Here is a 122,722-nt window from a genome sequence, read left to right on the forward strand (position 1 = left end):
CAGAAATGTTTCAAGGCGAGAAAATTTTGTTTATAGAAACAAACGAATGTGAGAAAATGATTTTTGTGTCGATTCACATTATTTTTGTTCCGATTTGATTGTTTCATGCGAGAAATTTCTCGATGCGAGAGTTACAGAACGTAGGCACTGATTTCACTAGCAAAACCGATTTTTGGCGAAAAGTGACTCACTCACTCAAAATTAAGAAAAAACATCAGAAAATAAGTTTTAAAGCAAAAACAAATCAAATTAATTTAATTTCGTTCAAGATTTCGTTAACAAAATTTTATATGGAAAATTCCGTTTCGCTTCAGCTGGATACTAGGCTTTAATCTCAGCACTGGACTCAAGACTCATAAGCTGCGTTCCTTTGGGAACTTTTATCTACTGATTAGTACTACATAAAATTACTTTGAATTACTTTTGCTATACGGAAAAAGTAGTTTAAAGCAACTTTAAGTACTTAAGCAGTAGATAAATATTCCCAAAGGAACGCAGCTATAATAATATCATCCATTTACAATTATTTCACTTTGAGGGATTGTTCTCCAGGATTTAAAAGAACACTTCCTTGGCATCAAATGAAAATCCTTTGGTTTTTTAAGCCTAGCACGCAGCTGAAGCGAAACGAAAATTTTTCAAGTCTCCAAAGTCGATAACGAAAATGCTAACGAAAAAATATCATCGAGATCGAGTATTCTGTCAGAGTCAAAATAAAAAAATTCCAAAATAATTTAAAATAAAAAAAAACAACAGAAAATAATTCAAATAATTCAACAGAATAATAATTCACTCATTTGTCACTTACTTTTTACTGTCCTGTGTATTTTTCTTGACTCCAAGAGCAGTGGTTGACGGTTTTTCTCATTTTAATTCATATATTTTTTGTTTTAAAATTTTTTTTCTCTTGTTTTTCTTAATTTTAATTTATTTTATTTTGACTTTTACGTTTTTCGTTTCGCTTCAGCTGCGAACTAGGGTTAAAGAAAAAATAATAAAATAATAAAAATACAAATAAAATATTCAAGAAAAAACATCAGAAAATAAGTTTTTAAGCAAAAGCAAATTTCGTTCTTGTCTACAACCTGACTTGTTAGTCAGCTATTACACGAAGGCTCAAGAGGCGTGCCTCTTTTCAAAACTAATGTGCCTGGCTACACAGTGATTTTTCAATCGATTGAAAAATCACATGCGATGGCTGCACACTGTTTTGTGCCCAATCGCGTTCCACTTTTACATTTTCTAAGAACAAACGTCAAAAAGAGGAAAAATTTAGCAATAGAACTGTACTGCCCTCAGAAAATTCAGTTCCCTTCGTGAGCATCTTCCCCCTTCACTCCTCATCCCTCTTGCCAACAAACAATGTGTACAAAAGAAAAAAAAGAGAAAACAAAAAATTATCCGACTGGAGAGTCGTGGATCGAAATTCTGAGGGCCAGTTGTACAAATATTTAATCCGTGGATCAGCAACTTGTATCTTCTGAAATAGGAAACAAAGCTGAGTTTTAGCACTGGTTCAAGGTCCATATATGTAAAAATAGCCACATTCATGCTTGAACCGAAGTTGACCCGCAGCTAATCCGCCAAAATCAGCGGGTTAAATTCCTGAACCAAGGCTGACCCACGTTTGTACAACTGGCACTGAGACTCTTTTTTGACGTTTCTTTTTCCACATTTTCTTTTTTCAACATTCCCTTTCATTTCTTTTTGCTTCTTGGTGCAATACAACAACAATAGCGGTATTCACGATCTGGTGCAACAGGCCTAGTAAAAATGTAAAATTTTATTTTTTTACAATAGATCGTGAACGCCCCTCTTCTTATCTATAGTAAATTTTGAAGCATGAATGATGTTTTTTTTTCCTCCACCGTTACTTCTTCTTTTTTCCATTTTTTATAATTTAATTCTTTGTTTTGTTCGGGTTAATTAATTTTCACTAATTATTTTACATCAAAAGAAACTAAATTACGGGACATGAGTAGCGACAACCATTATAAACAGAATAAAAAAGACAAACTGTTTATCATGGGCGACGCGACGGTGAGCTGCCATCTGTCAAAAATTATTTTACTCCATTGTATTTTTAGAGAGCGGGTCATAATTCTGCTTGTCAAAATTCTGTACGACAAAATTCTGTGGGGTCAAAATACTGTAATACCATAATTCTGTACGTCATTATACTGTAAATACAAAATTCTGTACGTCAAAATACTGTATGAACAAAATACTGACATGCAAAATTCTGTTTTGTAAAATTCTGTACGGCAAAATACTGTATATCAAAATTCTGTAAAAATGCTGTAAAAAAATATCGTTTTGATAATGTAAAAAAGTGCGCGCGCACTTTTTTACATTATGAAAACGATATTTTTTTACAGCATTTTTACAGAATTTTGATTTACAGAATTTTGATGTACAGAATTTTGAAATACAGTATTTTGACCAACCAGAATTTTGCTGTACAGAATTTTGACTTTCAGAATTTTGTTCGTACAGCATTTTGCACATACAGAATTTTGACATACAGTATTTTGGCATACAGTATTTTGAATACAGAATTTCGCAACATACAGAATTTCGACCCCAACCCGTATTTTTATTTTGCAATAGGGTTAGGGTATAGCAAAAGTGCAAGACCATTGTAAAATTTCAATCCATATATTTTGTTGTTGTAGTGTTGTAAGATTTTACAATTTTGCACTTTTGCAATGATACTAGACCAGTTGCATCGGATCGTGAATACCCCTAATAAATTTTAAATCACACCTTCAGACTTGGCATCAATTTATAAAGCCTACGTCCGTCCTAAACTAAAATCTAATTCACACATTTGGTCAGGTGCTTCCCAAACATCTTTGCGCCTACTAGATAGGGTACAACACAGAGCATTAAAACTGGATTGGTGACGGAGCAATTACTGAATCAATAGATTCTCTTGAACATCGTCGTAATGTCACCTGCTTTTCACTCTTTTATCGCTTTTTTTATAATCAGTGCTCTAGTGAAGTTGCTAGTTGCATTCCTCCCCTAAAGAATTTCAGCCGCAATACCCGGCTTGCTAGGAATGCCCATAAATTCTACCTGGAACCCAACTTCGGCCGTACAGTTAAGTATAGAGACTCATTTTTTAGCCGTTTAACTCGTATGTGAAATGCTTTACCTGGGCTCTGTCTTTCCTCCGCATTACAATCTACAAGGGTTTAAGGTCAATGTACATCGGTGTCTCCTATTAAATCCTCTCCTCTTTTCCTAAAAGCTCGCACTGTGTTTTTATAACATTTTAAGGGTATTCATAACCCCTTGATGTGCGCGTTAATTATAAAAAAAAAAATCCAAAGAGAAATGTCAGATTTGAGTCCTTGACTCAAGAGGCATCGTGTAAAAGTATAGAATAATTATCAAAAGAAAATTCGACAAAAGAGTCAAGCCTCTTGAGACTTCGTGTAATAGCTTACTTAGAAAATCAACGTGTAGCTTAGAGGATATAATATATGGAGTGCTTGTGCTGTTAGTTCCGTGAAGCTTTTATAGAGGGCTCTAGTTTCTTTAAGTTTTTCGATAAGTGCATGCCTCCATTTTATTTTAATTAGATGGCTGTCATCAACAAGCGTGTTTATTTACAGCTGCGGAACCGGACTCGCACTGAAAAACGAAGGCAGCGACCCCTATCCATGTATATGGCGTTACAATGCATTATAGGTATAGGAACAAGCACTACATATATTATATCCTCTAAAGACGTGTAGCCAGGCACAAATGAGTGAAAACTCTTCAATTTTTGTTCAAGACTTCATTGTCCTATTTTTGTATAGAAAATTTCGTTTTTTTCTTAGCTCCGTTCTAGGCTCTACAGTAACCTAACTTATACCAGGGTTGTAAAAGATCAATTTTTTTAAAGCATTTGTTCATTATAAATAAAAATAAACATTAAAAATAAAAATATTAACTGCAACTGAAAACAATTTACATTATAAATAAAATTTCTATTACCACTGAAAAATATATGCATTAAAAAAAATATCTATGTTATTGCAACTGAAAAATATTAACATTGGAAATAAAATTTTAATGCAAATAAAAATATTTTGCATTAAAAAAGAATTGTTATTGCAAATCAAAAATTTTCTTGCACAATAACACATTCAATCACAACTCGTCGTGTAAGTGCATACCATTTCATTTCCACAACATTCCACTTATAAAAAATGAAACACCAAACTCTACGAACACATCCATCTGGCGCATAATCCAGCAATTCAGCAAACACCTTTTCAAAAAATTCAACATCGCGACAGCAAAAAAACATAGATTTTCTATTTAGATGTTTCAGTTTCAGTTCGTTTTTCATCTGCTTCTGATCTGCAATGGAGAGAAAATGGATATGAAAACGCGTGCATCGTTCAAAAGAAAAAACTTGAAAAAATAACTAGAAAATATATATCAACATTTTATAGTGAAAAAAATTAAACTAAAATCTCTATCTCTACAAACATTATTCGTCGAAAATCTTTTCTCTCCGTATTGTTTATTTCGGAAGCATATAAAATTAAAGTAAGAATAAGAAAAAACATTCAAACAAAACCTGAAACTGAGAATACAAGAATTTAAGAAGAAAAAAAAAAACCAGTGCAGTCAATTTTCAACCCGACAAATAGTTTTTTTTTTCTCATCGTCTCCCCATCTCTGTCCGTTTCCCTAATCTATCTATCTCTATACACCTCACACGACAAAATTCAATACATATAGATTTATGTAGCAAAAAGTGAATTAATAAAGAAAAAAAAAAGAAAAGAAAAGCTTACAAAATGAAGAAAAAAAATATATCGAATTGTAAGCAGTATATCAGCAGAAGTGAGGTGAATTTTTCATCATAAATGAAGAAAAATTTGCAATATCCACGAAATCAGCAGTTTATTTTTTTCTAAACGTGTGTTTTTTTCGTGTGAACTAAAGTGTGTGAGTGGTGAGAACGGGCGCGCGATAATTAATTTAAATTGAAATACATAATTTTTGTAAAGTTTTCACTTGCTCAAGTTGAAGTTTTTTTTTTCTCACAAGTCGGGTCTTATGTGTGGTGGAAGAGAAAGAATAGAAGTTGATAACAAAAAAGGAAAAAAAAAATATCTAAAAAAAAAATTAAAGTGTTAGTTGAAGGGAGATAAAAAGAGCGCAAAATAAGCAAGACGAAGCAGGAGGAATAATCGTTCATCGTCCGGATCGAAATCGCTGCTTAATTTCTTGAATTCAACCAAAAAAAAAAAGAAGAATTTATTTTCGTTTATTCTACATAAAGTTAAAAAAAAAAAACGCGTGTGTATGTTGAGTGTTCCTGTTCTCTGGAAGTTGTTGGTCGCTCGGTTTCATGGAAGTCTTCCCTTGTCAAAGTCAGTGTAATGTATTTTTTAAAGAGCATATTGTTTTTTTTTTATTTTTGTTTTTCTAAGTTGAATTATGTTTAGGTGATGAAAAACTTAGATATAAAATAAAATACAAAAAGTTTCAATAAATTAGTGTGTAGCGAGGTTTTTTTTTGGAGTTTTATTTTTTATTTTCAATATTTTGGGGGGAATGGTGGCAGCGACAGCAGACATTTTGGGTACTTATTCTATGTATGTAGGTATACACACATATATAGATTTTGTGATGATGGGTTGGTAAGAGGGTGTACGTGCGCGCGCGATTTATTGCTGAATGTATGATTGTGTGGTGGATTGTATAAATGTGTGTGTGTGTTGTGTTTTATGTACAACTATAAGGAACAGTGGCTTTCAAACTATTTTCAAATTTTTTTTTTTTAGTGACATGCGATGAATATAAAAACAAAACACAAAAACTGAGCGAAAACGAAGAAGATAAAAAAAAATAATTAACAGTGATGATTTGAGTGCAGCGAGTTTCTTGAAATATTTCGTTTTTTTTTTTTGTCTGGCTGGATGTGGTGATGGTGAATTTTCGTTGAAAACTGTAAAGAACGCATACATAAATAATGTAGGTATTGTTGTAACTTCTATTTCACAATTTTACATGAAAATTGTATTCATTTTGAAGTTTTTTTTTTATAAACACTTGAAATATTTTCATTCGATTAGAATAAAAAAATTAATGTAGAAGAAAATTCGATGAGAAAAAAAAACGAAGTAATTTTTATCGTTTTTTGTGTTGTTCTCGCTCTTCCCCATTATTTTATCTATCTCTTATTCTACTACTGTTGCGGTTTGTCTAATTTTTTTTTTTTTGTTTTTTGTGTATGTATACATGTGTTTTGTAACATTGGGTGGGTTTTTAATGCGAAGACTTGTGTGGAATAGATGGGGGCGGGCGAAGAGAGCAGAAACGAAAACGACGGACGGACGAACGAAACGAGGATGATGATGAGGCGCATCGCCTCGACATCACGTATGCAATGCACACAATGCACATGCATTCTCTGTCTTCACTCACATTTATTTGGATGCTATTTTTGTTTTTATGAACGAAAGGAGTAGGTAGAGAGGTATAATAATACAGTGGTGCTAAAGGTAGAATTGTGATAGTATTAGAGGGAAGGGGAGGGGGAGGAGAGATGGTGTTTTGGAGAACAGTGGGGTAGAATGACTTGAAAAAGTAGATTAAACAAAAATCAATTTTTTGTTATTTTTGTTATGAAAAAAAACTTGATTGAAGTAAGTAAGAGATAGATGCTGGCCCAAACCACAGACACAACATTTTTACTTCCGAATTGCAATTGTGTAGGTAGTTGTATACAAGTTTGTATATATGTAATATAAATCGACGGTAAGTTTGTAAAAAAAACATCGAAATTCAAAATAGCAAATCCATTTATTAAATCTATCCCACAGTTTAATTGGTAGGTAAATTCCTATAAGAAGTTTCATCCTAAATGGATGTTTATTATTTAGTTTGTTTGGTGAGAAATTTGGTTAGAACCTAACAGAACTATGAGAAACTACAGCACAGAAAACAAGAACTAACACATTTGACAGGCCCCTATTACGGTTGGCAAATATCAACAAGATATTTGATATTTATCAACAAAATGAATGAATCGGTATTACAGTGATCGACTATCAACATTTTTGGTAAACTGTGTTCTTGCTATAAATTTGAGATCTATCGTGAATAGTTCTTTTGATAAACTCGGTAGGTATTATGGATGTCAAAAATTTTGATATCTATCAAATTTTTCATCAATTACACTGTGCAAGTTTTTTCAAAAAAAAAATTTTGAGACAAGTGCGCTGTTGACTGTTTCCCCCTATTTTGGACCTGAGAAATCGATTGGCATCATTAGTTTTTCGATTTATCGGTACGACTTCGAACAAAATTTTTTTCGAAAGTTTTTTCAATAATTTTAAGCATTTTACTTGGTTTAAAATCATTTTTCTTGTTTATATTGCTTTTTATTCGACTCAAACGTTATTAACTACCAGCATAAAACAAATAAACAATTTTATGCAATTTATTTAACAATTTAGCAAGTTTTTGTTGAAAAAATTCAAAAAATTTGGATTTTTTTGCATTGTTATCGTTTTATTATGTTTTAGTGGAGTAACTAAAGCAAATTACAGATCCAATTTTGACAATTTCTGTTCTGAAACGTCGGAAATGAAAAATACTTTAAAATTTATGTGTTAAAAATTGCCGGTGTTGCCGTTTTGTTTTTTTAAACTGAAAATACATTTTTTTTCAAACTTTTTTTTTAAATTTCATAAATAAAATGATGTATAAGAATTATTTAGATTATTTACAGAAAAAAATTGTATGGGAGTGAAGGATAAGATTAAATCGTTTAGACGGTAGAAGCAATTTTCTCACAAATCGGCTTCAAATGCAAAAAAAATGCATTAAAACACAACGGCAACACATTCGTTACTAAGATATACATTTTCACAAAGCCAGTAGTTTATGCTGGTAGTAAATAAGGTTTGAGCAGAAAAAATACCAATATAAACAAGAAAAATTAATTTAAACCAAGCAAAATGTTTAAAATTATTGAAAAAAACTTCCGAAAAAAATTTTGTTCGAAGTCGTACCGGTAAATCGAAAAACTAATGATGCCAATCGATTTCTCAGGTCCAAAATAGGGGGAAACAGTCAACAGCGCACTTGTCAAAGATTTCGACTTGCACAGCACAGTGTTATTGTAAACTTCTTTCCGATAGATTTTTCTCATCATATTTTTTTTTACTCAAAAATGTCGTTGCTGGACATTTTCAGTCAAATAAAATAGGTTTTGTGAAAAAAATTGCATTAAAAAAAAAGTTTACTTTCAAGTGAGAGAGTATTTTTGTTACTCACAAGAGGAAGAAAATACACTTTTTTTAAAGAGAAGGATCCCCAATATACCTAGTTGGTACTGTGGATGGAACACGCATTGAAATGATCTGCCCAGATAACAACCTACGACATGTTTACTTTAAGGTTTAGGTTTAATATAATTTATTTAGCAATCTTGCTATTTAAAACTTTTTACACTAGTACAGGAAAGATAGACTTTTTCGTGGAACGAAATACAGGACGGCTGATTTTTTCAAATCTGAAAGAAGGGTATTAGAAAAGCTTAAGTCCTGGTTTTCGGGACGCCAACCCCCTGGCGAAATCCGCCATTTTGAAAAACGCGAATTGGTCTATATCTACTTAACTATTGGCTTGACCGAATAAGTTTCTTGACCAAAGTTGTAGGTAATATAATTAACTTTTCTTGTGCATTCACTGTTTTTCAGCGAGGACAACACTTTTGAGGTTATGTCGTTTTATTTTTTATTTTTTCGGTTTTTTTTAATTTTTCTCAGTCACTATGATAGTTACATAATTTTTTATCATCACAAAAGTTGTAGAGCATCAAATTTCCATTAATTTGGTATACTTTTGAAGATTATATGTCTTTTCGAACCAAAGATACGGAACCTTAAAGAGCAATCCCTCTCAAAATTTTCAAACAATATACTAATATTTTTTTGCATAAAGTATGAAAAAAGGCTAAATCGTGTACGATATGCGAAAACAAGAAAAATTTGATATGAGAGGAGGTGTTTTTTTTTTCATTATTTAGGTGTTCGGACAATTTCCTCTAAATATTAATTTAATATTAAAAAAACAAAAAATAATGGTAAAACTTACAATATTGTGGTATACATATTTTGTTTTAAGTCAAACATCCACCTTTTATGATGTTAAACAATTATGTAACTATCATAAGGACTGAGAAAAATTAAAAAAACCGAAAAAATAAAAAATGAAACGACATAACCTCAAAAGTGTTGTTCTCGCTGAAAAATAGTGAATGCACAAGAAAAGATGTTTATATTACCTTTAACTTTGGTTAAGTAACTTATTCGGTCAAACCAATAGTTAAGTAGATATAGACCAATTCGCGTTTTTTCAAAATGGCGGATTTCGCCAGGGGGTTGGCGTCCCGAAAACCAGGACTTAAGCTTTTCTAATGTCCTTCTTTCAGATCAGAAAAAATCAGCCTTCCTATATTTCGTTCCACAAAAAGCCTGTTTTTTTACTAACTTTCCCGTACTAAAACTATAGTTTTCAAATCAATAACTTTCGACTCATACATCGCATGATTTTAAAAAATATACCAAATTTTTGGAAATTTGATGGTCTATAACTATTATTGTTTAAGAAATTATGTAACTATTACCGGGAATGATAAAAACTTTAAAAAAAAGCCGAAAAACAAATAAAAACAACATAACCTCAAAACTATTGCCCGCTTAGAAAAATAATGTATCACAAAGAAAAATATAATTAAATTTCCAAGAACTTTGGTCTGATAACCAATTCTATAGAACCTATAGTTTTGGAGATATAGAGCGATTCGCGTTTTCCAAAATGGCGGATTTCGCCAGGGGGGTGCCGTCCCGAAAACCAGGACTTAAGCTTTTCTAATACCCCTTTTTCAGATTTGAAAAATTCAGCCGTCCTGTATTTCGTTCCACAATATGCCTGTTTTTTTACTAACTTTCCTGTACTACACCGTATATCAATAATTATTTTTTACAAACAGCCCTATTTATAAACTTATCAAAGACAGTGCATAGCATTATGTACTCTGTATAATGTCTTAAAACAAAAAATTGTCATTTATAATATTTATGCAACGTTTAATAGAGATTGTATAAGCTAAACGCGTTTTTAGGTTGTTTAGAGCCTGAATAAGAATATATTTTGCTTAAATGTCATTTGAACATCAAATTATTGTCAGAAAAATAAAACACAGCAATGATTTGTATATTTTTTTATTGACGAAATTCTTTCGCATCTTTCTCTTTTTATTTTATAAACAAAAGTGATAAAATTGCAATGAACTTAAATAATAAATAAGAAATTGTGTGTTTTTAGATAAATAATGAATTACAAATTGTGTGTTTTTGGAAATGTTTTCCTCATATTTCTTACGAGGGCTTTGTATGCATTTTGTTTTCTTTTCACAGAAATTATTAATGTTTATTTTTTTTATTGTTCTAATCAACTAAAAACAAAACCAGGAATCGCGTTCTGTTTTAGAGATATTCTTCCTTAATTTTGACATCGTACGAGAACTTTTGCTTTTGTTTGTTTTTTTTTTTTAGTTTTATTTTTTTTTTTTTTTTGTTTTGTTTATTTTCAAACGAAATGTAGTTAATTTATCGACAGATGGAGTTGTTTGTCGTTATAAAAAATACTAATTTTCAATTTTTAGTACTTATTTTGACACAAACCTAGCATAATTATAATTTCTAAGAAAATGTTTAATAAATAGAAATTTATGTAACGTTGCATAGAAGCTACATAAAACTTTATGTATTGTTTAACTATTCAGCCGTTTAGAGCTGTTTAGCGAAATCTAATAAATAAGGCTGAAAATGTTTAATACAGTGCTTATATCTTAATAAATTAGTTTCTATTTTAACATTATCAGGAAGATTATTGTAAATTTGAATACCCTTATAAAATAGCATATTTTGTGTTCTACAATTTCTAAAAAATGGTAAGTGTAAGTTATTATTATTTCTTAGGCTATATTAGACCAGTGCCAATCCGGTTTTCAGAGGGCAAAAGTTGAACAAATTATTAGCAGCATAAGGGTGATGGGAAAATTTAGGATAAATGGTATATGAAAGGGGAAAAATAAATTGCCCACAAAAAAATTGGGGAAAGGGGGTGGGTGGGCGAAAAAGTGGGATGGGTGTCAAAAATTATGGTTTTTTACAATTTCTGTCAAAACTAGACGTCCGATCGAAAAAAGTCAAATGCAAAAGTTGTAGGTAATATAAATGTCTACAACTTTTACTCAAACAATTTTTTTCTATAACCTCAAAAATATTGGAAAAAATGCAAAAATACGATTTTTTTATTTTTTATTTTTATCTTTTACAAAAATGGTTGGGTTTTAACAAAACTTGGTTAAAAACTACTTTGTTATGTTTTCTATCTAATAAAAATGTTTTTCGGGAAAAAGTGAATTTTTGAATTTTTGACGAATTTAATTTGAAAAAATAGCCTATTTTTCAATCAAAAAAGTTACCGAAAAAATTTTTGATTTTTGAAAATTTTGGAATGCAATTATTTAGCTTAAAACCGTTTTTTAAAGATTGTGTGGAAAAACTATACTTTTGTTTTAGAAAATATTGAGAAAAATTGAAAAAGACAAAAAAACGATTTTTAATATTTATTTTTTCGTAAATGACAGTAATATTGGCGATAAATAATTTTCCATAGAAACCAAATTATACTTTTCCAATGGTCATTGACCTTTTTAATTTGAATCAAGCACTAGAATAGCTCTAATGTGCAAAGTTTTTGAGATATTGAATTTTGAACGTCCAAAACACTATTTTTCTGATTTTTGGCATGGTAATATGTCAAAAACGTGAGGTGATAGAATTTTTTTGACTTCGGATTCGAGCTCAGCGCACAAAAAACTATTAGAAAAATATACTTTAATTTCTATAAAAAAAATTTTTTGACTAGTGAAATCGAACAGGGCAGAAAAAATCGAATGCCTTGTTCGATTTCACTAGTCAAAAAGTTTTTTTTATAGAAATCAAAGTATATTTTTCTAATAGTTTTTTGTGCGCTGAGCTCGAATCCGAAGTCAAAAAAATTCTATCACATCACGTTTTTGACATATTACCATGCCAAAAATCAGAAAAATAGTGTTTTGGACATTCAAAATTCAATATCTCTAAAACTTTGCACGTAAGAGCTATTCTAGTGCTTGATTCAAATTAAAAAGGTCAATGACCATTAGAAAAATATAATTTGGTTTCTATGGAAAATTATTTATCGCCATAATTGCTGTCATTTATGGAAAAATCAATCTTAAAAATCGTTTTTTTGTCTTTTTCAGTTTTTCTCAATATTTTCTAAAACAAAAGTATAGTTTTTCCACACAATCTTTAAAAAACGATTTTAAGCTAAGTAATTGCATTCCAAAATTTTCAAAAATCAAAAATTTTTTCGGTAACTTTTTTGATTGAAAAATAGGCTATTTTTTCAAATTAAATTCGTCAAAAATTCAAAAATTCACTTTTTGCTCAAAAAACATTTTTAATAGATAGAAAACATAATAAAGTAGTTTTTAACCAAGTTTTGTTAAAACCCAACCATTTTTGTAAAAGATAAAAATAAAAAATAAAAAAATCGAATTTTTGCATTTTTTCCAATATTTTTGAGGTTATAGAAAAAAATTGTTTGAGTAAAAGTTGTAGACATTTATATTACCTACAGCTTTTGCATTTGACTTTTTTCGATCGGACGTCTAGTTTTGACAGAAATTGTAAAAAACCATAATTTTTGACACCCACCCCACTTTTTCGCCCACCCACCCCCTTTCCCCCAATTTTTTTGTGGGCAATTTATTTTTCCCCTTTCATATACCATTTATCCTAAATTTTCCCATCACCCTTATGCTGCTAATAATTTTTTTATTTTCAAAAATTATTGGCACTGGTCTATATGGACGTATTTCACTTCTTGTTACAAGTCTTCTTTGCAAATAATTTGGCATTAAGTTATTTTTTACTTTAAAAATAAATATTAAAGTCCTATTAGACTTTATCTAATAGGAAGTACTACTATTATAGTATATAAACCTAGGAAACCACAAGCCTGGTTAGTTGATTTTTATTAATTAAACAAATTACTCACATTTTTTTTTTGGAATAACAATCCGCAAGTTAAAAAACCAAGTCCAACAACGTCAAAACAAAAATAGCGCCTATTCACAATTGTATTTTGATCAATGTTCACAATAGAGAAAAATTTATCAATTTATTGATAACCGTAATACAAAAATGTCTATCAATTGATAAGTTTATCGTTTATCTATCTATTGATTTTGACAACCGTAATAGGGACCATAGTTTTTACAAATATGTTTTAGACGGTTCTGACAAATAAGAGCAGAAAACAATTCTTTCAGACACCGTCATTGAATAAATGGAAGTTATATTTTGCAGAACTGCTGCAGTCCTGCATTTATGAACTCGCCCAATGTGTCATCTGACTTGTGTAGAGGTTGTCAAGACGAACAGGCGTAAGAGGGCTCATACCACTTCCTGTGCAATTTCCCCCGTTTTTGCTTAAATCAGGAAAACAACTTTCATGATGAAGTTAATTCAAATTCCAATAAAACCTTTTCTTATTCATCCAGATCCTTCACAACCTAACACAGGGGAGATATTTCGAATTGACGGATTTTATCACCACGTACAACCTAACCTAAGAAGTTCAGAACCACGTTATTAGAGATCTAAACTATAAAAAAGTTTTTTCTAAGCTGTACCTATCAGACATTATCATTGAACACTAATCACAACAGTTTGGAACAGAAAAACAAATTATTGTACTGCAAAATGTTGGAAACATTTCTGATTCAAACATTACAGAACAATGGCCTGTATTAAGATTGTCGATCAGAAGTTGTCGATCGTCTATCTTTGTTCACATTCGCTATTGCGTAAGTTGATCGTGTGTAGAAGATGAACTACAGTAAAAGCTGTAATTGCTGACATCTCTTTTTGGCGGACAGTCTATTTTTAGAAGACAAATTTTCACGTAGCGTAGGTACGTGGATTTTTGACTTAAATGTCATAGGATTTGTGTTTCCATTCACCAGTTAGCTTCCATGTCTCACGTTTTCGTGCGACACCTCTTGCTAAAGATCATGGCGCTATAAATCTTGGCCTGCTAAAGCCAAAATCATAAAAAAAAATACTCGGCAGACAAGGTCAGAGATGCCCAGAAGGAGATAGGAAACTTCTGATGTCACACTGGTTTTACCTACAAGCTCGGATTGATACTTTTGGCTAAGTATGTGTGAACAGATTTAGGCTTTTGTCTAAGTATGCGTGAAAAGTCGCATATGTATGCGTGAACCAGAGTTGTAAAAAATAATTTTTAATGCATTTGTTTTCCATTACAAATTACAAAAAATGGCAAACATAATATTTGTGCATACAAAAAATGTATTGCAAATAAAAAAAATTTCCTTCATAAAAAATGTTTTTGCCACTGAAAAATATTTTGTTTACAAAATTTTTTTAAACAGTAGGAAAACTAATATTTTTTTTTGTTCTCCAATGTTTGAATTTTCCCACAGTTGAAATGAAATACCTGAGCAGTGAAAATCTATTGAAAATTGGCTAAGAAGCAATTTAAAACGATTTCTACATACAAAAATAATTAAAAAAATAATCCTGTTTCAGCTCCTGTTCCATCAATAAAATGACAAAAAATTATTTCGAAAAATTCATATGTACAGTATCGGACGGAAGCATTTTTAAAGCTATTTTGTTGCACTTTTTGGAATAGGAATTACCATTTTGTTGGGTATTTCAGCACGAAAATGACGCAAAACACACAGAAACTCCAGTCAAAAACACGGTTAATGATGTCCCGGTTGATGATGTCAATCGATTTTAAGTCAAAACAAAATCTGTGCAAGACCGTCAAACGGAAAATTAATCGAGAAAATGTTAGAACTACAGATGGAGGTATGAAAAGGCTTGGAACGATATACAATTAACTGTTTTACAAAATTTAATTGAACCAATGAAAGGCCGTGTCACTAAATATTGATTATTTTTTTAATTTATTTGTAGTTGAAATAAAAGTTGCAATTGTTTTGTCGCATGGTGATTCGAAATGTTAAAGTATTGATTAAAATTTTAACGAAATCGAACAATTCGTTTAATATAACTTTAAATTGCAATGCATTTCTGGTCTTTTAAATTATAAAAAAAAAAAAATAGGAGAACCCCTTTTGGAATGTTTTGAAGATAATAAAGGGCTTTATTGAACTTGAACTTAACTTTCATTTAAAACATGAAAAATAACAAATTCAACTTTTCAGTAGCTTACATGAAAGAAAAGAAAATCAGATATTCTGAAACAAATCTTAAAAGAATTTCTTTATTAGCTCTTATCTACTGGAAAACAGGGGTCGAATTACGGCATACGTTCGTTAACGTATGGTTGCTATTAAATTTATAAATGTTATGTGTATTACCTAATTTTCTTAAGTATACTTTTAATCAAAAATTTTATTTCACAAAGATTTTAAAACATTCAACCCCACTGTACTGCCGGCGGCAGCAGCAGCAAAAAATTGTGAATAATAACAAAATCGAATAAGACGAGAAAACGAAGCATAGCGCACAAATGCGATGAATTTTTAAGAGTTCATTCAACTGCCAAAAACTAAATAATTATTTTATTATTAGGAAAGCGTGTGGAATATTATTTTGATATGGTTTTTTTTTATTTATTAAACATTTTGTTGTCAGTTGTCATGTGTGTATATTTTTTCTACACTTTTATCTCAAGGCTGTCGTATTTCATTAAAGAAGCTGAGTAAACATTGTTGTTTGACGTCGTTACATAAATAGAAAACAAATAAAATAGACTTCTATGTAGATTATAATAATAATTTCTCGAGGGAAATAGAAAAAGTGAATAGGTATATGAATGTAGACATTGTACAAATGTACATAATATACATAGATATATACTATGTGTATGTATTATGAAACGACAAACTGTTCGAATATGAAATTATTGATTTTTCAATGTTCGTGCGAGAATAGATGTACCTATGTATGTAGATAAACCCTGCATATGCATGACAGTGGTGCTCCTACTTTTATCTATTAATGACTATACAAAAAAAGAACCGTGAAGGTAAAGTAGAACAAATGTTGAGGTAGGTTTTTATTTTTTTTATAATCACCAGACTAATATTTGCATTAAAAAGTTCTATTCTATGAGGTGAAAAATTATGCTGATACATGAATGCACTTATGAAGGTAGGTAGAAAAAGAAATTATGTATTTGCGGAATCTCTCTCTTATTTGAGGTTAATATAATCATTATGGGAACAAACTTCGATCTAGTTCAGTTAAATAGAGCAGTGTCATTTAATTTAGGACGCACAGTTTGGATAGTAATTTGCAATTAATATTTAAGTTTGTTGACTTTTGTCTATATGTACGGGGGCTTGGACCATAGAAATGTCAATAAATATTGTTCCAACTCGGATTCGTAGTCTTTTAATGATTAAGAGCGTAATTTATAGTCGTTGCTCAAGTCGAGATTTTTCTCAACTTAAGCATTCCCTCAAGTAATGTCATTATTCATAGCAAAAATAGAGCTATACACTTGAGTAAAGTAAAATCTCGACTTGTGGAAAAAATGTTCTCAATCCAGCTGTCATCTGAAAATCTTTTTAATTATTCTTCATTAATTTGATTTTGTTTTTGTTGCGATACACGATATTTAACATTAAAGAAATAAACGAATAGGGAATTATTAAAAATTATATATTTTTATATGATAGTTTCCTCAACTCAACCAAATTTCATTGTGAGCTTGATTGAGAAAAAATATTCTGTCAAGTCTAGATTTTCTCTACTCAAGTGAATACTTAAGTTGAGAAAAATCCTAACTTGATTAACGACTATGAATTTCGCCCTAAAATTAAAAGTTTACTGAGATTTTGACAAATGTAAATTGGAGTAATCACTCCATTACTATATGAATTTTACAAGAGATACAGGTAACACGAATTTGAAAATCATGAAATATATTTTTTTGCATTTTGATGCATTGTTCGAAAACAGAATTTCTTTCTGTACGTGACATATTTAACATTTTTATCTATCTACGAGATTTTTCGTCAAATTTAATTCAAAACATAAACCATATTTTTAGACTTACAATAATTCTTTAGATATCATAACTTTAAGGCTTATAACGAAGAAAAAATAATAAAAATTATTTTTATTTTATGTGGTTTATAGATTTACTCGAACATTAACATTTACACCTTCATACAATACCTTGGTTGACTTTAAATGTCTGTACGTGCCATTTTGTATTAATCTGTTTAATATAGTAAATTGGGAGTTCTATTCGAGAAATGTTTTCGACCGTAACATTTTAATGGAATTACTCTTAACAAAATAAATTTGTCTGTACATAGTGGTAGATTTAAATGTACGTTGAACGTGGCCATGGAATGCAAAAATGCCTTTACATTAAAACAATTTTGGTAGGAGATTTTAAGTCATTACAAGTTGGAACATTACTGAAAATTTCTTCTTACAGAAATTAAGCAAACAAGTCCAAATTTTTGTATCGCCGTTTTCAGAAGATTTGGTGAGATTGCTTAGCTCTGAGAAACCTGACTGACGTGAAACTACTTATTTTTTCACTAAAAAATAAAAAAATGTCATTATAATTTAAGCTAACTTTAGTCCAAATTAAATGATGTTGTACCCAAATTTTCAAATCAAATGGCTTGGTTACAGATGCGGTGCTAAATAAAAGGTGATAATTAAAAAGTTAAAATAATAAAAAATTTATCGCACAGGAAGATGCTTTCAGAACCAAGTTTCTTAAATGTAAAGTTGCTGAAATAAAATTTCAAAGATCATTGAACAAAATTATATTGTTGGAGAGCTCTGGAATTTACTTTGTAACCGTGTCTAAGCAGATTAAGTTAACAAAATCTATGACTGTTTTGGTTTCCAATAAAAATGCCTTTCCTACAAGGGACACCCCTTCAATGAAATGTTCTTCTGCCGAATCAAATCTCAATTCAGCATAAATACTTACTTATACCTTACCCAATCCAATTGCGGAATCCCTTTAAGAAACGAATTCCCGCCAAATGGAAACTTTTAATTTGAAATAAATACCTACAAAGTTAATTAAAACAATTAAATTTAATTGGTTTACCCATATCCAATTTTCGTCACATGGCGAAATAAATGTTGTTATGATTAAATGAATCGTAACAAATTTTGTATTTTCCTTTAAGATTGCAGAACCCAAGTTCTTTCGAATAAAAACTGTTTAACATTACCATATGTATTATAAACGTTGTAATTATAAACGTTGAAATTATAAAATTCGAATATAAATTACTTACTTAAAAAAAACTTGTATTATCTATTGCTTGTGAAAAATGAAAATTAGGAACTAAATCAAGTTTCATAGATTTCGTTCCTGAATGTTTAAGACAAATTGAAAACTGTCATTTCTGACTGTTTAAGAAAACAAATTTTGAATTTAATTGCTTATTTTCTGATGGAGGAATTCCTTTGCAATCTCAGAAACCTGAATAATGACTAGTTACCTCAACCTGACTAATTGCCACATATATTTTCTTGTTACCTAAATATTTTAATAGAATTTTACAGCTGCCTTATGAATAGATAGTCATTAATATGAATATAAATCAACAGGTAAAACCTGTTTCCATAATAACTAGGTATCTTTCAAGACAATTTTAATTGTAAACCATTTGACCTACGCCAACGAGATCTATCGTGTAAGGGATAACTTTATGTGTCTTAACTTTATCACCTGTTTACTTTAATGTAGAACATTAAATTAGGGAAATCAATTTATCTCACATATGTATCTACAAAAAAAAAATCAAAACACCTTTCTATTCTAAATTTCAAGTCTACATACATCATGTACATTATATAGTTCTAGTTACCCTATATAGCTGTTCAACTGAAGAGAGGGTTGTTGATGAGTATTTTCCGGTACATTTGTAAATATGTGTGCACATGTTTACAAATGTATGTATTCGAAGAAAACATTTAGTCAGCTGATTTTGACAGATGTCTATGTCTGCATGTTGATCTTGCTCATCCAAGCATGAAATGAACGAGCATGTTTCAATTATACCTTAACAAAAAAAAAAAAGAGGAAAAATAAGATGTGTGATCAGTGGCCTCCTGACCTACAGAAAAAAAAAATGCTTAATAAAATGGACCAATTGTGCAATATTGCCGGTAACAACCCGAATATAATTTCACACACAATTAATTTTTGGTACATAGTATGAGAAGAACATAATAATGAGGCATGGAGTTAATTTTTAGAAACTTTAATTTTAAGGATCGCTCACAATAGGTGTATTTTTTTGGCGAAGCTATGCGCAGTAGAATTTGCAAACATCAAAATTGAAAAAAGATTTATCATGCAAGGAAGAAAAAAAAAAAATAAAATTACTTTGTCAAAATTGTATCTTTAGTTGGATTAATCTACTTTTCTAATCGGAAGTCAAGTATTGTTTTTGTAATAAATCTCCTGCTGCTGATACGGATACCTTGGCCAAAAATATATAAGTTGGATCGTACTGTATAATTGACTAGAGTCTTAGCCAATGTACATAAATGAAATAGGATAAATCCAAATTTTTCTTAGGGTAAATCTGCCGAAAAAAAAACTCCAGATCTGGAAAATTGATCTAAGATCAAAAAATAAATTAATTTCTTTAGGCCAAACGAAAATTGTCAAAATCAGTTTTTTGACAGATCTAAATCAAAAAATAAATTGATTTTTTTTTACCAAACGAAAGCCTCATTTATAACAGCTTAAACAATGCCTTTTTTAATACGCCCCATTGTAATTGAAGAGCTTTACTCTCTTAGATAAGCTAGCGATATCTGGTGATTTTGATGGATATGTTCAAGAATCAAAAAGATTATTGGGGTATAATTTTGTCAAACGCTATCGTTTCGATGTACCATTATCGTTTTAATGTTTGCAATTTTGAATTGGATGATCTACCTACATACATATATAAATTTTGTATGAAATATTTTTTGATTTTTACCGTTTGAAAGTTTTATGTGAAAAATCCATATTTTCGATATTTGACCTTTAATAAGTTATGAAGCGCTCAAGAACCGTTTATGCATTTTCAGACTCAAAGATATTTAATTGCATTTAAAACCTTAACATGGATCGATTAACACAGTTTGCACTTTTTGTAAATTTAGACCCCAATTATAATACTGCCCATAATCTCGTAAAGGCCCTAACTACATTTTTCTTACTTCTGATATAAAGAGTGAAACAGTAAATCTAATATCGCATTTTGCATATAAAAATGAAAAAAATCAAAAGGACATTTTGAATTTTCTGACGTATTTGAAGACCTAGGATAAAAAATCAGAGATAATACCCTAACTCCAAATATGCAAAACAATGAAAATCGAAAATTTTGTAGTTAGGGCCTTTACGAGATTATGGGCAGAATAGGCATGAGCTCGCTTCGCGCAACAGATTTCTGTCTCAATTTATATTTTTATTTTAACTCCTTTTCTGTGAGTAAAATTTAACTTCAATCGTGTGTACATGTGTGTAAACACACTCTTTTTTTGTTGTCTTCCATCATTTGTGCAAAAAAAAACACATTAATTCACATTTCGTTTATCAACCTTTTTATTAAGTGAAAATTAAATTTAAATATGCCATCCCCCTTGTACCATGTAGTTTTCATTCAATTCTGAAAAATTAACTCGTGCCGCTTGATTCTAAAACGCACGCCAAATGCTTAACGAAAGTTGAACGAATATGCACATTATGGCCAGCCTTATTGGGTTATGTGTTTTCGCGCATGCAATTTTGACACTAGCCCATCTATGATAATTATACATAGTTGGGCCTTTACATGGGCTATTCAATAACAGTTTGAAAATCTCTGACGCGCTTAAACTTAAACGGTAGACGCAACGACGATCCACTTCACGAGCACTGCCCTTTTTAAAAACAGCGTCTACGTTATTTCAGGAGTTAACAAATGTCACTTTAGCCTTTCTTGATCTATAGGTACATAAAAAATCTGTCCTATCCTTTTAATACTACAAATACCTACATAATATGTATACGATTTGGCAGTACAATTTTAAAAAGTGAGCAAAATAAAATTTTTCATCTTTAACTTATCAAAGAAGAAAAAAGTTCTTTAATTTCTTCAGAATTTATCCTTGAAAATGTTACTCGCACGTAGCTATAGTTATATAACTCGTGTTTAGGGCGAACAATGTTTGTTTCCCATAAATAATTTTTTTTATAAAGTCGATTGTTTAAATTCAAATAAAAAAAAAACTGCACCCGATTGATGCCTACAACAAACACAAGTGCGAAAGAGTGAAATAATAAAGGAAATACCAATATCCCGTTAAGCGCTTTCTTATCTTCCATTCAACCCTCCTTTAGGATTGAATATAGACTTTTTTTTTGCCCGTTATTATTATTTGCCAAAACCACCCTTCATTGTTTTGTGTTTTTTTTTTTTTTGTCTACATTAAGGCCGTATAACACTCCAACACTACTATAAGCAACAGCAACACATAAAAAAAAAAAACTAATTCCTGCATTTTCATTTTATGGATTTTTCCGAAGTAATGTTGCTGACTTTTCCCATTTATATCAAATGGCCTCCTCCTGCGTTCCCTCATCCGTTTCCTCTTCTTCATTTTTAGTAAGCTCGGGTAAATATCCATCCACATCCAATGTTGTACATATACACACAGATGTCGATGGGTTCTTCTCAACACTTGACTATACACCTCGTTTGCTACATAGTATTGTACATATACAAACATATATAATATGTATCTATATAAACAGGAAGAAAAAATCGATAATAGAATATCTCTATATAAACAGAGTATATACAAAATGAAAACAGCACATTGGGGGGGTTGCTTTCAGCCCCTCACGATTATACTGATAACAACAGAAATAAAAAAAAATATATATTTTCCTTTTTTCATAATTCTGGAACTGAATGCGACCCCCTTATACATATACGTATTTTTGTATGTATGCATGTATAAATATTTGTATTACAGAGAACTCGTCCAGTTTCATCTTATTCTTCTTGTCATCTTCTCTCTGTGGGTGAGATGGGTGCAATATTTCCGTATACGGAATTTCATTCCGGGTTTATTATTTGTTTATTTAATACCGCTGCATGCTACTATACCATTACATTACCGCTATTTGCATTGTTTTGTTTATTTTGCTCTTAAAATCAATTTATGCAAATGTCAATGCCATTTCATGTTTATTTTTTAAATGCACACTCGCTATCTAAATAATGTTGACAGGTTTATTTGATAATTAAGTTGGAGAAATTTATATTTTTATTTATTTTTGTTTTATTTGGATTAAGTTTCAATGAGTTTTATGTTTGTCAATAAATAAGATGTATGAAATGTGTCGCATATTCTTGTTCTTTTATTAGAAAATTGTATAGAAATTAAAGCTGTAAAATTTTTGGGGAACATTTAAATTTTTAAATAAATTGGAATCAATATTCGAATTCAATCGAAATAAAAATGCCCTGTTCCCTATTTCGTTAAATTTCGAAAAATTCGAAATTTCTTCGAACTATCAAAACTTCAGAAAATCCTTTTGGAATAGCTTTCTTTTTTTTCCTATGGACTTTGACATTACTTTCCATATAAATTTAATAATTCTCCGCACTCAATCGCACTGTATGGATTATCAACACCCATTCTTGTTCTTATTCAAATGTTAGAATAATAAGTACGCTATAAACGTCAAAAGTCAAAACATTTTTCGCTTGATCGTAAACATTGGCGAAGGCATGTCGTATTTAATCCAGATGTTTTATTGTTTAAAAAAACATTGTATAGGGTATTATTTTATTTTTAAATCTCAGTCTATTATCATTATTTTTTTATTATGTACACAAACTGTACGCTAATGTCATGATCTTTAATGACATTAACATTTTATGGAAATCTTAAGGAAATCATATTTGTTCATTTGATTCAATTTTTGATGCAAGGGTGTTTTTTTTTTTTTAATTTTATGTTTGAAAAATCGCAATAATAAAAGTCAAAATCGCGCGTGCGATATCAATTTATTAAGACTGTAAAAGAAGGCTGCCTGTACATAAAGACTTGGTACCAGGAAAGTATTATTTGTGCAACATTTCCACTTACGAGATTTTTTTTAATTATGTTTTTTATCTGAATCTGGAAGTCGCACTTGTGTGACGTAAAGATCTTCGTTTAGATATTGAAGAAAAGGTTCATCACTTTTTGTACAAAATACTTGTCCCTTCCAAAATGGGGATAACATCATACTTAATTAGAATCTTGTTAAATTTCAGAGATTCTCTTGCGAGACTACGACCTGAACCAGATTTTGGTTACAAGAATATCAGATAAAAGTTATTGATACTTTGAAAAATTTAAATCGAAAAACCAATGATATAAGACGACTCTTGAAGTCGAGGTAATAACGATACCTCCTAAACGATCACTCGAAGGAAGAAAAATTTCGAAACATTTCTTGAAGAGAATCGTAAGAGACCTAATTTCTTGGTGTATGTGTATGGCAAAACGAAGATAATTGCATTTAGAACATTCACTTGGATTTATCCCGCAGTTTGTTATTGTTTTTGTACTTTTCGTCTGGGCTATTATTTACATAACCTTCAAATTTGGATTTTCCTTAAAGCACGGTTCGGTGAAGTACCCAGTTGTTGATGAACCAAACATAGTCGAATTTGTTTTTTTTTTTTTAGGTTGATTGTTGTTCATTATAATCTATCCTTTAATTTATTTTAGGAAACTTTCTCGACAAGGACGCAAAACCAGGAAAATTAAGCAAGTCATATGTAACTCTTGGCGAATTTTTCCCTCTCAACATCACTGTTTGTTGGTTCTAGATAAGTTCTTCTGTGACCTACTTATTGAAGTGTTATATCACTTTCCCTGTTTACGAGGGGTGTTTTGAACTGTTTTTAAAAGGGGTTGAACGATGAAAAAAGATTGAGAAACACTGAGTTAAACGCTTGAAACTTTACTACTGAGCTACTGCTCAGCTGAAAATGCAATATGTAGTAACTAGCTTGGAACCAGTAACAATCAAGTTTGCAATCAATTTGAAACTAATTTTTAATTAATTTAAAACTGTAATCGAAACTTTTTGATTTTAAACTATCTTCTCGATGAATTAGAAACCTTAAGCTTTAAAAATGGCTTGCGACTGAAAGACAACAATTATTGATAAACTATTTAAATAAGGAACAACAAGATGAGAGAACTGTACATGAAGGCTGTAGTACGGATTACATAAGAAATTTTGATTAAAATTATTCATTTGAGAACCCCATCTTGTCAAAGACCGATTAAATAACTAAAAAATACGATTTGAAACTTAAACCGTTCTGATCCTTTATTTTATTTATTTTTTTTTTTCAATTTAAGCTCCGAATAGTGTCATCAAAATTAAGAATTTAACTTTTTTTTAAATTTTTTTAATGTAAAATTTCCTTCTATAGAAAGTCAAAAATCATTCCCTATTTTGGGTGTGGGTGGACAGTTGGGGTTGAATTGTCATCATGTTTCATGTGTTGTTGGTTGTCACACACAACGCACGTGTCTATGTGTGAGTGGAATATAATTCGTACTCATTGTCTGCCCTTGATTTTATCGATTTATTTTTCGCTAAAGCCCTGCCTTTTATACACGTTGCTGTTGATGCTGCTTGCTACTCTCTTGCTGCTGTGATAGGGCTTGGCAGTCTCTGTTTTTTTTTTTTTTCGTTTTTTTGTTTGTAATTTTCTTCTTTTTTCGTCCCGTTTTCTCTCATTTGTTTCTATACCACGCACGTCGTCGTGGTTGTCGTATAAAGTTTTTGTTCTCATTTCTCTTCGTGTTATTTGTTGCCTTACAGCAGGCAGAGTTACCCCACTCGTTTATAAAAACCCCCCAAAAAAATGTCATTTCAAAGATCTATAGTGCAAGTAAAAATAGAATTTTTTTCTTGTTCGTCTTTCAAACTTTGTATAGTTAGGATTTTTGTCTTATTTTATTCTTTTTTTTTTGCTGCTTGTGGAGGGGGGTGGGGGGAAGAAGCTACCAAATAATCTTTATAGGCAGAGGGCGTTGTATTGGGCTTTTTTTTTTTTAGGTTAGTTTTTCTTCTAGCAGTGGATGGATGGAAGTGAACTGCTTAGGTGGTGAAAATACGGGTGGTGGCAGGAGATGTCAGATAATGATTGAAATTAGAATGAAGAAACTTTTGGTTCTCCATCTTGCTCTACTGGGTTATATAATAGAGGTATATAAATACGTACATATAGATTTGTATACAGGAAAACAGCAATAGAAGATGGGAGCGGTTTTTGGGGCGAAAAGGAAGGGCAAATTGTAATTTGTCTTACTTACTTTTTCTTGTGGCAGGGATTAAAGATTTAATGTTTCTTAAAATAATATGATTTTATCGATTGGATTCTTTATTTTTGTGAAAAAGAAAATAGAAATACCTACTCATTTAAAGTTGAAAAAATTTTTGTTTTTTATCCAAAAAGTGATTAGTATTTCTTTTATGTCTTAGCGAAAAAAAAAAAAAAAAATGCAATTTCAAAGATTTGACGCTCTTTGTCTTTTGGATTTTTGTTAAATCAAACTAAGTTCAAAATAGCTTTGAGGCAAAATTTAAATTTAATGACTTGGAACTTGGACTTAACAACGGTTCTTGTATCATAAAAATTTAGTTCGTTTCACATACATAATAAAAAAAAATATGCAAAATGATCTTTTGCGGGTCACATTTATAAGTCATTAAAAAAAATTAACTACTGGGATGATATTTTGACATTAGGTAATTAGCGGCATCTCAAAAGAATATTCCGATTTTATTTTGTCGAAGTACAATAAAAAGATACTAAAACCTTTTAAACTGCTTTTGGGATTGGTTTGGATTTTGGTGCTAAGGATTCTGCCTGACAATGATTTTTGGCCTTTTTTAAATATAAATTTATTTGATTTCTTAAGATTCTGTTAATGAATCCTTAATTGACTTGATTTTTTTAGCTGATATTGAGTCTTTTACTGATCATCGAATTTGCGAATGTAATGTACATTAGGGTGGGTCAAAAAAATCATAATTCTTTTTTTTGAATTGGTACTCCGAAAAATCGATTGCTAGACCCCTCTAGAATATACACACCAAATATGAGCTCTTTATCTTAATGGGAAGGTCCTCCGCTTTGCAATTTTCCATTTTTACATCAAGCTTCTACTAAAAATAAATAATTTTTTTATTAATTGACTTTTTAGCAAATTTCTTTTCATATTCTTGTAGGAAATTGAACGCTCTACAAAAAAGGCCTTGTACACTTTTTTCGTTTATCTAACCGTTGAATAGATATTTGAGGTCCAAAAATCGAGAAAATCTTTAAAAATTCGTTTTTTGTTCTTAATTTTGTAACAAATTGAAAAATTATAATGATCAAACGCGCAAGACATATTCTTGCTGGAAATTGATTGCTCCACAAAAAAGGTCTTATTAACTTTTTTCATTAATCTAACCATTCTAAAGATATTCGAGGTCAAAGTTAAAAAAAAATAATAAAAACATTTTATATTTTTAAAAATTTTCCAGCTCTCTGAAAATTCATTATTTTCAATTTAGCAAGACGTATTCTTGTAGGGGCTTAAACGTTCTACAAAAAGTCTTTTGGCATCAAATTGATTGCTTTAACCGTTTAGAAGATATTCGTATCCAAATCGCAATGCATACGGGTCATAAGAAAACTATTGAAATCAGTGAGCATTGGTTTGGATACGAATATCTTCTAAACGGTTAAAGCAATCAATTTGATTCCAAGGGATTTTTTGTAGAACGTTTAAGTCCCTACAAGAATATATCTTGCTAATTTGAAAATAATGAAGTTTCAGTGAATTAGAATTTTTTTAAAATATAAAATGTTTTTATATTTTTTTTTAACTTTGACCTCGAATATCTTTAGAATGGTTAGATTAATGAAAAAAGTTATTAAAACCTTTTTTGTGGAGCAATCAATTTCCAGCAAGAATATGTCTTGCGCGTTTGATCATTATAATTTTTCAATTTGTTACAAAATTAAGAACAAAAAACGAATTTTTAAAGATTTTCTCGATTTTTGGACCTCAAATATCTATTCAACAGTTAGATAAACGAAAAAAGTGTATAAGACCTTTTTTGTAGAGCGTTCAATTTCCTACAAGAATATGAAAAGAAATTTGCTAAAAAGTCAATTAATAAAAAAATTATTTTTTTTTATTAGAAGCTTGATGTAAAAATGGAAAATTGCAAAGCGGAGGACCTTCCCATTAATATAAAGAGCTCATATTTGGTGTGTATATTCTAGAGGGGTCTAGCAATCGATTTTTCGGAGTACCAAATCAAAAAAAAAATTTCGATTTTTTTGACCCACCCTAATGTACATAAATTGTACATGTATTTCCAAGAATGTATGCTTTTAAAGCCTGTGTTGTAGTGGGCCTCGTTTTGTAATTCGTTTATAATTTAAGTATCTGCCAGAAAACACAGTTCAACGTATTATAAAATAATTTTGATCGTTCATCGAGTACGCCATTGCGAATCCCTGTTTTGTTGAATTCAAATTTTTAATAGAAAAATGGAAGTATTTGAGATGAACAAGTTACCAAATTCTATAAATTTGTTTTTCAACTGTTGAGACACCCTGTATACATACAGCCATGGACAGAGAAATAGCACACTATTGAGAAAAATCATGCGAATCGAATTTTAGATATTAGGAATGCTTTTCATAAATTTTTTCCTTTTGGTATATTATCGAAATAAAGTGATGGAGACAAAAATATCTTAAAAGTACCGTTATTTTCTATATTTATTTGCACTAGCAATATAATGCTTTTTCTGTCTCTTTCGCTAGTGGACACAGAAATAGCACACATTTGTTTAACCGTTAAGTTTTTATTCCGCGTTCAAAAGTTGCATTCATTTTATTGCTACTATTTAATTAACAAGTATTTTTGAAAAAAATAGGCAGAAAACATCATTAAACTGCGAAAAAAGGGAGAATTACTTTCGAGCCTCATAGTCAAGGGAAAAATCCTTCTTAATTAGCTTAAACTCTAAATTTTTCGAATAAATGATGGATAAAGCCATTTATTTGGAAAGAGCAAATAGAAATTTAAACTCTGAAATTAAATTGCGTTAACTTCTTCCCCGCAAAACTTCCATACGAGTGGATAGAGCGATCACAAAGAAACGCAAATGTGGGCCTTTTAAGTCATCTCGCACGATTTTGCCCGAAGTAAATATAGAATTCGGCGAAAAAAGTGTCAAGCAGACTTTTAAGAAGGATACTTATGGCGTTTTCGATTGGCTCTCCGGAAGCGTCCGGAATCATTCAGAAGCCTTCTGAAAGTGTTTTATTTGCACAAAACTGACAGACAGAACGCTTCTGAGAAGAGAAATTCTCTTCTCGATTTCAAAACAGAATCCAATCAAAAAGCACTAATACATATATACTCACATGTCAAATAAACACTCAATCATGTTTTTTATTGTTTTTCATTCACTTTTTTTTTATTTTTTGAAATTAATTTGTTAATTTACTTTCAAACAATTCAATTATGCTTTTAAAATATTTTAAAAACGTTTAAAAAACGAATTTCACATTAATTTGTTGAACATTAGGCACAATTTTCTTTTAATATAAATTAATTTTCAAATCCTATGCCATATTTGACATTTTGAATTTCAAATAAAAACAAACACAAACAAAAAAAAAACAAAATTGAGTGGAAGCGATTCAAACTGTTTTATTGGATTTCAGAATGAGTGAATCCTTGAGTGTTTCCAATCGAAAACGACATTAATGATGCTGAGTTGTACAGACAGGTAAGCAAGAAAAATCCAATGATATAAAAAGACACATGAAAGATCACCTAACATTGGCATGGTAAGGACCCATTGGTTAGGTGGATGGCAAAATTGATAAATTCTTTTGTCTTAATATTACATTAGAATACCGAGGAACCATATTTCTCGCCAGTTAATTAGATATTCATATATGACAATCACCCAAACATGCATCAGAAATAGTACAAGATAGGTTTTCGGACGAAAAAATCGATGTTTGCACCTAGCCATCTCAAATTCACAATCTTAACCCCATAGAAAACTTATAAATTGATGTCAAGGTTAAGCGTGGGAAAAGGAAATTCAAAAATTCAAACGATCTTTGGGCCAGAATCAAAGAAGCGTGGTGCCGTACTCCACAAAGTGGATACCAGACGTTAGTTGAAAGTTTACCAAAGAGGTGCGAAAGAACTTTGAAAAACTGTGGTCTACTAACAAGTTACTAACTTAGTAGTATTGAATTTATTGGAAATTGTAAGAATTTTTGCTTAGAAATGATTATTTTTATGATTTTCGGAATGTGGGCTATTTCTTTGTCCACAAGAAAAAAGGGTATTCTCTAGAAATTATATTTTTAAAAATTGAATTGAAATAAAATAATTTATAATTATTAATTTTATGAATTCCCATAAGCTAATGCATGCCCTGATGTAAAAATTATAATATATAAGTTAAAAGGTCCCAAATAAAACCAATTTTTGTAAGAAAAATCAAAAGTGTGCTATTTCTTTGTCCATAGCTGTAGGTATTGAACATTAAAGTTCGACTTTTAACAAAATTTCGTTCGTTGCTTCAATATACTCTATTCCATGACAGGAAAGAAAAAAAAAAACAGAAATTTGATGGATACAAATAGCATACCCAAGCTATTTGTGTATCGAAATAAATGACATTTTTATATGAATTTTTCAGAACTTAGTACAAATCAGTTGCTTTTTAACTGCAGTTAATTGACTTTAAAATTTCAGTACGAAATATTGACTGAAGTATTAAAACGACGTTCGGCAAAAATCGATTGGGAAAAGACGGCATAATTTATATTTCGCGCAGCAAATTGATTGGTATTTGTAAAAATTTTGTTCAAAAATTATTAAATTAAAAAAAAAAAAAAACAACGATTTAGAGTGGATCCTATTTGAACCTCTGAAACTTATCAGAGATTAATACATCATTTAAAAGTAAATCAATTTTGACAAGTTTAAATTTTTTTTGAAAAATCATTTTGTCTGAAACACCATGATATTCCCATAAGGAACTTCAGTCGCTTGGAGATTGGACTATTTTTTAAAATTTATTTCCAAACAATTATCTAGGTATCTGGAAGCATACAAATTCCAACTTTTAAAAAATAAGGATCGCCCTATTGTATATTGTATAGCTGCGTCCAAATTATTTTGGTTTGTAATGATCAACAATGTTTAGTAAATGTGGACGTGTTGTTCAATAGCGAACGCAACCCGATTGAAATCGGTAAAGATCAAAGAATGCTTCGAATGGAATGTTCCAGCTTTTTGGCACTGGAATGGCAGTTGAATTCAAAAATGAAATATCAATTCAACATAAAAAATAACACGTCCACACTTAACTGAGAGTGTGGACGAGTAGAATGCTGGTCACCAATTTAAAAAATAGTGCTGATCGACATAATATGGACACAACTTAAATTTGTTTGAAACAAAAATTGATACTTGTCTTGAAAGCTCCCAAACCTTCGAAATGCAAAATTCTGCAAAATAAAAATTTGCAAGATATGTACATATTATGTACCTACTTTGTTTTGATTATGCGGATGTGTTTTTAAAAAATTGTCAAACAATCAATTCACAACCCTACGAATATGCATAATTTGATCCATACTTTTTTTTATCCAATTTTATTTTTTTCCAGCGCATGTTTAGGATCAAATCAAGTTTAATACATAATAAACAAAATATAATAAACGTGCTTACGTCTTTGAAACCTAATCTCTTACACATGCAATAATTTTGAAGAAAAAATATAGTAAATTTCATTTTTAAGCTAATTAAAGTCTGTTAGGTTTAAAACTTAAAAATGCATCATCAGTTGAAATTCAAGTCTTACCCGAAAGCCTAATAATTTGTATGAGTTTTATTGTTTTACGTATAGCAAAAAAAAATTGCCTCAATTTCAAACTGAAACGTGTTAAAAGTTTAAAGGTGTGATAAATTTCTTATAATATCCTAAATATATGTTAAAGCTATAAAATGTATCGAATGACATTTTCTAGAAAATTTTAATAGTTCCCTGAATTTGTTTCTAGTAGATAATCAAGATTTATTGTTTTTTTCATCTTAAATTGCTGTCAATAAAATGTTTCTATTCTAAATAAATAAAAAAGAAAGTGAATAAGTACATTTGTATAACAGATGTTATAATAGAAACTACTGCATTTCTACATTAAAGTATCGTAGTCGTTGCATGTCATTGACCGATTAAATACCTATATAACAAATTTATTGATTAAGCAAAGCATTCTATAATATTTTAATAAAATAGAAAAAAAGACTATTCTTGCCTATTTTTAGTTGTGAGTGAGTCCACATGTTATGTTACCCACTGTAATTATTTTTGCATTTATAATTCTTTTAAGTTGCAACAAGTTACAATAAAAAGCTATGGTCACGATATACATAAATATACTTCACAAAGGTAAAAACGAAAAAAAAAAATAAATAAACCGATATTTTATCAGCATCGTCATCATAACGGTGTACAAAATTTAACAAGAAGTTCCGAAGGACAAACATAGAGGACGACATGAGGTGTGACATTTGTGGATTAAATTGGCGCGAACATGCGAAGACAACCAAGAACCAACCCTTTATTGCCTGACTGTCTCCATTGTGTGTTTCCATGCATTTACATTTACATTTTTTTGTTGCACTTGGCCCAAGTTTTTTTTTTTTTTTTTGGAGCAAAAAAAATTGCATGCATGCACGCCAAATATAAATTAATAAGAAAAGTAATGTGATATTCTGTGTCTCTTGTCTGGGTCTGGCCTGTAAGACCGGCACACAGTGGTTCCCTTCTATAGAGGAAGTGGAAAAAACCTATAAAAACTGAACGGGTGGACCGATTTGATTGAAATTTGGTATATAAATTAAATAAAACGAATTCTCATCGTGATCTAAAAATTGTGCGTCGTACTCTAAAATTACTCATTTTTTCAAAAGTTGTATTGATTAATACGAGTATATTCATTATTTTTGTTTCCTTTTCTTGTTTTTTTGTGATGTGAATTTCTCTTATACTTTTAAAACTTAATTAAAACTGAATACAAAGAAGGTTTTGAGAAAGCAAATAACTAAAAAGTTTCAGAATTATTATAGCACCTTACTACTTATTTACTAGCCCAAAAAATTGTGATTTTTTTAGTGATTTTCGATAGTCTGTATCTCAGTAAAAAATGATCGTATCATGACAAAACAAAAAGCATGTGAAAGCTACATTCGTCTAGTTTTAGGATTTAAAAACTAAATATTTTATTTCTAATGGTAAAATAACTAGATCTGGAATTATTCAAATACCAATATTTTCCAAATTTGTTTTGTTTTGTTTTTACTTTTCTCTAAAAAAAGTGGGAACATTTTTTGCGAAAAAATGATTATCATTTTTAGAAAGGCTATTTATTTGGCTTTAAAATTCTTTATGTTTCAAACTTCTACGATTTTTGTTAGACTGCAGACCAAAAATCATAGTTTTGACTTTGACTATCAATATCGCAACAACGGATCACCTTATAGAGAATTTAAGGATACATTTGAAAACTTGATTTAATTCTCTACAGATAAATTAAGTTTACTTTGTTAAAAAAAATGTTTTCTTACTTGAGATCATTTTCGAAAAGCTATCAAAATAGGCCTTTTTACGGTTTCTTAGAAAATGTGCCGCTATTTTATAACTATGGTTGATTATGAGCAAAATTAAATTCGTTTGAGTTTATTTCAACATTTTATTAAAACATACTGTTTAAATTTTAGATAAACAAAAGAAAATTATAAGTTTTCAAAAAAAAGTTAAATTTATACCGTTTTTTGATATTTTCCCTTTTTTTGAAAATTTTTGATTTTTCTTTATTTTTTGGTTTATCTGTGATGACTACATAGACCTCTTATAATGTAAACCACTTTATTTTACAAAAAAAAGCCGTTAAATTAGAAACGGTAATACCAGAAGCCAATTTCAAGTGCTATTTGAGTGAAACGCACTCAAGAAGCTCTTACAGGAGAATGGGTCAATATGGGTAATTTGTTTTAACACCATAAATAGTATATATCATAAGCTTTTAATTAATACTAAAATGAACGTGGAGCATCGTGGAGCTTTTTTTTTATAGGCCGACAAAGAGTAAAAACTATTCGCTCTAGAGGTTTCTTCATATAATATTCTGGTTTTTCTGATTCAAAAGCAAATTCAACAAAGGGTAAATGTAGACTTAAAGACAAATATACCATTAACAACACTACATACTTTTTTTTTTTTTTTTAAAGCTCTATTCTTAAAAAAAAATTCGTCAAAAGTTGCAGAAAAAAAGAACGAAATTTCCAAAATTTTAAAGAATCTAGTTTGAGCTAAGTATACTCGGGACACAGGCTATGCAAAAAATTAAAATTGATTGCATTGTGTATTTAAATATATTTTTAATCAAAAAACCAAATCAAAAAAATTGAAAAAATTGTTTCACTTTTTTGAGTTTTTTCCCTCTGGGAACCACTGTGCGGCATGCTGCTCCCCATACATCGTCGTCGTCGGTCGTCGCAGTTTGGTTCGTGCTGCGTCAGTTGATCAATCGAGTTCTCTATATATGACTGACCTACCCTCTGACATTATATCATGTTATAATGCATACAACAACACACCCTGTTGCAAAATAAAAAAAAAACAACATCAAACGAACTCCAAAATCAAGGAAGAGACTAAAACCAAACTTGTTTTTATTTTTTCCTAACTCGAACTCTTGACTGCAAAAATATTGCTAAACATCTGTTTTCAACAAAATTTTGAAAGAAAAGCAAAAAAAAAAAATATAAATGAAATGTGTCACACGAAGGAATAGGGAAGTGGTTGTGTCGTGGTTAGAGTACTTGGAATGAAACAAAATTAAATGACAATCGAAAGGAAAGGGTCCTTGATGCAGTCGTTTTTCTTTTTCTTGTTTTTTTGTTCTTTTTTTGTTTTGTTTTGTAGGGATGATGGTCTTGTGTTATTATTGGCTCAAAGCACGCACACGTTTTACATTTTTTTATTTTTATATTTATTTTTTTCGGAATATTTAACCCTTTTTTTATAAGAGTAGTTTCTGGTGGGTTTTATGTGCGTTATGCAAATTCTTAAAGATGCTTGACATTTTTGTATGTTTATGTTGAATATTAAAAAACCATTTCGGTATGTTTTATTTGATTGGTGCATTATTTTAAGGTTGAAAAAAGATACAAAAATATTGTGTATTTTCATGGTTCATTGCGGCAAAACACTTTTTGTTTTACCAAGAATTTGGCAAAGCTGAAATAAGCATACACAGGGTGACCCAAAAAAGAAACATCCCAAGTCTTTTGGTTGTTTAAGTTTTTTTCTGTAACTTTTAAATGATGATATTAAGTAAGATAGTTCCGCCAGTGATAAGATGATAACCATTTTGTTTTTATAATGTGCGCCCACTAAAGGGGCTTTGGGTACCCTTAATATATAATATTTACGATATTTTAAGAACATTAGTTTAAGAAGATTCAGGGTCAAAAATGAACCGTGAAAATTTAAGGTTCGGAAGTTCTAATTGACAACAGAAACCAAATCAAATAGTGACCGTATCAAATGGTATGGCTTTTAATATCTTTTCTAGCACTTTCTACATTTCCATATCATATAGTTTCTATTAAAGTGACAGTTTTACTTTGGTGAAATTGACAGATAGCAAGTTGAAGCTGAAATAAATTTTTTTTAATTAGTTGTAATATTAGGTCCGTTCCACACTCAGTTTACAACTGCCGAATTTAGTAATATTTGGTTATTTTTGGTCAGAGTCTATTCCCAACTTCAAAAATTGTGTAGAAGAGAGCGCACACGAGAGAGTAAAAAATTTCCTCACCCTGACAAATTTAGCCCAAAGAATTTCTTCTGGCAGAAATATGAGTTCTGTCAAATGAAAAGTTGACGTATGTCAAGCAAATAAATAAAGATGAAAACAAATCAAATTGTAGTGATTTTTAAATTGAATCGCGTTTACGTGTTTTTTGCATTAAAAAAGTGTTAATGTATATCGAATTACGCATAAAATATGAAATTGTGTTGTATAATGGTGTTCAACTTGTTCCAGACTTTTTGGCAGTCTTTCGTAGTTTTATTTCCCACTGAGAGAATTCTCTCCCAACTCTCATTAATTTGACAGACTTCCTAATTTAGTGCACAAAAAGTCTGGAACAGACCTATTAATTGATCAGTTATAATTATTATTATAATTATTGAGTATTTTTAATTTGGGCTTTTATGATCTGTGAATTTTTAAAGCAAAAACTAAGGCTTTAAGGCCCAATTTATTCACTCTCCATTATTTTTAAAGGCTCCATTAAAAATTATAAAACTGTCAAATCGCATACAAATTTTAAAATTTCCCTTTTTTAATGGCGACTTTAAATTTAATGGAGTGTGAATAAATTGGACCTAAATCAAATTTATTTTGAGTTTATTAGGTAAAATTACTTTTGTAAAACAAATCAAAATAATGTAGTACCTGATTCCAAAGACAAATACATGTGGTAGATTCTTTAAAGTGTTAGCTTTGAAGTTTTAAAAAGAAATATATCTATTGTTTTTTGATTGGAAGGCTTATTAGTGTTTTAAAGTATTGAGGGTTGTCACTCTAAGCGCCACCAGTTCTCATAATTTGAATCAAATGCAATGTAATGACGTAAACGCCGCCTAGTTCTCAAAATTGAAAAAAAAACATTGAAGTAATGTAATATTTTCAGTGGTCATAAGTCCGACATGAACTTTTGACCCAGTGGCTTATAAATCCATAAATCACAAATTTTAAAATAAAGCCACAATGATGGCTCAAAAGGCCACAAAATTCATTGTGTACTTTTATTTTGTGGAGTTATAACCCTGCACCGGCTATTTTAATTTTTGTTTGTCTTACTCAGTTATCCTGTAAAAGACGTGACCTTCAGGCTGGACATTTTGTGTTTGCATAGTTTTTGACCTAATTGAGTGTTTCTTATAAATCCAAAAATTACTTAAAGTCACACTGATGGCTCAAAAGTCTCCATGGCAGAGATAACGCTATTATTTGGGACTAACTTAATGGCGCGGATCTCAACGTAGTCGATAACTGGAGACAGTATTGCATTGCAATGAAAAATGAGATTACAGAGTTTGGAAATTCCTAACAAAGTATCTAAAAATTTCATTTTGCTTTTGTTGTTTTTAATTTTTCAAATACATAACTCTTCCTTATTTCAACAAAATTGTAACTGTAAGTTGAGAAAAAAAGCAAAACGAAACCAATTTTCGAAAATATCTTTAAAACAAGGAACAAGCGCCAATGGAACAAAAAAAATAATTAGTAATTTGTAATTAGTTGCACGCCACTGTACATCTTTGTTAAATGTTGATATCTGTAAAATTCTGCTGCGCATAGATTAACCAAAAAACACATCGAATATTCTTTGAAAAATCACAAAGAATCTATGAGTTCACCTATTTTTCTTGTTCTTGGTCGCTGAATAGGTACAACCCATTCAACTTTCATCAACTGTCAAAACTTGTTAATAACAAAATCGACAACTTTATAGATAAAGACAGCAAATGTAACCCAAAAGACTCAATAAAGAAATTCAATTCAATTCAATTCAAAATCGACAACCCTTTTTCTTGTTTTCAATGCCAAAATTATAATACAATACACAAAATGTAGGTACATAAATATAAGAACACGGAAGCAGTTAGGTATATTTTTTTACTTACGTGTGTTCTGTCCCTCCCAAATTTATATACCTATTGAATCATTAAAAAAAAATGTGAAACACTTCAGATAATAATCCCAAAACAAAAGGTAAAGTGCCATCCAATTCAACAATTTCACCTGTTGCCTTGTCATGTCACTATTAATAAACAATATCATACAAATTGAAATTTATCCATGTACCTTACCTACAGACATATACATACAACAACAAAAAAACTTGATTTGAACTCATCTACAGACAATTATTATTATTGTTGTGACTAGTTATCTACTCGACCCATTCTTTCAAAAAAAAAAAACTTTATGTATCGAGTTTATACAATTTTCTATATTCTGTTCCTCACCCCTCCAAATCAGAGAATTTAAAGATAAAGACGATCATAAAAATGTTGTGTATATTTTCTTTCTCTTTCTAAATAAATAAAAAAGAGAAAGAAACCCACTCACATGGTAGTGGTTCCCACATTCCAAAGTCTGCGTATTTTTGTGTGTTTCTTTGTTTGGTTTATATTTTTTTCTCATTTATCTTTTGGTTTTTAAATTTTGGTGTGTGATAGCGGTCATTGCCATTTGGCAGTTGTTACTAATTCGGGTTTTTGTTTCTTCATCATTTATTTAATTACGCATCAATGAGAATAAAATCGTCATTGTGAACCGGTACATTGACATATTATTGTTATTTTTGTTTTTGTATTTTTAAAATATTGTTTTTATATTTAGATGCTTTGTAGGTATTAATGTTAAATATTCGAAGAATATTTTTCGAATATCATCAATATATTTGGTATGCCTATGTACTTTTGTTGTAACCAGAACTTGAATGTGCTTGTGTGTACACAACACATACACACAAAGGTACTTTGGCATCGTTATATATTTTTTTAAATTAATATAATATTCTCTTTGTTGGACTTATATTTTGTAGCATCATTCGATACACCTGTGCAGTAATATCTAAAACTCTAAGTTATTCAAGACAGGAAGGTAGGTAAAGCATCGGTCACACTAAGCTAGTTTACAGCTGCAATAGGCAGAATACATAACGCAACGTAATTACAGATGTACGAGTAAAAACATCAAGAGATCTATATTAAATTATTTGGATTGGATATATGAATTGGATATTAAATTGCATAATTTCAAATGATTCTGCCAAAAACATTTAACTACTTTTTACTTTAACGCAAAATCGAGGTCACAACGAAATATCAAATGTCAAAGAGGAGTACATTTGCATTTTTAAGGGCTCTAGGAAAAAAATTTTTTGACAAATATTGAGTTTTTCTGAAAACTGTTTCTTCAATTTCTGACACCTTTCGCATTTTCAAGTGAATCTGATCCGCGCAAAAAAGAATAGAAAAGATCCAAGAAGTACAAGTTTGTGTGTTCCATGAAAGAAAACTTTTCCCCAACTGTTCTACAATCTGTCACATTACAGTTTAAAAATTGACAGGCATTATTCAAACTTATTATACTTGAAGTTGAACTTTTCTTATCTTTTTTGTTCTGACAATTTTCACGTATTTGTGTTGTGCTGATCTGTGCAGATCTCGATTTTCTTCACTAAACAGACCAAAAGTGTGTATGAACAAAAAAAATCAAACCAGTCTTTCCATTTTAAATGCAGTACCTACAGTAAAAAACCAAGTTTGACAAATATTGGACACTTTTTCCGAAGCTAATCTAACAAAATTAAGATTTGCAATTTCTGAAATACCTTGAAATGTTAATGCCAAATGAAAAAGTATCCGTTGGTTTATTACTGAAAATTTTTAATTTCTATGTCATTTGGAGTAGGTAAATTTCGAAATTGAAATGAATTTGTAGCTTCGGTAAGACTTTGAAAGTATATGATGATGATTTTAATACAAAAAATATTAAGCTTTTCCATAGGAGAAAGAGAAATACAGCATAAGATTTTGCGAATGCGATCCGATCAAGGTCATTTCAATTTGATCGAGGTTTACAGAGTGATCGAATAGAAGTTTAAATTTGCTCAACGATTTACGTTGAATACATGCAATCTTGACTTAAATCCTTTTTAAAAGACAGCATTCATAAAAATAAAAAAAAATAATTTCAGCTTTCTATTCAATCAGAATAGAACTAAGAAATAGAGAACAAATTCTAATTGGGGTTTTTACGCATTTATGTTTTCTTGCTTACAGGAAAAATAACGCGAGAAACAACATTATCGCGTTGTTGTTGTTATCAACGTCTTCGAAGTAGAATTTGACATCTATGCAGCTAAAAAACCCAATTAGATGTGATGAGTGCATCCACAGCTATAAAACTTAGAACTAACTTTGCTTTCAAATTGACTAACTTTACGAACGGACCTGTCATTTTTGAGGATGGCCGGATGATTTTTTGCGTTCACACTCTCATTAGACAAACGCATTTGAAATCTTTATTGAATCAATGCCAAGTCCTGTTCCGAACAGTTCCAAAAAGTCTCATTTAATTAATTTATCTATCAAATCTGTTTGGTATTCTCATAAAACACAAAATAGTTGCACTTTTCTGCTTCAAAAAGTCCAGATTGATTTTTAGTTTACTTGAATTAAAGTACTAGATTTAATTTGTATGTTAATTCTTGAAAGTTAAGTAGTTTGGGTAGATTGCAGAGAGTCTTGGATAAGTTTAATATTAAAAATTCAAAAAGATTGTGTTGTCGTGAAACCGTCTGGTCCGAAGAGGAGACATTTCAAAATCAAAATGTTTTGTTGTTGTGGTTGTTCTACCAACCATTCAGTATTTTATGACAAAGGAAGTATCTTGGTATTGTTCATTCGATCAAATTTCATTACAACACTGCAAAGAACAAATGTCCTTTATAAACCAGTAAATGTAAAAGAAATTTTGTACTAATCGATCGCACTAGCTCACTAGGGTCGAAATTCTAACTAGACATCTCAATTCAATTCTATAAACGTAGTGATTAAAAAATTCAATTCAAATGTTCACATATCAATATTCTAAATTGATTTAAAATACATAGAAATACGAGACCGCAACTTGACAACAATCTTAAACTTTAAAGACATTATAAACAGTGACAATGAACTTTGGATACATTCATTTTACCCAACAACTTGTCAGTGCATTTCTGGCAAGAGAAAAATTGAACGTCTTTATTGTTGCTGTCATCACAACAATCTTGAAGAGACAATATTCAGCAAAAGAAAGTATAGGTGTAGACAAGGAGGAAATATCGATTTTATTGTCTTTATTATAAAATTTTATTTTTAAATAAGCGTATTCAGCTTGATAAATCTAAATTAAACTTAAGTTCCCGCCATATTTAAACCATATGCCAGTTTTTCCTTCCTCGTTTTCAAATGTAGGTTATACAAAAAAAAAATATAAAAAAAAAGAAACAGATCTTATGATTTATTTTTTTTTTTTTTTTCTAGCTCACACTTTTGTTTTTGCTTGTCAGTGTGTGAGTAATGTGCTTCGCGTCTTGTTGTTGCCAAGGGAGGGGATAGTTTCCCATCATGGGAGTTAAGAAAGTGGTGGTAGTTTATGATACAGAAAATAATAAAAAAAAAAAACAATTTTTCGGCCGAGAACTCAAAAAGTTTTTTTTTCACCCGTAAAAAAAAGGCAAACAGAGAGAAAAAGAGAGGCAATACCTGTCAGCTGAAGAGGAAAAGGGGTGGGTAGGCGGTAGGGTTAGGTTTTAGGGTGGCATGTGGAAGGTTTTTGTAGGAAGATCTCGATTGAAGGAGGGTGGCTGTTGAACAAACCTCCACCACAGCAGCAACCCTTGAGGGTGAGGAAAGGAATGAAAAATAGGCCTCCGAATGATTTTTTTATACCCAAGTGGATGGAATGTAAGGGAAAGGGAGCCATGGTTTTGGTTGACGTTGATGGCACTTTGCATACATACATATATACGTACGTTCTCATATTTTACTTATTTTTTTTTTTATCCCAAAGAGGGTGTGTTGCAATGTATTTGATAGTGTACCTATACTTTTTTTATACATACATACATATATTTGTATAATTTACACACGTATACATCAAGAATAAAGATGAAATGAGATGATGATGCTGAAAAACGGTTGGTGGCGGTGGGTGAGAGCATACTTATGATGGGTATAGGCAAAAAAAAGAAGAAAACTTATTTTCCCCAGTTAAAGTTGACCTGATTTTAAGGCCTATTTTTTTTTTTTTGCATTCATTTGTATTTTGTTTGTATTTTACATTTGTTGCTGTATTGCTTGTGGAAGAGAGGATGATTTTTATGAAAAATTTAGTTGCAAAATGGAACAGAATAAAATGCCAACTCACTAAAAAAAGTTTGCCTACATATTCCCTCTCTCTCTCTCTCTCTCCGTTGCGTAATAAAACAGCATTTCCTTGAAAAAAAAACATAGGAAAATAAGTTTCTATACAAATCTACTGTAATTAAAGTAATGCCCTGTTTTAACGAAAAAAAAACTTGCATACTCTATTTGCGATTTTTTGCACTAAAATAAAAATTGATTCATGTAGAAACATTAAAGTACATTATGTTCAACTTAATTTTTTTTATTTCCACGAAACGTGAGAGATAGCTGCCCTTTAATGAAAAAATCTATATGAAAATTATTAAGAATTAATAAACAAGTTGCTATTAAAAAAATATATCATACAAAATAAATTTAAAATACACCATACAAAATACATATAAATATGAACGAAATTTACAAATAAAGCTATACAATTTACTAAATGAAATTTATATCTGCTTCGTAGTACCGTTTCTCTTTAAAAGCTTAATTATTTACACCAAAAAACTACATTTTTATTTCTGGTTCGTACGACAATTAGGATAAAATAATCATTCACTATATTTTCATTAAGGCAACAAGGTCATTTTCCAATTTCAATTGCAGATTGAAAAAAATCGATTTTTTGTTTTGGCAAAAACCAAGACTAACTTCTATAAAACGTGAAAACGCCCCTAAACGTCGCACGCCCCTAAAATCAACTTGCACATATGTGGTCGACTGCGATTTATTTCAATTTTATTTGGAGCTAAATTCTGAAAAAAAAAACATTTTAAAATATTCTTTTTTATTTTATTATACCTATTTGTTGTATATGTATATTTTGTTTTAATCAAAATTATTGTCAAAAGATCTGTTTAGTGTAAAAAATATTGCGTTTAATTACCAACGTTATATTTTGCAATTCTTGTATTTAATCATGGTATATTGAGAAGTATGTTATGGGCGTGACATTTTTTTCTAATGTCACACCCGATCATGTCTTGCGATATTTCCACACAACAAGAAATGTAAAAAAATTAATAGTTTAATGTCAAAAAACGTACCTAATTATTAAATACTTCATTGAATGGCATAATAAGTATATTATGTATGATCGAAAAACCTATATTTTTGTTTAAACTTATTGAAATGGAAATGACTTATATGCATAAATAAAAAAAACTGATAATTCAGTGTAGAACCACCAGCTACAAGCTACCTAGTGGAAATTTTTCATTTTAAACTTTAAAGCAAAAACATATAAAATTTTCATTCCAGTCTACAAAAAATCCTATAGAATTAATTTCTGACATAACTGAAATAAATAAATACCTACTTGCCACAATCCCATTAATACGCATTCCCAAAAGATTACTTCACAATCCATAATATTATCATTCCTGTGTAAAAGAAAAAAAATCATTATCTTATCTGCATTCAAAAAATATTAATATAGGTCACCAAACCATTTTTCCATATTATAAATGTTCAAGCTAAATCGATGTAACCTGTTGAATAACAGTGATTCATTCATCCGCTATCATTTTTTTGAAGTGTAATTTATAATATTTTTTTTATTTTTATACGGAAACCGCCAGAATGAACTTTTTAAGTAGTTAATCACCACGAGGAATAATAAAGCTTTAATAGTTTTCTTCTTTCTATTATAGCTGTTATAAATAAAACAGAAAAAAAAGTGTGACAAGTATTACTCAACGATATAACACAGAAAATTATAAAGAAGAAACTATTAAGTGTATTTTCCCGCGAAAATAACTGAGTAGAAATAGATTTGAAAAAGTACAGTCAGTCAAACTTGTATTCTTTGAGTATCTACTCATATAAAAGAAAGTTTTTTTTTTTATAATACTACCTGTCCTGGCGGACGTTGTCCCGCCTTAGAGGAAATAAATGTGCAAGTTTTTGATTTTTCAATTTTTTATTAGGATAATAAAAAAAAGTGAAAAAATCAAGTATTTTAACAATTCTCTGTTGGCCGTGTATTTCGGTGCATGGTTTGTACTCTTCAGACGACATTTTTCGTTTTATTATCAGGCGCAAGAACAAATTACACAGATGGTCTTCTGACCCGTGAACACTAGGACGTTCGTTATTTAAGAAACAAGTTCATAAGTGGAAAAACTAAAAATCTCCTAATTTTTACAGATTTTTATTTTGACGCTAGATTGTTAAAGTTTTCTCTCATTTGAAATAGGTAGTTGAGATATAGCCTTAAAGTAAAAATGTTTGATGAATGATAAGGTTCTTGTCTACATTAACAACCGTTTTCAAAAAGGTATTAACCATATTTCTAGGACCAGGGGTTTAGTCTGGCTTTTTTTTTCGGGAGACGGACAGAATCCCGAAATCCAAAATCCAGAAAGACCAAAATCCAGAAAACCCTCAATCCTGAAAACCCAAAATACCGAAAACCCAAAATCCCGAAAACCCAAAATCCCGAAAACCCAGAATCTGGAAAACCCAAAATCCTGAAAACCCAGAATCCCGAAAAACCAAAATCCCGAAAACCCAAAATCCAGAAAGGCCAAATTACCGAAAATAAAACACAAAAAAAAAAACTTGTGTTTCACTGAAATTTTAACTGAAACATAAAATTAAAACCAATTATAAAACATTTTAAACATAGAATTTATTATAAGTTAAATATTACTTATAATTCTTTTGATTTTAGTTCAACGATTTCTCCAACTTTACTCAATCATAACAAAACACTGCTGAAAGAACAATAAGAACATGAAATCATGTAAAAAAGAGATACTAACGGAATCATACACTTATATTGTTTTTTACGTATTAACACCTTAATTTCACACTTAGAATTGTTTTCGTAAACGAAATCCCGAAAAATTATATAAAATGAAAAATTTGCGCAAATTTTTCATTTTATATAATTTTTCGGGATTCTGGGTTTTCGGGATTTTGGGTTTTCGGGATTTTGGGTTTTCGGGATTTCGGGTTTCGGGTTTCGGGATTTTGTCCCCAATCCTTTTTTTTTCAGGGAAGTCAGATTGTCTTGGTTTTGGTTCGAAAAATACCCTAATATCATGTGCCATAAGCTCAGAATTTTTTTTTAATTACTATACTTTTTTGCTTGTGAATCTGGGTGATAGCATACAATTGTTTTTGTCTCTTGGATCTTTGATTTGGGTGTATAAGATATGAAATTCTTGTAGTGCCTAGTGGGCTTATTCCAAAACAAAATGAATTAAGTATCATATGTCCTTCTCCTGGTCCTAAGCTACCTCTCCACCAATTTAATTTGAGTAGAAAATCAAATTGTTCAAATATAAATTCGATTAACTGCACCTTAATATTTTATTTTTACCGACCGCCCTCGCTTTTGTTAGTTGCCGTATTTCTCTATTCTCACAACATTTTGCTGAGTTGTTTTTGTTTATCAATTATTTTTGTTTTTTTTTTTTCATCCTCTCATCGCACTTCAAGCTTTACCTTTTGTTGCAAAAGTACCAACAAAAAGTAAAAATAAAACTTTGTGCCAATTATTATCTTTCGTAGGTATATTTCTAGTGTTTTTTGTTTGTTTTTCTATTGCATACATATAAAACTACAAATATATGTATATAATTTTTTTGTTTGAAGTTTTTTCGCTTAACTATGACCTTGACACACTTAAACAAGTGCTAAATATTGTTAGTAATTTTTATTTTTTTTTTTTTTTTTCATTTTGTTGCATCGAAATAAAGAGAGAAATTTTAATAGAAACACTTAGAGCCGAACGATCAACATTCTCTCATCATATCGGCTAGAAGAGTATCATAAAATAGTCAGTATATAGACAAATGTGCTTGCGATCAAAAACACATTTAAGGTTAAAATAGGAAAAATATGGTTATTTATAATAACATGTTCAAGGAAAACCTCATAATACTAATTGATAGTTTTGAGAGAGGATGCATTTTATATAATATGAAAATAAATGACATAGAAATAGAAGGTATTTTGCATTGCAAACTTCAATAATAATTATGTATGTCAAATTTGCGAAGCGGATGCTACTGGTTATTTTGTGTTCTTCATTTACATTATTCTTTTCTGTTTCTATTTACATTTTTTGTTTTACTTCACAAAAACAAATGTTTACAATTTGTTTACATTTTTATTACTTCATCATTTCCGGGATGAAAATAGATTTAATGTTTTGTAAGAATAGATGTTCTTTGGGGTTTTTTTTTTTTTGTTTATAAATAAAAAAAAAAAATGTTTTAAAAGTTTAGAAATAGCTTTTTGACAGCAAAGTATTTCGAAGAAAAATATTTTTATTTTTCAATGAAACTTACAATAATTTTTTTTTTTAATTCTTATGATGATGATAAACACCTTTCACAGCATTATTGAGATTTGTATAATTTCTATAATGATTCATATTCATGCATGTTTAAAAAATACTAGTTTTTTTTTTTTTGTTATTTAGAAATTTTAGTATGTGAAGTATCTATTCTTGGAAAGGGGGGATGTCCATTTTAATTTTAATGATTTCGTTTTTTATAGGTATACTTACTTGCAACCTGAGAAGATAAGGTTTATTTTAGTATACTTAAAGTTGTCATATGACCTTGCTTTAGGTATCACTCGATTAAACATAAATTACGTTTGTTGATAAGTTTGTTCTGACTCATAAACTGTATGGAAGGTAATTAGTTTTCATAAAAGTATATATGACTTCCAATCATATGGTATATTAACATAATAATATAAATACTTTTTTCATTTATTCCTATATCTTTAATTTTAACAAAATTATCTATAGTAGTAAATCTAAATATCTACGAAATACCAAAAAGTATAACATTCGTCGACGTCCTCCCATACAATTGAAATGAATTTATAATTTTTAGTCTTCGTTGACTTTACAAAAATTTTAAAAGAACGTTAGGTAGCGTTTTTTATGTGAAAAAAGAATAAATTATTTTTTTAAGAAATTTAATAGCTTTCTATACATAAAACAAATTTTAAAATGTTTGTAAATTAACTGGAATGCCATAGGAAGAATGTAAAACGACCCATAAAAACAAAGTCTCAAAAAAATTCATTGATCTGTTTTCATAAAATTGATTTTTCATTAAAAAAAAAAAAGTATGTGTACACTAGGTACACTTGTACACACGAGATATAGGTACTTTTACCGTATCGTACACAAAAATAATTTTTTTGAAAATTTCGTCAAAACGAAAATCCAGAAAATGTTACGTATAGATACCGTTACGTTTAAAAGAAAGACACTTTTTGCGTATATATTTGAATTATCAAAATTGTTAGAGAGGTTTTTGAGAAAAGCAACATTTTCTATTTTGTTAAGTTTCGCCCTAAAAATAAAATTTCAATTTCCCCTCCAGAAAATATCCCAAAATCTTAACATACAAAGTTCCAAGTTTCACCAGTTTGGTATGCTGTTCGATATAAAGACGGACCCCTTTTTTCGTAGTTCGATTTTTTTTACTACCTAATTTAAAACTTTACTTTACAATTTAAAGAAATACCAAAAACTCCTGGAAAGCATTTAGTCCACAAAAGAAATATGTACTGATCTGGTATCATTGTATTAGAGACTTAATATCATCTGCCCTAGGTGGGGCTCTGCAATATATGCAAGTCACCGTAAACAAGAAAATAAATAAATAATGTAAATTCTTACAAGAATTAAGTAAGTTATTGACAATTTAAACAACTTCCGTATTTTTCTCTTCCATTATCATCATTTCAAATTCAAATCATTTCGTCAAAAAAGAATACCTTGCTATACATACATTGAACTCATTAGAAACAATTTTATATTAATAATTTATGAGGTAAAAAAAAACAGCGGGCGTTTTACTTTCAACCATCATATTGCTGCACCTGTTCAGTTCATGCCTTGGGAATAGAAATAAACTACCTACAACAACAAACAGCAACACAGAGAGCGAAAATAAATTAAAAATGGCAGCCATTTACAAATAAGATTAAAAAGACAATGAATTGTGTTGAAGATCAAGGCAAAGCAATGTGTTATTCAAGATCATTGATCGGTATTATGTCAAATGACGTTTTTTTTTTTTTCTTATATTGTTTATAGAGGAATTTTTATGTATCATAATAGTCACTACCTAGATGAAGCTTATTTATGTTAATTTGCATCGTTTTTTTTCCACACGCCAATTTAGCCTTAGGATATAAATTTTGAATGATTCATTATACTAATTATATTCTTGTATATGGAATGATAATTGTCTGGTGTCATTCTTGAAAAGAGTTGATATTTTAAGTTTCTTTGCTTTAACAATTATTGTTGAAACTCAAAGTTAAGAAAATTGGGATCAGCTGGAATAAAAATGGCTTTAAAAAATGTACACTTTCTAATAAGAGCACTAGGTTTCGATATTTAGCACTCAGAATGATCCTCGTTCCAATACTTCGTCTAGTTTTCACACGTGGTTGGTTAGTATTGCCCAAAAAAAATGTTTTTCTTTCTAAACGACTTGCTAAAGACATTTTCCTACTAGGAAACCGTTACTTCAATATTCCTTTTAAATTTGCCTTTTTTCTAGCTTTCTCAGGAAGTCCTTAAGTTAACAACTTAGGTCCTAAGTTACTAAGAACCGACTACCAAAAAAAAGGAGATTCTCAATTCGTCTGTATTTTTTTTTTTTTTTTATATGTTTGTTTCGACTGGGTGAACTGATTTTAATGATATTTGATAGCATGTGCTTCCATTGTAGTCAAATTTGGTCCAGTTCAAAATATGGCATCCATGAGAAAACCTTTGTATAAGTTTCATCCATAGAAGTCGGATTTTTTTTATAAAATTGATTATTCCAAAATGTGATCATCCTCGGGAAGAAGATTAGCCCATTGGTCTAAATTGTGATCGGTACCTGCATTATCGTAAAGTATTATAGACGATATTGTTCTTAAAGAATTCTAGCTAACATATAGTCGCCTTACTTTTAATTTATATGCAATTGTCATTAAATGGAGTTTTTTTCAAATTCGATCGGGATTTGAACTGCCGATGCCGATTTAGTGATCAATACAACCATAAACGTTCGTACCATATGTAAAAACGTCAATCAAAACTCGTGACTTAAAATTCATAATTTCGAAAACAAAATAAAATATAAACTTCATCAAACATTAAAAGAAATTCTCACCAACACACCATAAATGTGTATGTAATAATTTAATTTCTGTTGATAACTCCAAATTCAATCTGTCGCCAAAGCATTTACATAAATATTTTTATTGATTGATATGAAACATAGCCTTATGTACACAATTATTCCCATATCAACACATTTTGTTCATGTCTCACCATAATTCCCTCTATATCGGATTCTATTTTAACCATCACTTGTACATAAAATGCAAATTAACATTTCCACCCACCACCACCGCCATCGCCACCAACAATGTTCATCAAGTAGAAAATCGATAAACCTGCGTAAAATTTAAAAGGCAATAAATCCTTACAGACAGAAAGAGCGAGAGAGAGAGGCCATTTTATAGAAACGAAAAGCAAGGGTTTTTGGGATGCAGTCTTTTTGTTATTGTTGTTTTTTGATGTCTTTTGGTAGCTCTTCTATGTTTTAATCATCCCTTTCGTTTTGGCAATAGCCACAATTTCAGCCCTAACCCCAGACTCAGTCGCCATCCAATCATCAACCCTACCGCCCGGCCCGCTCGTTGCTGCCGCCGCCATCAACCGCCCATATCTGCTGCTGCCGCTCTATCACACCTAGTTACAAGCTTTTTTGCTTTAAATGTTGCTGTCGGTGTTAAAACTTGAGTGAACTCAACCGTAAAGTTCAACATTTTGCTGTTGTGGCATGTTGGACGGGTTATATATGTATGTAGATACACATGAAAGGTTGTTATTTTTTTTTTTGTTGGTTAAGTCTGGTACATAAGTTAATTTTATTAGTTGCAATTTTGTTTATTTGTTTTTCTTTTGTTTGTTTCTATATTTATGTTTAGTGTGTATTCAGCTTGGTTTAGGGTATCCGGTCTGGTTTGGATTCTATGTAGGTTGGTTAAGTATCTTATTTGGAAGTAGAGCAAAATGAGCGGCAAATAGGGCTTGAAGTATTTTTTATTTATTTGATTTTAGTGTATTTTTTTAAGAAGCAAAATATAATATGTTTAATCATGACTTAATAAAATTCACGATTTAAGTTCAGGTTTCTGATATTTCGAAGAATTGTGTTCTCACAAAAACCGAGAACGTGAATGGTTAGAGTACGAAATCTGCTAAGATCTTGGTTATCTCAAAAATCACATGTCGAATCTACGCATATAAAAATGAAAAAACTTCAACGTTTTGCCGATTATTGTATGTAATTAATTTTAAACATATTGCCCATATGTTAACGTTTATTCGTTTTCACCTGACTTACTTACTAAACACTGGTTTTCAGCATATTATCGTATGCACATACTTTAAATATTTCATAATGTACATATGGAACGTGTTTAAAATGAATTCTCAGCCCTCTAACTTCCATGTGCTAATTAAAACAATATTGTTGTGATAGATCAAGGTTACTTACCAATACCAATATGTTGACTTAAAGCTTCTTATAGCAAGTCTCAGCTTGCAATTTACAATAACTGACGAAATGTCTGTCCTTAAATTGACAAACTTCACGTGTGATTGTAATTACTCGGTTCTTAATGGAAATAAAAACATTTTATTTGTACAATTGTTCCAACGAAGCATTTCAAAAAATACTCTATACAAACTTTTTTACGAACTCATGTCAGAAAAAAAAAATTAACCAAATTTTATTTTTTCCCAAAACAGAGCTTTACATCAAAAAAAATATTTCATATTGTCATAAAATTGAGCTTTGAAAATCAACATTTAATTTTAAAATCAAGGTTCTTTTTCAAACTTCGTTTGTATGAATTTCTACTAAAAATTATTAATTATCAAGTTAAGTATACCTACTCTTTTAAATCGCGCATTTAAAATAGAAACGAAATTAAACAAAAAATACAAAAAATCTTTCCAGAAATATTTTTCTTAGTTTTTTTTTTGCATCTTAGTCGTTCATTTAGGTTTTTAAAATGACCATTAACGTTTTTGATATGATTTCCAATGAGGTGTTGAACTAAATTTGCCACTAAACGATGTTTAAATACAAGTTTTAAGCTCTTTAAAAAAAATGTCCTTAAAAATCGTAATACGATGACGGACGACAAGTAAAAAAAAAAACATCAGGGGCCTACATATTTCTCATTTTATTGAACAGCTTTATCATCGACTTTAAACTTCAATATGTTTGTCCCATTGAACTTTACCTCAAATGTAAGCATTTCTTCAGAAAACTCAAATTTGAAATAAGTTCCTTTGCATAAACTTTCAAGTTTCTACAGCTTTCAGAAATGCTCTTGGCAATAAATAAATCGAAAAAATTCGAATTCTAAAATTCAAAGTTCGATGTTTTTCTTTGTTTGGTTCACAAGAACCATCAACATTTGTTAGGGAGTGAATTAGCATTTTCGTTGTTTTTGACTAGTTCACAAAATAATGAGGTTTTGAAAAATTAGTTATATATATATATTTTAAAAGGGTTCGAAAGTGGCCCAAGCTAGTCCCTGTACATAAGAGTGTAGTACTAAAGTTGCAGAAGAAAACTTCTATTTTCGTTCCCTTGTACTTTTCCTTCTACGGGCTACTATTAAAAGTTGAATAAAGGTTTGTTTTGAACACAAAAACTCGTTTCTTATGCGAGAAATTATACGCAGGTGACAAAATTATATATATTTCGGAAGAAAGCTGCTGATGACGTTTGTGATCTTCAATATAATGGAAGCAGAGAGTGGCGAATAAATCAGCTGCTGGGATGATTGTGTGTTACTTTACCAATTTCTTGATTTTTTTCATATTCTTAATTCTTAGGTTTCTAAGAGCAGTTATGCAAAGTAATTAAAAAGAACAAGTTTTTCACACTCTAAAAAGTATTAACTAGCTATTTTTACTATCAAGATAACGTTTGAATGCAGACATCTTAAAATATGTAATTTCAAGCGAAATCTTAGAAAATTAAACAATATTCTCGCAGTCTTTTTTTTTTACTATTATATTAAAGCTGAAAGTGTATACTCGTATCAGTGTGTCTATTCAATGTTATGTTGTGCTAATGTGTGCGAAAAAAACTTGAAAAAGTGTTTTTGATTGAAAAGTACCTACTTGTTGTCTAAAGTTGAACTTTAGTTTATCTAGTTTCATATCTACTAGGTATCACAACAAAATGTATCAATACCGTTAAGCTGATTATAATACATGTTTTATTGGTACTCAGTATTTTACTCAGTAATATTATGCTGTAAACAACAACAAACGATTGATTTTATTTATTATTAATAACACTGGTTTACAAGGGTTTTGTTGCCGAAATAAAAATATACTTTGCTGAACTCGAATCCGAAGTCAGAAACAACTAATCAGCTCCCGTTTTTAGATATTACCGTTAGAAAATGCAAAAAAACGTTTTTTTGAGTTCTTCGGACCTTATTCTTTTGTATAAGGAAAATTGTTTGAGCATATTTAGTAATTGTTACTATAAGAACTGTTTTCCATCTTTCGATACCTGTTTAAATCTTTTCAATATCTTTTGTATTTCCCGAGATATCTTAAAATGAATTAAGTGGGTTTGGCTTCATATACATACATATGTATCATAAAGGAGATAATGACGTTATAAAATTTACAAAAATACCAAACAACTGAGGATATCTCGGGCAGTAAAAAAGATATCGGAAATATTTTAACAGATTTAAAAAGTTGGAAAATAGTTCTTATAAAAACCGTTACTAAATTTGCTCAAACAATTTTCCTTATATAAAAGAATAAGGTCCGAAGTACTGCATTTTCTAACGGTAATATTTCAAAAACGGGAGCTGATCAATTTTTTTGACTTCGAATTCGAGTTCAGCACACCGAAAACCTTCAGAAAAGTATATTTTTGTTTCGGCAACAAAAAAAAGTTAAATTTTGTTAACCAGTGTACTCCTAAATGTATAAGTTTATGAAAAAAAAAAAATGTTCTCTATAAACCAACAAATAAAAAACTTTTGTTTATCCTTAGCAATAATTTGTTGTTGTTTCCCATCCAAAATTTTACTGAGCTTAGTACCGAGTTGATATATAATAAGGAATAGATTGGTACTCTCATTTGCCATTCCATTCCTAACATTTACTCTTTTGTTAAATTAGCTCCAAACTATGTCCCATAGCAAACAGTTGTAACTTATTTTTAGCTCTGAGTGTTTTTAATAAAAGTTTTTGGATCGTTCTAATAAAATGACATAAAATTGTTTTGTTCGTAAAAAATATATCTAATTAAATTTAATTTTCATCGCCTAAATTTTATTTAGTACCTATTTATTTTATTTATTTATAATTATATTTATTTTTGTCTAATTCTTTATTTTAATTTCATGTTTTTTCTCATTTTTTTTCCTTACAGACTGCATTTTTACACCAATAACATAACATGTACATAATAAATAAACAAACAAAATTAGACAAATGAAAGAAAAAAATAAGATGAACACAAAAACACACCACATAAAATCAAACGTGATTCAACCCCATGTGCATTATTAAAATATACAATAAATAATAGTTTAAAAATACAAATTAAAAACAAAAAAAAAAAAAGTAATATTAACAAAATATATGCCAACATGTTGTTCATTAAACATGGGACTTCGTCGATATCTTAACAAATCGTCTTATATTTGCATTCGCAATAAAACTTTATTATCTTTATATTTTGTTCTTCTTCTTTAAAAGCGGTTATTTAATTATTTTTTTTTTATTAAGTTTTCTTATTTTTTAAAATTTGTTTTCTGAAAGATTAAAATCTTTCTTCAAAAATATTTTATAAATATATATATAAACAATATATATCGCACTTATACACGTATATTTTGTACAAAACAAAAACAACAACAAAACGAACACTGTTGTCGATTATTATTATACAACATCAAAAGACGCCAAACAAACAATATCAACAAAATACACACAAATCATAATTCATCATCGCATCGTCATTAAATTCATCATCGTCGTCGTCGTTGTTGTGGTCCATTTGTGATATTTACCATCGTCATCATCGCTTCAATAAGTCACTACGTATCAACAGATCGATCGATATTATATTTGTATAGTATCGATATCGATCGAATTGCTGTGGTGCAGCACCGTATGCAGAAAAAATTATGGCAACACCACAAGTCAAAGATTTGGTGTTGCGATCGCCAGCTGGGTCATCGGAAGTTGTGACATTCTCTTGGCCCTTACAAATTGGCCATGGTCAGGATAAACATGATAATGGCATCGATATTATCGATACGATTAAATTCGTATGTGAGGAGCTGCCTGGAATTAGTTCTGCATTTGAAGAAGTTAATTTAAATAGCATCGACACTGCCTGCTATAAGACTATGACAAATCTTGTCGATAGATTTAATAAAGCTGTTGATAGTATTGTCGCATTGGTAAGTTTAATTGGTTATTTTCGTCTACTTATTTATTAAGTTAAATGATATTCTCAAAGTGTGTCAGTAACAAATCACATCTTTTTAATTAACATCTGAAAAAAATAAATACAATATAGAAAAGTCTCAATTTCTCTTGGAATAGATTGATTATTTTCCTCTATTGTCTTCAAAACGTGCATAAAAAATATTTAAATTATGATGACCCTAAATAAGTATCAACATGAAAGATAAGAATTGTTAAAGACGTCAAGTATTATCTCTTTTGTAGCAAATAATATATAGTTTAGCATTGTCACCATAAAAATAGTGACGAACTTAAGTTTTTATTGTTTTATGTTTTATTTGGGCTTAAATGATCTTTTATTCTTCAACCTGACTACAAAATTACCGATTTTGTTCATATTGCCTATTTGTAAAATCTAAAATCAATATTTGTTTCAATAAAAATATACAATAACCTGTAGTGATAGTAGTTCAAAAATAGTTCTTATCATTTTGACCTAGATCCAAGAATAAGATTAGAGATAATAAATAGTTTTAATGTCAAATATTTAGTTCAGTAATAAAATAAGAAACAATTTAATAATACAAAAATGTATACAGTAGAATCTCATAAAGATGAACCGATATAAAATTAATTTAGTTTATTTTTTTGAGTTGTTCATCTTTTCAGCATTTTCAAAAGAAGAACATATCGCTCTTCCATTGTAATAGTGACCTTAAGCCACTAAAAAACCAGGGCCCATATTACCGCTAAAACTAGTCGTAAAAATAAAAACGAATATCGTAAAACGTAATCACAATTTAATGCTAACGACCAGTTTGGAACGATTATCGTAATTCTTAACATGGGACCAGTATTTTGATTTTTCTGATACTTAACAACTGTTCATCTGATGGAACCGTTTCTTCAACAAAAATCACTAGGAGTATTCACGTAAACGCGGAAAACCCATAGAAACCGTAGAATTTTCTATCGGTAGAAATGAGCTGTCAAAATTTGTATGGGAAAAATATTCTGCAAATCATAGAATTTTATCTCACAAATTTGAAGCAGAAACCGTAGAAAAAAAAATCTGATAAACTTTAGGTGTGTTCAATCACCTATCGGATAGCCTATCTGGGATACCCGTATCTGGAATATCTTTCTGAACGCGATTTATGTCTTATTATTCAGATAACCACAAATAAAATATGCTAATATTGAGAAGAGAATATTATTTTATTTGAGCAAATTACATTTTTTTTATTGTTGCATTAGTATTTGCAAAATTAGCTTGACTTTATTTTTTTAATTGAACAAATTTTATAAGATCAATTTGACGTTTAACAAACAGCTGTTTGTTTCCCTTGTTTACGCAATTATTTTCTGCTGGGGTGTTCATTTAAACCTTTTGCGGAATAATTTTCTATTTTTCTGCAAAGTAGAAAATTATCTCGTTACGTGAATACCCTTACTATGTTACCAAAAATACTTATCAGATTCTTATCTCATCTGACTTTGGGTTATAAAATCATTTTTATGAATGTCCTACCGATTATAAATAAAGTTGACAGCATTTTTAGCTTTCTGTAAAAAAAAAAACATTTGAAACTCCTCGCCATTTCTTACAAAGGTCAAACAAAATCAAACTCTTCTAGTTATCTCACACAAAACAGAATAAATTGTTTATCTCGAGTACCCTAGAATATTAGATGCTTAGGAACTCATTGGGCAGGACCTTGACTTAATATTTAGTCTCTGACGATTCCTGACCGTGCCCAATGTTTACATTCGAATATTTTTCCAAAGACGTGGATTTCATTTCACTGGAAAGGCGCTGGCCTTTTCTTCTCACACGGTAAAAAAAATCGTCGATTGTAAAATCCTGACTAACTTACTACTTTCAACCATGAAACATGCATTTCTTCATGACAATGATAGTCTTAGAGGGTTTGTCAATTCGGATGCGTAAACCTGACACAAAAAACTCAAGGTGTTGTGTAGACTGTATTTCAAAACATTCAGCTTGACAGTACATTGGTTAAACCCATGAATCTAAATTTGCACTAATTTTAAGGAACTAAGACTCCTTTTATACAAAACCGTCAAATGTGCTTTGACAGGATCAATTTAATTCCTTCTATAGGGGAAACTTCATTTTATTTTTCTATTCTGTTCGAAAATTTTGAGAAAAATTATTAATATTTTTAGGATCATCTGACTTTGGGTTACTAGAAAAAACACTATACATAATACAAAATACATTTACACGATCAGATCAAAACAATATTTTAATATTAATCTGCACACTTTGTGAAAAATTCAGATATATTATTTATTAAATTTCTTTTTATATCTGTAAATTTAAAAGAACAAATGTGACAAAGGCACGATTTCGTTAGCTTTGGCTTTTTCGACAAAAGTTAATAAACAAATATTTTTCAATACGAAAAATAGTAAAATAGTTTGGTTACACAAAAATGTAGGTACTACATTTTTGTACTTACATCAGCACGACATTCATTTTCAAAGACTTACAGTTCTTTGTCAATTTTTTAAACAAATAATAACAGAAATTAACCTTGATTGACAGTTCTATAATATGCAAATGATATGAAAATGTACTCGTATAAGAACTAACTTACTAACTGTGGGTGACCAGCGCCTTAAGGCGACCCTACAATTCATTATGGATTCGGGACTCAGGTAACAATCTTATCCATGCAGATTATATCATTAGCCAGCTGCTTCCAGTATCGCACACATAGTTGATTGAGGTCCCCTTCTACTTGTGTGCGCTACCTTAGACGAGGTCTTCCTCTACTGCGCCCTGTGGTTTGGAAAAGTAAAATAATACGCTAATACCTATAAGTTTATCATGAAGCATTTCATACTAAAAAGCTTTTAATAGCTTCCAAAGATTCATATAAGTCAGAATTTTGTCCAAGTAAATTTCTGAGCAGAATTGTTTGAAAGAATGCTTAATTTTAAGTAAATTCTTTGGATTTCTTCAAGTAACGAGTAGCTCAAGTAGCCAAAATCTTGTTGAAACTTTCACTTTGAGAAAAGTCTTTACCTGACTTAAGTCACGGCTTAGTATCCCGCCCTAAATCTAGTCGAAGAAAAGTCTCACAACAAGTATAATTTTATTTTCATGGATTATTGCATCCACTTCGAGTTATTTTTCAAAACAAACTAAACTGTTTTTCTTTGGAAAATAAATGTTTAAAAACTTCAAAGTGTCATATTTTTCATGCCAAAGTTATCGAAATTGTGCCTTTAAAACTAATACTTTATGAATTTCTCTTTACAGGAAAAAGGAACATCACTGCCAACAGAAAGGCTGAACAAATTTGCTGATCCAAGCCTTCTACGTCATATTTTACAATTAGTTTATAATGCTGCCGTTAGCGATCCCGATAAACTTAACAACTATGAGCCTTTTTCACCCGAAGTCTATGGTGAGACATCGTATGAACTCGTCCAACAGATGATCAAACACGTTACAGTCAATCCAGATGACACGTTCATTGATCTCGGTTCTGGTGTGGGGCAAGTTGTCCTACAAATGGCCGGTTCATTTCCCTTGAAAACCTGTATTGGTATCGAAAAAGCTGATACACCTGTACGCTATGCCCAACGGATGGATCTATTTTTTCGCCAATACATGGCATGGTTTGGAAAACGATTTTGCGAGTACAAACTACTTAAAGGTGACTTTTTGGTAGACGAACATCGTGAAAAGATCACATCATCTACATTGGTTTTTGTCAATAATTTCGCCTTTGGACCAAATGTGGATCATCAATTAAAAGAAAGATTTGCTGATCTTCGAGATGGTGCTAGAATCGTTTCGTCGAAAAGTTTTTGTCCACTTAATTTTCGAATTACAGACAGGTAAGAGTTTTTTAAAATTGGTATTTTGATTTTTATATAAATTTAAATTTTTGATTTATGATCTTTGTAGAAATCTTAGTGACATTGGAACGATAATGCATCTAAGTGAAATACCACCGTTAAAGGGATCGGTTTCGTGGACATGTAAACCCGTATCATATTATTTGCATGTAATCGATCGTACGATACTTGAGCGATATTTTCAGCGTATGAAAAGTCACAAAGGACCCGAACACAACGAGCATGTCGGTAAGTTTAAGCGTGACACCATCGCAAAAATGGACAAAAACGAGAAAAAAAAGTGTGGACTGGCAAAAATATCATTCATATTACATTTGTTCATCTCATCTTACATTAGCCACCCAGTTTTTCTTTTTTTACAATTTTTTTCCTTGTTTCGATTCTTAATTTGAGTTGAATTACTATTTTATTTAAAATAATAAAATTGTTTTGCTAGGCAGGGTCAAGTTTGCTGCTTCTAAATTTATACCACTGTAAAATAACATGTTGCTTGATCATGATTTTATGTTGTTACTGAAATAAAAGAGTATTCAAACATGCCTGTTCATTGATAGTTCTACTTTATTATAAAGAACACATAAACAAATACTAAAGAGACCAAACATAAACATTTTTTTTTGTATTTAAATATTGACACACTTTTGCAAAAATTATAAAAAAAATTAGGGTCATAACCGACTTTCCCAAGTCTAGGCTCACAGATCCTGCAGCACATATTGCTTATAAATATGCGGTTATTCGGAATAGAAGAATGTCCAAATCTCTTGCAAATTAAATGACCTCTTAGTCATTAAATTTTATAATTTCTACTAACACAAAAATAGAAATCACTTTAGATTGCAGGCCAGAATTTTGTAAACATTGATCAAGCAACAGAGTTTAATAAAGATCTGCCAAGTCATTTTGTTCTAAAAAGATATTCTTGTTTTTACAGGTTCAACACGAACTACCCGCGATCGTGCCAAACGTGAGGCAAATCATCAAAACAACAACAATAATCATGCCAATTCTGTAAATAATTCCTCAAACGCCAACAACAGTAGCAATTCCAATACTCCCACCATGAATTCGAATTCAAACTCAACAGGATCTACAACAACAGCCACAACAACAACAGCAACAACAACAGCAGCAACAACAAACGCCCAAAACGGTAAATCTTCAACAAAAATGGATGAATCTTCTACAGATAGTGAAACTGAGGCGGTCGTAGCTGGAACAGCTCCAACAACAAATCGTCGCACATGGTCTGATTGGTGTAGTTCAAAAGGTAAGAGCAGCCAATCGGATGACGAGGAAAATAACAACTTTTCAAGTACAACAAACTCTCGAAATAATCGTCCTGCGACGCAAAAGCGAAAAAAGCTCACGCGAAAAGCTGCTATTGCTAGTAAATCTGCAGCGGCAGCAGCAGCAGCTCAAGCAGCCGCTGAAAAAATTGCAGCAGCCGCAGCACAAAAAGAATCTGGCAATCTAGCTGCACCAAATACTGTTGGTGGTCCCAAACGCAAGGGACGCATGAAAAAGGGTGGAGGCCGTGGTAAAAAGAATTTAAAAATTGTCGGGTTGGATGTACTCCACACGCAAACTTTACTCAGTACGAGTGCAGAAATGATGTGTAAAAAGTTGCCTCCTGCTCCTGGTTGTGTTGATCAGCAACTGACTTCGCTGACAGGTGATATGAGTCACACAGAATTAGACATTCCGCAAGCTCCTTCAGACACACCATATGCTTTGCAAATTCTTTTGGATGTCTTCCGAACACAGTACATGACCCTGATTGATAACATGAAGTCCAAATCGTTTGTAGCAAATCTCAAGCGCCAGATTCAGCAAGAGCAAGAACGAAAGCAACGTATTAAAAATCGTGCCAGCCAGCTAGATAAGCAAATAAAAGTGCTTATCGACGATAGTGTTGCTTTGCTAAAGGCTCGCATGAATGAACTTGGCATAAACATGTCATCTCCGAATGACTTATTGGCAAAAGCTAAAGAAATTGTTGGCCGACATAAGGAGTTGCAGGGCATGGTAAAGAAGATGTCAAGTCAAGTCACAGCTGGTGAAATTGAACAGAAGCGTCTCTTGAAAAAGAATCTCCAAAGTTTGCCGGAATTCGCCAAACTATCGAAGCAAAAGAATGGAACTCCTGAAACGTTTGATATATCCGAGGCAGCTGCTCATGAACTACTCCTGAAGGAGATTGCCAACACTCTGGTGCAAAGGAAGAAGCTTTACGCACAAGTGTCGACCATAGAAAAAGAGAGCATAACGCTGGAGAAGGTTGTGGAAGAACGTAAGACTGCCGCCGCTCTTCTTGCGCAGGGAACAAATCTTACTATTGCCACATCTACAGCTCCGACGCCAGCGACTACAACAAGTGCGACTATCACGACAACAAGCAAATCAACTCACACAAAGTCATCGCGTCGGAGTAGAGATCATCGGACGCGCTCTCAAGAATGGCCTGATGTTCCAGATGTTGGAAAAATTGAAGAAAGCAATCCCGAAGTGTTGGCGCAAAAGATTCTGGAAACCGGACGGCAAATAGAAGCGGGCAAAATTCCAAGCTACAAGCATAAGGACGAGAGGACAAACAAACATCGCAGCAGTAGTAATGAACACAATACACATCATCATCCACAATTCCTCGCGCACCACTCAGGACCAGATAGTGCACTTATGCCAGCACCACCTCAGGGTGGTCTGAAGCAACAACAACAACAACAAATTCCGATTGCAGCCAATCATGTTCCGTTGGCTGCAGGAGGTGGTCGAGGTAACAATAAATCATCGAAAAACCACCAAGAATCGCCAAAAGTAGCTAATTTCGAAGACCGGCTCAAGAGTATCATTACTTCGGCGCTCAATGAAGATCAGGAGCATCGAAAGTCTCAACATCCACCAGCCGAAGCAGTTGCTGCACCGCCCCCTGCATCGCCGGCGAAGAAGCATTCGAGCAAATCTTCGGCCAATAACCACCATCATCAACAGACGGCGCAACAACAGATGCATCACCATCATCTGAGCAACATTATAACGGTGGCAACTCAGGGACTTACGCATTTGAATTCAACGACGACGATTTCTCCAATAACTCCACCCCTTCAGCAGCATCATTATGGACACAGTGCACCAACCCAAAATGGCCCAATGCACCACATGCACCACCATTCCCAAACGATGCCACCTTCAGCGCATAGTGGTTACAAATCAACTGGCGCTATACCTACCAACCTAGGACCATCTTATTCCAAGCAGTCAACGTCGTCTTCCTCCATATCATCATCAACCTCCTTGTCGGCAGCTTCGGGATCAGCTTCTTCGTCATCATCCGCCCATCACCAACATCATCAAAAATATCCTAAATCTATCCCTACGAGCAGCAGTTCGAGCTCCTCCATTGAACGAGCGGTTTCGATTCATCAGTTGCACGGTCACAATCAACATCATCCGATGCAGCATCAGCAGTCGTCGACTGCACATCAACATGCTGCTTTGTATGCTGCCGCAACAGACTTGGCGTTCCGTCGAGGCTATGAACACCATGCTCATTATCAAGAGTTCAAAGCACCGGAAACAATGAACCGAGGGCTTGTTGAAGAACCAGCTAGAAGTCATTCGGCTTCTTCAGACTCGGCAATGTATTATCCACCCACAAGAGATCGCCTTTTGTCACTTGAACGAAGTCAACAGCAACAACCAATGCAGCAGCCCAGTCGACCGAGCTCAAGTTCTTCACAACCAGATTATACTCAGGTGTCTCCAGCTAAAATGGCCCTACGTAGGCATCTGTCACAGGAAAAGCTAGCCAATCAGCATGTAGGACCCACAAATCCAAGCAGTGGAAGTGTTATGGCAAGCAAGACTATTGGCGATCTGGTTAATGGAGAAATAGAAAGAACTTTAGAGATTTCCCATCAGAGTATTATCAATGCTGTGGTCAACATGAGTGCTATGACAGTGCCTCCGCCAACAGCTGGTGCTGGTTCGGCAACGACAACGCCGTCAACAACCGAACGACCTATAATCAATCCAAATGCGCAACGCCCAGAACGTGTGCATGTTCGTGTAATGGATGAAATTTCAACGCAGCAAAATCATACAGCTTCAATACACCATCAACAACATCATCATGGTCATCATCCGTATAATCAAATATCACCGCGAACACGAAATGATGGAAGCATGCCTGAGAAAAAGAAGTCTCCAGCTGATAATTTAACAACATTGGCACAAGTTGCCTACAATCATAAAATGATTTCTAAACACCAACAACAACAACCATCATCTTCTTCATCAGCGGGAAGACCATCAAATGCCATGAGTTATAGTACTCCGGCTGGATATCAACAACATCAGCATTCAATGCCTCCATCGGCTGGTGAACGTGGAACACTTCCTCATCCTTCACCAACATCATCATCGTCATCATCAAGGAACAGTACAAGTTCAAAGCGGGATTATTCAACGGTAGCCTTGCCAAGGGCTGAAATGAAGCCTTGCTTGGAGTCCTATTTTAATGAGGAACCAAAAACAGCTTCAGTTGCTGCTCCGTTATCGATGAAAGAAAGAATGGCCAATAGGCGAATGAATGGAAATCCACCATTAGAAGGTAAGTTAATTAAATAGTTCAAATAATAAATATACATATACACTAGAGTGTCCCTTATTATGATCCATGGTTTTATGCCTTATAGCTTATACCATGATTTTGAACAATAACTGGTTTAATGACTATATATATCTCAAAAGTTTCTTAATAAATTAAAAAAAATATTCCCAAAGCTTAAAGTCTTATAATATGCATAGCCGGAGTCGGAAAAACAAACTTTTAAAATCCAAAAAACACTGTCACTCACATGTTAACCCATGCAAATTAGTCAAAATATGGGCATGAAATAGCAATTTTCGCGGGACAAAATTTGTTTTCATGTTTGGATGAGTCTTTATCATAAAATTCAATTTGTTTGGATGATAGGATGTCGGAGCAGCAGTAGGTTGGTACGGTTTTTAATTAATATCTCCATTTTTACTCATTTTAACCAAAAATCACCAAGGACAGTCTTATTCACAATAAAATTATCTAAAAAATTATGTAAAAACCAATATCGTGAGTTAGTTAATTTCAATTTTATAGTTTGTCTCGGTGAGGGCAAAATGAAATTTTTTCAAATATCTGACGAATTTATTATTTGTTTATGTAATTCTTCAAGAATGATTTATAGAACTTTTAATTCACATTATTAGGGTTTCGGATTGTCCGCGTTATATATAAAAATATAAAGTGAGTTCACTACTGTACTCACCCCAAACGTTTCGCTTCAAATTGGAATGACCGTGGTCACCGGGAAACTGCCAGCGAGATGTTACATACATAGGTGCGTTGTAGCGGGGCGTAGGAGGTTCCATGTTTTGTTGTAGGCTTGCAAGTTGGGAGCAAACCGTACTCACTGTATCTTTGTTGGTGTGAAGTGGCAATTGGATAGATTGTGACGAATTTATTAAATCGTCCCGATTGAAATTTTGGTGTCGTTTTATTTCGTTCGCTTCACGAACCAGGCGCGTTATATAGTGAGGCGAAAACCCTAATAATGTCATGTGTTAACAACCGCGAAAAACTTAAAAGTTGAACTTTTAATTATCTCTCAAATGAGCCTCTAATCGTTATGGTGACATAACCCATCTAAATGAGTGAAAATGAACTTTCCAATCTAACCAACAGAGTCAATAGATCTACTACCTACCTACTTAGGTTTACTCTCTAAATCCAGGGTAGATCTCGACCTCAACCAACAAGCTTGTCCGTCCGGTCCCTAGAAAGCTGTATTCAGTTGCGCACATCAAGTTGGTAGAGGTTGTTCTCCACTTGAACATGCCACGTTGTTCATCGGGACCCTTCGGGTTGGGACGTCGTCGATGTTCATCGTCGATGTTGGGACGTCGTCGATGTTCATATAGTCTTAGAGTCCCGGCCCTAGCTGTATTTTCGGCTTTCAGACCAGGTCGATAATTCAATGAATCTTCTCCGCTCTCCGTCGATGCAAATGGGGCTGAATATTATTCGAAGAATCTTTCCCTCACAGCAACCAAAAAAGTTTTCATCCGCCATTATCAATTCCATGATTCCGCCTGATACAGCAGAACTGAGATGATTACGGTCTGGCTGAGGACTTCTATGGTTCTTTGAGAGAGGACTTTACTTCTGAATTACCTTCTTATCTCGAAAGAGCAGTGTTTGGCTTGCATGATTCTTAGTTTCATATATGCACTGATGTCATCGTTTATAAATCGAAGGAGTAGACCCGCTGTCAAACAGAGTGGTGCGAGTGTCAATCTCCAGAAAAAAAACAGAGTCAAAGATTTGAATCTCTAAAAAATCTGACTTCGAATTGACAAATAGGAATCGAAATAAAATAAAATTAAGACATACATAGATTCATTTAAACATCTTGTTATCTAAATGTTCGAAGTATCCCTTATTTAAAGTCTTATACAATCGTTAGATGTTACAGCAAGTTTTTTGTATTTCTTTTAAGGGCTAGCAGTTTCTCTACAAGATCATGTAATGGCGTCGCGAAAATTCAAAGAAGAAAATGAAGAAAGGCAACGGCGATCAGAAATGGCTGCTGCGCATTTTCAAAACAACTCTAATATGGCCAACTTAACATCAACTGTTCCTCCATTAACCCAACACCATGATAGAACATCACCGATTAAGGTTGAAAGTGAGTAGTTTCATTATTTTGTTTTTTTTTTCTTTTCGAGAAATAATCTTAACCAAAAAAATATATATACAACTTCAGTTGGAATGAAGCGCACCTCGCCAAGCCAAGCTCATCATCCCCGTCCATCAAAGATTCCACACTACGCTTCCCACGAACACCTTATATCGACAAATAGCAACACGAATAGCAGTAGTTGTAGCAGTACCAATAATGGTCGTAGATCTAATTCATCTCTCGAACCGCCGCTTATGAGTCCCGAAATAAACTCGCTCATGGCTGAAGAGAGACCGTTGCAATTGTCGTCTCGACCACGAACAACGGACGACGGTAAGGATGACTATTAAAGTTTCTAAAAAATATTGAAATACATTATCTTATCAATAGATATATAAATATATATATACTTTATTTTATTTTTTTATTTAAATTATGTTTTGCATTTTCCATATATTTTTGGTTCATTTTTTTTTTATTTCACTTAATTTTGTTTTATTTAATTTTTTTTTTTTGTAGCAAAAATATCTATCTAAAAATATATATACAAATAGAAATAGAACCCTCTCACAAAAAAACATAAACTAAAAGAACAAAAAACAAAAAAATATTGTGAATGAAAGCAAAATTATATTTTTAATAAATTTAAAACTCTAAATTGACCCGAGAAAATAATGTATTCCATTGTAGAAATACATAAAATACAATGATATACAGACATAGACACCTTTACACTCTTGTTTTCTTTATTTCATTTATATCTATTATTGATAAAATCAACAAATAAATATAAGCAGACACCACACATTCAGTTTTAATTTTTTTACTGGATTCAAATTCTTATTTTACAACAGCAAGTTTTATTGTTTTTAATTTTAGTTTACATAGTTTATACTGTCTTATTTTTTTAATTTTTCACTAGCCCTTTCTTCTTTAGTTCTTTTTTATGTTTTAATTTTAGTTTTATGCATGTGAATTGTTTTAATGTATCTTTGGTAAATTATTTATGTTTTATATTTTTGTTATATAAGGTTAGGTATTAAAGTTCTAACATTGAAAAGCAGAAGATAGTTCAATAAGGTATAGTTTTTTTTATTAATTGAGGGCGTGGTACCTGTAAATAATTGTTGGTTTATGTTTTGTTGTCTTGTTTGTTATTTATTTTAATTTGTAAAACACTTGAAAGTTTTTAAAGTAAGACTGTAAACTGATTAAAACATAGGAATGAAACAGTAAAATATTAATTCTGAAGCTAAACAGTCTTAAGTTGGCCGTTATTTAAGATTAAATGAATGTGGCCCTTCTAACACTGTTAAGAATTTAATATATTGTTCCTCACATCAGCGGAAATGTCGCTTGTTCTTTCTTAATATTTTTTTAGATCCTCCTCCATTGTACTTTCAACTATTGTTCAGTACCGATGTAGAACAATCCTAGTTCTACATTAAACTTTTGCACCCTTATTAAGAGTCCATTCTTTAATGTAAAAAAAAATGAAACGTTTTGAAAGTTGTTATTTTCATTTCAGCAATTTTTTTTTTTCAGACATTCTTTTGGTCTTAGCGATCAATTTTTTAAAACCATATAAAGGACATTATAAAATACATATTTTGAAAATATTCTCCCGAACAGCTTAGTTTGTAGCATTTCGGCTACGCTCCTTAATTTTCAGTTCCTTTTCGGAGCACATAAGCAATTATTTTTACTGACTTAACTTATTAACAAATAAGCTATCTTAATACTGTGAATACATTTGACAATTAAACAGCATATACAAAGATTTTATCAATACGTCATATTTGGTCAAATTTATCCTAGTATACAAACAATGTCAGAACAATTAGGATAATTTCTACCATATACATTCGATACAGTTATACTGTATTGTTACCAACAAATATAAGTTTCCAATTAAAATTATTTTGTTTTATTTCATATATTTTTTTAAAGAAAAAGTTAGATCTGTATAAACCAGGCATCAATCAAAGCATGAAAATAAATGTAAAGCGGGCTTAATTTCATTGATTTCAGTTAAATAAATTAGTATTAACAAAATATTATCATCAAAAACTAATCCACATTTTGATAAAAAAAAAAACTAAAAATGCATTTTTTTAAGAATAGTATAGTTTATTAAAACCAATGTCAGATAAAATACCAATTTAAAAAAAAATAGAAACAAAACAAAAATGACAACATCCAAATCCGTTTTCCAACAGTTAACTATCCAGATCGTATTGTTCCGAATTACGATCCGCGACGTCGTTGTCGACCACCTTCTTCCCCACAAATTGGATTAATAGTAGCAGATAGTAGTAGTACTCCATCGCGAAATTGTAAAAGCTAATCATTTTATTATAAAGATTTTTTTTTATAAAATCATTAATAAAAAATAATAAACAAAAAAACTATTCCAAATTCTTCCAAAAATTAAAAAAAAAAACTATCTCAAAGGTAAGTTCGATTTATTAACAAAATAAATAATTGGTTTCTATTTTTTTGTTTACTTTTTTCTCGACTTTTTTTTTTTTTGTTTTGTTGTACAAAAGTGAAATCATCTGTACCTTTTTTTATTAATTTTAATTAACCAAATTTTGTATAAAAAAAATAATAAGTCTAAAACAGGTACCTCGACCATAAAATCAAATATGTTATTTATGCATATACATATATATTTTTTCCTCAATAACTGGTGTTTCAATTTGAAAAAAAGGCATTTTTTGTAGGGAGCTTCATTGAAATAAATTTACAGTTTATAACAAAAAAAGGGATCAAATTTTCGTTAGACTGTAAAATATAATTTTGTTTTTATTTGCAATGAGTTGATATTTTGTTGGTTAAATTATTTATTACATATGAGCTGACACATACCTAGAAATATATTATACTACACAGTTTCTTTCATTTTACTCTTTTTGCCTGCTTCTGTGCTATTTGCAAATACTATTGCATTTGATTATTTGGTTTTTAATTGTTTTAATATGAACCCTGGATCACTAAAAGGGTTTATTTTTGTTTATTTTTATATTAACATGTACTAACCATTTATTTTTATATAAACATCATGCTTAAACCATGCAAATATGTAATAATATATATATAATATATGTAAAATTTTGTAACTAAACAAACCCATAAACCCATATTCTTAGTGCTCTAGTGGTTTTAGTGATTTTGTTTTTATATTTTACCTATTTTGTTTTTCTTCTACATGCATTATTTTCTTTTAACAATCGATATATTTTGAGAATATTTAAGGACTTATAAAGAAGAAAAACAAAATAGTTAAATATAATTATAATTATTAATTCAGCAATAAAACAAAATATTTATATTGATTTTGTTTTTGTTTTCTCTTTGGTTTCACTAATTCGCATCTCTCTTTTTATTTTTATAATTTTTCCCGCATCAAAATAATAACCAATCAAAATAGAAATTGCAATCCAAATAATCCAACCCGCATCAAAACGAATAAGAATCCTTGAAATGTATGATAATATGAAAAATACTCACGTTGTAAGAAATTATGATGATAGTTACTTTGAATTTGAAAAATAAAAGCTAAGACAAATTAACCTTACAACAGATAAGTATAAGTTTAATTGATCAATTTGATGGCAATCACTTATAACGAATATTATTTGCTGAGTGAACTTAATTGGAAGTTTTATTTAGATTCAAAAAAGAAAAAGAAACAATCAAGAACCCATTTCCTTTGCATTATCGACTGAATAATATAGCTTCAGTTTAATATATACATACAACTATAGATAGAAATGTATGATGTAGTACAAGTAAAAATTTGGCAATCTTCTTTTTTATCCAAATTTCAAAGTTTATGTTTAAAAACTTTTTTAAACTTTAATTAAAAGTAAATATGTAATCTTAAACACAAATTTTATATGTTAATCCTTCTTAAATTAAATAACATTTAAAAATAGAAACAACAAAGCAAAGTCAATGAATATACACATTTAAGAACATTTTTATAATTTTTAAAAAATACACTAACTTTAACGGAAAAAAGTGTTAAAGATATCAAAAAACATTGCATTTTAGGCTCAATGGTTTAAATTAATTGTTTTAAAAATTATTGCCATTAGCAATAATGTTGCTGCTGTAAGATGAAAACGCATTTTTTCATTTTCGTCTAAGCGAAAATTTTGGAATTAAATGCTAGTTTTGCTGACTACTTACAACCAAAAACAGCATTAAATTTTATATGAAAATTCACAATTGTTGCTTCTTACGAATGAATTGTTTTATATTTTTGGTTCAGTTTTTAATGCTTTAAAAATTAAAACAATTTAAAAACATAAATGAATACTAAAAATTATTCCTTATTTCTTTCAACCTATGAACAGGCTTTTCGTTATGAAAACTTTTTGTATGTCTGATTCAATTGTTTATTTTTCCAAATATTTTTGTTTTCTCAAAATTTGTTTTCAGTTCGATTACAGACTCAGCAAATATAGAACATTCAAAATAATTATTTATTTGTTTAATTTATATTGTATGCTTATTTATATATTATACATATATATAATATAATATAATATATTTATATATTATATGAAAACAAAATTGTTAAGTCAATGTTTTTCTATGATGATTATGTTAAAAAATATCTTACTATTTTTCTTTTGTGCATTTGAAATTCTTTATTTTTGAGTTGTAGCAAATTGGTATTTCATGAAAAACACAAACAAAATCAAACATTGTACCTTTAAATATATTTAGATACATTATAAAATGGATGCGATGTATTGATCTAGGTTTTTTTTTTTAAAGTTCAGGTATTAAGTTTATGTTTTATTAAAGCTTTGACTAATTTATTATGATTTGTTAAACTATTCGAAAAAAGGATGTTACCGTACAGTTTTTTAGAAAATCTTAAGGTGCGTCTGTTTTGAACAACGAGTCGAACTGAATCAAATTAAATTCAATTTTTCTATTGAGAAAATTTCGAAAAGATTAATTTTATTTTTATTCAAAAATTTTGTTGTTGCCTGCCAATTTTTATTTGGCTGAAATAAAATTTATGTTTAAAAAATTATATTGGAAATTTGAACATACATACGTTCAAAATCGACATACTGATTTAAAATTTATTTGCCACTTGATTCCCAGAGAAGAAATCCATTTTTGTTACCCCCGAGAAATAAATGCATTCGAATTCGCTCAATACTCAGTAGAAAAGCATCATCATCGTTGAAAAATTAATCAAAATAAAAAATATGTATTATGATGCGGTAAAAGAAGAGATGAGATATTGATAAAAAGTTTTGATCAGTTACATAAATTGAGACATAATAAATCATAGCACTCATTCTGTAATTTGACAACTATCGTCTGGACGGTATCGTTTTTACAATAGAATATTTTTAAAAACTAGCAAATTTTTTTGTGAAAACTTCGAAAACTAAATTCTTAAATAGTGCACCAATGACATTAATTAATCGTCCCAGAACGGACATTTTGTATTTGTATTCAAAAAGTCTTATAAAAATCAATTATTTGTAACTCACTATACTACCCATGTTTTGTAGATCACAACAGTAGAATTTTTCAAAAAATGTATAGTAATGTTGGAAACTTTTTCCAATAAAAATTTCGACCACATTTTTAATTTTTCAGTTTTCTAATCTAATTCACTTCTTCACTAAACATAAAAAAAGTATGCAATTTCATTAATAAGTATGTTCGTCACCAAAGGTAATTTCTTGGTGAAAAAATAGTGCCAGAAGAAAGTAGTCATGTTAACAGTTTCTTAAAATTACGGAATGAGTCCGAAAGTTTATTTCACAATATTGGAGGGCCAAGAATTTTAGTATTAAAAGTACGAAAGAAAAGAGTTTTTTACAGCCTAGTGCCAAATTCTGCTCAACGTAAGCTATAAGCTGAAATGATAAGTTTATTACCATTTAATTAAATTGGTAATTTTATTTTTTCATTGAACTTATCACAGAATCAGAATAGAACCCCTCCCCCTCTATAATGAGTTTTGTTAAAAAGTTTTTCATTCCTAAAATAACTGTACAATTATCAACTTTAAGTGTTTATATCTCGAATTCACCATTTGTGACTTGGTCTAATCCGTTAGCCCTCTAATTGATATTTGTTGATATTTATTGATATTTATTTTTATTTGAGCAAATACCAAGTAAATGGAAAACGAAAAGATTGTGTAGGTCGAATAGAATATTAATTCTAGAAATCTTGTATACATAGAGCCGATGTATTTTTTTATCTATTCAATTTGAATACAATATATGTATGAGCGTCAAGGAAAAAATTAACGAAGAGCACTTTTCTTTAACAAATTAGGTGACTTTTCTTATATTTAAAATAATTTTTTTTTTTACTGTAGGCACTTTTTTTCAACACGATTAAATGTTTTAAAATAATCATAATGACTGCTATCTCTTGTGCACTACATATTTCCCAAATGAAAATATATTTGTATTATAACAGAATTTATGACACAATATTAAATATTATTTCAGTTTCATTAATTTATTTTTTTTTTCAACTTATTTTCCATGCTTTGTTGGTGGCTGATATTTTTCATTTACATATGAATTATAATTATTTTATTTTTTATTATGTATGTACATGCATTTATCATTTTTCCTTTTTTTGTATAAGTTTTCATGTAAAAACTAAAACTAAAACAAAAATAAAATAAAATATTTTTATAAAAATATGGTTGCTGGTTTAATCTCATTTTTATTTTTTGCTCAGTATGGTTTTGTTTATATTTTTTTTTGTTTGTTATGTTTGGTTTTTTGAATGCAATTTTTGGTTTATCATTTTTTGTTTTTGTTTTGTTTTAATTCTTTCTTTATTGAAACTATTGTTTAAGAATTTAAAAAAAATCCTTTTTTAAAATAAAATCGATCTACATGTGTATATATGTATGTATATGTATTATGTATTCAAAATGTAACAATAGATGACGTTATACCAGATGATGAGACCCACTGGCAGGATCGTGTGAGCTCTGGATTTGATCGTTTGGTTGCATTCGCTTCAACAGAACTTGATAAGACCCGTCGTTCGATTGATACTGATACAGCGCCATCCATTAGTTGTAATACATCACCGGATTCGGGAATAACGCACAGCAGTAATAGTGAAGCGCGTACATTCCTTTCGACATCGTCATCGTCGTCTCAACTTGATATTGGCGCTCATACCGATCCAATGAGTGACAGCAGCACAAAGTCATCACACGATGTTGTTCCAATAAGTAAAACTTCACTAGTTGATGATGCAATCGAAAGTCCACCATTATCCGATATTGGACTTCCCCGAACACCCAGTCCGTCGGCAGTGACACCACCATTGGGATCTCTATTATTCCCCCAGCAGCCACCACCTATAGTTGCAGTGGAATCTAATGATACATCAGGAACAAAATCATCAACTTCATCGTCTTCTTCGACGTCGGCGGCTCAGCCGGGTCTTAAAATTCCACTGAAATATCAACGCAAATCAAAAACATCTTCGGAAAAACATTATAAAAAGAAGTTTTGCGAACGAAATTGGGGCTTTGAAGATGAAACAATTTACGGATCGGGTGATGCTGCAACGAACGAGTGTAATGGTGTTTTGAGCGGTGCAAACAACTCTTCAATTAGCAGCAGCCATCGAAAAGACGAAGTCAGTGCCATGCATCATAAAGCTTCGAAATTTCGACCAAAAGGAAAGGACTGGGATTGGTCAGTAGAGAGTAAAAGTAAGGGAGGCAATGTGACTACAGCCTCTTCTTCCACGGTGGTAGGTATTTAAGTTGAAAACATCTGGATTGAAAGTTTTTTTTTTTAATTAAATTAAATTAAATTATTATTCTATTTAAGTTAAAAATACAATTTGTTTTAACAATTTTTAAATTTGATGTTTATTTTATTGATTTTTTTTTTTTGTTAGTTTTGGCATTTGAATTGAATTTTTTTTTAAATTGTTCCTTGTTCTATAGAATTGTTTTTTTTTTTTTTTTAATTAATTTTCATTATAAGCATACATTTTATTTATACTGTATTCTATTTATTTTTTTTTTTTTTATTTAACATAATCAGACTTATTTACTGTTATGTAATTTTATTTTAAAAGAAATTAGGACAAATCATGGATATATAGTTGAACAATAGAAAACTTTGATACAACAATAAAAATAAAATAAATGCCTTTAGAACAGTTTTTTTTTTTTTTTCTTAAATAGATTTGCTTGGGACCAAATAAAGTATAAATTCGCATATGTTTCAATTTTGTTAATTAGGTTTGTATATACAAACGAACATACATACATATGTAATTTAAATTGAGAATCGAGCTGTTCATAAACAACACTGGCAATTTTTTCATTGTTACTTATGACTTTGAAAACTTGCTCTTTGAGATTTTGGTGTATTTGCGTGCTTTACTGTTAGTAAAACTGACTGAAAGTGCTAAGGTTTTCATTTCGCTTGAATTCAATTCTAAACCAATGTGCAGTGGCATTGTACATAGATTTAACTTTGTAGGAAACTAACCGTAAGTAAAATAAATTAATCTGTGGGGCAAGTTAAATCTATTTGTGATTTTTGTTAGTGAGCAAAATAATTTTTTCTGACTGCGGCAGTTTATCTAAAATTTTTAGTTACTGAATCATAAGTTTTAGTGGGCGCTTTGGTTTTATATAATATTAAAAATCGATTACAAATTAGTTTAAATTCATCGTAAATGAGTTTCAAATAGATTGCAAATTCATTTAAAGCATACTTTAATCTTTATTATATAATTAATTATATTGAAAGTTTTGCACATCAAGAACTATGATAAATGATGATTAAAATTTTGTTTGGAACTTGCAGATAAAATAACAATTTATTTGTAAAAACTTTAAGAAGTAAATCAAAATTCGTATTAATTTCGCCTCAAAAAAGACAAATTTGAAATCGGTATAACCATTGATAGTTGGATTGGGACCATTTAATAAAAATGGGTTGAAATTGTAAGCAATATATGAACGTGGAGCTCATTAAAAAAAAATATGCCGTTTGTACTTAAACGACAAGAAAACGATTTTCTTTAGATGTGCAAATTTGTATTGAAGTAGAAATTTTACTTCGCAGCAGTTGTCTTCTGCCTTCATCCCTATACTTGCTTTACTAAAACTTCAATTCTGGTTTCCACATCGAGTCGTTTTTGTCTGCTTTTAGAACAAATGTTATATGATTGTAGTAAATCTTGGCTTAAATTATTATGCTTTTAATAGATTAAGAACATATTTTTGTTTAAAGAAGTTTTCTAACTTAAAACACTAAAAAATCTGTTAGAGGATTACAATTTTTTTCTGTCAAAATCTCTTTTCTGGAATAAAAATACACAAAAACATCGCTCTCGAATGAAGTACCCGAAGTTAAATGTTCATAACTGAACAAAAATTAGAAAACTAATTTAAAGTAAAAATTATATGAAATACTGTCCTTTAAATTCCATCAAAAAGGTTGACAATTGCTGTGCGCCAGATACATATCACAGGCACAATAAATTTTTAGCTGATATGTTATTTAAATTAATATGTGATGCTTAATTAATTAAATAACAAAATCTTAGTAATCTAGCAACAGAGTAGCGGATTATTCGATGTTAAAGGGAATTAACATTTTGAAATCCAAAACTGAGCAGGTTTCTTTTAAATATATTGCCAACATCAACAATCCTATTCCGCTAAATGATCTTCCAAGCATTAATATTTTCAATTTGGTTTAAGGGAAATTATATGACCGTGAACGAATAGAATATCAGAGTAAAGTAAAGCTGTAATATTTAAAATTATTTCGTTAAATCTCAAAGCTTTCACGTAAATAACACCAAATTTTCTCCATATTACTCTTCAACCACAATTAAAGTAGTATTTGGTTCTTGTATAAGTAAAGAATAGTTAAATATCTAAAATTTGTTTTTAACATCATACTCGTAATATATTACTTTAACCCAAAAAAGATTATCGACTAACTCCTTATACCAAAAAAACAAAACTAAACTGCCATTTTTATTTTATTTAGGAAAATTTTAGTTAAACAATTTTTATTTTGATTCTCACATAAATGTTTTAAATTACTATAAAATTATTAAAAAGAAAACTGTCACTAACATTATCATATTCATTATTAAAAAAAAAAGTAAAAAAAAAAAATACTACTTTTATGTACAATTTTGTAATATAGTATACATAAAGTTTCCTATTAAGTTAAACATGCATTATATACATGCATATATGTTTCCATACATATACATGTGTATATGTATATATTATTTTTTTTTTTTTATTTATATTTTATTAATTCTTATAGGTTTTATTGAGTTGATGATATTATATATATTTTATTTTGTACAGAACTGTTTTTTTCTTTTAATGTATAGATATTTTTTTTTAATTCTTAAAAATTAAAATGTTTCTTTTAATTCTTAATTCATAAGTATCTAATAAAAAAAAAAGAATTATTTAATAATTGTATTTTTAAGTCAAACAAATAAATAGAAAATAATGAAATATAAAATATTTAATTTACAATACATTGTAAAGTAAAATAAATCTATTATTATGTTTAAATAAATGAAACTTGTATAAAATATAATTAACTATAATTAAAATTACTTTAAAATGCGAACGTAAAATAAAAATGCAATTGTAAAATTTTATTCTATTTACTATGTTTAATAAAAAAAAAAAAGAAAAAATCCTGTTTTTATGAAATTTCAAAACAAAATTTTAGAAACTTATTTGTACTTTTGTATTCTGTTTTTTGTTTCCAATTAATAACTTCATCATAGATTTTAATCTAAAAAAAAATTGTGTGAGAAATTAACATACATTTAAAATGTAAGATTTAAACAACATGTATTATATTCTAGATTAATTTTTAGAACTCATTTTGTAGTTGAATGTTTTTTTTTTCTTTGTTTAACCTTTCTCTTTTTTTTTATTTCTGAAATTAAAACAATCTTTAAAATTGTGTGAAACAAAAGTTATATGAATTGCGCCACCTCAGAGAAATATATTGTAAAATAATTTCATTCAAATCGGGAATAAATAAAATATACAAAACAAATTCTTATATATTATAAAAAAAAGCAAAATGTAAATTTTGAAAAAGTAAAGTAAAAACAAACAACCTTATGACAAGAAAAAGAAATCTTAAAAAATAACGAAACAAAAAATAATTATCTTTTTTACCAAAATTACACATAAGAACAAAGAACAACAAAAAAAAATTACATACAAATATTTATATAAAACCGTATTGTATTAAACAAAAGCAAAATAAATAAAAGATTTAACAAGAAAAAACAAAATAAATATTTTCATCGACAATTCAAAATCTAAGTAAATCATAAGTTATACAAACCAACAACAAATAATATTTTAAATTATATTACTCTTAAGTATGTGAAAAATATTAAAGTAATTATACAAAAACAAAAACAAAAAACAGTTTGCAATAGAAAAAAAAAAATTTTTTTGAATATTTTGAAAAAAAAAAGAAAACAATTTAATATAAATTTCTTTCATTTTGAAAATAAATTTATTAAATAAATTTAAATAACACGGGAAAATTTTTAAATAATAAAAAAATATTATTATTGATTATTAATTACGTAATAGTTCAATTACATAAAAAAAAATACAAAGTATATAACAAAACTAAAGTAACAGTGAGAATTTGAAAAAAAAAAACACACACACACACAAATCATATATCTTATTAATTTTAATGGTTAAATAAAAAAAAGGAATAATATTGTGGAAAATAAAGAAAGTTGTGTTTTATTAAAATTTTAAGAAGTTGATAAAAAATTTCTTTTTTGATTTACTTTGGATGAATTCCATGGAAAACAGAAGTTTTTTTCTCCACGGGACAATTAACATTTAAATTTGTTTAGATACATATATTTTACTAGATATTTTTGTTTGTTTCAGAAGATTGCTGAAACATTACGGGTTTATCACGATTCGATGCTAATGGTCTTTAATCGTTGTAAAAGAGTTGACAAAATGTTTTGCTCTTATGCTGTTCTCTTATACATATGTATGCATAGGAGCGAAAATTTAGAATAGACCCTAAGAAATCACTAGTAATAACGATTTTACGAAAGGTGGCCGGAAACTGGAGACGGCCGTAATTTGGGAACTCTACCCTAAAGACTACAATTTTTTTTGTTAAAGCCTGGTACGCTGCTCGCGCTAAATTTTAGCTCCCATACAAATTATCGAAAAATTTTATCAGCTAAAATGGATTCCATACAAATTATCGATAACTTGTATGGGAATTTTATCTCGGCTAAAATTTAGCGCGAACAGCGTACCAGGCTTAATTCAAATACGTAGAAATATTTTTTCCTCCGGAATTTTTTCTACGATAGTGAAAATCCCTCGGAATTTATGACAGCTTAATTCCTTTGGAAACATTTTGTTTGAAGCTTTAGTATCTATGTATTAGTGATTTTGAGTGGTTTCTGACTTCTGAGAAGCGTTATATCTGTCATGCTTTCGTGCAAATAAAACACTTAAAAAGGCTTCTGAATGCTTCCGGACGCTTCTGTTCTGATTGTCGAATCGAAAACGTCATTAGCTGTGTTCGTTTGGCCTTTTAAGTATCTACTGCTAAAGCCTGGTACGCTGCTCGCGCTAAATTTTAGCTGAGATAAAATTCCCATACAAGTTATCGATAATTTGTATGGGATCCATTTTAGCTCAGATAAAATTTTTCGATAATTTGTATGGGAGCTAAAATTTAGCGCGAGCAGCGTAGCAGGCTTAAGTAGGTACATTTTTTATCTGTCACAATTTAGTGAACGAGAAACAAATGTTAGCTAAAATTTAGCGATTTGCATATTAGGCTTAGGATTTTGGTCTTTCTGGTTCTGGATTTTCGGGATTCTGGGTTTTCTGGATTTAAAAATTGTGATTTTGTCCATCTCCCTTCTGTGAGGCTTTTTTAAGAGCAAAATTTGTTTTCGTAGGGTGAAGACTCTACCAATATTTTTATTTAAACAAATTTGTTTAAAAATAACTCAAGAAATACATTCTTTAATATTATTTGTTCGTTCAATCGTTAATCTCATGTGTAATTTTTTATGAGCAAAAAAGATCATTTGGACCTTCAGCTGTTGCAAAAAAGCCTCGTTGATTTTTAAACAAATTTACTCTTCTGGCTATTTTATTTTTTTTTTCTCTTAGCTAAAAAAAGGCTTTTTTTCATTTTTAGGCCTGATACGCAGATCGCGCTAAATTTTAGCTCTCATACAAATTATCGAAAAAATTTATCCGAGCTAAAACGTATCCCATACAAATTATCGATAACTTCCCAACTAACATTTCAACTTCGGTTAAGGTATTACAAAAGCTACATTTCAGCTTCTTTTAAACTTTAGTAAGGTTGTTGGTCATAGAAAAAGGAGAACTTTATACAAGCTTGACCCTCTATAAGGATCTTAAACGAAGCTTTACCGAAGCTTTTTAGTATATCTATTGATAATAATTCTAAAAGTATATCATTTTTTTACCACACCCTGGAATCGAACTTCGTACCTACTTGGTGGCAGTCCGCCACTCAACCCACTCGGCCATCCTAGTATTAATGAAATCAAAATCTTATACTACGTTTCCACCTACCCTAAATCCGAGATTTAGCTCAGATTTAGCATAAATCTCGAGTTTTATTCTAAATCTCGGATTGAAAGTAGGTGAAAATCTTAGATTTAGGGCAGCTAAACCCAAATCTGAGATTGAGCGAAGTAGATTTAAAATAAATCTCGAGATTTATTCTAAATCTACTTAGCTAAATCTCGGATTTAGCGTAAGTGGAAACATAATATTAATCAGTTCAAAAAGCAGAAATGTCAAAAAAAATGTCTGAGCTAAATTATTCAATGTCAAAACCAAAAAGTGTCCGAGCTAGATTATTCAATATCAAAACCAAAAATTAAATACTAAACTTGGTAATTTCTGTAAGGCTTCTATAAATTCATTAAGCAGGCTTTTCCGAACACAATCTTTTTTCGTTTAAGTTTTAACAGTATTTAAACAACTTATTAGAAGTTGTTAAAAAAGTTCGAACTTCTATAAACAATTAAATTCTGAAGCAAGCTCAATACAAGCTGTATAAAAAGTAGTACCTGTCCCAACTAACATTTCAGATTCGGTTAAGGTATTACAAAAGCTACATTTCAGCTTCTTTAAAACTTTAGTAAGGTTGTTGGGCATTGAAAAAGGAGAACGTTATACAAGTTTGACACACTATAAGGATCTTAAACGAAGCTTTGAGATTTGACAGATAGCTCCGCCCAACTAACATTTCAGTTTCGGTTAAGGTATTACAAAAGCTACATTTCAGCTTCTTTTAAACTTTAGTAAGGTTGTTGGGCATGGAAAAAGGAGAACGTTATACAAGTTTGACCCTCTATAAGGATTTTAAACGAAGCTTTACCGAAGCTGTACCGAAGCTTTTAGATTTGACAGATAGCTTCGGAAGAGCTTGTATAGCTCTTTAATACATGTCTTATCGAAATTAAAAAAAAACAACTACAAAAACAAAAAAGAATTCTTTTTAACTGGTTTTTATTTGATTTTAAATCATGAATTTTATCTTTTGGCCTGAAATTATATATATTATTCCATTAGTTTTTAGTATATCTATTGATAATAATTTTAAAAGTATGTAATTTTTTTACCACACTCAGGAATCGAACTTCGTACCTACTTGGTGGCAGTAGGCAGTCCGCCACTCAACCCACTCGGCCATCCTAGTATATTCATTAATGAAATCAAAAACTTAATCAGTTCAAATAGCAGAAATGTCAAAAAAAATGTCTTAGCTAAATTATTCAATGTCAAAACCAAAAAGTATCCGAGCTAGATTATTCAATAGCTGCGTTCCTTTGGAAATATTTATCTACTTTTTAGTACTTAAAGCTGCTCCCAAGTAACAATTTAGCTTTCATAAGGGTCAATGCAAGCTATTTTTTGACTTGTTTAAGAAGAAGGACAAGTCTTATGCAAATCATTTTGGCGCACATTACCGAATTTCCCCAAGACCTTCCTCCACAGGCAATCCAGAAGCTAATAGCTTGTGACGAACAGCGTAAAACGACCTTATGCAGGCCTTTTTACAAAACAATGAAACATTTTAAGGAAACTATAGCTTCGCTAAGGAAACTATCATTTGCATTGGATGTTATAATAAGGCCTTATGGAGGTTGTTATAAGATGTTGAAATTATGAATAAAAAAAAAAGATTTTATTGATTTTTTTTTTCTTTTAATTTTTTTCTATTTTGTTTTTTCTTCTTTTTTGGCCATGTAAATGCTTTTCCTGTCGTTCTGAAATGGGAAGAATTTTATTTTAATTGAAAAAGAACACATTTTTTTTAAATTTCACAAATGGCCCCGCCAGGAATCGATCCCACGTACCTCTGCATACCAAGCCAGCACCTTACCAGTAGACCATACTCGAATATTAAAGATAAGTGGCAAAAAGGGAACTAATTGAAACCTCACATAAAAATGCAATGTTTTTTTCTAAAGTGTTACAAACATTGCATATCTGCAGGATAAAAGCTTTGCATACTTATTGGTGAAAAACATTGCATACTTGAGAGATGAAAACATTGCATACTTACAAGAACCTCTTGGAACAGGTCTTATGAAAGCCTTCTGTCACTTGAAAATAGAAGGCTTCTTTAAAACGGTTCAAACAGGTCTTATGAAGGTCTTCTTTAACTTATATTTACAAGGCTTCTTCTAAAAACTTCCAGATAGCCTTAAAGAGACCTCATTTGTTTCCAAAATGGATGATTTGCGTAAGTAAGCCTTAAACTAAACTTATACAAACTATAGCTTGCCGAATCGAAGAAAATGGACCTTATGCAAGTAAAATTGTTACTTGGGCTTTGAACTACTTTTTCAGTATAGCAAAGTAGATCAAAGTAGTTTTAAGTACTAAAAAGTAGATAAATATTTCCAAAGGAACGCAGCTAATATCAAAACCAAAAATCAAATACTAAACTTGGTAATTTCTGTAAAGCTTCTATAAATTCATTAAGCAGGCTTTTCCAAAAAGAATCTTTTTTTCGTTTAAGTTTCTTTAACAGTATTTAAACAACTTATTAGAAAATGTTAAACAAGTTCGAACTTCTATAAGCAATTAAATTTTGAAGCAAGCTCAATACAAGCTGTATAAAAAGTAGTACCTGCGAGATCTCAATTTATAGAAGCTGTTGTGCTAGTTGGGCGGAAGAGCTTGTATAACTCTTTAATATAGGTCTTATCGAAAATAAAAAAAAAAACTACAAAAACAAAAAAGAATTCTTTTTTAACTGTTTTTAAATCATGAATTTTATCTTTTGATCTGATATTATATTTAACATTCCATTAGTTTTTAGTAAATCTATTAATAATAATTTTAAAAGTATATAATTTTTTTACCACACCCAGGAATCGAACTTCATATCTGCTTGGTGGTAGTCCATCACTCTACCCACTCGGCCATCCTAGTATATTCATTAATAAAATCAAAAACTTAATCAGTTCAAATAGCAAAAAAAATGTCCGAGCTAAATTATTCAATGTCAAAACCAAAAAGTGTCCGAGCTAGATTATTTAATATCAAAACCAAAAATCGAATACAAAACTTGGTAATTTCTGTAAAGCTTTTACAAATTCATTAAACAGGCTTATAAGAAAAACAAGCTTTCTTCGTTTAAGTTTCTTTAAGAGTATTTAAACAACTTATTAGAAGTTGTTAAACAAGTCCGAACTTCTATAAGCAGTCAAATTCTGAAGCAAGCTCAATACAAGCTGTATACAAAGTAGATCCTGCGAGATTTCAATTTACAGAAGCTGTTGTGCTAGTTGGGTAAGCTTGGTACGCTGTTCGCACTAAATTTTAACCGAGATCGAGTTATCGATAACTTGTATGGGATCCAAATTTTTGAGATAATTTTGTATGGGAGCTTAAATTAATCTCGATCTGCGAAATAGGCTAAGCAAAACAAATAAATTTTTTTTTTCAAAAACTGGACATTACAAAAATATACCAGTTAGCCCTCCTAACAATTTAGCTTCTAAAAAGCCTTACAGATGTTGAGAGCTTTTACATTTCAATTAGATACACTCGAAATAAGATTAAAATCAATTTTAAATGAAAACTGGATATTCTCTTTTATCGATATCGATTTCATTTACTTTCGAAGTCTAGAATGTAAAAAAGCAAAAAAATTTAAGAATTAATAAAACTATGTATAAGTATGACAGCTGCCTTTATTTCATTCATTGATTCCAACAAGTTTTCAAAAAATTAATATTAATCGAAACATGAAAAGATTGTTGAATACAATTTCATTCATAATATTTTTCAAACACACCAATTGTTTAATGCACACACCCTTAGTAATGCCTAACTATTTTCAAAGCTTGAAAAGAAGAAACCCTTTTTTCAACAACATGTTGTTGAAAAATTGCAATTCACCTCAAATGTCACAGCAAACTCACCAATTTACCATCAGGACAGTGTTTTTCTTTTGCCACCGGCTGAAAAAAAAACATTGCCGCGTTTTTAACATTTATTTACTTTATAGTTTATCACTAAACAAAGAACCTTAAATAAACTATTGCTCTTGTACAATGGCCGATGAAAATGGATCTAATCAAAAGCCCAACTACGACATATCAAAATTAAAACTTACAAAAATTCTTAACAATAACACCGTACGCAAGAGTATTGCATTACTTGGAACATTTCCCGACATTTCTGAATCAGACCAAGCTTTGGTGATATTCGAAAAGAATGCTTTCACCGAATCCGATGTCCAAACGGATGCCAATGCTGAGAAATCATTCTTCTCGCCGAAAACAAAAACTAATGTTGAATTTATCAATAACATTTACGGCAGCTTCCAATGCATTCCTGAAGGTGATCTCAATTGTAAGTTGATTTTGTCGAATTATTCCAAAATTTTGTAAAAAATCTAATAGGATTATTTTTATTTTTAAAGGTTTTTAGGTTCTACCTTTTGAACTCAATGGTTCATATTTTTAACTAGATTTTCTATCGGCAATTTGTAATAGTTCATAATTAGAACATCCCTTGAGGCTCAAATTCGCAATTGATTGTAGCCGCCTTATGGCGCTGGTCACTCGTAGCAAGTATGTAATTGTATCCCTCTGCTTCGTGTACATTCTGGCTTGGCGTTGAAGACTTACAGGCTGTAAGTGGGTGGGTGGTCGATTTTCATTCCTTTTTAATCAATCGCCTACTCAGCTCATCAAAACAACGATTAGTGTGAATATCTATCTGGTCAACAGAGACTTTGAAGGTTTATGGCTTCAAACGTTCACACAAAAGTTTAAAAGGATGTTCCAAAGACTAATAGCAAGTTTAGGATTCGGAAAAATAAATCGACAATTTTAGATGCCATTACGAAAATGGAGAATTCCAAAGAATTGGGTCCGGCAATTCTGTCCATCTGTACGTCTGTAAGTACCTCGAGTTACAGACTAAACTACTGGAGCTATTTTCTTCAAACTTGGGTTATTCCCAAGTCTGGGATTTTCCCCTTTAGGGTTATTCCCTATAATATTTTTGGGTTATTCCCTTTTGGACCAAAACTAACGGTACCTGTCATATAAGATATAACGGAAATAAAAAAGTTAATTTATTTCAAAAACGGTTTGATTTATTATTATTAGGTCTGTTTAATGAAAAAAAAACTAGGACAGAACAAAACAGAGCAGCACAAGTTTGTAAATACTGTCAGAACAAGAAAGAACAGAAAAGTTCAACTTTGTATTTAACCAGATTGACAGTTGTTTATATCAGTTGTAAAATTTGTAATTCAAAATAATTTCTTGAAATGATTTCTTACTAAAATAAATGATTTACTAGCACTTTTAACATTCCCGGTATCTTTTTTTTTGTTATTTTTCAAAATCGTTAAGAAATTCGCTTTAAAAATCTTATTTTCTCTTATTTGTATCACAATCAAACAAACAGCTGACAATTGACACTTTTAACTCACTTGCTCTACCCCAACATTAGGAGCAGAAAAACTTGAACTTTTCTGTGCTGAAAAACTTCATGGAACATAAAATGACAGAATATAGAACAAGTTGGAGTGTGCTTTTTTTCATGAAACACAAAAACTTGTACTTTTTGGATCTTTTCTGTACTTTTCTGTGCGGATCAGATTCATTAAACAGACCTATTATGAATTTTTATTTATGAATTTCTCGTGAACGACTTCAACCAAAATATTTATACAGAAACGTTAAAATAAACGTTATCTAAAAATTTAATAAAATTGTCAAAAAACGCATTTTTGGATTTTTAAAAAATATTTCAAAATTTTATTTTGCAAAATCAATTTTTTGAAAACGGGTAGATGAATTTTATTGAAACTTCGTTTTTATTTGTTGATTAATATTTTCTTAAAAATGGCATACCAACTTTTTTTCTGAAATTTTTTTTTCTAAAAATTCTCCTATAGGTATGCAAGAAATCAAATAGCATACCAATTTTGTTCAATAAATTAGATATTTATGAGTTACTTTTACCAAAAGAGCAAGTACGTGCGACCCCAGTCGTGCATTTTATTATTTATGTTATGAATCTGAGATTTCCTTTTACCATATTTTGCAAATGAGTTGGTGCATGTTCGTTTCAACATGCTTTAATGCAAATCAGTGATATTAAGGAAAAAGACCGCTTTCCAAGCTTGGCCTAATTTATCCGCTCATAATACATATGAAAAAGCACTCGAAGTGAACTACAAACGCTACGAAAAAGAAGCAAAGAAAAAATTTGCCCAGCATAAAGCAGAGAGTATGATGGAGAAATATCTGATTCGGCTGTTAGGGTTTCAAGGAACTGCGACATGCCAAGATGAACAAGAGTGCAGCAATCTTCAAAATCGCCGCTCAAAGAAGAGCAAATGTGCCCTTAATTATGAAATTGGACTAACTGGTTGAATACAATGGTGTAGCTGTGGCTGTAGCTTGTAGTACTGTCAAAATTTTACTGAGGGAAACAACAACAAAAGTTGGCGGCAGCTGAGCAAAAAGTTGAGAATTCTTCAACTTGCGCTAAAAGCTACAGCCACAGCTACACCATTGTATTTAGGGGGTAAGTCACTCCCAAAAAAAAAAACGATTAAATCAAGTATACAAATAATTATTAATTGAAGGCTAGAGTTAATTTTAAAGCGAAATTGCTGTAAATAAACTTCTCTGTTGCTTCTTTAGTGATTTCAAAAAAGAAATATAATTACATCGTTATAATAAAATTATTAAATAAGTTTTTCTTTAAACAATGCCAAAAGTGACTTAGTCCACTTTCATAATTATGAGCACAAATGCACTCAACCAGATAGCGATTTGAGTCGAAATTAGCTCACATAAAGTACTTCAAAATCAAACAAGGCAAAAAATCATAGTTTTTATCATCTCTATCTCTCGTTAAGTTGAATTTCTGCATTTTATAGTTTTCTTTATTAAATCACTTGTTTGCAGGTATCAAAACAACTGTTGTGTACCCAGCCACTGACAAACATATTGAAAAGTATTCAATCCATGTGAAATATCTGATAAATGAAACCCCGGCCTTGTACGAGAATATCACACTGACATATCTAAAATCCAGTCAATTTTCTCTGGATGTAAGTTGTATTTTTTTTTTTTTTCAACAAGCCTATACCTGTTATTAACAGATTATTTTGTTAATTTATTGTTATTACTAGTGGGTCTATAACATTCTCGATCACAAGCAAGAAACCGAACGTATTGTGTTCGAAGATCCCGATCCAGAAACTGGATTTGTTCTGCTGCCCGATCTTAAGTGGGATGGACGCTCAATCGAATCTTTGTACCTTTTGGCCATTGTACATAAACATGATATTAAATCATTACGTGATCTGAACTCTACACATTTGCCACTTTTAAAAAATATCCGTGACAGTGGAACACGAGCAATTGAAGATAAATATGGAATTCCTGCTTCTCAAATGCGAATGTATTTCCACTATCAGCCATCATTTTATCATTTACATGTTCATTTCAATCCTGTGGGAAATGATGCGCCAGGGATATGGTGTGAAAAGTCTCACATACTGGAGACTGTAATCAATAATTTGGAATTAGTTGGCGATTATTATCAGCGAGTTACTATTCCATTTGTTGCATATGAGGGCAATAAGTTATTGGATATCTATGATGAGGAATTAAGTGTGAGAAAGAAGATTAAATTGGATAAAATTGATACTGCGCCGACGAGCGAGGATGACAAAAATATAGTAACTGAGTAATAAAACATATGCACAGTATTTTTGAATGCTGCCTGCAATCTAGACAAATAAAATTGTATTTTTTTATAGGAAAGTTTTTTTTTAAACAGCTTTCTTTGTTATTTTGTTCCAGTACAGGTAATTGTATAGACAAAATTCCTTACCACTACCGAATACCTTTTTAATGTGTTTCTTAAAAAAAAAAATTGGAAACATGACAAAGCAATTCCTATGATTTTAGCAGGCTCATTCATTTATATTTGGGCCTTAAACATAACGCAAACTGAGATGGTCACTGAAAATTAACTCCTCTTCAACACTATATCCAAATATTTCTGACGTCACAGAAGTGAGTCGTTTTAGTACGCTTTTTCAACTTAATAAGCGAAACTGGAATAAAATTAAAACGGAAAAAGATCGATATGGTGGGAATTTTACGGTTGGGAACCCTTCTCCAGATCCATAAGAGAGAAGACGCTCTGAACTGTCAATAGCGCTGTTGTAAGCATCGAAGCGGAAGTGGCAGAAATAGGTTTAAAGGTCAATGAGGACAAAACCAATTAGGTACATGCTGTCGTCTAAAGAGCACACTGAATACCGAAGGATTGGACAACATCCCAGCCCTGCTATATGGTGCAGAAGTTGGTACAATAGATCTTACAGGTCGCAGTACAGCTTACACCCCAATATCAATCAAATATGGTGCAGAAGCATGGACTCTAACGAAGGCGGATGAAAACATCGTGGATTGTTTCGAGAGAAAGTTCTTCGTGCGATTTTTGGTACCGTGTGAATTGATGATGATTGGAGAAAAAGATACAACACCGAATTTTACGGGTTTTACAAGGACGCTAACCTAGCCAAGAAAGTGAAGGCACAGCGCCTGAGATGGCTAGGTATCGTGGAGCGCATGGACAACAAGTGGGACGACGCAGTAGAGGAGGACCTCGTCTGAGGTGGTTCAACCTCAATGCTCGATGAACTTGGCGTGGAAAACTGGGAGCAGCGAGCTAAAGATAAAGCTGGCTGGCGAAGCTTGTTGGTTGAGGCCCAAATCCACAACGGATTGTAGCCGCCATACGGCGGCACATGGTCCTAAGTAAGTAAGTAGCAATATCCATATGCTTACTGGCGACTTTCCTATACCATTATTTTAAATTTCGCGCGAATTTTAAAATTATGGTATAGGTATGAAGTTCAAGGCACATAAAAGTGAGATGGGTATGGGGGTATGCTGCCATCTGCACCCCCTGCTTGGGATCACTATAGGATTTGGGATGGGGACAAGGTTGGGTCTGTAAAAAGAACTGCAAAAAAAAGTGGTTCTTCGCGGTTGTCATTTGCATACATTTTGTATGAAATTGAAACTTTAAAAAATTAATTAAAAATATAAATACACTTTTAACATTAAAATTGTTATTTTAATTACTTTTAGTCATTAATCTTTCAAATAAAAGTATTCGCGTATTAAAATTCGTGCGCCCCTTAAGGAAAGTTGAGACTGCTTAATTAACAATTACATAGTTCTAATTGGTACATAGAATCTTTTTATCGATGTTTGAACTACTTGCAATTGTTTCATAGAACTTTGTGACAAAAAAATTAAAATTGATATTAGAAGCAAATTAATTTATAAATAAACAAATTAATTATCGTTATGTTAATTTTTATTTATAAACTACCGTTTGCTATGAGTCAAGCATAAATAAATAGTCATTTAATACAAAATCCGAGCATCGAAGACTTAAAAGTTGAATTACTCAAAAGACCAAAGGGTCGACGAGTTGTTATTGTTCATTCTCTTCTTTATTTTATTAAGCCTAGTACGCTGCTGAAGCGAAACGAAAAATGTTGAAGTCTCCAAAGTCAATAGCCATCGGGTATTATAGTAAAAGTAAAAATTATGAAAATACAAATAAAAAAATTCAAGAAAAAACATCAGAAAATAAGTTTAAAAGCAAAAACAAAACAAATTTAATTTTGTTCAAGATTTCGTTAACGAAATTTTGTATGGAAAATTTCGTTTCGCATCAGCAGCGTACTAGGCTTTATACTCGAATTTAAACGAACCTCAAAAAAGATTGCGTACCTACCTACTCCCCTAACAAATAAAGTTTCAAACGTGAAATTCACCTCGGATACCACTACCAAACAAACAAAACGAACAGATCTAGCGACAAATGTCAAAAATCTGTCAAAACTTTTTTTTGTTCCTTCGCGGTGACTCAAAACAAAAACGTAGTATAATTAAAAAAATCAAATTAATTGACGTCGCTTTGTTAAAAAAATCTCGAAATAAAGTAAAAAAAACTTGCTGCAAAAACACCCAAACCCATAAAAAAAAACCAATTATGTATCAAGAGTATCTAAATCATTTACATGTATCTATTGCCCCATTATCATCCGATGAACTCAAAGACTTGCTAAACGATGATGATAAATTAGACGAGAAAGTCGACGAAGTACTCGAAACACTTCGGGCACAAAAAGAGAGTCTCCTTACAGACAATCGTAGCAGAGCTGAGAGTAACATAGAAAAAGAACCTATTTTAATTGAACTGCGAGGGAAAGTTAACGAGCTTCTGGAAGAAGGCAAAACGCGATGTGCTTCAGTCCAAGACAAGATTTCACAAATCAAAACCAAGTCTGGCAATGTTAGCATAGAAACTGCATTAGCTTTGCTACAAACTGCTGCCGCTGAAAGTGAAGAAGAATCTGAGAAACTAGTCAAAGATTTTATCGAAAACGATCTGGGATTGGAAGGTTTTCTTGAAGCGTTTTTGACCTCACGTAAAAAGATGCATTTGCGAAAGTTTAAGGCGGAAAAAATGTCAGAGCTTATGCGGCCACAAAACCAACGTAATTCGATGTATAACAATTTGCCATCTACTGGATTCTATCCTCAAGCACACACACAGTCGCAAGTGCCATATCCTTTAGGACCGATGATGCCAATGCCAAGACCCTATTAGGAAATCTGCAAAGAATTTTTTTTATAGGTATTCACTCAGCAGTTTTATTTATTAAGATCATTTGTAAAAAAAAGGAGTTGGAACATTATTCCTGATACTTTTTTATGTTATTCCGAACAATTCGATGCTCTTCTAATAATAAAGTATGTTTTAAAAGATCGTTTTATATTTTAATACTTAAGATGAAAAACAAACTAAGGGCTCTGTTATATGTAGCTATATCAGTAAAATCCATCAGTAAAAATTTTTTTCAACTATTTTGAATACTTTAAACTTTTATTTTGAGCAAAATATTGATGAAATAAGTTGAAAGCTTATTTTAACAATTCTTGCGAAATGAAGCAATGCATTTGGTGTTAAATTTTATTCACAAATCCATTTTATAAATTTTACTGTTCAGTAAAATGAAATTTCATCAGTAAAATTTATAAAATGAATTTGTGAATAAAAATATAACACCAAATGCATTGCTTCTTTTTCAAAAAGTTAATGAAAATGTGTTTCTAATTTATTTCATCAATATTTTGCATAAATTAGAATCTTAAAGTATTCAAAATAGCAAAACACAATTTTTACTGATTGATTTTACTGATTGATTTTACTGATTGACTTTACTGATAGATATAACTGAGCCCTAAATCGACTTTAATCGAGTGGAATTCTTCTTCTTATAATTCCTTTTATGATCTCGTTGACGAGGGGATCTTGGGTCTTGGGTGATTCTTTAGAGAGGAAACTGAATAGATTTAGAGCCAAAGTTAACGGTATAATATATAATAATTTGTGTGGATGGGAACTTAACTCTTCTTTCGGAGTACCTAATATATTACCAATATGGAAAACCTTTTTTTTTAAATGGCTTTAACGATATTTACAAAAATAAAATACACAACTGAGTCGCACGTACTTGCTCTTAGAATTAAAATTGCTTTAATTTTTAAGACAAAAACTTGGTAAATATATGTACACTGCGCGTTACTTGAATAGAAACAACATTTTTTCTTAAGAAATTTGCGATTGGCGCTTTGGTGAGGTAACTTAGTAGATTTTTGGTTTCGCATTTTCAAAGAGGAACTTTTAACAAACAATGTTGTAAAAACAAAAAACCCAAAACAGAAACAAGTTGCGTTTTTTCGCATAACTTCACAAAAAACATTGTTTTTTTTTGCGTCACTTGAATAGAAACAAGCTCTTAAATTAGATAAAAATGATGAAAAATCATGGACAATACTAATTTTAGTAAAGCAGTATTAAACATTGACATTATTTGCACATTATATCCAATTGTGGGCTACGAGCTACCATTATGCACCACAGAAAATGCATAAATAGAATTTAATATTGAAAATGCACTTGTACTGTACACAATCGTGGACCTAATTGGCGAAAGTGATTAAAGTGTTTGGTAACTTCTTACAAATTAAGAAAATGACATTTTCTACAATTTAAGGATTGAATAAGTGAAATAAACGTTCGTTTTCGTCCGGAATGCATCTGTTTTGTTTCTTTTGCGTTGTTTTTTCTAGAACTATCCTTGTGCAATCTCTAAGACGGTTGTTTTTCCACGTTCCTAAACTTCCCAAGAGCTTCTAAAATTATTTTTTTGTAAAAGTTTGCATCTTTTTTCGAAGCGTGAAGCTTTAATTTTGCTATTGCACATCATAAAAACAAAGCGTATTACTATAACACATTTTAGTGCCCTTTGGTGGCGATGCGATAAAAGTTATTCTTTCATAAACCAATAAAATAGGACTAATATTAAAGTGGTCCATCTGAGCTGGTATGTTTTCCTCTGAAAAACCACTCTTTACCTCACTTCTTTTCAGTTCGAATGCAACTATAAAATAGTTAACTTTTTTGTAATCTTAGTAGAACTTAAAATGTTGTTATTTTGCATTTTGAGGCTTTTTTAATGTTGTGCACCTTTTATAACTTCTATGATAGAACAAACCAACACATTATCATCGCACTAACACCACGTTTTTGACCGATTTTAGCGGCAAAGTGAAGGAAATTACAGCTAGTTTTTAAATTATTTTTTCTCTGCTCTTGATTTGGGTCTCGCCTGTCTTAATTTTTTTATTCAATCACTAGTTTACGATATGTTAAAAATATTCTCATCCAAATTTGGCAAATTTTCCAATATCTTTCGCGATTTTGCATAGTGCAAGTGCATTTCCAATGTTAGCTGCTATTTATGCATTTTCTGTGGTGCCTATTGGTAGCTCGTCGCTCATAATTGGTTATAATGTGCAAATCATGTCAAAGTTTAATACTGCTTTACTAAAATTAGTGTTGTCCATGGTTTTTCATCATTTTTATCTAATTTAAGAGCTTGTTTCTATTCAAGTGACGCAAAAAAAACATTGTTTTTTGTGAAGTTATGCCAAAAAACGCAACTAGTAGCCATACGGTTTCTGTTTTGGGTTTTTTGTTTTTACAACATTGTTTGTTAAAAGTTCCTCTTTGAAAATGCGAAACCAAAAATCTACTAAGTTACCTCACCAAAGCGCCAATCGCTATTTTCTAAAGAAAAAATGTTGTTTCTATTCAAGTGACGCGCAGTGTACATACATGTATGAAAATAAATTTAAAAAAAAACATAATTCTTTCTTCAAAAAATGAAAAAAAAACAACTTATTCAGCCCTATTGTGAGTTTCACGTGAATTCCACACTGAAAAAATGAATTTCACTTTTACCCTATTGTGAGTTCTGGGCGAAAAGTTGTTCACGTTCGGACATCTCACTGTATTTTCAACTTTTTTTTAGGTAACTTGTGAGGTATTCGCCAGCCCTTCCCTCACTTAAATTTAAATTTTAGTTTAGCGGAAAATGTAAATTCCCTTCGGGTGAAACTCATGATAGCTTTTAAAATTCCGGGCGGAAAACATTCCACTTGAAACTCACAATAGGGCTGATTTAGTCAACATCATTTGCTGAACGGAAATTTTGGTAGACGTGTAAATCTAGGCAGGGAGATTTGTTTTGCCTAATTTTCCAATTTTTCGGACAGCTAATCAGAGAATCGAAACTTGACTAAGGCACGTATTATGACTTCGAATCGTAAAAGAAAATTTGGCGAATTAAAGTTATTGGGTATATAACAAGTGATTCGATTTTTAAAAAATGATATGAGCACATCGTTATCTTTAAAGGAATACCTCGACGTAGTGTTTGGAAAATCTTTGGGTCGAATGTTCGAGTCAGAAGTCATAATAGGACCCTAAATATTTAGTCCCTAAGTTTCTGAACCTGGCCATTGCGAGTTTTCCCCAAAGACATTTTTTGTTCAGTTAAATAGTTTCTTCATTGTTGAGCGTAGATAGGAAATGCATACGATGATAGAGAATCCCCGCGTTCAACGCAGGCCATCTGAACTTAAGTTCTGAATTTTTAGAGGCTATGATTGGTCAGAACCAAATGTCATTTAACTTTTTCTAAAAATTCAGAACTTAAGTTCAGGTGGCCTGCGTTTAACGCGGGGAATGCAAAAAAGTCTGTCTAAACTTTATGTATGTAGCGTTATTTGGCAACTCTCCAGAGGGATTTTTGGAATTAATTTTTTAAGATAAAAAATAACGGTACTTCTCTTGTCATATACAGATTTTAGTTAAGCTGATGTTTCTAAAAAAAATCAAATGTAAGTTTTAGGAAAAGGTCTATATTTTAATGAAAAAAATTTTTTGAAAATCATTATTAATGGTAGGTACCTGTCATAGAACCGTTTTTTTTTTTTTTTAATCTGATTTTCTCAGAAACTATTTTTTCGATTTCAACGAAACTTTTTGTAAAGAAGCATTCATAAATGATTTTAATATAAGCCAAAAATAAAATTTTGAAAAAATTACTTTTTGGATTTGAAGTTTTTTTTCTAAAAATGCATCTTAATAAAACAAATAAAATTACATACTTGTTTTGGAGGGCAATTTGATTTACGATGTTTTAATTCTATTGAAAAACGAATTTTCGTTTTTTTTATATGTACCTACAATAATTACATTATACTAAAATTCTGTCCTAAAAATTCTAACAACTTGAACCCTAAGAGCAATTTCGTGCGACCCTGTCGTGCATTTTATTTTAAGTCATTCGAAGCAAACTATACTTTTTTTAAAAGGCAGGAATGATATCTACAATTTTCGGATAAGATCACTTACGCATACAAAACAATCCATCCAAAAAATAAAACATTACACAAAACAAAAACAGTTAGTATATTGTTAAAAATTTTAATTATTTTTGTTTTATTTGTTACATCTCAACATCCTTTTATTCATTACAATGTTAAACATTCCTCATTTTTAAGTACACAAAATATTTTTGTTTGTTGTTTTCAACTATAAATCAAAAATATTTTCAAAAAAAAAAAGAATCAATTGAATTCCTTAAAATGTAAGATAAGAATTAATTCTTCGAATATTATTCCTTTTTTTTTATATATAATTAAATTTGTATTGCAGTAGTTTTGTTGTTCCTTATGGTTCTTCGATGGAAAATCATCATTTTAGTCTTTTTAGGCAAAAAAAAATCTTTTAGAAAAAAACATTAAATTAAAAAATAAATGGGATTACTGTGTAGCTATGGATATAATGTAGGTTAAGGTTATTAAGTGAGTGTGAGAATGATAATGAGAATTTTAATGATGAAAGTTTTTTTTTTTTCATGTCATCATGACGATCCAAACTCTTTCATCCATTTTTCATATTTTTCAAGATCGGCCTTTGAGACACTTTTATTGCATTTTGCAATTGCATCGGCAAAATCTTGCGTAGAAACTGGAAGATCAACTTCCTCCGTTGCTAATTGACGAATTTGTTCTGGCTTAAGACCAGCGATTTTTCTCCGCATAGACATCATACTTGCATCTCTGTGAAGATAGATAAGATTTTACCAACAGCAATGATTATAATATTTTAAAATTCCTACCTGCAAACATTTGTAATGTCCGCTCCTGAATAACCTTCTAATTTCTTAGCGATTTTAGATAAATTCACGCTCTCATCAACTTTGACTTCACGCAAATTGATTTTAAGTAGCACTTCCCTACCTTCATCTGTGGGCAGGGGTATGTAGATACGTTTTTCTAAACGACGTCTCAAGGCCTCATCGATGTCCCAAGGGAAATTTGTTGCAGCCAACACCATGACCACCTTGGACGCTTCTTCACTGTCAACACCATCCATTTGAACTAGTAGTTCAGATTTGACACGTCGCGAAGCTTCATGTTCCGATTCGGAGCCACGTCGTGAGCAAAGGGAGTCAATTTCATCGATAAATATTGTACTTGGTGCATAAAAGCGAGCCATTTCGAATAGAAGCCGTACCATTTTCTCCGATTCACCACGATACTTGGACGTTAGAGTTGATGATGAAACGTTAAAAAAGGTTGTACCGCATTCAGTGGCTACTGCTTTAGCAAGCATTGTTTTTCCAGTACCAGGTGGTCCAACCATTAGAACACCTTTCCATGGTCTACGAATTCCCTGTTAAATGTAAAATATTATATCAATTATTTGGTGCTTTAATATTGCCATAAGCATGCATCATGTTTTGGTGTCAAAACTTTTTCTCTAATGCAACCCACATAAATGAGTCTATTGTTAGACATTTTTTTGTATCTCATTTAATCTACCGTAGGACCCAGCACAAGGACCAAATAAAGAAAACCAACCCTACCGAAGACCATCAGATGAGCGGCCACTGAAACTGATGTGCTGGCTGCTGTGTTTCACAAAGCAATAAAGTTCTCTCAAGAAGGTATTCCCGTAGAAGACATTTCGGTATTGCTGTTTTCGACTGCAATAGCCACGCGCACAAAGGCAACCAGATGAATACAGCTGGACGAAGCTGGCTAGGTTAAGGGTTGGAGAGACGTGCTTGTTAAGGCCAAAATGCATCAAGCATTAAAAGCCCCACCTTTAAAAAAATAGCTAAAGTTTGAAATGCATAACTTAACCAATTCAAGCTCAATTTTTTGTTTAATTTCATTAAGTAATTTTAAACAGCACTTCATCCGTACTTAAAGCATTCCTCTAGTTAGTAAAATGTTATCATCGAAATGTCTTATTGCCTATTCAAAATGTACACTCAAACCTACGACAACAAATACTTGCAATCTGTACTTAATATTTTATTGCAAATAATAAAGAGTCAAAGGTGAGTAATTGGTGCAATTTGTGACGGTGATAATTTATTTTAAATCACATAACAACTGATAGAGTAAACAAATTTTAAAAGTGGGTGTTACTCGTGTGTTGAAAAAAAAAAATAAAAGCAACTCGATTAGTCACTTCAAGGTTATTGATACAAAAAATTGAGCTATATACAAAAATTCAAAACTGACACCCGCAGCGGAATTGTTTGCAACGTCATACGCTATTATTTGTTAATAAAAAAATAAATTGATTTGTTTAGCTGATGATACGAAACGAATTATCTTTACAAAACAAAAGCGCAGACACACATCATTTACTATTCAGAGAACTTATTATGACACCTCAAGTTCCAGGTTTTTACCCACTTTGTACTAGTTTCGTGTTACTGTTGTGGTTTTTATTTCATTTTTAATTATTTCATCAAACTATTAATCAATCGAGACTGAGCGTCAACAAAAAAAAATGTATATGAAATATTAAATTACCTTAAAAAAATGTGGCATCCACATTGGTAAAACGACGGCTTCTTCAAGCAATTTCTTAGCATCTTGTAAATCTGCTATATCTTCCCAGCGTACATTTGGATTCTTTTGTAATATGTCTCTCTCTAAATAAAATATTAAATTAATAAAAAAAAAAATATTTTGACTTTCGTAAATTGAAGGCAAACCTAAAATATCGACCAGTTCCGACTCCAGATGACTACTGGGCTCAAATTTCTTCTCCTTTTCTTCTTCTGCAGTGTTTTCATCATCTTTGGAATCATCATCCTTTGTTTGTCCGTTATCTGCACTGCCTCCACTAACTGCAGACAATGTTTTGCGATTATTTGTTCCATTATTCCTGCCATTTTGACTTGTGATGCTGTTGCGCGCAGTGTTGGGTGCTGATGTTTTTTTAGCGCCCGGTGCTGCTCGCTGGGGAATTGTGCTTTTGCGATCCAGTTTTCTATTCACTACCGCATTGCTACTTCGGCTACGACTTGGTGGAACCGGTCTAAAATTTGAAATAATTTTTGGTTGAATACCTCAAATTGAAATGTTATATCAGACAGAACGTAAATGACAAAAATAATATTTTGATCAGATAAATATAAATGTTGTTCAACCCCTAGAAAAGATAACATTTGTATAATTGACGATAAAAATAAACAAAAAAACACATTTTTGAGTAGACATGACTGGTAAATGCGAAAGACACTTACGCGAGAGGTTTGGATTAGACCACCACCAAACATTTTTTCTCAGTGGTACTGCCTCTTGCGAATAATTAAAGCCTCCAAGAGTATAACTGTCATGAAAAAGGACATCTCTGCTTAGTTCTTTCGATTTGGCTGTAAATTGTAAATTAATTACACGCACACAAAAATGGTTGAGAGTTATTACGTTATAAGTCACTAAGTCTTGCAACTTAATGAGTTGTCGTGCAACAAATTTATTTATAATGGCTCTGGAAATACCTTAAAGTTTGAGAGTTGAACATAAGATACATTTTGTTCACTTGATCAAGAAGTTTTGGAAGAATATATGTAACTGCTAGATCAGACTTGCAGATTAATTTCTTGCATCTCCGAAGGTCCGAAGGAAATACATACAATTCGAAGCGGCGTTCAATGTCCGCATACGAATCAGAGAGTACTATCGCTGCACTAGTTTACAAGGTTTTTGCTGCCGAAACCAAATTATACTTTTCCAAAGGTTTTCGGTGTGCTGATAAAATTTTAGGAAATTTGTTTAGACATAAATCGTTTCGGTTTCTCTTAGAACTGTTTTCTTCTTTCAAGACCTTTTGGAACCGATCTTATTTCCTGAGATATCTTAAGTTGAAGTAAATGTATCTGTCTTATATGTATATCAAACTTTTTTTTTACGGTAGTATTTAAAAAAACAGAAGCTCATTGAATATTTCAGATTCGAATTCGAGTTAAGCACAACGAAAGTCTTAAAAAAAAGGATAACATTTGATTGGATTGGAAGTTTCACAAAAGAGATCATTTTTATAAAAAAATGAGGAATAGCGGCGGACACAAAACGGAACACTGGGGTACACCTGCATTTATTTTTTAGTTTTAAACTTGAATCCATCCAATACGACTATTATAGAAAAGTTTCAAATGTATTTTCTAGTTTAGAGAAGAAGAGTTATTGACAAAAAACAACACATTTTCAGAAGAGGAAATTCATGCTCAACAATACCAAATGCCTTTTAAATATCAAGTGGATAATATTACTTCTTCCAAAACAATGAAAAAGATTTGTTCCACTATTCGGTTAGAAAAACTATCAGATCACCGGTGGAACCTTTTGTTACTGCTGGTCATTATGTAGATTACGTCCCGCGAGAATGTTCTTAAACTGATAATTATTCAGAGTTTTCATGACCTGGCAAAGTAGGGACGAAGTGCTATTGCTAATTATTTGGACGGCGAAGAAGTTCGCATTTTTTAGGGACAAGCTGGAGTAGATTTATATTTTGATAGGCAGGTTCTTCTCCTTTCACTCGGAAAAAGACCAGTAGAATGGGATGGATGGAAAACCTTACGCTGGAAGGCATAGCGAATTAATGCTAGTATGTCAATATTTTTGAGAAAACTTTTCACTGTAAAAGTGCAAAAGAAGATTCGTCCCATGAAGTTGTTCACGTGTTTAAGTACTGGAAGAGTTGGTGCTAATTTTTGTCTCGCACTGAAAAACTGGGCTTTAGTTAGTTAAAGGAAAAATTGAACTGCAGCTAAGTTCCTCGGCCTTATCACGAATTCCATTCGTATCAGATATATTCTACGATCGAATTTTGTGATCGTTTTTTCCGCAATCGTAGAAAATTTCCAATACGAATGGAATTCGTGAGTAGCCTGATTATAGTTTAGTGCAATTTTCTTGCTACATTACCATAAGTTCATGAAAAGATTTATGCAAAATATCATTTTTATGTAAAATAAAATACTAACTTTTCTGGCCTTGGTGGTCCCCAAACATCAGGATCCTTAACCGGAGGTGTCCAAATATCTGGATCTGGACGAAACCACGAAGCGGGATCTTTCATCTCATCTTCGCTTATTTGAGATTTCATTTTGTGGGCAAACGGTGTATTATGCAAATCCATTGTCATCTCCGAAAGTGTCTTTTGAATGGCTTTCATTTCTGTGTACTCTTTTTGTATTTGTTGATTTATCTGCAACAAAAAATAAATTATAAACAAAAATCCCAAAAATATGCATACAATAATGCATTTTTTAAGCTTTCACTTACCATTCCCCATTTTCCCTTACGAAGAGGATCTGTTGTTGACGTAACCATTCGACTCAACATACCCTGCAGTCCTTCATAATATATTGCAGCCGAATCATAGTTGCCAGTTAGGGCCATTTCTCTGGCCATTTTGGCATTTTCACATATCTCGGCAATTGATGTTTTTGCCATCACGGTCATTCCTACACAAGATTTCGTCTTTTGCTTCCCACCTCGCAATAACTGTGAAGCGAAATTCTCCATAGTTATTCTTCTTACATAAAACACATAACAAAAAAACATGGAAAAAAAACGGGAAAACGTAAAGGAAAACCCAATCAGTGATGAATAGCAGCACCAAACAAATAGAATAGAAGACAAATAGATTATTAAACTGTTATGAAATGCAAAAACCAATGAATGGAGAAGCGTTCTTGTTAGAATGAATCAAGTCAAGTCAATTTTTCAATTGGTAGGGTTTTCTTCCTAAAAATAAAACAGTCTGAAATATTTCGGTTCTTTATTTTCATTCCACACAGGTGTTCGACCTTGTAGATACGCATTTTTTTCCCTATAGAGAGATTCTTAAAAGTTTCTTTATGTGGCTAAGGTTAGTCAAGTCATTTACAAAGAAGAACGAACTATTTTGATGTTGGAAGATGGAATAAAAATATAAGTGCGCTGCAGCGAAAATAAGAAAGTACTTACGGTAATGGACATTAGTAAAGCGGATTAGTTTTTATTGTTAAAAATATGCAAATGAATTTATTAATTTCTATAAGATTTAGGTTGGATTTAAAAACTTTTTTTTACACTCAGATGTTTCTTTCACTATTTTTTTCTTTCTTTCTTTAGCCCGAAACACGGACCATGTATTTTTTCTACAGTTTTTCTTCTTTTGGTCAAAACCAAACTGACAGGTTATGTGTCATGAAATTCACGTACACAAAGAAAAAAAATATGACTTTCGAAGTTCGAAAGTTACAGGGCTGTTAAGAGGGTATATTTAAGGTATGCACAGAAGAAAAGCAGAATTGCCTATTCAGCGTGAGGCATTAAAGGCTTGGCCACACTGGAGGGTATGCGGTAGCGGTACGGGTAGCGGTGAGGGTACTTGTATGAAAAAAATTCCAAACTGAATTTGAATTTTTTTCATACAAGTACCCTCACCGCTACCCGTACCGCTACCGCATACCCTCCAGTGTGGCCAAGCCTTTAAGGCTTGGCCACACCGGAGGGTATGCGGTAGCGGTACGGGTAGAGGTAACGGTACTTGTATGAAAAAAATTCCAAACTGACATATCAACGTTCAGATGTGGAATTTTTTTCATACAAATATCGTAACCGCTACCCGTACCTCTACCGCATACCCTTCGGTGTGGCCAAGCCTTTACACTCTTCAAATTGGGAATATGGTCAAGTTGAAATGCAAGGTGAAAATGAAAATAATTATTGAACCGAAACTGTAAAAAATAGAACGTTCGGAAAAATTGACATACTTTACATGGACTGCTTGCTAGTCGTGTGAACATGATGGTTCTATGGATTCGCACTGCGATGCTAGCGAATAACCCGACAAACAATTTTGGTTCTATAAAGCTTTACCTGTAAAGCATTATATAAGCAAAATTGTTAGTAGGGAAGTCACAGCGGTCACTAGAAAATTTTTTGTATTGAAAACAAAAACAACAAAAATGTTTGTTTAGCTTTTCTCCAAACCAGAACCTAGAACTGACATAAAAGTCTGGCAATACTTAAGGGCCAGTTGTACAAATATTTAATCTGTAGTTCCGCAACTTTTATCTTCTGAATTCGGTGATAAAATTGGTTTTTAGCACTGGTTCTAGCTCCATATAGGTTGAACTAGCTAAATCCATCCTTAAACCAAAGTTGATGCACTGCTAATCCGCCGAAATCGGCGAGTTAAATTCTTGATTCGAGGCTAAACCACTCTTGTACAACTGGCCCTTTAAGTCTCCAAAGTCAATAGCGAAAGCCTAGTCGCTGCTGACGCGAAACGAAATTTTTCGTCGGCCTCGGTCTCCACGAGGACAATGAAATGCTTGCAAAATCTCGGCTGAAAAAATGTTCACAAATTGCAAAATACAAAGAATAAAACACAAGTAAACACATCTCAGAAAGGCATGCAACAAAAACGAACAAAAACGAACAAAAAATCTTAAATGTCATTTTTCCGCACATAACTAATGCCCAAGTTTGTGTGCGAAAAAAGTGGAAACTTTTCAATTTCGCTGTGTCGAACAGCGAACCTACTGCAGAACGAAAAGCTAAACGAAATCTTTCGTTTACGATATCGTTGTGTGTCATTTTTTTTATGGGATTTTTCATTTCGCACTAGCAGCGTACTGGGCTGAGCATGTTAATGAAATAATACCATCGGGTATAACGTCAAAGTTAAAATAGTGAAAATAAAAATCAAAACATTCAAGAAAAAACATCAGAAAATAAGTTTTAATATAAAAACAAAAACAAAATTGAATTATGTTCAAGAATTCGTTGTGCTATTTTTGTATAGAAAATTTCGTTTCGCTTCCAAACTGGAACATCAGTATTCAGGTATGGAATTTTTGGGTTGGGGTAAATAAAGCGAGCGCTTTTTAACATTTTCAAACCCTTTTTTAATTTTTTTAGAATTTTGTAAGGGCCAGTTGTACAAATATTTAATCCGTGGTTCAGCAACTTTTATCTTCTGAAATCGGTGGTAAGGTTCTGGTTTAGCACTGGTGCAAGGTCCACATATGCAAAAATAGCCACATCCAAGCTTGAACCGAAGTTGACCCTCAGCTAATCCGCCGAAATCGGTTGGTTAAATTCTTGATCCGAGGCTGAACCACGTTTGTACAACTGGCCCTAAAAGCCTCATTTCGCAATATTTGCTGCTTATTTCAGATTACTTACCTATGAGTTGGTACTATGTCAATTTTTATAATAATTATTTTTTTCTTTTTTTTTGATACCTAAATCAATAAATTTTAAATTTAAATATTGAAAAAAGGTCTTTAATGGGACTGGCTACACAGTGTTGTACCCAATCACGTTTCAACTCACATTTTCTAGAAACAAACGTCAAAAAGAGGAAAATCCTCACCCGGCACAATCATAAATATCTGCGAAAAATGATAATTGAAATTTTTTTAATTAATCAAATAAAAATTCATATTCAAAAAATGTTCTTCATTCTAATTAGTTTTCTTTTCAACGGTATATAGGTGTGTGAGTTATAAAAAAGTCAGTCTTCTAGGCAGTTAGGAATGAGGTGTATTTTTGGGGTTGGGGTCAAAATTCTGCCGGGGTCAAAATTCTTTTGTCAAAATTCTGCTTTCAAAATTCTGCTTTACAAAATTCTGCTTTCAAAATTCTGCTTTTCAAAATTCTATTTTTCAAAATTCTGTTTTTCAAAATTCTGCTTTTCATAATTCTGCTTTTCAAAATTCTGCAAAAAATAAGAAAGGGTTTGGAAAATGTTAAAAAGCGCGCGCTTTTTATTATTTTTCAAACCCTTTTTTAATTTTTCGCAGAATTCTATAAAATCATCTTTTTGAAAAATTATCTGTTTATTTGATTACTTACCTACATATTTTGTCATTTTTTAAATGCGAATTAATTTTTGTTTTATAAATGAATAAATTTGAAAATATTAAGAAAAGGTTTTTAATATTAAACATTTCCGAAAATAACTAAAAATTTATTAATTTATCAAACAAAGATGAATATTCAAAAATTTGAATAAGAAAAGGAATATACAACATCGGCTCCAATTAGTATACATATTTTATTTGAAAGAAAGTCAGTATGAATTTCAAAAAATATTTGCGACACTTTAATAAAAAAATTTAGGAAAGTACCAATGTTGAATTACATTAATGAGGTGTATTTTTCTTTAGCCAGCGCATATGCTATAAAAAAAAAAACCAGAATTAGCAGAATTTTTTTGTTCAAATATAATGCTGGCAGAATTTTGAAAAGCAGAATTTTAAAAAGCAGAATTTTGAAAAACAGAATAGAAAAAAAGCAGAATTTTGAAAAACAGAATTTTCGCTGAAAAAGCAGAATTTTGAAAAGCAGAATTTTGAAGCCAGAATTTTGACCCGATCCCGTATTTTTGTTAAGTAAACGCATTATGTTGTGAAAAAAAAACAGAATTAACAGAATTTTTTTCTTCAAAAAAATGCTGGCAGAATTTTGAAAAGCAGAATTTTGAAAAACAGAATTTTCTTGAAAAAAGCAGAATTTTGAAAACCAGAATTTTGAAGCCAGAATTTTGACCCCCCAACTAACATTTCAGCTTCGGTTAAGGTATTACAAAAGCTACATTTCAGCTTTTTTAAAACTTTAGTAAGGTTGTTGGGCATGGAAAAAGGAGAACGTTATACAAGTTTGACCCTCTATAAGGATCTTAAACGAAGCTTTACGGAAGATTTTAGAAAATCCGCATACCAATAATGAATTTAATCTCCAGTTTAGTCGTAACCAAAACATCAAAATTTAATACATGAAAATCCATGTTTAAGGTCGAGTTCGAGCACTTAATAAAAAGTGACTTTGTTAATGGTTAAATAACCAAAATGATGGTTTATTATTGATAAATTATTTATCACAAACGAATATTCTTGTGAAAAATAATAAACAAAAAAAAAAAAACACAATACAATACAAAAAAAAACTATTAAAAAAAAAACTATCTCAACTACACCCGGATTTGAACCTAGGCCGGTGGAGTAAAAGGCAATCGCCTAGTCCACTTAAGCTAATTCGAATTTATATTTTATCAAAACTTTTGTTCATGTAAATTAAATAATATTTTTCTCAAAAACAAAAAACTCGAGACTAATTAGTGAAAGGGTTAAATTGTTTATTGGTAGCATTTTGTAAAATAAGCTCAGCATTTTGTTCTAACATTGTGGTTAGCAAATAGTCGACATTAGCGTTTGATTATTAGTAAGTCCCAATGATGCAGAAAGCTTATTTTTTGGTCTAAAAAACAATTTTTGTAGTTTTTTCCTAAAACAAATAGCGCTAAAAAGAAATACAAATGTTTACTTTTGTAAATTTCCCACTTTTTCACTTTTTAGGTCATTGTAGTTAAAGCCTTAACTACAATGACCTAAAAAGTGAAAAAGTGAGAAATTTACAAATGTAAAAAATTTTTATTTATTTCTAGCGCTATTTGTTTTTGGAAAAAAACTACAAAAATTGTTGTTTTAGCCGAAAAATAAGCTTTCTGCATCATTATTTTTAATGTTGTGGTGGGAAAAACTGTCACAAAATGAGTTTGAAAATTTTCACTTTTTGACTTTTTGCAAAAAGTGGCCGTTGTAGTTATACCTTAAGGCTTTAAAGGCTTGGCCACACCGGAGGGTACGCGGTAGAGGTACAGGTAAAGGTACGGGTATTTGTATGGAAAAAATTCCAAACTGACACATCAACGTTCGGGTGTGGAATTTTTTTAATACAAATATCGTTGCCGCTACCCGTACCGCTACCGCGTACCCTCCGGTGTGGCCAAGCCTTAAGGCTTGGCCACACCGGAGGGTACGCGGTAGAGGTACAGGTAACGGTACGGGTATTTGTATGGAAAAAATTCCAAACTGACACATCAACGTTCGGGTGTGGAATTTTTTTAATACAAATATCGTTGCCGCTACCCGTACCGCTACCGCGTACCCTCCGGTGTGGCCAAGCCTTTAAGGCTCGGCCACACCGAAGGGTACATGCTGTAGCGGGACGGGTAATTGTATGATAAAAATTCATTCCACATCTGAACGTTGATGTGTCAAAGCTTAGCCACACCGGAGGGTGTGCGGTAGCGATACGGGTAGCGGTAACGATATTTGTATTCAAAAAATTCCACTTCTGAACGTTGATGAGTTAAGGCTTGGCCACACCGGAGGGTATGCGGTAGCGGTACGGGTAGAGGTAACGGTACTTGTATGAAAAAAATCCCAAACTGACATATCAACGTTCAGATGTGGAATTTTGTTCATACAAATATCGTTACCGCTACCCGTACCGCTACCGCATACCCTCCGGTGTGGCCAAGCCTTTAAAGGCTTGGCCACACCGGAGGGTACGCGGTAGAGGTACAGGTAACGGTACGGGTATTTGTATGGAAAAAATTCCAAACTGACACATCAACGTTCGGGTGTGGAATTTTTTTAATACAAATATCGTTGCCGCTACCCGTACCGCTACCGCATACCCTCCAGTGTGGCCAAGCCTTAAAGGCTTGGCCACACCGGAGGGTACGCGGTAGCGGTACGGGTATCGGCAACGATATTTGTATGAAAAAAATTCAACATCTGAACGTTGATATGTCAGTTTGGAATTTTTTCCATACAAATACCCGTACCGTTACCTGTACCTCTACCGCGTACCCTCCGGTGTGGCCAAGCCTTAAGGCTTGGCCACACCGGAGGGTATGCGGTATATATAACGATATTTGTACTAAAAAAATTCCACACCTGAACGTTGATGTGTCAGTTTGGAATTTTGTTCATACAAGTACCCTCACCGCTACCCGTACCGCTACCGCATACCCTCCAGTGTGGCCAAGCCTTCAGTTTGGAATTTTTTCATACAAGTACCCGTACCGCTACCCTATGTACCCTTCGGTGTGGCCAAGCCTTCAGTTTGGAATTTTTTTCATAGTCAGCTATTACACGAAGCCTCAAGAGGCTTGACTCTTTTTTCTAATTTTCTTTTGATAATCATTCTGTGAGGCGCGTACTATTACACGATGCCTCTTGAGTCCAGGACTCAAATTTGACAGTTCTCTTTTGATTTAAAATTTGTTGTTGTTGTATTGCACCAAGAAGCAAAAAGAAATGAGAGGGAATGTTGAAAAAAGAAGGAGTGGAAAAAGAAACGTCAAAAAAGAGTCTCAGAATTCCGACCCACGATTCTCTGGTCGGATAATTTTTTGTTCCATCTTTTTTCTCTTTTGCACTCATTACGATTGAAAAGAGGCGCGCCTCTTGAGGCTTCATGTAATAGCTGACATACAAGTACCCGTACCGCTACTGTATATACCTTCCGGTGTGGCCAAGCCTTAATTATAGAGATGTGTAGTGCTGCCTTTAAACAGAAAATTGAACACGTCTTGTGTAAAAAATGACACATGCTGTCACTTGGTCTTCCTGTGTGCCTGTTTTTATTTCTTTGGTTAATAAATTTTTCCTTATCAAGATAATCTGCAAAGTTAAATTTGATTTATAAATATATTAAAATCTAATTTCCTACAATCTATGCACCTAAAACAGGAAATGGAAAACCTGAACGATGTTTCACTATCTGAAGCCTTCAAAAATGACGAAACATTAAACAAAAAATCTATTCAAATCGCTCAAAGTAAATATATGCATTTTCTGTTTATTTTTTTGTTTTTACTATTTTCTTACGCTCCTTAACTTTATAGATATCACAAACAAAGACTATGATATTGCAATCTTTGTTGAGAAACTTGGATTTGCATTAACATCCCCAACACTAGAACTCCGTGTCAATGGCACAAAACTACTCAGCAGCGTTCTATCCCAACTGCCAAGAGATCATCTCACCAATGGGCAGATTGAGTTTGTAGCAACGTTCTATGCTGACCGAATGAAGGACCAGCACAATGTTCTTCCAGCTGTAATTGATGGAATCGCTGCTATCATCAGTATGAAGAACTTCCCGGATGCGTCAGTTGTAACGATATTGCAAAGCTTCTTTCAGCATACCACTTGTCAGAGTCAAGTTCGAAATGATCGAGAGAAGATCTTTAAGATATTGAAAATGCTTTCAGAAAATCATGAAAATGGTAAGCGAACTAACACTAGAGTGAATCCTTTAACTGAGAATTGTATTTAACTTTCTTTCAGTTCTTAAATCCATGGGTGGTGATTTTATTTATGGACTCATTAGTTCTCTCGATGGTGAACGTGATCCTAGAAATTTGGAATTCATTTTTACATTTATGCCAGATTTAATTCAAAGATATCCTTTGTTGCATTTAAATGAGGAAATGTTTGAAATATTTGCTTGTTATTTTCCTATTGACTTTAATCCCAGCAAAACTGATCCTGAAGCTATAACAAGAGATAATTTGGCAACTAAATTATGTAATTGTTTAGTTGCGTCGGAGGAATTTGTTGAATGGTCAGTGCCATTGGCTTTAGAGAAATTAGAAAGCGATTTAATCGTAGCTAAGTTGGATTCGTTAGAACTTTTGGTAAGTGCTTGTTTAAAACAAATATAAGAACATTGAAGAAAATAAATAATTTTTAACTACAATCGAAATACCATTAGGCCTTATGTGCAACTTCATTCCATTTTCGAATCTTATTGAAATTTCTTTTATACTTTTTGTCCGGACTATATATCGCACTAGTCTTACAAGACTGTTGTAACTCAAATTTTTTTTTGCTTGAAGTGACATCTTATTTTACACAATAACTTTATATTTATATATACATACATATAATATTTTAAATAATTGCTGAATAGTTAATTGCATTATTTTTATAAAGGAACTTGATAAAAAAAATTATTTTTTTATAAATTGGAACAGTTTTTCGCTGATTCAGCGAGAAATTTTTTTTTCGAGTTACAACAGTCTTGTAATACTAGTGCGATATCTTAATAATACAACTTCAGATCTTCTGATATCTACACTTATGACTGTTCTAAAATACAATAAAAAAAAGTTCTATCGCAACCAGTTCCTAAAATATTGGCTTTTTTCTTTCTGTGTATTTTTTTATTTCATCATCATATGTTTTCGTGAACCACAACTACAATAAATGAGTTTTGTCAGTTTGTTTTTTTTTTTTTATAATTTTGTACAATTTTGTCGATGAAAAATGTTAAAAAAATATATTTTTTTCGCCTGTAATATAAAATATTTTTTTTTAGAAAATGTGCAACAGTTATGAAAACTTTTAACTGCTCATGTAGTGAGTCAATTATTGTAGAAAATTAGAAAAAAAAAGAAATTAATAAAACTTATTCATTGGGGTTGTGGTGCATGAAAACGTAAGAAGATGAAATAAAAAAAAAAAAAAAACACCGAACGAAAAAAAGCTAATATTTTAGAAACTGGTTACGATAGAAATTTTTCCTGTTGTATTTCAGGACAGTCATAAGTGTAGCAACCATTACAGGCCTGTCCACCCTGTATACATAAAATATAACTCAGCACCCAGACCGCAAAGAAACTCTTGGGTATCATTTATGTTTAAAGCTTAAAGAGACTTTTCTTTTGCTGTCTCACTCGATGGATTTGGAGGAAATTCTTAAAATGTATTTTTGACATTTACTCTTATCCTCAACTTAACAGAAATTTATATCATCCCCTCATGCCTTAGATATTCAATGAAAACAAATTTCCTTTATCACGATATTATGCATCAAAGTTAAACAGTTAAAATTTTTCTTTCGCCTCAAGAAACTTCATTATTGAAAATTTGAAAAGGATATTACAGGGAAACTGCTTTGATATGGACAAAATTAAAGCAATGAAATAAGTGTTTGGGTATTTGTGTAAAAAAGCCGATAAATAAAAAAAAAGGTTATTGTCCTTCCCTTTTATTGATGCCAACCAAAATTATAAAAAACAGCTTTTGAAAACGGAGCAGTCGTGAAAACTTAAAAAAATATAACCAATATCAATACAATCAATACAATTTCTATTTATTACTACTCGTTCCCAAAAGGCTGAAATTCAAAATCTAATTTAAATTGATCGCTGTAACGTATTTTTATTTTGTGGTTAAAAGGGTGTTTAAGTAAATAAAAACACATTCTTTTTTATTTTTTACATTGCTTATGAAATTTCTCAAAAAAAATCAAATTATAATCTAGCACCAATTTTGTCATAAAAAAACTTTTAAAATTAGAGCTAGTTTTACCATAAAAGCAAGTACGTGCGACCAGAACAGATGTTTTAGAGAATTTGATGATGTTAGATACATTTTTTATTTGTGTGAATATTTAATATTATTACCAAAAATAAGTTATCCAAATTAAAAAAAACTGCATTGCATTTGCAATGAAAATTAATTTTATAAGAGACGCATAGCTCTAGAAGAGATGTACCACACAAATTTTACAACCCTATCGCATACGTTTCACATTCGTCCTAAGAAATGACAGTTTTTTTTTTTTTCAAAATGTTGAAAATAAATTGCGATTTGGCAGATTTCTGTTTTTAATGAGGACGTTAAATATAATGATAAGTGAGTATGGTTAATTTAAAATGTAATGTGAAATATTTTTTTTTCGATTTAGAAACAGTTTTTTTATTTTATAAACTTCAACCTGCCGCTGTATAATACCCATATCGCAAGTCAAAAGGTTGCACATATGCCACAGTGACCGAATTACTCTTGCCTTTAATATTAAATGTGTTACCTCAAAAATTGTGCCACAAAGAATGAAAATTAAGAGGGGTTACTCGGTTATTATGATAAAGTTTAAAAAAAAATAATTATAATTTAAATTGTTTCCTTCATTTATCCTGTGATACGTGATACATTCGTACAAAATATCTGAAACATAAAGAATTAAAAATAAAATTCTCTTCACAACATGAAGTATTTTAATATTTTTTAATAAACTCTTAAAATTTTCTTTTCAGTATGCCATCGCTCAAAAATTTCCACCTAAGATCTTGGAATTACATTTTGAACAAATCTGGCCAGCTCTTAAACTGGAAATCTTTCCGGGTCCCGACAATCAAGATATTCTTAATGCAGGCCTAAGGACTCTTCGTTCAATTCTTGAACGCGCCTCAGAAGATCCAACAGTAAGCCAAAACTATCAAACGATTATCCTGGGTACAGTGCTTCCACATCTAAATGATATGCATCAGCGTCTCTTTAATCCTTCCACTGCAATTGCACTTGTTTGTGTGTCTGGCGATGCAAAATTTGCCTCTGAAAAGATTCTCAATAGTTTTTTATTGAAATTACATTCCGATGAAGACCTTAGCTTTCAAGACAAGTTGCAAATTTTCTATATACTTGCACAGGTTTTTAAACTGTGCACTTTGAGAAATGCCATGCGACAAATAAGTTCAAACATCACTTCAGAGCTACATGCAGAATTTCTAAAAGAGCTTAAAAATGAAGCTAGTCCTTTGGATCTGAAGAAAGCGGCTTTAGCTTGTCTGAATGAATCATTTGCTTCTACAACTCAAGGAAATCGTATTCTTGTGTATCAAAGCCTAGTGCAAATCCTTACATCAGATGACTTAGAAATCGACTTAAAAGACATTCTCAAGCACATCACCGAATTAGATCCCAAAGAGCTCCAAACAGAGTGTGTGGACAAGATCATACGAAATTTCCCAATATTTTCGCCATTTGTTAAAAGAAAAATCTATAATAACTTTTTGCATCTAATTAAATTCAAGGCCTTCTCACAAACAGTTTATGACTTAATTTTCTCCAATATTTTCGAAAATGATTCTCCTGAAGTTCGTCTAATTGCTTTAGATGCATTGGTAACACTTCTACAGCAAGAAAATACCGCATTCATTAAGGATCTCCAAATGAATGAATCATTAATTGGAAGAATATTCAGTCTAGTGCAGAGTGGTGTATTAAGTCTTGAAATTCTTGAACGCTGTGCGGCAGTTCTCAGTTTGATAATGAAACATTTGCCTGTTGCTGAGCAGTACATGATCATAACCGAATATCTTCCGAAACTGAATCTACAACTGGTATCTGACTTGTTCCTCACCAAGGGTCTTTTGGGATTCATGCATGAGAGTATCACGATTGATGAACATTTTGAAAATTTAGCAAATGATTTGATCCAGCTGTCTCTGACAAACGATAATGAAATATTACGCAAGGTGTGCCATCATTTGTTATGTAGTTTGTTTAATAAAATGGAAGATAGCGAAACAAACCGAGGAATTTTAAATCGAATAATACACAAACTTAAGGAAGAAATAAAACAAAACAAGCACAAAGCTGTGGAAATACTTTCTTGGATTGGCAAGGGTTTAAATATTCTAGGACATGAACTAATGGGTGACATAATTGAAACAGTAAGTGCAGTTTTTATTTTATAATGTTGACATTTCGTCTATTAACTACGGAATTACTTCTTAGATTGCAGAGCTATTGGATCACCCAACTTTATCCTCAGCAGCCAAATTGGCATTTGATATCATCTCATTTGAATATCCAGAAATCCATTTACCATGCATTAGATTTCTGTTTAAACAGAAATTTTTCAATGTGATTTATTCAAAAATTGCCCATAAATTGGAGTGTTTCTCCGAAAACCATATTAATGCTTTCATATATGTTTTAAAAGCAACGCCGCAAACGGTTTTGCAAATGAATATAGAAAAGGTAAGCAGATGGAATAGTTTTCTATAGAATTAATATGCCAATATTTTAATATGTTTTTCGTTTTTAATTTCAGATTGGTCCTGTTTTATTTAAGTGTTTAGAATTAAACGAAGTACAAACTATTCGAATAAGCTTGGAGATATGTGAAAATTTTGTTAAAACAAAAGATGTATACTTTAGCGGGCACTTGAATCATCTAGTTCCACAGTGTTTGAAGTTGACACAGTATAAAAGTTCAATGGTAAGTTACTTATAAAATACTGTTTTCATTAACTTATGAACACGTTTAACTGGTTTACAGTTGAAGGGTCCAGGGGAAAAACAGCATAAGTCCACTCCAATTCATTTCGAGAAAAACGCATTTTAAAATTTTGTTCTCCATACAACTTAGTACTAAAAGCACAAATTTTATTTATTTTTTCAGCAAGGCTTAAATTTGTTTTATAAAAGTAAGGATCCAATTAGATAGTGCTCAGTAAATACTACAAGACCTCATCATTAGCTTATGTTTGACAAAAAGTGGACATGTGCCGTTTTTCCCCTGGACCCTTCAGTTTTTTAGAACTAATTGGAATAGGTTTTTGAAATTAGATTATTTTGATCCGCTATGAAGGGAAGTCAAATAACACTGTGTTACAAAATAAAAAATCATGTCAATTACTTTGGAAATGACCTAGCAGAGGTTGTAGGTATTACTGAGTACATCATATTTCGGGCTGAATCTCAAAGTACAACATTTTTTTACAGTTTTTAGAGTGAATAAAAAAAGTTTTAATTCATCAAAATTAGTAAGACATTGTGGAACTTGTGATTTTTTTACTCGAGGAAGAAATTTCAATTTTTTGGGACAATGAAAGGAAATGAAAAATTATTTTCTCTGTTCATAATAATGGTAGAAATTTTTGTATGGTCTTAATTTTTAGAAAAAAATGTAATTCTTTGTAACTACGTTTAAAAAATTTTGATATCGATTTTGGTTGCTCATATATATATTTTAAATAGGTACTGCTAATTTTTTCTTGCATATGATAACACAAGCCAAAAAAAAAAGTGCCAATACTTTTGACCGGACCTGCCTATCTTTATGTATTTTGACGTGCTGAATCCGAATCTGAAGTCAATTTTGCCCAAACACCCTCAAAATTTTGATAAAATTTAAAAAATCATGAAAATTGGGGTTTTTTTTGCAATAAATTGAAATTTCTTTCTCGAGTAAAAAAACCATAACTTCCACAATTTCTAACTGAATAAAAGCTTTCTTGATTCAGCATAAATAGAACAATAAAACTGTTTATAAATTCTAAAGCAAAAAATGTAGCTTAAAACGGTCTCCGAACTCTAAAAAACGGTGAAAAAATGTTGTACTTTGAGATTCAGCCTATAAAATCTACACCCAATTTGGTGCTTGAGCACATTAAAAAAATATTTTCAAAAAAAAAAAAACAGTATTGCTCTGTTTAGAACTGTCTGAAATTGTCCGCAAAATAGCTGAGTAAAAAATCGTTGAAATCTGAAAACATTGAAAAACGGTTTTTTGACGATAACTTGAAATTTTGAGGGTCTACGAAAAATTTCAAGTGCCGAAATATGATGTACTCAGTAATACCTACAACCTCTTCTAGGTCATTTCCAAAGTAATTGACATGATTTTTATTTTGTAACACAGTGTTATAATTAGTGATCGAAATCGTGCTAAATTTTAGCTGACATTTTTTTCTCCGTTTTTTTTTTTTATTTTTTTCCGTGCGCTAAATTATAAGAGATACAAAATTTATAGTTGGAAACGAAAATGTGATTTTTAAGCTGGAGCTACTCACAATTTGGAAGGAATTCTTAAATAAATTGAATTATTTATTTTCAAAACATGATAACTCCATGATTTTAAATTTTTCAGGAGAAACAGAAAACGTTCTATTTTCTATTGAAGTGTGTAGCATAATTTACAAAAAACATATTCTGTAAAACTTTTGCCTAGCTACAGTATACAGTTTCGTTTTTAATTTTTGGACCGATAGATCAAAAGATAAAAAATAAAAACGTTTTTGGACGTATCATACTTCGAAAATAAATGTTCACGTCCATTTATTTTCGAAGTATGATTAGTTTTAAAATGGATTTACAATTTTTCTTTAAGCCTCTCTATCAAACAATTGTATTTGAGACTAAAATACTAGTGGTTATTTAACTTCAAAGACGTTTTAAAATTAAGATTTTCATCCAGTAGTCTATTATAGCATTTACACATATAGATGATGTTGTTTTTTTTTTCAAAAGCTGATAAGTCCGGGACCTATACGTTCATTAACGTTTTGACTATTTCTCTCTCTATTTAATCAGAAGAAAATGATAGAGACATAAAGCGTCAATACGTTAACGTACGTATGCCGTAGTTCGACCCCTGTTTTTGATACTAAAAAAATATTTCGCAAAGCTGTAAAATCTGAATACAGGCATGGTAATCCCTAAAGTACAAATTTAATCCAAAAAACGAATTTCGAAAAAGAATGTACTTATCATGTTTTGAAAATAAATGATTCAATTATACATCGGCTAATTTTATTCGAGAATTTTGTATGGGAGTTAAAATTTGGCTCGATCTTTGTACTAGACTAAGAGCCAATTTTTCAATCTTCTAATAAACAGTCAGTTAACTGTTCGACGAATAAAGTTATTAGGCTCATAAACAATCAGATAAAAACATTGAATTTTTCAATCAAGAATAATTTATTCTACAGAATAACAAAAAAAAATTGTCAAATTCAAAAATATTTAAAATTAAACGTCATTTTTATTCATGATTGTTTTTGTTTTCTTGTTTTCCACTGTATTTTTTTCAAAATTCTTTCAAAACAGCTTTGACAACTGACACAATATTTTTATTGAGATTATTCCTTAGAATAATTTTATTCGTCTCTGAAAGGAGCAGATAGATTTATTCTTAGGAATAAGCTATATCTGCCTGTTGAAAAATTGATTTTTTCTCTATCCTTAGGAATAAGTACTAACTGACTTTTTAACTGACTATTGAAAAATTGGCCCTAAATGATAAATAATAATAATTCGATAGATTAATAAGCCTGCTCTCTTTTGGAAACTAATATTTCTTGTTTCCAAAGGAGAGCTGGCTTATTAATATACTATTGCTCTTCATTAAAACAAACCTTCCTCACTTAATTGCTGCCGCTGGGTAGTCGAAATATTTAGATCAAACATTGGTCCGTTGTAATATCACATAGATTCGGGACAGGCCTTTATTGCCTCTTAAGTGAAGTTTATTGTCTATAAGATTCAGAAAAAGACATGCTATTTTTTTAATCGACGATTGACGACTATTTTTTTAAAAGTTTGTTATAAGTTTTATGGAGAGGCAATATCTTTGTTTTATGAGCCTATTCTGAAATTGTCCGAAAAAAAAAACTTATAACTTTGAAGAATTTTATGAATTTCATGTTACTAAAAGCATTTATTGTTAAATTAACCTTTCTGCAATAGTTCAGATTTTTTGCAACTTCTGTTGAGAACAGATTCGTAAAAAGAGAATCTTCTTTCGGACAACGTTTCTATAGTTTTCTTTCATTAGACGTAGCGAACAAAAAATTGTTTGAAAGAATATGTTTCTTGAAAATGATCTTCTCAAAGGCTAAATTCTTGCTACCTGATTTGACTTTAATTTATCTCAAATATTCCATCAAAGAATTTTAGAAAGGTTTTTCTGCATTTTTCATTTAAATACAAAAATTCGCTAATGCTCAATGATTATTGGTTCCAAGCAACATAATAAATCTTGATTTCTTGTATATGTAGTGGTGTAGTCTCAAAAGTATTTGCTTTGCAAAAATCAATTCTCTCAAAGCTTTTATTCTTTCTCATTATGTACTAACGCTGATATGTTTTTTTTCAGAATGTAAGAATAACTGCACTGAATCTTCTTTATGAAATCACAAAGTACCCGACATTCTATTTGTTACCATTGAAAATGGATGTTGTCCTTGGATTGTCACCCGCTCTAGATGATCAGAAGAGACTTGTTCGTACAGCAGCAGTTAAAGCCAGCAATGCGTGGTTTCTAATTGGTGAACCAACTGGAGATTAGAACAAATTTATTCCTAAATAACAAATGCAAAATGATTTGTTTTTAGTTTTTTTTTTTATTGTTTTACTTTCAAAAGCGTTTTGTTTAATTTCTTTTTTCGACACATAAAATAACGATTGTGTGTGGTATATTTTTAAATTACTACTTTTTTAAGTTTTTTTTTTAATAACTTAAAATGACAAAATAAATATTTTTTTATTAAGAGAACTGAATAAAAAGAAAAATATCTAAACCACAACACTTTTTATGTTTGAACACACAAAACAAAAACACTGTTGTCTGTTAAATTAATGTAAACAATCCACAGTGATGCCGAATTCGTATAAAATGAAAAAAATATCCTTATGGATGGATTCGAGATTATTTGAATATGAAAATTTTTTCTCTTCCGTTTTTTTTTTTTTATTTCAGTATGGATGATCAACCTGTGATCTTGCCATAAGTGCTGTTTTTTGAGCTTTTTGGACGACATCCGGACATCGACGTCTACGAATCAGTCGGCAGTCTTGAAAATAACCTTCGTTTCTTGGAAATCCATGAGTAAAGTCATGAAATGTTACCAATCCAAGACCCCAAATCCGTCCACCGCGGAATTCGCCCTCAAACTTCATACCATCTGAACGCCAAAATATTCCATAACCATGAAACCAACCTTGATGGAATTCCCCTTCGTATCTGGAAGAAGTTTCAAATAAGTTATGCATGACCAAATGGGAATGAAAGAATGATTGAACCCACTTGGACCCATCGGAGAACCACAGACAACCCAATCCCGTACATAGTCCATTTTGAAAAGTGCCATCATACCGCGTTCCATCAGGCAGCTGCAAATGGCCGAGACCATGCCTTAATCCTCTCTGATTCCATTCGCCAATATAACGTGAACGGTCTTCGTAACGCCAACCTCCAACCTTCACAGCACCCACAATTTGATTTCCAACCACATCTATGATGAAAAGAATTATTGATAAATTTTTATGCACGTATATGAACGCACAAGCGTATAGCAGCACCATCAGGAACCAACGCATGTTCTTTAAGCAAGTTGTTATCAATTATATATGAATTACCTTGCTGTTCCTGATAATCGTCCATTACATAGAATATACTATTCGCTCTAGAAAGCACCAGGAATAACGCGTCCAACGAACTCTCACTAAATGTAGCCAAAAAAATGTTCCTCGCTCCTTCTAGAAAAATACACTAACCGTCAACTGTTTTCTCTGGCGCCTTTCTTTCAGCACCAGTAGTAGTAGTGTTCACAATCGTCGTCAGTATTGTTTTTGTGGGGCTTCGCTAGTTGAGTGTTTTTTTTTATAACAAATCTAATTAAAAAAAATAATTTTTGTTTTCTAAAATTGAGTTGAGTTTTTTAGGACTGTATTTTACGGTGTTTCATTCATTGCATGAGGAACAAAATGAAAAGCAACCAATAGGTTGGTTGAGCAACCTATTACGAAGTAGTCCATCATTGTGTAAAAGAATAGATGGCAGGTAGCAGGTACTTATTACAATCTTCAAGAAGAGGGTTGTAATTTAAACTCATGCTCATTGTAGGTGGTGGAATTGATTTAGTGGAATTGCTGCTGTTTGCTTCCGAGTCACATTGTTTTGTTATTTGCTTGTATTTCTTTCTTTCTTTTAAGTTAATAATAAATGTTAACATTGAGATTAATTTATAATGGAAAACAAGAACAAAAAGGAGGATGATTTCGGGGGTTGACAGGGTTGCATTTGTTGTAGTTGGTGAAAACGACAACTGGCAAAACGTTTGAATTTGCTTTTGACTCTCAATGTTGTTCGCTTAAATGGCATTGAATGCGTTTATTGATGGAGGCTGATGGGATGGGACATCGGCAAATGAACGAAAAACAAATAAAACATAGCCTTGAAATTAAATTAAACTGAGAATGGTCTTAATTGTTTGTTCAAACATAATAAGCATTCCTTCTTGAGAGTCGAACACTCTTGAATTGACTTTTATGTAGTTAGGGAGCAGTTTCTAATCTATTTGCTGGCTTAGGTACATGCTCATTGCTCATAGGCAATAATTAAACAATTTATGTAGGTTGTTAGTTGTACCTACATTATGTACATACACTTTGTGCGTTTTGTTGAACATTGATTTTGTAAGGTATCATCGTATCAGGTATTATTGAGACCGATGTTTTACCAGTAATAGAGATAGAGAGCTTATTCTATTGTGAGGTAAACTAATTCCCTTTAATTATATTTAACTAAAATTTTGCTGAATACTCTTCATTATAATTGATTTAGTTGTTAGTTATTTTTAATTTAAATATTTTCAAATTGGAATTCTGCTATCCGACCTATAGAAAAATTATATTCATCCAATTTAGCATAATTAATAACTTTTGAATATTGTAGTACCTAATTGCCGTTTTAACAACAATGGGAAACTTAATTTTAATTTATTATAAAAATAAATAATTCATTATACCCTGATTTTTCAATAAATCGATAAAATATTTACAATGACTCTTAGAAGAATGCTGAAATTTAAAAAATAAACGTTTTTGCAAAATACATTTGTGGCGTTTTAATAAGTTCAACGAAATTTTGTTTCATACTATAAAAAATGGTATAACAAGTACTTGTAATATCATCTTTGTCCGTATCCTTATTTTCCGTATCCGAATTTTAGAAGCTATTGTGTTTCTAGTTTCTTGTTCGGCATCAACATATAAGTGAGAAAAGATCTGTCAACTACCTCGCATATTAGATAACTGAAAAAAAAATCAAAATACGCGAAGATTTCCGAACGTGAAAAATTTTTAGCCCGAAACTCATACTAAGGTGGAATCTTGTTCACGTGAAACTTACGATAGGGGAAGGTACAATATTTCAAACTATACATTCGTTAAGAACTTATAGAAGAAGTTGAAATACATATCAAATATGCCAATACGATGATTGAGAACGCGAAAAAAAGAAACCTTACTTTCGTAAGGAAAACAAGTTTTTTTTTTATGAAAACTGATTTCATTCAAAAAATTCCAGCTCTTTTTGTAGATGTCGTACCCGAGCATGATTGTGGATAAGATATTTAGCTGAAAAAATAAGCTTTCAGATAGTAGGTTTTCAGGTAAAAACATTGCGAAGAAAAAAAAATATTTCTTTTTGCTCTTTTCATGAAAAATTAGTAATTTCAAAAAATCATTATTATTCTTTTTACAAAACATATACATATTATATAAGGCTTTTTTTTCTACAACTCAGTAGCTCCTCATTTTTTTTATTTTATTTGAAAAACAATAAAAACAAATACTTGCTTGTGTAATTTTTATTATTGTTTTGCGAATAAAATCAAAAATGAGTAGCTACCGAGTAATAGAAAAAACACGCCTATACTATAATATTGTTTTATTCTTCAGAAAAAATATTAGATGTAGATGGTAAAATATTTTTTGTAAACTTTTCATATAAAATATTTGACAAAATGATAATAAAAAAAAAGTAATTTTTTTATCGCTTTTTTGTAAAATATGTTTGGCTTCAAAAGTAATTCCCTTATGAGAAGGTTTTATTATCTTATAACTTCTTTTACAAGAAAGTTGACACAAAAATGTTTTTAAATCATTTTTTTTTTTATCTTAAGCACCAACCTGTTTTCTTATGACGTTATAAAGTGAAATTATCGACGTTACATACAACCAATTTTTTTTACATTTTGGCCATCAGCCAATTCAGGCTTATCGATTCTTTCACTTTTTGGGAAATCATAATGTAGTTTTAATTTGATATAAGTTTTAAACATAAGTAAGACCATGTGACATGGAGGAATTTTCTTTGTCGAAACACAAGTATTAAGCTTATTGGCCATTGGATGCAAAAACCGAAACGCGTCGCTATTAGTGTAAAAAAAATATTTAAAATAAGTGCGAACAAATTGAAAATAAAAACTAAATAAAATTAAAAAAATGATAAATCTTTTATTTTGTTTTTAATCTGTATAGTGTACCTATACACATTAGGTCTGCTTGGGTACTTTCTAAAACAGAAATATTTCTACTTTTGTCAAAAATAATGTACAAAACTACACCATTCTAGAGTACTCAAACAGGATTTGGGCTGAAAATGTTGAAAAAAGTAGAAATATTTCTGTTTTAGGAGGAATTAATAATTTCACCCCACAGAACAATATTTACGATACAAGGACAGGATAAAATATACCTTCAGTTTTAAGAGTTTAAAACAATTTGCCTAGTAATGTCATCCAAAGGATAATTTTGAAGTTTAAAAATGTATAATAACTATGCAGAAGAATTTTCAATTTCTTCTTTGCATGAAGGTTGGTCACTGTGACGTATGCGTATCTTTTCTTAAAGAAAAACAGTTAATACAAATTTGTATAACCGCTAAAAATCGTAAATCATCAATTTATTCTAAAATTGACGAAATAATTCACCCCTATTAACAACTATCAATTGATAGTTGATAAAAGTTGAATTTCGATATCTTATTTCTTAATTAACAAAAGTTTTGAAAATAAAAAATGATGCCAAGTTATTAATTGAAAAGTTATTGAAACATTTCATTGAAAAATTGACCAGTTTTCCCAAACATTAGGTTTTGAAATACCAAATATCAATTTATTTATCAACAATCAATTGATAATTTTAAAGTTTTTCTCGAAATATCTTAAATTTTTTTTTTGTCTCATTTACTTAGACTTATCATGTAGGTACGGATTGACTTAAAAAAAGTTGGAATAACATACGGTGAAGAGCTCTGCTCGTCTGGTCTTGTACGAATGAAAAAACTGCCCCAAATTTAAGACAGTGGCGGATCTATGGGGGGGGGGTCGTGGGGGTCCACGAACGCACTATCATAACTAATCACAAAAACTTAGTTTCATATTTTGGTTTAGGAAGAAATATATACGCTTTTCTTTGTAACAAACCTGTGTGGAGGAAATTTATTACATCCTACACATATTTCTTCTTAATTGTACATTTTTTTTAAGCTAACTTTTGCTTTCAAAGATCACATTTCTTAAAATGCGTTTTAAACATATAACTATACTAAAAAAAAAAAAATTTATGGTTTGATGTTTCCGCAAAAAAATAATGAAGCTCTTAGAAACATCGATATCGAAGCTTCAAAGTATTTTTAAAGTGAAGCGCACCAGGCGAGTTCTACCCAAAACACGAACATACATTTTAAATAATGGTCTTCAACGGAAAAACATTCCGAAAGAGTTAAATCAAAATGGCTTCCGTTTATTTTAACTAGGTTCAAGATTCACACAGTGTAGAACGGATATTAACTTCTAACTTTGTTTAAAATGACAACCTCAATAATTTCAACAGTTTTTTTTTTAACAAAAGCTTTGATTGTAGTTAAAAATTAAATACAGAAAAATTAATTTTTTTGGATTAAGAAAAATTTATATATTTTTTAAGTATCAATTTTTGGAAAACGGGACATTTTTTGAAATGTTAGTGTGAATTTGGTAAAATATTTAGCCAAGGATAAGTTTTTGACATTTGTATCTATGTATGTCTGTTGAATAAAGAATTTATTTTTAGCTTAATTTAGCTGTGAGAATAGGGATACATTTTTGAAGTGGCTAAATGTTTTCTTAGTTGCAAAAAAAAGAATTAATGGTGTTTAAAACATTTAGGTATAAATATTTACAATTTACAAACTTCCACCAAGCTTTGACCTGTGAATTTTATCTTTGCCTTTACATTCATTTACAATTTATTTTCATCATCAATAAAGTGAAATAATATTGAAAAATATTAATTTTCCTAATATGTAGCTACATCATGTTGCATTACTTTCCCAATTTTCTTTTTTTATTTTCAGTTTTTGATTATTTAGTAAATAAAATGCACGACTGGGTCGCACGAACTTGCTCTTAGAGTTCAAGCTGCTGAAATTTTTAAGACTTTTTATAAATAGTACAGGTAAAATAGGCATTTAAAAAAAAAAATTGTTACACTCATGAAACTTGGCAAAAAGTTTGTTTTTGGGATAAGAACCAAGGACAAAAAAAGTCTATAAAAAAAAGTTGGGTGGAAGGGTGTTTTTTCGCGGACAAGGGGGAGGGGGTGAAGGTCAAAAATATACTGAAAAAAATTGTTAGTCGAATATTATCATATGACACGTGTTTTCAAGGTATTTTTTGATGCTGAATCTAATGACATAAAAATAAAGTCAATACGATTGCTCTAAAAAAGTGATTGCCGATTAAAAACAAGGTTGCTTGTTTTTTGACTTCAACAGGTACCTAAAATATAACCAAAATCCATGTGAAAAACATGCTACACTGATGAAATTCGGGATGAAGGTTTTATATAAAGCAGGGACAAAGGATTCATAAAGTTCTTAAAATTATTTTTGGTGAAAGGGTGTTTTTTTGAAAGGTTAAGTTGTGTGTGAGAAAGGTATCATTACAGCTAACTTAAATTTTATTAATTTTTAAAACTTGGTGAAAAAGTTTTGGTTGGTATAAGAATTAAGAATCTATAAAAAGTACAAAATTACCTTGAGTGAAAGGGTGTTTTTTTTTCAAGAAATGATGAAATTCGGAATTCGGAAAATTTTCAAAATTTTTTTAAAAATCCAAAAATAATTTATTCGAAATTTTATTTTGGGCTTATATTTGAGCTGTTTAAGTGCTTCTTTACAAAAAAATTTCGTTGAAATCGAATAAGTCGTTTGGGAGAATATCGGATTAAAAAAAAACGGTTCTATGGCAGGTACCGTTAATAAAGATTTTTAAAGAAAAAATTTTTCATTAAACTTACATTTGAATTTTGTAAATAAAATCGTTGGAGCCGTTTTTGAGCAATTTCAACTTTACTAAAATCGGTATATGACAAGTACCGTTACTTTTGGTCAAAAAAAAATTAATTCCAAAAATCCCTCTGGTGAGTCTCAAAAAAATGCTGCATGCCAAGCTTGAAGTCAATCGGTCCATCCGTTTAGGATGTAGCTTCTTATACAGACAGAAAGTCAGACTGACAGACAGACAGACGGACGGACTTAAGGGACCCACTTTTTAGGCATTCTCTACCATCGTAAAAGCTGCGTTCCTTTGAAAATATTTATCTACTTTTTAGTACTTAAAGCTGCTTTGAACTACTTTTTCAGTATAGCAAAGTAGATCAAAGTAGTTTTAAGTACTAAAAAGTAGATAAATATTTCCAAAGGAACGCAGCTAATATCATGGAAAAATGTTATCTCAACTTTTTTTTTGTACGAATGCATAACTTGATATAAAAAATACATTAATCCTTCTGCAAACAATTTATCCTCTAAAGATAAAACTTTAAGCGGGTCCCAGAGCGGGGTAAATTGTTACGGACAGCCCGGCTAGCTCAGTCGGTAGAGCATGAGACTCTTAATCTCAGGGTCGTGGGTTCGGGCCCCACGTTGGGCGCCATTTTTGTTGCGGGTTAAGATTCACAAAAGGATTTAAGGATCAGGGATAGGAAGTGAGCAGGGAATAGGATAGGTAGGATGGCCGGTGCGACCATGACAAAATTTTTCATTAGGTAAGAGTGTAGGGTAGAATAGAAAAAAAAAGGAAAAAGGAGATTCGACACTCAGGACTGGCACGCTGGCGACGCACGGCTTAGCTCGCCGGATATGGGAGGGGATCTTGTCCTGGGATACGAGAAAAACCACAACAAAAAAAACATAAATCGTGCCATTCACTTGAACAAGGAGAAACAAAAAAAAAACACTTATACTTCTCTTACCATTCCAACCATGACCAGTTTACCGTTGTGCTGCTGATGTTTTGCAGCATTGCCCCCTCCCAGCCTGGAGCCCATATAACGTCCGTTGGGACTCCCCTCAATAGGCATCTTCTTCACGCCTTCACTTCATCCTAGTTGAAGAACACTTATCCGCCCCTTTCCACCCCCTGAAAAATCCTTAACAGGCCATCTCAAACTTTTTTAAGTTTGAATAAAAAAAATTCGCATTGGCGTGATTCACAATCATTTATTATTAAGAATAATATTTCGAAATTTTATAAATAGAAAAATCATCAACAACAATTTTTGGTCGCATTGGATTTGAAAAAATTATATATCTTGAATTCGATACCACAAGGTACAAAAAAAAAATAAATAACAAAAAAAAAGAAAATTACGTGAAACTTATAACGGAACAATTCAAT

The 122,722-nt window shown here is 31.1% G+C and overlaps 6 protein-coding genes and 1 non-coding gene across 14 annotated transcripts; 5 read left to right on the top strand and 2 right to left on the bottom strand.

Moving 5' to 3' along the window:
* The first annotated feature begins 4,325 nt into the window (after positions 1–4,325).
* On the top strand, positions 4,326–72,381 carry LOC129916927 (histone-lysine N-methyltransferase, H3 lysine-79 specific). 5 transcript variants are annotated; one of them, XM_055997144.1, is made up of 8 exons: positions 4,326–5,390; positions 52,764–53,802; positions 57,102–57,685; positions 57,756–57,934; positions 58,641–62,318; positions 64,243–64,431; positions 64,510–64,758; positions 71,381–72,381. In XM_055997144.1, exons 2-8 carry the CDS (start codon positions 53,524–53,526, stop codon positions 72,217–72,219), a joined length of 5,997 nt encoding a protein of 1,998 aa, XP_055853119.1. In that variant the 5' UTR covers positions 4,326–5,390; positions 52,764–53,523; the 3' UTR covers positions 72,220–72,381. The 5 variants fall into 5 exon arrangements, with proteins under 5 accessions (XP_055853119.1, XP_055853118.1, XP_055853122.1 ...); XM_055997143.1 differs by having other exon boundaries at positions 4,326–5,384; XM_055997147.1 differs by lacking the exon at positions 71,381–72,381 and adding an exon at positions 67,859–68,015 and having other exon boundaries at positions 4,326–5,384.
* Positions 72,382–81,949: 9,568 nt separating this feature from the next.
* On the top strand, positions 81,950–85,836 carry LOC129916943 (m7GpppX diphosphatase). Its single transcript, XM_055997207.1, has 3 exons — positions 81,950–82,396; positions 84,979–85,124; positions 85,206–85,836. The coding sequence occupies exons 1-3, from the start codon at positions 82,096–82,098 to the stop codon at positions 85,767–85,769; spliced, it is 1,011 nt and encodes a 336-aa protein (XP_055853182.1). The 5' UTR covers positions 81,950–82,095; the 3' UTR covers positions 85,770–85,836.
* A 2,106-nt stretch (positions 85,837–87,942) lies between these two features.
* On the top strand, positions 87,943–88,879 carry LOC129916944 (vacuolar protein sorting-associated protein 37C). Its single transcript, XM_055997208.1, has one exon. It carries the CDS (start codon positions 88,100–88,102, stop codon positions 88,718–88,720), a length of 621 nt encoding a protein of 206 aa, XP_055853183.1. The 5' UTR covers positions 87,943–88,099; the 3' UTR covers positions 88,721–88,879.
* A 4,425-nt stretch (positions 88,880–93,304) lies between these two features.
* LOC129916937 (katanin p60 ATPase-containing subunit A-like 1) lies at positions 93,305–99,028 on the bottom strand. Of its 3 annotated transcripts, none has more exons than XM_055997195.1 (7): positions 98,812–99,028; positions 98,125–98,346; positions 97,824–98,047; positions 95,547–95,872; positions 95,362–95,483; positions 93,648–94,204; positions 93,305–93,588 (listed from the first exon to the last, which is right to left on the bottom strand). In XM_055997195.1, exons 1-7 carry the CDS (start codon positions 98,821–98,823, stop codon positions 93,390–93,392), a joined length of 1,662 nt encoding a protein of 553 aa, XP_055853170.1. In that variant the 5' UTR covers positions 98,824–99,028; the 3' UTR covers positions 93,305–93,389. The 3 variants fall into 3 exon arrangements, with proteins under 3 accessions (XP_055853170.1, XP_055853169.1, XP_055853171.1); XM_055997194.1 differs by having other exon boundaries at positions 98,125–98,374; XM_055997196.1 differs by having other exon boundaries at positions 98,917–99,025.
* A 6,217-nt stretch (positions 99,029–105,245) lies between these two features.
* Positions 105,246–114,799, top strand: LOC129916935 (MMS19 nucleotide excision repair protein). Its single transcript, XM_055997190.1, has 7 exons — positions 105,246–105,471; positions 105,539–105,922; positions 105,984–106,333; positions 108,740–110,158; positions 110,223–110,468; positions 110,542–110,709; positions 114,370–114,799. Exons 1-7 carry the CDS (start codon positions 105,369–105,371, stop codon positions 114,559–114,561), a joined length of 2,862 nt encoding a protein of 953 aa, XP_055853165.1. The 5' UTR covers positions 105,246–105,368; the 3' UTR covers positions 114,562–114,799.
* LOC129916948 (MORN repeat-containing protein 4 homolog) lies at positions 114,677–116,885 on the bottom strand. Of its 2 annotated transcripts, XM_055997212.1 has the most exons (3): positions 115,632–116,878; positions 115,300–115,507; positions 114,677–115,236 (listed from the first exon to the last, which is right to left on the bottom strand). In XM_055997212.1, exons 1-3 carry the CDS (start codon positions 115,654–115,656, stop codon positions 114,969–114,971), a joined length of 501 nt encoding a protein of 166 aa, XP_055853187.1. In that variant the 5' UTR covers positions 115,657–116,878; the 3' UTR covers positions 114,677–114,968. The 2 variants fall into 2 exon arrangements, with proteins under 2 accessions (XP_055853187.1, XP_055853186.1); XM_055997211.1 differs by having other exon boundaries at positions 114,677–115,507; positions 115,632–116,885.
* A 5,017-nt stretch (positions 116,886–121,902) lies between these two features.
* On the top strand, positions 121,903–121,975 carry Trnak-cuu (transfer RNA lysine (anticodon CUU)). Its single transcript has one exon. It is a non-coding gene; the product is annotated as a tRNA-Lys (tRNA).
* The last annotated feature ends 747 nt before the right edge of the window (positions 121,976–122,722 follow it).

The sequence above is a fragment of the Episyrphus balteatus genome, chromosome 3 (assembly GCF_945859705.1).
Source record: "Episyrphus balteatus chromosome 3, idEpiBalt1.1, whole genome shotgun sequence".
NCBI classification, from domain to species: Eukaryota; Metazoa; Arthropoda; class Insecta; order Diptera; family Syrphidae; genus Episyrphus; species Episyrphus balteatus.

Coding starts and splice junctions, on each gene's coding strand:
- LOC129916927 (XM_055997144.1), top strand. CDS start 53,524: ATGGCAACACCACAAGTCAAAGATTTGGTGTTGCGATCGCCAGCTGGG. Junction 53,803..57,101: donor TTGATAGTATTGTCGCATTG/GTAAGTTTAATT, acceptor TTCTCTTTACAG/GAAAAAGGAACATCACTGCC. Junction 64,432..64,509: donor ATCACCGATTAAGGTTGAAA/GTGAGTAGTTTC, acceptor ATACAACTTCAG/TTGGAATGAAGCGCACCTCG.
- LOC129916943 (XM_055997207.1), top strand. CDS start 82,096: ATGGCCGATGAAAATGGATCTAATCAAAAGCCCAACTACGACATATCA. Junction 82,397..84,978: donor TCCTGAAGGTGATCTCAATT/GTAAGTTGATTT, acceptor ACTTGTTTGCAG/GTATCAAAACAACTGTTGTG. Junction 85,125..85,205: donor CCAGTCAATTTTCTCTGGAT/GTAAGTTGTATT, acceptor TGTTATTACTAG/TGGGTCTATAACATTCTCGA.
- LOC129916944 (XM_055997208.1), top strand. CDS start 88,100: ATGTATCAAGAGTATCTAAATCATTTACATGTATCTATTGCCCCATTA.
- LOC129916937 (XM_055997194.1), bottom strand. CDS start 98,367: ATGGAGAATTTCGCTTCACAGTTATTGCGAGGTGGGAAGCAAAAGACG. Junction 98,048..98,124: donor GTAAGGGAAAATGGGGAATG/GTAAGTGAAAGC, acceptor TTTTTGTTGCAG/ATAAATCAACAAATACAAAA. Junction 95,873..97,823: donor GGACCACCAAGGCCAGAAAA/GTTAGTATTTTA, acceptor TTCAAATTTTAG/ACCGGTTCCACCAAGTCGTA.
- LOC129916935 (XM_055997190.1), top strand. CDS start 105,369: ATGCACCTAAAACAGGAAATGGAAAACCTGAACGATGTTTCACTATCT. Junction 105,923..105,983: donor TTCAGAAAATCATGAAAATG/GTAAGCGAACTA, acceptor ACTTTCTTTCAG/TTCTTAAATCCATGGGTGGT. Junction 110,159..110,222: donor TGGGTGACATAATTGAAACA/GTAAGTGCAGTT, acceptor ATTACTTCTTAG/ATTGCAGAGCTATTGGATCA.
- LOC129916948 (XM_055997211.1), bottom strand. CDS start 115,656: ATGGACGATTATCAGGAACAGCAAG. Junction 115,508..115,631: donor CGATTATCAGGAACAGCAAG/GTAATTCATATA, acceptor TTTTCATCATAG/ATGTGGTTGGAAATCAAATT.